Raw genomic sequence first — 144,179 nt, forward strand, 5'->3', positions numbered from 1 at the left:
CTTTATCAAGCAGGACATTCCAAGGTTCAGGGGTTACCTCCCAGAAGCTCAGAGCAAAGCCCAGACCTCAAACAATTACATGTTATCAGTTTACTTAATACTTATTTGAATGATGCATTTTTAGTAACTTGCTTGTATAGAACCTTTCAAAAACATCCAACTCAATGCTCACTTGTTTTGTAAGTGCAATGAATGAAAGTGGTCATTTCTAGATTGGCTATATTAGAAAGACTATAAAGACAAGTTGCTAAAACAACAACAAAAAGAAACAAAGAAATTGCTCTTGCATCAGACAAGAGCAACATATAAAATAAAATAAACAAGACAGCAATCAAGATTGGGAAGTAAACACAAAAATCTAGAAAGATTCTTCATTCAGATTGCTTGTCTAGTTTCTTTCGTTATTTAAAGAATCTGAAGCTGAATATCTTAGACAATGCACTTTTTGTGTAATTCATGCCAGGAAGAAGATAGGAAAGTTCAGTCAGCAGACCCAAGGGTGCGCCCTTGACCTTACCACAGAAAGTTGGTGAATGAATGCATGTGTGTGGATCTTTATTCTCTAATTCTTTTTTTCAGTTTTTAGCCATTTTTTTCAATAATATGTCAAACGTTAGATAATAGGGATTTGACAATGTTGAATTTTACCTAAGCCCTGTGCTTCTGGAAACAGGGAAGTTTAAAGGAACCTCACAGTTTACTGAAGAAAAAAGAAAAAAAAAGCCTTTCCCCATATGATTAGATAAGACTCACAAAACCCCTTGTTTACCTGTGACAAGGCCAGGCACAAATTCCTATGCTTTGCCTCATAACTTATTTCCTGAACTACTCATTTCACTGACCAATCAGAACAAAACACTTGTTAGACAAGTGTTAAGCTTCTCGCCTTCCTCCAGAGCCCTGAACTTTGGCCCACACCCAGCATGAGCCAGCAGACAACCCTGCTCAGAATAGGATGGCTTGGGGTGGGAGGTGTGAAAATTCTCTGACACTATCCCACCTGTCACCCCACTTCCATGCACCCTGTCCTTCCTGGCCTTGTTCATCCCTCTCTGTACTCCTAAGATGCTTGCAGACTTCATTATGATTGCAGCATTCACCCTACTACAATAGTCCCTTTCCCTGCCTTGCAATAATCCTTTTGAACTAAGTCTCTGCTTTCTCAGTTGGTTTTTTTTTTTTTTTTTTTTTTTTTGCGGTATGCGGGCCTCTCACTGTTGCGGAGCACAGGCTACGGACGCGCAGGCTCCACGGCATGTGGGATCTTCCCGGACCGGGGCACGAACCCGTGTCCCCTGCATCGGCAGGCGGACTCTCAACCACTGCGCCACCAGGGAAGCCCTCAGCTGGTTTTTTATTTGACAGATGTGACTAAATGTTGGGGCTTTACAGATTATAGGTTACATTTATGTAAGGGAAACTAGGCTAAAATTCATACTGAGGCAAGAAAAATAAGGTAAAGTTCAGGAGTGAATATGAAAATGAAGTTAGGGACCCACTCATTTGTTTTAAAGCTTCTCAGGGAATTTTTACCTGAATATGTATATAAATATATTTTTTTGTCATGTGAATATTCTTAAATCTGAAAATGCTATATGCATATATTTTATATATATAGTATGTCTATCTATGAACCTAAAATATTTTTTCTTTCTTTCCTTCTGTCTATTCTTTATTTCTTTCTAATTTTCTTCCTTATTTCTCTTCCTTTTCCTCCTTTATAGACTAGAAGGCCTCTCTCCCCTCTACTGCTTTTTTTGAGTCACTACCCAGTTGGAAGCCAAATGCTGCCCTTCCTTGCCCCCCCTCATGCTTTCCATGCCCCTTTAATCTCAGGCTTGGGCACAGGGCACAAAGCCCCTCTCCCTGAGGTCCACCCCTAAAACGTAGCCCAGCTCTGAGGCACTGAATGCTTTTGGTGTGTTTATGCCTTATCCATTCCAAAATCACTTTAAGTAGTAAATAATACCATTTAGATTGATTGGACGATTTGATTAAAAATCTCAAGCTCTACTCAGATGGCCTATTTCTGGAATTCTTTGTATTTCTGGTTCATGTCTTAAATCTGAGAGATTAGTTTTTAATTATTGACTAAAGAAATTGTGGTATATGTATACAATGGAATATTGTTGAGACTTAAAAAAGGAAGAAATCTTGTAATCTGCGACAGCATAGACAGAACTCGAAGGCATTATGCTAAGTGAAAATAGATAGAGAAAGACAAATAACATATTATCTCTCCTTGTGTGGAATCTAAAAATATATATACAAAAAAAAAACTATGTTCATAGATACAGAGAACAGACTGGTGGTTGCTAGAAGCAGGGAGTAGAGAGTAGGAGAAATAGGTGAACTATTTTTTGGGTGGGATTTTTTGGTTCTGGTTTTGTTTTTTTCTCGGTATTTTTAGTTTAGATAAACTGAAAAGAAAAAAAGATAGAAGAGTTCATCACCAGAAGGTCCATACTACAAAAACTGTTAAAGGAAGTCTTTCAGGCAGAAAGAAAATTATACCAGATGGAAACATAATACACAAAGGAATGAAGAGCACTTGAAATGGTGACTATTTGGATAAATACACAACTTTTAAAAAATTTCTTCCTATTTAAGTGCTTTAAAAGATAATTAAATGCTTAAACAACAAAATAACAATGTACTCTGGTATTTATAATATATGTAAAGTAAAATGTGTAAGAACAGTAGCATAAAAACCAGAGAAAAAGGAATGGACATATACTATTGTAAGTTTTTATACTATAAGGAGTGGTGTAATATCATTAGAAGATAGAGAATGATAAATTAAAGATGTGTATGAAAACCCTAAAGCAACTACTAAAATAACAAAACAGTTTTATAGCTATTAAGCCAACAAAGGCGTTAAAATCAATTTATGTTAAAAAAAAAGATAATCCAAAAGAACAGAGAAAAACAGGAAAAAAAGAGCAAAAAACACGTAACATAAATAGAAAACAAATAGCTTAACAATATCACATCAAATATAAATGGGCTAAGGGCTCAAATTAAAAGACTTATCCTTATCAGATTAAATAAACAATACAAAACCCAAATATATGCTGCCTTCAAGAAATACACTTTAAATATAAAGACAAAAATAGGCTTAAAAGTAAAAGGATGAGGAAAAGATATTCCATACTAACACTAGTCACAAGAAAGCTGGGAGAGCTGTATTAATATTGGACAAAGTAGATTTAAGAAAAAAGAATATAGGGCTTCCCTGGTGGCGCAGTGGTTGAGAGTCCGCCTGCCGATGCAGGGGACGTGGGTTCGTGCCCCGGTCCGGGAAGATCCCACATGACGCGGAGCGGCGGGGCCCGTGAGCCATGGCCGCTGAGCCTGCACGTCCGGAGCCTGTGCTCCGCGGCGGGAGAGGCCACAGCAGTGGGAGGCCCGCGTACCGCAAAAAAAAAAAAAAAAAGAAAAAAGAATATAACAGTTATAAAAAAGGTAATTTCATAATAATAAAACAATTAATCAAGAGGACATAACAGGTCTAAATATTTATGCCCCTAATAACAAAACTTCAAAATACATGAAGCAAAAATGGATAGAACTGCAAAGAGATGTAGGTAAATCCACCATTATGGTCAGAAAAATCATTACTCCTCTCTCAATAGTTAACAGATATAGACAGAAAATCCCCAGCTTTCTTCACTCAGATCTTAGGAGATAAGGTTGAGTATATCCAGCAATTTTCTTTATACAGTCAGAATCAGAGCAATCAAGAAACATTTGATTGCTGGTCAGCTATCATCATTTCCAGGTGCTATATTAATTAGAGCCAAATGTGTGAATCAATACTGGGAAGTAGCAATATACAGCTATCATCATTTCCAGGTGCTATATTAATTAGAGCCAGATGCGTGAATCAATACTGGGAAGTAGCAATATACAGCTATCATCATTTCCAGGTGCTATATTAATTAGAGCCAGATGTGTGAATCAATACTGGGAAGTAGCAATATATTAAAGAAATTAATAGCCCAGGAATCAAGGAAACTTGAATTCTCTCACTTAATAAATACATGACCTTGGGCAGATTGGTTAACTTCTTAAAGCCTCATTTTTTTCATTTGTAATATTGGGATTATAACAGCATCACTAGGATCTATTACATATTACATTACCTATTATTATAATAACAATTTGAATCAGCTACAAGTCATTTTAATCCCTGACACACTCCCATTTGGTCTGATTGGAATCTCTTTTTTGTCTCTCCCTCCGTCCTTTGTTTTAGAAAAAGAGCTTAGTTGATGGGAACACTGTTAAGTGTGGATATCATCGAAAAGATGTCACTGAAACTAACAGTCACTTTTAATGCAAAGAAATACAGCCCTTTGTTCTGTGCCTGCAGCGGCCTCTTTTAGACTTGGCTCAAGGTTTTCGTTAGTGCCTGCCAGACAGGATTATCTGGGATTGTGTTCCAGCAAGCCAAAGTCATGCCAAGCAGAGGAGTCAAGTAGTTGTATATATTTAGTATCATGGCATGAAGCCACGTGGTGTGAAGAACACACTGCAGCAGGAGCAGACCTAAGCCCTAATCGTAGCTCTATTAGGAAGAAGTGCATGACCCTTACCAAAGCTGAACTCTCTGGGTCTAAATTGCACTACCCATAAAATGACAGAATTTGATACGCATGGTCACTCAGTTTCCCCAAATTCTATGTTACTAGGAATGACTCTTTAGAAACAAAATGTTCAGAAGACTTCAATCATTCATTTACTCCTGCATTTATTGACCGGTGTCAGTTCAGTAAGTGCCAGGAGCTGTTCTGTTCTAGACATTGGGGATTCCATAGTTGGGGGCAGGGGGTAGGAATGGTCAGGGGAAGAGTCCTTGCTTTCAAGAATTTTTAATTCCTTGGAGAAAAGGAATGATACACTAAAAGGTAAATATATAATATAATGGCAACCAGTAAAAACTTGAGGAAATATTGTTATCAAGAAGGCAATAGGTAAAAGATTGTTCAATCCAGTCTATTAATATAGTTCCTTTTTCATAGTCATTCTAACACAAAAGGGAAAGATATTTCTTTCTTGATCAAGTCAACTAGAATGAGTTATCTCTCAGATGCATGGTTAAAAGTCAGTAGCATAAAAAGGTAGAAAATTTAGTGACAGCAAAATGAAAGAGTCAACTCTGACAGAAGTTGACAGAAGAGTCAACTCTGACAAATGAAAATGCTTGTCAGGGAACAAAAGAGGGGAAAAAAATGAGAAACGCCAGGTATAATTCTAAGTATATTTCAGGAGCTGTGTATTTGTTCATTCTTAACTTGTCACAACAAGTCAACCATTTATGTATTATTACTATTTTCCTCAGTTTAAAATAAAGAAATGAAGGCTCAACGAGGTTGAGTAACATGCTGAAGGTCTGTGCTAGGATCTGCACGCAGTTCCCATTAAGTTAAAAATCAGTGCTCTTGGGCTTCCCTGGTGGCGCGGTGGTTGAGAGTCCACCTGCCGATGCAGGGGACACCGGTTCGTGCCCCGGTCCTGAAGATCCCACATGCCGCGGAGCGGTTCGGCCCGTGAGCCATGGCCGCTGAGCCTGTGCGTCCGGAGCCTGTGCTCCGCAACAGGAGAGGCCACAACAGTGAGAGGCCCGCGTACCGCAAAAAAACAAAAAAACAACTTACTTCCAGTCTTCCTAAATGAGAAACAGACTTTCCCATTTTTTAGAATTATGTATCATTATTAGCATCCGGGATGTGCTTTATCCTAAAATTCTGCACAACATTCTCATAAAATAAAATTCCACTCGATTGAGGGAAGAATGTAACACTTTGTGTTTTCAATTCACTGGAGGTTATTTGTGATGGTTGCCCAGGATAAAATTATTTCATCACTAATGATTCCTTTTCCTCTTTCAGAAGAAAGATACATCTACGGACTGTTTCAGTGATGACAATTTGGTGGCACTTGTTAGTAATCTGTTTGCAGCAGGTACAGAGACCACGGCCTCCACGCTGCGTTGGGGGATTCTGCTCATGATGCGATATCCTAAGACCCAGAGTAAGTCTTCTAAAATTCAGAGCATTGTCTGAAGGAGAGGAAGCAGAAACTCTTGGACTGGACAATGCAGAATTCTAGAGTTGCCCTGATACCTTAATTTTTACCCTTGAGGATAGTTTGTACCTTTAGTCTCCTCGTGATATAAGAAAGTAGATTTTGCCCTCTAAGCAATCTGAGATGGTCTGAAGGTATCACTACGTGCAGGTCCCCAGAGGAGCCCTAGGAATAGAGGCCTGGAGGTGGAAGCAGTGGGGGGGAAAGATGAGTCAGAACTCAGAGAGCACTTGGGCTTGACTTTCACATTTAAAGAAAATGGGGAGACTGTTTCAATACCCGCCTCCCACCGCAGACTGTAACCGTGCTCTGTTTTATCCAGAAAAGGTCCATGATGAGATCGCCAAAGTCGTGGGTGCCTCGAATGGCACACCGAACTCAAATACCTTACAAAGACGCTGTCATTCACTAAGTACAGAGATTTGCTGATATCCTGCCCGCAAGCCTACCCTGTGCAACCACCACAAATATTATATTTAAAAATTACTATATTCCAAAGGTAAGGGTTTAAGAAGAGGGGTGAGGGGAAAGGGAAAGAACATCATGCTGCTCAAAATCACAGAGGCGCTGAGATGAACTGGTGCGAGCTAGGTAGAGCGTTTTGTTAGAAAGAGCCTTGGAGTTGTGGAGCATCTAACTGACCCCATGCTACTGCTGTTAGGTCCTTTCGTTTCCCTGAGCCCCAGTCTTCTCTTTCATGGAATGGAAATAATCTAGCACAACTATGAGGAGAAAGTCCATGTATGACGCCCAGGCATATAAATGAATGAATGGATGAATGGATGAATATTATTTAACAAAACACTTAAAAGCAGTTGATTGCTTTCTGTCACTTGAAAACTATACCAATTCCTGTGATAAAACAGCTAACCACAATGACAGTATGGCAAAACTTCCTTCAAGAGGAAATTGATTCACCAAGCTGAAGCAGTGAACATTGCCCTCGATTTCAAGGCAAGCTTTTGCTTTTATTATTATCTTAGTGTAGTTTTAGTTTTCAGAATACTCTTTCCCATATCAAAATTAAAACTACTTTTGTTGACAGCCCTACATTGTTTCAGAGTATGTGGCAAGCTATGGAAGTGGGGTAGCTTACTTCTGAGGATTTGTTTTGATGGGCTTATTCGATTTAGTTTGTCCACTGTCACTGTCCCTGGAGATAAAAGATCAAACCTTCACGGAGCCCCCAAACCCACCAGGAAGGCTCAGAGTCACCAAATGAGGACTATTTAACTCCCATCGTATGAATTTAGCAACTGGAACTTATCAAAAGTTAAATAACATGCTGTTATCACATAGCAAATACATGACTAAGAATGTATTCCCAGTTCTGAATCCGAAGCTTGTGTTTTTTAGTAGGTACCGAATGAACATTTGGTTGAGTACATGACTACTCCACACTCAATCCTAAGCCCCACCTCCCCCTTCTCCACTTCCTATTCCTTCTAGAACACACTGCTTCACAAAAATTGCCAACCAAGGTCACCGTACATCTTAAAGAGCCACTTTTTTAGGAAGAAGTTTCATCTCTGTCACTAATAACACTTTTATCTCTAGGGCACTGAGGTCATCCCTGACCTCTGTGCTTTGGGATCAAACACAGTAGGGAAAACCAGACACATTTAACCCTGAGCATTTCATTTCCTTAACTCTACCAGGAAGCTTATCAAGAAGGAAGCTTTCATGCCCTTTTCAGCAGGTAAGGCATCTTACTTGAGAAAGGTGATTTGAAAAATCTGGAGAGATTTGGCTTTGTCTTAGGCCAGTGCTAAGGTTTTATATCTTCCCATGTGGCACTAAACTTCAGAAATATGGAAGAGTCCTCCCCCGGCTTTCAATTGGCTGTAGAACATTAAGCATCGGAAGGACATTTTCTTAGGGAGTCCTTGAAGATTCCTTGTGGGCGAGGCTAGGGCAGAGCCTCAGGAATTTGAAGAGAAAGTCAAGCAGGGCAACGATGGGCAAACCCACTTCATTCCAACCAGAGAAGCTTTGTTTTAATTGTGTAAATACCAGTGTTTCTCTTAGGATTTCTTGAAGAAAGCAAAGCGGGGAAAAGAAAAGAGCTTTACATTAAATTTGAAATCCATGAACTAAATGAACTTACTCTATAATGTCTGGATTTCTAAGAACTTGAAATGAGTTCTCCATTTCCAGAAAAGAATCTTAGCAAAACTTCACCATAAGCAGTTTGTCATCTTTGCACTTGTACAAACAATGGCTTAGCATCACTCCAGATTCCCATTCAGTGATGGGTAAACAGCAGTCACCCAAAAAATAGGCTTTCTTTACCTACTGATAACTAAGGGATGCAGAGAGATAAAAAGCACAATCCATTCTCCTAGTTTTTACACACAGACACACGTAGGCACAGGATGATATACAAGAAAATGTTGCACGTATTCATGACTCCTGCTTTAAAATGAAAAACATAATATCACATCTGGAACAAGAGGTAAAGTAAATGAAAAGTAACATACATGTATTCGCAGTGTTTCGAGCTCAATTTCTCTCAACACTTCCTTGCATTATAGTTTTGGGGGAAAAAAAAGCCACAGAAACATAAACAATGATCTCTGGAGGATACGCCAGCTACATCTAACTCCAAACCTTCATTTTACAAGTGGAGAGATACATACTGATTTCCAGAGTCCTTTATCAGCTCTTGGACTTACTACTGTTCATCTTTAAAGAAATTATGTTCTCTATGACACCCTGTGAACAATAATTAATTTGACTTTTGCTCTTGAGCTCTGACTGACAGTGTGTTCAGGGCTTCTGTGGTTTCTCACACACCTGGACCTGGAGCTTCTTTGGACTACAAGGCAGCAGCAGATAGATTTTTGCAGGGTGGCCCCATCCTTAAAGGATTTTGCCCAGCTTACCTCAGGAATTCTAAACATCTCTAGATATATATATATATTTTCTACTTAGGAAATCTAGGAGTAGTAATACTATTTTTTATCATACACAAACAGAAATATTACTAAAATATAATCCCAAGTGTCACAATAAGAAAAACTATTATAAAATCAATTTTATGCCTGAACTGTGAGAGCTAAATCTCTCCAAACCCTCATGTTTCTCTAGTTGTGTTTGAAGGCACTCTTTTCCCCAGTTCTATCCATATCACTTATTACTTACTGCATTAAGATAGAGATTTTACTTTCTCTTATATAGGGATTAACAGAAACAGCTTTGATTCGAAATCAGGAAATCTGAGTTTGAATTCCAACCCTTTCAGTCCCCCATTTTTATGACTTTATGACTACATGTTGGCAGTGGCATACTTAGTGAATGTGACACCAGTAGCAGATAATTTTTAACACCAATATGAGAAAATAATATTCAATAATAATCATAAACTAAAACAATAACTTTGATCCTTCTGTGAGTCTGATATAATAATTATGTATGTAAACTACTGTCAAGGAACTAATAAACTTTAATAAAACTGAAATGTCTGCAAAAGAAATCGAACTACTAAATTATACAATTCATGGGATATTTTATTTTCTTGATTCATTCTTTAGTTTTAAAATGATGAATAATAAATTTCATGTTAATTCTCCAAATCTAATAAAACTGTTCATGTGTGAACTAAATTTGCACTTATTGAACAAAAAATATTACATTTCGCTGTTTCCCTATTTAAAATTTTATACATGTCACATATAATGTCAGAATTGAACTAACTCTAGCTCTTTTTCTAAATCACTACAACCACTGGGTTACAGTTTATATTGAATCTACTCTTTTTTTTTAAAAGAGTTTTTTTAAAAAAAATTAATTAATTAATTTGGTTGCACTGGGTCTTAGTTGCGGCAGGTGGGCTCCTTAGTTGTGGCATGCAAACTCTTAGTTGCTGCATGCAAACTCTTAGTTGCAGCATGCATGTGGGATCTAGTTCCCTGACCAGGAATTGAACCCAGGCCCCCTACATGGTAGCATGGAGTCTTAACCACTGTGCCACCAAGGAAGTCCCTGAATCTACTCTTAAAATGAAGGAATATATAGGGGTCGGAGACACAAAGTGCATTCCAAGTGAGTAAGAAAGATTCTGAACTCTTAGGAATTTACTCTCTAAATGAATGCATATAACTGATTCTGTGTGTGTGTGTGTGTGTGTGTGTGTGTGTGTGAGAGAGAGAGAGAGAGAGAGAGAGAGAGAGAGAGAGAGAGAGAGAGAGAGAGAGGGAGATTGACTTGGGGGGCAACACTGAGAGTTCTTTAAATTATCTTCCACATAGAAAAAAAATAATAAAGGACAATGAAAATGTGCTCATTGGAGGCTTACCTCTGTATTATTAAAGTTCAAACAGTAATCACAGGAATTTTTTAGAATTTAGATCAACAATAGATTTTTTTCAGAGACAAGTATTTTATTACTAAGTCCGTGGTGATGACAAAAAGCAGACAGGCTTTTAGTCCAGCATTATCATTTTTTTTTTTAATCTCTGAAGATGTTGTACTGCTTATTTTTCACTCTTGGGGCAAACCTTGCCCATTGCCTAAATATAACCCTGCCACTGAATATAGGTCACAGAACCTCCTTTCTTCTACTCCCGTATTTTGATTTAGTATTATTTCAATTGTAAGTTTGCACATTTTCCCATCCAGTTATGTTGGGATGGAAAGACTGTAAACCCTGAACCTATAACCTCAGAAATCTGGGTCAATATTGAGGCTGGCTTGGGAAGTCCATAGGCTTGCACAGGGCTTCTCTCTGAAACATGGACATCAGTGGTCAGAGAATGCTTACACAAGGTGACTGTGTTCACAAGCCCTCCCCTTCAAGTTCTTTTGATTTGGTAAAGATTACCTGGTGCCCTGTATACCTCCCTGTCCCTCTCCCAGGTAAGTTGAATTCCGGTTATTCAATTGTACCGGCTTTTCCATGGACCTAGCAGGCTTTCAAATTAAGCTCAAAGTCACAAGAGTTTTTAGAAGTAAGACATGTGCCTAAGGATGATCCAACAGGCACACAAATCAGCTTTAACACTCATGGTTCCAAGCCTGGAGCAGGTTGTCCAACAAACCAGCCTTAAGATTAGGCTTGTGCACTAACCAACCTCAGTGATCACTGGGTAATACCTAGGTGAACCCTGACTTTTCTCTCAGTAAGGTAGTACTAGTCTATTACATAGCATTTTGGGTGCCAACAGTCAGGGCTGAACTATGCCAAAGCATATTTCACCCCATGAAGAAACTACTTGCAGTGCTGCATTCTGGATGTTTTTAAGAAATAATTATAACATGATTTTCTCCAAAAAAGAATTCTGTGACTGGACCTTCCAGAATTCTGTGACTGGGTCTTCTAGTTTCTAACAGAAAAACAGTCTTAGTAAAAGCCACTGGTTTGGGTTTGATATGGTTTCTTGTGTTGTATGCCTTTTGCTCTTAAAAACAAACAAACAAACAAAACAAAAGCTGGTTAGGATAAAAATTAAAATCGACAATAACAACAATAGTAACAATAATAATAATTTTGAGTATTTATTGTATACCAGGCACTGTTCTAAGTAGTTTAAACTTACTCCTAGAAAAAAATCCTGATACTATTTACCAGGCTGATACTATTTACCAGGTGGTAGAACTATTTAGAACTATTAGAACTATTTAGAACTATTAGGTAGAACTATTAGAACTATTAGAACTATTTAGAACTATTAGGTAACTATTTAGAACTATTAGGTAGAACTTGAATCTACAACCTGTGGAGCAACTAGCCTGGGAAGGCAAACCACAGCCTCTGCTGCAATCAGGCCAGAAAGACCAGGACTTACTTGGTCAATGACTGCGTCCCTATTTTTCTCTTTTCTTTTTTTTTTTTTGCACCCTTCCAACTCAGGACCTACCAGAGAGAGCCCTAAACCATTATATAAGAAGCCCCTCTTGATAGCCCACCTCTAGCTTTCCCATGCTAGTAGCTTCCAATCAGAGCATACATGAAACCCCTCCTTTCTTCACTGTTGTCAAACAAAAATTGTACTAGACCGAGTTAAAGAAGCAAGGAAGACTTTATTCAAGTCTATTGCAATAGGGGAGAGAGACTGAACTCAACTCCTTTGAAACAAAAGGTGGGACAGCTTTTAAGCACTGGGGTGAGCTAGTGGAGAAGTACTAGAGGGGGAGGTTGGTCAAAGCCATTAAGCCATCCATGTTCGCTAACTAAGGCTTATGAAGTTGGGCTCTGACCCGCCCCCCCTTGCAGAGACTGGGAGTCAGGGGCCCCCATCTTTCTAGATTACATTTCAAAGGGATGGCTTCCAGATCCTTGAGAAAGAAGGTCCTGTTCCTGGGTTGTAAAACTGGCAAGACGTTGGGAGATTTATATCTCAAAGGGGCAGAGAAAGAAATTTACAATTGCAAGTTTTCTCAAGTAATGCTCTAAAGAGCTCAGCAGCTATAGTCAGGAAGAAACCTAAGGTTTAGTTGAGCTGAGAATAAAGTTAAGATCATCTTGGTCACTGTAAAACTTTCCCACTGCCCCACCTGCCTTTGCTCCCTGGCCCAGTGCAAGTGATGCTGGCTGACTCCCTTTCTATAACCAAGCTCTGAATAAACAGCCTCTGTTTGTCCTACTTTTGTGAAGACTGCAGCCTCCTAAAAGTAGTCATTCTATCTTACACTTAGAAATCTGAGTTTGAATTTAAATTTATTCCTTGCTTTAAAGCTAACCAAGTCTTATGTTTTGTTAACTATTAGCTACATTGTGCCTAATAAATGATTATAATTCCTTATTCTTTCCAAAGTAAATTGGGCTGTTTCTTATCTTCATCTACAGAAGAAAAGTTACAAAGATTTGCCCTCCCTAATGAAAGGGCAAAATACTGACCAGGGTTATAAGAATGTCAGGGTGTTCAAGAGTCACAGCCGGCTTTCTTATCTGAATCAGTTGATTCAAATTCAGGCTCTACCTCTCTCCCCACCCCTGGCAATTCATTACAAGTGGCTGGCGAGTCTTGACTCAGCCTACAAGTGTTGTAATCGGGCTTTCTTTAATCACTTCCTGCCCTCTTCCCTTAAGGGGATTTTTAAGTAAGTATTGTTTCACATTCTTAGACAATAAAAGAACCACATTTCTGAAATAGTTTGAACTCCAATAGCCAATCAATCTTTCATTAGGAAAACTTCAGAATAATAAGGCTCTTTAAAAAAACACTGCGAGGCTTTTTAGAGATCTCTTTGCCAATTCACAAATCAATATATGTTTCACTCTTTTGTAATCTCTAAATGTTTTCATAATTCTACAAAGTGTTATTACCATGGCATTGTTTTCCATATAGAAAAAGAAAAACCTTTACGTTTCCGTAAGTGACAAAGTGGGATACAGAACTAAATATAGCATATATGTCAAGGCTTCTCAAACTTTAATGTGAATCACCCAGGGATCTGGTCAAAATGTGAATTCCGATTCAACAGATTCAGAGTGGGGCTTGGAATTCTGCATTTCTTAAAAAACCATTCTTGGAATGCCCAAGCTTCTGGTTCACAGACCCCACCTTGGATAGCATCAGTATACGTTAGTTTACATAAAGACAATACTCAGATTTTATATACAGTTTATGATCAGAAAAGTGTATGTATATACACATTAAAACATCAAATAAATAAAACCAGACTGGAAACATACCAATTACTAAAAGAGATTTGGGGTCATGGGTGAGTTTTTGTTTTCTTTTATTCCATTTTTCTTTTTCCTCACAAAATAACATTTCCTCAAAATTTTTTGCAATGAATATAACTTTTTCTGTTAACAGAAAGCCTTTTCTCTTTCTCCTTTATTCTTTCTTTCTTGTTTTTAAGCAGAAAGGCACACCAAGTGCTGGTTATGACCAACAAGAATAAGATCAGCGAGTCAAATGTAATGACTCTCAAAGGTGATGGAGGCTGTGGACAAAGGTTAAGAGAGGTTGACACTTGCTTGATCCATGGCAGTTATGTGACTATAATATGTGTCTTATGGTCACTTGAGTGGTCAGCTGGCTTCCCAAGTCCTTGCTGTGACTCATCCACATAAGACAATTGTAGATGATCACACTTTTGGTGAGGTGGAGGTAAGACCACAGAGCCAAGACCCAGTCATTCTCAGAGGCTTCTTGGTATTGAGGATGCCCAGGCTTCCCTTCAGATTCACTCCCAGGACAGTTTGGTTTCTTTTTGTTTTTTTAAATATATTTATATATTTATTTATTTATTTATGCTGCATTGGGTCTTCGTTGCTGTGCGTGGGCTTTCTCTAGTTGCGGTGAACGGGGGCTACCCTTCGGTGCAGTGCGCAGGCTTCTCATTGTGGTGACTTCTCTTGTGGAGGAGCATGGGGTCTAGGCTCGCAGGCTTCAGTAGTTGTGGCACACGGGCTCAGTAGTTGTGGCACACGGGCTCAGTAGTTGTGGCTCGCGGGCTCTACAGCACAGGCTCAGTAGCTGTGCCACACGGGCTTAGTTGTTCCGCAGCATGTGGGATCTTCCCGGACCAGGGCTCAAACCCATGTCCCCTGCATTGGCAGGCGGATTCTTAACCACTGCACCACCAGGGAAGCCCCCAGGACACTGTTAATTGGGAAAAGATTCCTCAGCTTCCTCCCATAGCAGGGTTCTGCTTGGATTCGGAAAATCTGTGAAGCAAATTCAGTAGACTTCAACTTATTACTTTTTGAATCGGGGAGACATCTGTTTATAGAAGACGTATAAGCACATTATAGGCAGTTAGCAGGGGGGTTAAGTGCTTTAAAAATAATTTTTACTTAAAGGAAAGAAAATTAACCCAAACGTATTTGGATTAAAGGAGTCCAGCTGACTTGAATACTTTTTTGACAGAAAGGAGATGAAATGAAAATTAATTGTGCCTATTCTGCTTTTCTGAGATGACAAGGGCATCAGATTTAAAATCCCTGAGGGCAAACAAACTAACCTGACAGGTCCTAAAGAAAGTACTCCAAGCTCCTACCTGCCAGGGGGAACTAAGCAGTCTGAGAAACCTCTTCAAAGACTGTCAAACATGGTGTACCTTAGGCCTCTTAAACTTAGGATGAATCTTATCACAAGCTGTGGGTGTCTGTGTGTATGTGTGTGTGTGTGTGTGTGTGTCATTACTAAGGAATTTAAATTTACTGATCCATTAAATGGTGGGAAAAGCTAGAAATAAAACTTTTGTTTTAAGAATGCAGAAAAAAGTCCATAAAAACCACTGGTTTGGGTTCTATAAGATTTCTTGTGTTGTATGCCTTCTGCTGCTTTTTATTAAATAAAGCCCTAAAGCCTGGTTAGGATGAAAGTGAACTAAACAATAACGATAATACTAATAATCGCTCACTTTGAGCATTTATTATATGCCAAGCACTGATCTAAATATCTTTCATCTAACTTAATCCTAGGAAAAACCCTATAAGATTGATACTATTTATTATCCCTATTTAACAAATAAGGACCCAGAGGCACAGAGAGGTGAAACACTTGCCCAGTGTCACAGTTAGTAAGAGGTGAAGTGGTTGTGAACCCAAGTAAGCTTAAGTCCTGAGTTGGCTCCATAGGGAAGGCAACAGAATGCCGCTACCGTTTTTGGTCAACTTTAAAGAGGCTTTTCTTGTCTCTATTCAAAGCTCTATCACATGGGGCATATGTTGACTCACAACAACCAAACTTATTGAGTCAGGTCTGAAATTTGTCTGCCAAGAAGTTTAACCTCACACTGGAGCCAGGCAGGGTTGTTGGATGAAAAGATCATTCATTTCATGGAGTCTGTATTACCTTTTCTACCAACCAAGCAGTTTTGAGCACAGATGAGCTCAGGTGCTGAATTCCTCTCTCAAGTGAGGATCACACTGAGAACTGCTAGTGGTAAATCTCAAGCCCACAGGCCTGGCCAGACTCAGGGACATCAAGGTGATCTTAGTAGTTCTCATAACTGACTGAGTCAGAAAACCTAGGCTGCCCTCACTCATCTTTTGACTCCCTAGAATTAAGTCCTAAAGGCATCCCCAAACTTTTAGGAGGGAGATGATCATATTCTTACCTACTTAGTAAGCATATGCAGTAACTAGCTTCGTGACCTACATAAGCCACATGGCTTCTAGGCCTAGGTTGACTCAACTGTAAAATAGGGACATATCTTACCTATCTTGTCTGCCAAGAGGCAAGAGGTGGATCAGATGCTATTTGAGGGCCTGTCAAGCTCTAAACTGAAAATAAGAGGCAAAGGAGGAAGAGTAAGGGAGGGGGCCCTCCCTGTTCAATAGTTTACTCCTCAAAAGCCAGAGTCCCATTTGTTTTGTTAATTCCTGCAGTAACCAGATAACACCTTCAGTTCATCAGTTCATCTCTAGAGGGGGTGCTTTGCTCCTAACACACCTCCAAACCAGGCCCCACTACTAGAGTTAATAAAGATGGTGTTTAATAAAAAATAAACAAAATAAAAATGAGTTGTTTCAATAGCATCAGAAGAAATTTTTTTTCCAACAGTATCAGGAGAGATTTTTTTTTCAATCCAGTCTTGACTACAAATCTTATTAGTAAGAAACTTCGAATAAGAATAAGATACACAGTCATTTTATGGCAAACTATATATTTCTATCTACCTTTGGAGCAGAAGATTTATCTGCAGTGTTTCAAACATTAAGATAACTAAAAATTTCATATTAATAGCATTTTTACTGAACTAAATTAAATACTTGGGGTAAAGCCCTTTGAAATAGCATTTCACCTTCAAAATTCAGTCTTCTGTTTCCTCCCCTTCTTTTCCTAGCTCCTCTCTTTTGTTCCTAACACTTAAAGGTAATAAAAACATTTTAAAAAAAGAAAGAAAGAAAAAGATGTGCACACCAGAAGACAGTAACAAAAAACGATTTTGTTTTACATTTTATTTTCACACTTTTTACTTTCTTTTTCAGTTTCAAAACAAGCCTCTCTCCCCATATATTCCCACCCCCACCCTTCTGCAGAGAGCAGACTTCAAACTTCACTTCTGCTTTCAGGTCTTAAAGAGAAGGGGAGGGCGGGGAGGCAGAAAAGTGACCGAGAGTTATCTCAAAATAAAAATTAACAACAGATTTTCTTATTTCAAAATTCCCACGTTCTGCCAATTTGAAAATAACATTTCCTCCCCTCTTCTAAGGTCCCCAGACCGTCAGAGTATTTAAGCCACAGTATAAAGGAGGTATCGTGTTGCTTACGGTTCTTCAGTCTGCACTGGGTGCCGTGCGCCTCCCTGAAGCCTCTTAAAAGGTTCTTGCTGTCGGTTAATTTCTGGCTGGAGTTTCCGAAGAGCATTTTCTTTTCTTAAGGATGAGCGCTCCTTCACTAACTCCTGAACGTTCCTCGGGCTCCTCTTCCCCACTGAATCTCCTCGGGGAGTCAGGTCCTGAGGGACCGTGAAACTCTCCCTCCGCGGCGTGGACACAGGGGTCTCTCTCTCTCTGTGCCGAGGGCTCGGGATTCTCCAAGGGTCCCGGCGCCCCGCAACCGGTCTCACTCCGTGTTGGCGGTGAAAGTGACCGCGGTCATGGAGCGCTCCTCGGTCAGCGTGGTCATGCAGCCCTTCGCCCACGCGACCTGCAGGACTTCTTGTGTCACCTCATAATCCACGACCCGGACGAGGAGGGGTTTGGGTGGGTCCCCCGGAGCTCGGGAGGGAGCGTCTACACGGCTGCCAGAAATTCGCTTTTCCCTTGGAAAGAGAGGCGAAGGGCAGTCGGGTTCCCGGTCCTGTCCTCCCGCTTTGAAAAGGTCCTCCTCATCGGCCACTTCTTCCCGTACGGAGTCCCCCTGAGTCCCCAGCCACCTCTCCGGGTGCAGAAGAAAGAGCACTTTCTCTCGGACCCAGGAGTCACAGTCCACATTCTCTCCGGGGCTGTGCTCGTGGGCGCCGCACCGGCTGCTGCTAGCCCCCGCTACCGAGGGGTTCGGCGCGCCCAGGGCCAGGGGAGCCCCGCGCCCCGCCTCGCGCACAAACGGCCGGGCGCACCGCCCGCTGTGGGGCGAGGCCGCGAGATTCGGAGCCCCGCGCGGACCCGGGGCCCCCATCCCGAGAGGAGGGCCATTCATCCGGTGGATCTTCCGCCGGTTCTCGCAGAGAACGCCAGCGGAGCTCTGGAAAGCGCAGGACTGCCGGTCGGCCGTGGGCGTGGCCTCCGAGCACCCCGCCTCCCGGGCCTGGGACTGTCCCCGCCCCCTCCCGTCCGCGCCTCCCTCCCTTTCTCGCGGCTTTCGGGCTTTTCAAAGGCGAAAAGCCTCACTTCCCCCGCAACCCCACGATCGCTCCTCCTCTTCTTACCTGCGATCCTAGACCTGCGGCCGTGATCTCATTTCTGAGTCTTTCCCCTCTCTCTTCTCAGTTCTATCTTAGTTTCCAGCCCACCACCGTTTGTCTCTAAACAACAGGAGACACCCTTGCACCGCACACACACCCGCACTGCCCCACGAAATGCCCAACACAGTGTATGTCTTCTTTCCAAGGACTCTCCTTGGAGTGAAGGAACATGGAAGTTAAAAAAAAAAAAAAGTCTGATTTAATCAAGTTCTTCTGATAAAAGTTTCCGTGTCCACTCCGAATCCACCCTCACCATCCTACCAAGATTATCGAATGTAGATCAAAAGCATCTGATTGGGAAAGTTGAGCCCTTTGAGAAAACGCCTTTGTATTGTTTGTTGTTCTTCGTAGGAAGGCGGGAATGTCACACCGGTCTTCATTTTGGTTTTGGCCATGCTCGTCCAAAGGGGCATAAGTGCCTTTGATCAAACGAAAATAAACAAAACCAAACCGCTATAAGAACTTAAGGATTTAGAATTTTGTGTTCGTTTTTAAAATTTCCCCTTTCACTACTCCCCTACCTCCCTCACCCCCACCCCTACACACACACACACACACACACACACACACACACCTGTTTAACCCCAGAAGTTAAAAATACATAAATATGGATCTCTGGGTAGGCTTTCAGAATCTCTCGTTGCCAGGCCCTCTGACACACTTAACTTTGCCTGAGGGTAATGCGGAAAGCTAGCTAACAGAAAAAAGGAAGCTTAGTTTGTGATTTCCAGTTTGTCCTTGGTTACAGGTCCCTGCTTTATTAGAAAGTGTTCACTTTTCCTGTCTGCTTTAGAAAAAAATGACTGCAATGGTGCAAGTTTCTGCCCATACTTTGAAGGACCAAGTAGTATGGTGAAAGATATTTTGGAAAGAGAGGACCTTCTGATGTCTGCTGACTGGATGCCTGAACTTGGGCCAGTTACTGCTAAATTACAATTAACTAAATTTTTCGAGTGTATTAGGCAAGAATTGCTCTAAGCATTCGATATATTTAAACTCATTTATTCTTTTCTTTAAAATAAATTTCTTTTTGGCTGCATTGGTTCTTCATTGCTGCGCACAAGCTTTCTTTAGCTGTGGTGAGTGGGAACTACTCTTTGTTGCGGTGCGTGGGCTTCTCATTGCGGTGGCTTCTCTTGCTGCAGAGCACGGGCTCTAGGCGCGTGGGCTTCAGTAGTTGTGGCTCTCGGGCTCTAGAGCGCAGGCTCAGTAGTTGTGGCGCACGGGCTTAGTTGCTCCGAGGCATGTGGGATCTTCCCCGACCGGGGCTCAAACCTGTGTCCCCTGCATTGGCAGGCGGATTCTTAACTACCCACGCCACCAGGGAAGCCCAAACTCATTTATTCTTCACAGCAAACTAACGAAGTAGCTCTATAGTCTCCTTGAGAACTCTGAAGCACAGGGAGGTTAAGATCAAATACCAATAAACAGTGGAGCCAGAGGTCTCACAAGTTTAAATGTTTGGTCCTATTTTAAATGACCTTCTTTAAATGTTTGGTCCTATTTTAAATGACTTCATGTTCTTTTCTGTTCATTTACTTAACCAGGAATCACTGAGTGTGTGCTCAATGTCAGCTACTGTTCTAGGTGATGGAGGAAAGAAGCTGAATTGCTTGTCCTGTTGGAATTTTCATTCTTTACATCAGTTACATACATCAAATTCTCTGTTCAAACGTAGGAGATAATAAGTTAACTTTAACGCACAAGAAAATCAACTGCAGGCTAATGCCCTACCCTACTCTCAAAGATTCTGCTCTTATAGGTTTCGGGGAGGGCTTAGAATGTGGATTTTTAGCAAGACCCTCAGCAATTTTGATGCTAGTGGTTCATAGACAACATTATAAGAAACATTACCAATGATAATACTCTAGACCATAGATAAACTCTAGGCCTTTTTTTGCTGCTTTCATGTGACAATAAGAACACTGAGTTTTCCTTCCTTGCAGGAATATTGGGAGAATTCCAACGAAGGTACCTGTATTCTGAGGGAAGTGTAATGTAAACCACAAGATTTATTGCTTTCAAATTTTCATGCCAATGGGGATTGGGTGAGGGATTAGAGTGGGCATGGGGAATGGGGAAAACCTATTTGCTGAGGAGTGAGCCTGATAAAAAGCATAAAGCACCTGAATTTCTAGATGTCAAAAAGTTGTGTATTAATGCATAAAAGAATGTTAAGAGGAAATGCCAAATAAATTAAACTTCAAAGAGATAAAGTCTAAAAAGAACATAAACAAAGAAATAGGCAGCTTGCCTTCAGGATAGTGGTGTCTGCTATGCTTTAATATCTCACAGTGCATAAAAGCCTGATAAAGGGTGCTGATAAAGTGAACCCATTTACTTCCCCTCTGAATTGCCTACTACCAACTCTAATTTAAGGAAAAGAGGCTTTGTCATAAGGATATTAGGAGATTTGTTAGGAGATATTGACAGATTTGTTGGGAAAGTGGGAATATCAGACTTTAAAACAGGTAGAAATCAAAGCTGTTGCCGAGGGAATAAGGAGTTGGTACAACAGGAACAGATTTCTCCGCTGGATGGAATGCACTCCGACTCTCACACTTGTCCCTGTGGCATTTACTCAGGAGTCAAATTCCACTCAGAAGTATCCATCTGGCTCAGTTTATGCAACCTGCTTACCCCTTCACAATACAGGACAGTAAAAGAAAAGGTACAGTCAAAGAAGCCTTTGGGGGATCCCCTTGGCTTCTGTAATGGAAAAGCAAACAGCTGGACTTCCCCCACCTAATAAAACTGTATGGTAGGGAAAGGTAACATTCCAAAAAAGTAGTCAGGGTGTTGTTAAGAATTTTTTTTAAATTGCACTAATGTCTATCACACTAACTATTATAAACAGAGTGTGGATATGGGAGTGACAGATAGGGTATTCTGGATAAGGCAACATTATGAGCAATGGTGCAATGGTGAATATGGAGGCACGTGTAGAGAATAGTTTTGTCCTTGACATTTCTCTTCTCTCATGTCTAAAACACTTTCCATGATTTTATCCATCCTGTGGCTTCAACTGCAACCTGTACTCTGATGATTCTCCAATTTATATCTCTATTATAGACCATGATGCTTATTTCCAGACTTGTGGTAGATTGTATAATTGTCTCAAATTACTTATTTCCTCATCCTGAAAGAAGATCATACTTCCTGGCTTGTGTACCACATGACTTGCAATGCTCCTATTCCCATACACTTCTCTACCCCACTGATGTTGACTTTGGCCATGTGACTTGCTTCAGCTTAAACAGGTGTGACATTGGATGCATCTGAGCAAAAAGGAAGAGTCATTGCAAGGTTGGCCTTGGGCAGGCTCCAATCAAAGCTGCCATCTTTGCTGTGATCTGGGAATGAAGACAGTACATGGGACAGAGCTGACTGGAATCCAGCAAAGTTACGGCAGCTGATACATATTCTAAGCAAGAAACAAACTTTTGTTACAGTAAAACAATGAAATTTGAGGGTTGCTTCCTACCACAGTCTAACCTAGTGAAAAATGTTTCTGTTCAATTTTCTATTGGACACCTCTTTTGAATGTCACTTGAGAACTAAAATGTTGCCTGCCATATCAGTAAACAAAGGATGTTGCAGCCATTAAGCCATTACATTACAGCTGCCCAGACTGTGGGCCCTGAGGGAACTCAGGATGGAGGCAAAGGGGCTGCCCACTCCAAGCCCATCTAGCCGTCAGCCTCGGCAGTCACCCCCGACGGTGCACCTAAGGAAACTCAGGATGAGAAAGCATAGGATAACTGCCCCAGATAGCTAATTGGCCCCAGATAGCTGGGGTGCATAGCACAGGGATGATTTCAGTGAGCCCAGACTCCTGCATCTTCCCAAACATAGAGAAGCGCTAAACTTAACTTGAGATACCCGATTTTCTTTTATTAACAATAATCTTTTGATATTTCAACTACCTGGTTTTGTTGCAAAAACTCCCCCCTCCCACCCCCACCCCCCGCCCTCTTCGGAGCAGTCTCTCTTGAGATGCTGTCTCCCAGGCTTGAAGTCCTAAGAATGTCCCCCAAATAAAACATAACTCTCAACTTTTATGTTGTGCTTTTTTTTTTTTCAGTCAACACACTAGAAACCTAAAATATCTAAAACTGAACTCATTATTTATTCTCTTAAATCAGTCCCCTCTTTCAAGTGTTCCTTATCCCAAGGATTAGCTTGACTAGCAATTCTATTGTCTTCCCTTTCTCTCAGTGGCTAGACCCACCCCACGTATCTAATATTTAACCGAGTGCTGATGTGTATGTATTTCCTCTCTGCCCCTACCTCTCCAATCCCCATAGCTACAAAAATAAACTCAGACCCTTAGGCATGACATAAAATATCTTCATAATCTTACCCCAGCCTATCACTGTTTATAGTTTAATGAATAAATGAAAAAAGAAACAAACAAGCCACCTAAATGAACACAAAGTGCAAGTCTGAGACTAGGGTGAGGTTATTGTGTATAAATAAAATCCAGACTGATTATGGATAGACCTTGAAAACTACGAGCCTTTTAGAAGAGATTCTAATCATATTTCCTTTGACAACTAAGGTTCTCGGGACCTGAAGAACTCAGACTGTGCAAAGAAAATCTACACTGGACTGAGTCAGGTGACTCTGATGGGCCCTGTTATCTTGGGCAAGTCTCCCAATGCCTCCAAATCTATGTTCTCATCTGCAAGGTATAAATAGTACCTGTCCCGTGTGCTTCCCAGGGTTTTCGTGGAGGTCAAATGAAACAATTCTGGTAACACTTTGAAACTATGAAGCTTGCAAAATATTTTAAATTTACTTTTTTTTTTTTTCGGTACGCGGGCCTCTCACTGTTGTGGCCTCTCCCGTTGCGAAGCACAGGCTCTGGACGCGCAGGCTCAGCGGCCATGGCTCACCGGCCCAGCCGCTCCGCGGCATGTGGGATCTTCCCGGACCAGGGCACGAACCCATGTCCTCTGCATCGGCAGGCGGACTCTCAACCATTGTGCCACCAGGGAAGCCCTAAATTTACTTTTTTAAAGTTCATTATTGTTTTTTAGAACTGGGAACCCAAACCACAGTTTTTAATGAAATCCTTAGGGAAAGATGCAGAAGTCAGTGGCTGGAGCTAGACAATAAGTAACAGACCCATAATCTTAGAACAGAGGAGCTGATGTTATTAGTTATAAATTGGAGAAAAAAGAGGAAGAGAGGGAATGTGGCAGTTCTGGGGATATCAAGCAGCTTAGCCCAGTGGTCTGAGATAAAATGAAAACTGAGGCAAATTTTTTAAAAAGGAGTCTTTGTTTTAAATTTTGTATTACCAAAGGGTGTGTTCCTGGGAGAAGAAGAAAGAGGCTTAGTTTACCTAACATGTGGCCCTGAGACTAACGTGGTATATATGTATGATATTTTTTGAATGAAACATTTAAGCACATTGCCTTTTCACTCCACAGAGAGTTGGCGACCCTTAAAAGATGTCGGCCAAGTACTTTGAAAGGACAAAGAATGCTAGGTGTGCCAGTTAGCTGCAAGAGATGATGCATGTAGCACTCTGAATAGTAGCTGCATAAAGGGGATTTTTAAACTATAATTCATTGTCAGCTGCCTGCATTATCCACATTTTAAAGTATATTCATCATCCTCCTCTCCTGTCAGAGATTAGGATTTAAGACCAGGCTCTCTCATTGACTATGAATAAACAACTTATTAAACAGGAAATTCTGTCATTAGTAACTGAGTTGGCATTTTATGATAATAAAGAACGAATGTTCTTTACCCTACACTCATCTTCAGCATAAACAAAATTTGACTTGTTCAACAGCAGCCCGTAGTACTATTCCAGAGATAATTCAATCTTTGACTCAATATGGGTGAATTAATACTTATGAAATACTTCATATAAAATAATCACTCAGGTTAGTAAACTAAAGGTCATGATCTTAATATACCCAATCTTGATTAGTTTATAATAAAATATTTTTAATGGGGCAAGGCAATTTTTCTTCCCATTACGTTATTTTATTAACCAATGTGCATGTGATCAGATATGGGGTATAACAGCTGTAGAAATCCTCAGTGATATTTTACATCTAGAGAGATTTCATTCCCCAAATATCTAGCTGTTATAATTTGCTATGTTTTATCAACAAGAAAAGAGTGGCTGGAAAATACTGAGTCTCTCATTTAGCAAGTCTGCAAACGAGTTGACCTGGAATGTCTAGGAACTCAAAGAAACTGTTAGTAATAATCCCTTGTTATCTCTTATTCATACTTCATAATTCATCCCTCCAGGGCAAGGCTTGGACAGAATGTTGTAGTAGATTAAACTGATCATTTAGTAACCCCACTGCTTATCTCTACTCCCCCTTCTTTCTCAACTCTTTTACTGAGGACAATCTTATGTTATTTTCAAAGCCATAAATTCATTAAGAAAGGCATGGAATTTAGCCCTCCTTCAGTTTAATACTCCTGATAGGTACCCTTTCCTCCTTTCCTCTGACCATGCTTTGTGTCTCTTTTACCTCTTCTCTGCACTTTCTCCTCCTTTTTTTTTTTTTCTGGTCTTTTATGCAGTTCCTTCCTTCCTTTCTATTGTGATATAGTGCAGAATTTGATAGCGTGAGTGATGGAGCCAAACTCCCTGGATTTAATATCTACCTTTGCCATATATTAGCTGAACGACTTTAGGCGTCCTACTTAACCTTTTTCTTACCTTAGTTTACCCATCTGAAAACTGGGGGTAAGAATAGTACCAATCCCATAGGGTTGTTGTTGGGAACAAATGATTTAATATGTGTAAAGCCTCTAGAACAGTGCCTGCCACATAGTAGATGCCATTTCCTCTAGAATAAATGAAGGCAGGGATTTTTAAAACTTTTGTTCACCGCAATGTAACTATCACTGTTGTATCTCCAGTACCTAGACCAGTGCCTGATACCATTGTTGAAATAATTTTCTATTTCTACTGTGTTTATTTTTCAGTGTTTTTCTTTGGAGCTCTGCTTCTTCTTTCTTTCCTCCTTTAAGACCTCTCTGTTTCTACTTCTGCATTCTTTGCCTCTCAGGTTTCCATCATCTATTGCTCACCTAAATTGTCTCCTATGTCTCTGGGTCTAAGGTTTTTGAGCAGAGTCAAACATCACAAATTCAACATTTATCAGTAATTATTAGTCATGGAGTTTCCAATGAAAAGAGAAAGAAGAACTCTTGAGTCAAGGAAAACTGAGAATAAAATAATACTTTAAATACAATATTTTACATTAAATTTGTGGTGACCTGTGTTTGTCATTTATACATAGGTTAAGCTGCCTGTAAAAATCTGCCACTTTCTACCATTAGTTTTATTTTGATTCAAACGTAAAAGTAGTTAAAAGAAGAGTGTAATAAACAGCTGTTGTTCACCTGGATTCACTGATATTTTATCATATTTGATCCCTCTCTGTCTTTACACACACACACACTATATAGACATTACTAGGAATTATTTGAAATTAAGTTACACATATCATACTTTACTGCTAAATACTTCAGCATGCATCTTAACAAAATAAATGCCACCACATTACCAATATCGTACTTAAGAAAATTTACATTAATTCGATAGTATCATAATAAATTTTTCCCAGTGGTCTACAAAATGTGTGTTTTAGAGTTTGTTCCTCTGACCCAGAATTCAATAAAGGTTCATGAGTCGCAGGTGATTAAGTTTCTTAGTCTCCTAAAATTTAGAATGAAGCACTCACATCTTTTCTTCCCATCCCTGATATTAACTTTTTTGAAGAGTTCAGGCCAATTATCTGATAGAATGTTCCATCCACAATTTGGATTATTCTGATTCTGATTATTCTGATTCTTCCCTCTAATCTTCCCTGATTAGATTCAGGTTACGCAGTCTTGGCCAGAAATCTATGTGGTGATATATTGCACTTCTCACTGCATTGTATCAGAAGGCACACAATGTTGGGTTCTTCCACTGCAGCTCATGCTAAGTTTGACCACTTGGTAAAGATGGTGACCACCGGTCATCTCCATTATACAGGTCCATTTTACCCTTTACAATTTGTAAGTAGTAATAATATTAAATAAATTTTATTTAATATTATTTAATAATAATCCTTGCTTGAGTTAATTCTTAAATTGGAGATTGCAAAATGTCAACTTTCTAATTTGCCATTCCTTCTACATTCCTTAGTAGGCATTCTTCTGTAAAGAAGAGTTTTTGTTTGCCAGACCACCTCATTTTCATATCATTGTAGATTCAAGGATTTTTAAAAAAAATTCATGTGTTATAATCCATTACATTATTGTTATTTTCGATGCTGTTATATATGGTATCAAATTTGCCAAGTAGGAAGTTCGTTGTACCAGTTCTGTTTTCTTTTGACATGACCAATTTTTTTTTTTTTTTAAACTGAACCCGGGTCCTTGGCAGTGAAAGCGTGGAGTCCTAAGCACTGGACCGCCAGGGAATTCCCAACATGACCACATTTAGTCTCGAGCATTTCCTTACTTTCTTGCTCAAGGTGTTCTTTCCTTTTCTTCTTTCCTTTTCCTGTTCTTCAGCCTTTTCTCCAAGAGTTCTATTTTCCCTGAAAGGTATTTATGAAGATCTGACTATCAGGGATGATCATTGAGTGTTGTTACTTGTAGCCCTTTTCAGTCAACAGAGCCAAAGAATAGATGTTATTTTTAATCCCAGGTTCCTACATTGTTCAAAAGTCAAAACAATATAAAAGGGATATATATTCGGGGAAGTCTTATTCCCATCCCTAACTCCACTACTTATAGGTCACTTAAAAAATAGTTTCTCGTTTAATCTTCCTGTGTTTCTGTTTGCAAAAGAAAAGTTAGCAGAGATCTATTTGATATACACTAATTTTCTCATTCTTTCTTACATACTCTTGTACATGTAGCTTTTTTTCCCACTTAAAAACGTATCATGGAAATTACCTCAAATTACATCACAGAGAACTTCCTTGTTGCTATAAGTGCTTCACTGTGTAGATGTGTCGTAATTCATTCACCTGGACTTTGAAGGATGGAAATTTAGGTTGTTTCTAAAAGTTTGATATTACAAATAATATTGGAGTGAATAACCCAGTGCAAACATTGGTTTTATATTTGTGGAGGAATCCTCAGGGTAAATTTCTGGAAGTTGAATTGCTTGTATAAATGCGTATGTATTTTATTAGACGGTACTGAATTCCCCTCACTGGAGTTGTAACTTTCCTACTCCCACTACCGTATATGAGTATGCCTATTTTCTACAGCTTCAAACTTGGGTTCTCAATATTTTTTAAAAGTATTGCATGACAGTTTAATCATACTTTTTTTTTGAGTGAAGTTAAGCATCTTTTCATATGTTTAAGGGTCATTTTATTTGTTTTTCTGTGAACTAACCATGTCTCTTGCCCATTTTTCTACTGGATTTGAGTAAATTTTTTTTCTCCTCTCAGTGTTAAGCGTTCTTTATATTTTATGGAAAATAGTTCTCTATTTGTGATATAAATTGCAAATAGTTTCTCCTAGTGTGTAATTTATATTTTGATGCCAGATCTTTTGCCACTGAGAAATCACACACATGCACACATACATATGTATTTTATTTATCAAACTTAATTTATTACTTCTGAATTTGGAAAGCCTTTCCTTATACCCACATTATAAAGGAACCAACCAATGTTTTCTTCTAGTATTTGTATGACTTCTTTTCTTTTTAAAGGCTTTATTTATTTATTTATTTATATCTTGGATCAATTTGGAGTTTATTCTTGTAGAGATATGAAATATGAGTTTAATTTAATTTTACTTGTTTTCAGATTGCTATCCATTTGTCTCACTGCCACTTATTTAAAATTCCACCTTTATCCCAGCGACTTGAGATGCCACTTTGATCTTATTTTAAACTTTCCTGTGTACTTGTTATTTCTGGACCTTTTTTTCCCCTTTGTTCTGCACAATCATGTACCATTACTACACTTTATACAGGTTTTATAGCATGTTTTAATGTTTGTGGGGTTAATCTCCCCTTTTAACCTATTTTCTTTTCCTGAAATTTGTATTGTTATTTTTGCATATTTATTTTCCATGTTCTTAGTCTCAGGAATCTGATGAAAGGAAATAGTCAAAAATGCAGCAGAGAGACTTCCCTCATGGTCCAGTGGTTAGAACTCGGCACTTTCAGTGCTGGGGCCTGGGTTCAATCCTTGGTCCAGGAACTAAGATACCATAGCTGCACAGCACAGCCAAAAAAAAAAAGCAAAAATTCTAATGGGACAACTAGAAATATATCAAGTGCTCTCTTTGGGAAATAATCTAGAACTAAAATCTTACATCTCGTGTTCACTGCAGTAACTGCAGGGTACTAACTAAAGTCTGGCAGTCTTACTGGATTATAAGCAATGTCTTTTAACAGTGTTTAAAACCTAGAGTATATTTTGCCTTGGAAACACATAGATCTGTTAGAGGGAGAGAAAGCCACACATCAATTAGGAAGAAGAATACCCAGATGTTAGCTATTTTTGTTTGTAACTTTTAAAATCACAAGAGCCAGAATAAGGGGGAGTGAACAAAAGTTCACTCAAGAAAATAAAGTTCACTCAAGAAGTGAACAGGGACTTCCCTGGTGGTCCAGTGGTAAACAATCTGCCTTACAATGCAGGGGACTTAGGTTTGATCCCTGGTCAGGGAACTAAGATCCCACATGCCATGGGGCAACTAAGCCCCGTGCCCCTCAGCGAAAGCCCACATGCCTGCAAACTACAGAGCCCACGCACCACAACTAGAGAGAGAAAACCCACACTCCTCAACAAAGATCCCTTGTGCCTCAACGAAGACCTGACGCAGCCAAATAAATAAATAAAAATAATAAATAAATAATTTTAAAAAGAAGTGAACAAAATTGGAACAGGGCTGGAACACACATGCCACCAGCACTGCTGAGGTTGGAGTGGGTAAAGAAAAGGGGAGAGGCTGGGAGTGGCTTCTTTCTCTCTTTCACCTCATTGCTCAGGTACAGTAAGATCAGAAAAAGCAAAGGGCTGTCCGCAACTGGATTTTAATAGCTGGAGCCAAGATTTCTATCAGAGATTGAGAAACATGGGTGAATGGAAACTTGGGGAAAGAGGATTAGGCTGTTAATGTTACCTATACTGACACAACAATCCCTCCATCTGCATTTTTTTTTTTTTTTACTATTTTTATTTTCCCCAACTAAAATAATTTTAATGCTAACGTCCCAGGTTAGAAGGGAGAAATCACCTTTGTTGTAGGTGCTGTGCTATTCCATCGGCTGTGTTTTACTTTCAGTTTTATTTTTTCTCTGCTCCTAGTGTTTACTGAGATTAGGGAAAATGGATATAAAACTTTAGGTATTATCACAGACAACTTAAAGAAATTTAATTTAGAGTTCTTTCATGTTTTCTTCTCAAAATTCAAATCACCAAACAAAAATTCGTCATGAAAAATGCAAAATGAGTAGAAACAAAACTTGTGTTATTAAATGAGATTCTATTCTAGAGGATGTCTCAATGTCCTCCGAAACTGCCCTGCCTTGTCCTGCTCCCAAAGTTTGAGCAGACTGAAATCTCCATTCTTCCTCTGTATTTCCCCTCAGTGAGTCTTAGGCAGAGTGAACATTCATGCTCACTAAATACGCAGACAATTGCAAAACCCAGTCCGCATCCACCCAGAGCCAAGTACACATCTCTGCAGAGTTGAGCATGTTGCCTGTACTGAGTCCTCAGAGAGTTCCTAGCTGCCTGAGAGGCCAATTAGCATAATAATTCAAAGTACAGGCTTCAGAATCTGACAAACTCAGGCTCTGATCACGACTTAAAATCTGCATAACCTTTGATGAGTCATAACCCACCCCCCAGCCAGAATTCCCACAATAAGATAAATCACACACACACACACACACACACACACACACACACACACACACACACACAGAAGTATATATAAAATTTGGCACAATTATCAGCATGTAGTTAAATGTTAAGTAAACAGTAGGCACATTATTATTAGCAAGACAATAAGGCACAGGGCTATAATAATGATGCCATGTACCAGCTGGGAGTAACCCTCAGTTATCAATGCTAAAGATAATGAGAATCCCTGGGGCAGAAACTAGACCACATTCTCCGGAGAGATTTATGGACCCCAGTTACTTAGACCTCTTCCCTCTGGCACCAACGATAAGTCTCTAGGTAACAACTGGCTCATGGTGACCTAAGCATACTGTCACTCCCAAGGAATCATATTTTTTTATCAAAACAAAGCTCTCCTTCAGCCAGTTTGTTTACTTTTCTAAGAATAAACACCTAAAATTTAGATTTCCTCTAATCTTTGTAGTCGGGATGTTTGTGACCTCCATGGGGTAAGAAACCAATATTTTCCATATGGCTAAGTCAACTTTATCCAGACTAGATAAATCCAACCATTGTGTTTGTGTCTGCTTTTATTGCAGATAGAAGAACATAGCCTGTGATGTTTATCTCTTCCTTTATTTTCCTTGAAAGATATGCATACACAATCAATTGGAATCCAAATTAAAACAAAAATTCTGATAAGGATAAAAGACTAATAAGAGTATTGATTATAATCATTTAATCAATTTAATCATTTAAATTTCCTTTATGAAAAAGATACTTGGCTTAGGGAAAAAAAAGGTTGAAATCAAAGTAACACTGTTCTGGCTCCGCCTCTAGCACTGATTATCTATATGATCTCAAATAAGTCATTTATTTTCTTTGGCCCGCAAATCTTCATATGTAATGAGAGAATTAAAGTTTATCTTATCAAAATTCTCTGAGTATGTACATATGCATACAGAAACATGAAATAAATGTAAATATATGTGTATGTATGTTTACATGTGCATTTGCATACCCAGATTCACACCTACATATGCATCTTAGTTTCCCATGAGAAAGCAGATTATAAACAAGGGGGCTGGAATAGGTGATAGGCAATGTCCAGTCCTATGCCGACATCGTCTGTTTCGAGCTTTTTAAAATTTTTTTTTATTGATTTGTTTTTGTTGTTGTTTGTTTGTTTCTAGCTTTTAAAATGCCCATATCTTCATTCCTCCATCCAAGGCAACTGAGAAATGGAAGCTTGTTAGCAGTACAAATTCTCAGGCCTGACCTCGGACTTACTGAATCCGGGGCTGTGGGGAGAGGCTCAGCCATCTGTGTTGCAACCTGCCCTCCGGGTGATTCTGAAGGGCACTAAAAGGTGAGAACCACTGCATTCAAACATTTCCAGGGAAGAACTATATGCTAGAGTCCTAGGCAGAAGTGGAGAGACAGTAATTAAAGGGAAAAAAGCAGAATATTCTACAGAGAACTTGAGTCACAGGTAGTAGGAAGAGTGTTTGGGGAAACAGCAGTGGCAGGCACAGGGGAGCATTATTTTGGGTCATAGGGAACTGACGTGGTAATGAGAACACCGAGCAGAAGCCCAAGCAGCAATAAGGAAGCAGTAGCCACATGCTCCCGTGTTAAATCACTTGTTCTCATGCAGTCATTTCTGCTCCTTTGCGAAGACCCTCTGACTTTAGAACCTTCTTCCTACAGTGGATCGCAAAGGAAGATAATTATCCTGTTTTTACCCATAGCTGTCTCTGACCCCTATAATCATTACTTTAGAAACTTGAGACAGGGAGAGTTAGGCATTCCCAGCCTAACCCTGCTTGTCTTCTGGTCCTTTTCAAAAATTTAAGGTTCTCCTGATTCTAGCATTAATTTTTCCCCTCATTGACAGCTAGGAGCATGTGTATGTTCAGAAAAAGGAAGAAAATTCCTGGAGTTCTAATGGGCTAGGGGTGAACATGCCCAGAGAAAGCTGCAGGGGTGAGAATAAGCCTATAGAATCGACCAGGCAAGAACTCAGCTTGAATGCTGTTTAGGAGGCTGATGGAGAACACGTTGTCATCCAGGACGTTGCCCTGAGAGGGGAATCCCTGGCTTTGCAACTTCCTGGCCAGCGTGAGGGCCACCAGCCGGCTGTAACCTTTCCTGCGATGCTCTGGCAGGGTTTAGCCATGGCACATGGTAGCAAACTGGTCTGTGACAGACCAAGACACGGGGTTCCCCTTGTCATCATGGACACACACTCGGGAAGCAGGAGATGAGGTTGGCAATGTACCAATGACACCGTTCATTGCCGCCCCAAGACCAAGTCCGGTTGAGTAGATAAGCATCAGCAACACAGGTAGGTTAGTCGTGCGGAAGAACTCATTCTCGAAGAAAATGACATGAGAAGAAATACGAACTCGGTATCACGGGACCACAAACAACTACTTCTCTTTATACCGACTCAAACTGAGAAATCATCCTCGAGATAGTGCCTTGCAAATACCAGAATATTTTCAATAAATTAGAATCTGTCACTCACCACTTATAAACATCTTTTAGGGTTTCATTTCGGATAGGACACAACACTCATTATATTAAATTTAAGTCTTTCCTTCGAATTTTATGCCCCTTTGTTATTGTCCTCAGAATAGATGAGGCAAGTATTTCATTTTTCTGTAAAAGAGATCTCAGACTTGATCTTATTAACTCCTGAAACTGCTGACACCCTCTCTGATGGCCTTAAACAAGTCCAGATTCTTGGGCCCCTAATCGTTTCCTTGGTAAAAAATAAACGTTTTAGGATAGAATTTCTATCTTTATGCATCCATGACCAGAAAAAGAAATACAAATTTCTTAATATTCTAGGCATACGTAGATGCTCAAGAAATGCTAGCTCTTCCAGACCTTTCCCTAAAAGGTCTGGAAAAAGGTTTAAAAACCCATGACATTAAGATAAAAAAGAAAAGAAAAAGAAAAGATAAAAATTGGTGCAATTTCTGAGAACTGAGATGGATTACTTAGTTGCAACTCTCTGGGGCTGGTTGTGCTTCCGAATTTGCTTCCACTCTTGAAATTATCAGTGTCCTAAGACCATCCCCACTTAAGAGCCTGGTAACGTCATTCTCACTATGTCCTTCTTTATAAAGAACACTTTTGTGTTTTCTTTCTATTAGTGGTTCTGCAGTGTTAGCTCACATTCCAGGCATTCTGTGGGCTCTGGCACTGGGTCACTCATCTAACAACTAAGCAGGGGGAAAGAATAAATAAATACAAGCAATAACGGGCTCAACAGGCTTTTTCATTTAATTCTTGAAAATAAACTTCAAAACAAAGTCAAAGAAGCCTCAGGCAGAAATGTCACTGCAAATAAAAACACTAACACATGTGTTTCAGGAGTGACAGTGGAGACTATGACCTTGTATGTGAAGGGCAGATATCCAAAATAAGGTGTCCAAATTTGGGTAATGATGTAGGTGTTAAAGACAAACTGTGGGACTTCCATGGTGGTGCAGTTAATAAGAATCCGCCTCCCAATGCGGGTTCGAGCCCTGGTCCGGGAAGATCCCACATGCCGCGGAGTAACTAAGCCCGTGCACCACAGCTACTGAGCCTGCGCTCTAGAGCCCGCGAGCCACAACTACTGAGCCCACGTGCCACAACTACTGCAGCCCGCGTGCTGCAACTACTGAAGCCCCTGTGCCTAGAGCCCGTGCTCCACAACAAGAGAAGCCACCACAATGAGAAGCCCATGCACAACAAAGAGTAGACCTGCTCGCTGCAACTAGAGAAAGCCCGCATGCAGCAACGAAGACCCAACACAGCCAAAAATAAATAAAAATTTTAAAAATTTATTAAAAAGAAACAGACAAACTGTCTAACTTCCTATGCAGAAATAAATCTGATTTTAAAAAGCCTCACTGGGGATCGAGGAAAATTTAAAACAACATCTCAGGGACAGGACAGTAAACAGACTGTGGGAAACTCTAAAACTCTAAAGGACAAACAGCCTGACCTTTTTTACTTCCTAGCTCTATCACCACTTACTATTTGAGTGATCTTAAAACAAAGTTACTTAGCTTCCTTTGTCTCTGATTATGCAGGATGGGAATAACAGTGATTTGCTATGAAGTTTAATCCCCATAGGGTTGTTATTAGGATTAAACATTGGTATAAATGCATGTGTACATGTAATGGGCTTAGAATAGTGCCTGGCATATAGCACATATCAATAAATATCAGCCATTTTAACCATTGTTATTTTTGTTATACAGCACTGTCATTCCATTTGAAAACTTACCTTAATTTTAAGGACCTCCTTGGGGGTGGAAATGGGTAAAACTGGCTAAGGCACATTTGTTTCTGTTAGTTAAAAAAGGAATAAAGTCTATGTAAAAAAAGTACTCTATGGTAGTTTTATTGTATTTGGAAAACGTCCCTCCTTCATCTTCCTCTTTGTCCAATTTTAACAAGTATAACCAGTCTTTGGATATGGTTGCTACAAACAGCTGTCACTTTAATAAGGAGACAAACACCTAAGGCAAGAGAAAGTGGTTGTGTGGTGGTCAAGTGGGGAGAAATACATTCAAGGGTAGCAACTCTTAATGAGAAAACTAGTTAGAACAGAAAAATGTATCAGTCACTTAGGACAGAATAAAGCACAAATGGGAAATTTGAATTTCTCTCTGCTTTTGCTTTCCTTCTTTCCTCTCTCTTCCTTAAAGCTGAATTTCTTGACAATGAATGAAACCTGAGAGGATTTAGGATACTTCTGTTTGGAAACTAAGCCAACCTAAATGATTCAAATATTAATGTTGACAGGTGCACCTGCATTTATTTCTGGTAAATAGAGAATGCCAAGAAATTCTGTCCAAATGAAAGAAAGTAAATCCCTTAATTTTAGGTTGCTGGGCAGGTGTCTCATATTTAAGCAAAACCTGTTTGTTAAACATATGCCCAACGGAAAGCTGGAGAATGGTAGAACCCATATAATATAATAATTTTAAATGACTGACAGTAAACTGTGTTTCTGTAACATCTGTACAGGCTGCCTTCCCCCCCGCCAAATTACAACATTTTCCCTCCTTCCTTCAGCAGCATTATTGGGGACCCATTTTCCTGTATGTTCAGCGACTTTCCCTTTCAGCCTTTTTCAATCTTTTCCAATCTGATAGGTGAAAAAGTTTTGCTGTTTTAATTTGCATTTACATGATTATTTTAAGGTTGAAAATCTTTCAAGTACTTACTGGCCATTTATGTATTTTCTTCTGAGAATTGTCCATTTTCCTATTGGTATTTAATCTATTTTTTACTGGTATTTTAGAGCTCTTTATGAATAAAGATATTATTTTTGTTTTATATATGCTACAGATATTTTTCAGTCTGTGCTGTGTCTTTGGCTTGGTTTTTTAATTTTTATTTTAAAAAGTTCAGTTTTATGTAATGATCTATTAATTTTTTTTCTTTATGGTTTTGTCTCTGTTTATATGCATAATACAGGCATACCTCAGAGATACTGCAGGTTCAGTTCCAGACCACCACAATAAAGCAAATCTTGCAACAATTTTTTGGCTTCACAGTGAATATGAAAGTTTCGTGTACATTGTACTGTAGTCTACTAAGTGTACAACAGTATTATATCTTAAAAAACGTATATACCTTAATTAAAAAATAATGGTGTTGGAAAAATGGCATCAATAGACTTGCTCAAAACAGGGTGGCCACAAACCTTCAGTATGTAAAAAACACAGCATCTGCGAAATGCAATAAAGTGAAGTACTACAAAACAAGTATGACTGTCGGGCTTTATCTACACTGACATCAGTTATTTATTCATAAATTCTATTCAGTTTCTATTTTTCTATTTAATTTTATTTATTTTGAATCTATTCTGTCATAAAGTAGGAATATTTACCACCACCCTCCACCGCCATCCCCAGTGCGGTTGGTTCGCTAGCTTTCTCAAGACCATTTATTGAATAATTTATTTTCTCTACATTTTATTTGATATTCTATCTTTATTACAAGCCACATTTTTACACCATATAGGCTCCATTCCAAAATATTTATCTTTTAGAATTTAAAGTTTCTGGCATGGGCACTTATCAGTCACCGGAGAGAAGGTGTATGATAGTTGGCATGGCCTGTGTATGTGAGAATTTAGACAGATGAGGATACTACATAAGATGACCATCTGAATTACTGGGACCTTTTGCAGTTGAATTTCAATTTTATTTGGGTCTGTAATTAACTCTTAAATTCTTCACAAAGAGTATACCACAATTCAACCTTTGAAGAAAATATTGTGTATGTTGCCTGCTACCTGCCAGAAGATACTGTACGTCTCTCAAAATTAGATCATGTACTTTTCAAAGCTACAAGAGGGTAGTATGACCAGTTTATGCATGGTAGAGAACTACCCCTCAGCAACAGTGGTATTCCTGTTGACTTTCAATCAGCTGTTAAACAGATGTTCTGAGGGAAACAGCAGACTTAATGTAACTCCTTCATCCCCACCAAAAGCGATTATAAATGTCATGGTTAATGATAAAAGTGATTTGGGGCTCTACTTGCCAGTCTAAAAACACAAGGGTTTTTAAGTTTTAAGACATGTTGTGAAACCTTTTTCCTTTAGTTGCTTTGCCTGGCATGTAGCAGACAGTCCAAAGTATATACTGTAATGTTCTCTTTAAATGCTGCACTATAGGTTTCCTTTCTCGAAGACTTTATTTCCCTTAAGATCCATTAAGGTCCTTTTTGACCATTATTTCCTAAGATCTTTTTTTTGACGCTTTTGCTGAGCTGCCCAGGGTTCCCCATGACGTGTGGTCTCCCTCACTGCAGTGAGCACTAAATCCAACTTATTTAACTGAAGCTGTCTTCCTGGTGGTCTCAGCCTGGAGGGCATTAACAAAATTATAGCACCCTCTAAATTAACTGACAAAACATTCTAGGTTAGACAGAAAAGTAATTAAATTACAGTTATTTTATTTTATAAACAGATAAAAGCAACCCAGACAATATACTGTGGTTGGTTAAAAATGATTTTTAATATATTTAAGTGATAATTTCTTCACGTGTATATGCTTATTATCGCAATGAGAAAAGATTTAGAAAGAAGGGATTTTTTTTTGGTTTGGTGTTTATTTTAAGGGAATAAATGAACTTGGGTTCGTTTTTAACAATTTTATGAAATAAAGGTATGCTCTGATGAGAGTAGAAAATAAATATTCAACATCTACTCACTAACCTAACCAAAGAAATAAAATGTTCATGCTACCTCTAAAGTTAAAGACACCTGGCAGATATTAATTATGCCACAAAAAGTCTAGGGAGTTACGTAAAAGAGCAAAGGCATTTGGGGACTTCTAGAGTTCCACATGACCAGACAGAAAATGCAAGTCATCAGCTAAAAAACAATACTGATACCAAACACTTACATGTTTATGTGCTAGGCACTATAAACACTTTACATATGTTAAGTCACAGTATCATATTTCCTCTGCACTAACCAATAAATGAACTCTATTCAGCCATTATAAACCATCAGATTGTGGCTGTTCTCATTTTAGGGTTTAAGGCAAATAACTGGAAATACAGCAACATAAATGTGAGTTCCTAGATGTGGGAATTGATAAAAACAGTTTTCAAGGCCTACATTAGATGTATACAGGTTAATGGTAGATTTATAGAGGTTAATTTTAAAGTGCATATTACGAGAATCCTGAAGAAGCCTCAGCCCCGGCAATATCACGTAGAATAACATTTTTACAAATTCGTAAACATTAAATTCATATGGAACAATCTACAAACAAAACAAAACAATAAACTCTTTAAGAGGCATCCAGTCTTTTATAGACTTCTTCAATGAAAGTTAACATGTTTTTCATCTGGGGTGAATTATGGAGAACATCTAAGTCCTTCAGAAGAGCGTTCTGGTTTGGAATTAGCATCAAAATTTCTTTCTGTGAGCATGACAATAATTCATTTTTTAAATTTTATTTTTTTGATAATCAATATTAACATTATATTAGCTTCAGGCAGACGGCATAATGATTTGACATTTGTATACACTGCAAAATGATCACCACAGTAAGTCTAGTTAACATCTATCACCAAACACAGTTACAAGCTTTTTCTTCCTTGTGATGAGAACTTTTAGATCTACTCTCTTAGCAACTTCCAAATATACAATACAGTATTAACTCTAGTCACCATTCTGTCCATTACATCCCCATGACTTATTTATAAATAACTGGAAGTGTGTACCTTTTGACCACCTTTACCCATATAATTAGTTTTTAACCTTTCATTATGAAAAATGTTATATGTATGTTATTTAGAGAGAATGGTATAATAAACCTCATATAATCTTCACTCAGTTTCAATTATCATCAACTCACTGCCATTCTACTTTTAAATCTATGGTATTCTGTTTTCCCTCTGCCCATTCCCATTCCTTTCACCCTAGGTAGATTTGAGACAGGAAAATTTTGTTACTTTCTGGGGAAACGTAAAGCCTTTCTACCACTGTAAACACTTACACTATAATACCTATGGGAGTCCTTTGCAAAGGTAAGTTAGCATTGTGCTGTGTACACCCAAATGGGACACAGCACTGTCTTAGGAAAAGCTGCACATGCCATTATCAGAAGCACAAACAAAAGCAGCTGTCAGGATCTGCTTCCAGAAACCCGTCCTACAGCCATGACTGCACAAATGTGTAAAGATATATGCGCAAGGATGTTCCTAGTATTACCTGTAGTAGCAAAAATTATTTATTTCCATCATTTTCACAAATTACTACATTATGGCACATCCATACAATGGAATGCTATACCGCTATTGACAAGAATGATTATACTTATACACTTATATGTATAATGATTACACATATATACAATTCGTAACTGGTGATGCAGTTAATATGGTAAATTGGTACTTACCTGAAGTATGGGTGCTTTGAGACTCTTCTGAGAAAGTTCGGGAAGAGAGAGTACCTCACTATCTATTTGAAACATCTAAAGTAGAAAAAGAAAGCTACAGATTATTTCATAAAGCTAGATTATTTCAAAAGGCTGACTTCTCTTATTACACTCAAAAGCTGTCTGGGTAGAATCTAACCATGAAAAATTATATCCAGATTCTAGCGATACTTTTTTTTTAAACAATTACCTGTTTTACCTTCCTTTCCTCTTCTTCTACCTCACTTCTCAGAACATGAACTTTGTTCTTTAGGCTGTGAATATCCCCAGTCATTGACTCTACGGTGTCCACTATTTTATCTGTTTCTTCCTGCATCAGAAAGAGAAAGCTAATATTTTAAATTAAATATACTATTAAATGAAACCCAAACAGCTATTAATATATACATACATATTTTAAAAACACCTTATATATTGAAACACTTCTGGAAGAAACTGATAATTTTTCTTTCAGAAAACAGACTCCCTAGAAATTGATTTACCAATGGAACAAAGATGTATGTGAAGCTTTCCTCAAAAACTTACCAAAACTGCGGGCATCAGATATCCTGGAAGACCTGTGTGAATCTAGCAGAGCCCAAGGACTGATGGCAACAGGTACAGCATTCCTTAAGCGGTATGTAACAGCAGAGAAACTCTAACTTTAATTTAGGAACATCTGAGTGCTATTTTCATTTGCCAAAAGAAAGAAATGCTGAACATTAGGGCAGAGATAGTAATAGAAAATGAGTGGCAGTTTCCCACCTAAAAAAAATATATATATCTTATGGGGGAAAACAAAGAGAAAATAAGAAATGAATGAAATGAGTATAATGATACCAGAGGTGTACGGATTGCAGGCCACACATAGAGTTAGCCAGCTTCCAGGTTTCTAAATGGTATTAAGTACTGCACTGCTTTCAAATCTAGTCCTAGCAACAGCCAAGGATAGCACTGCCCCTGGGGATCAGGGAACAAGTAAAGAAGCCACACAGAAGTCATACAGAAATAATAACTCTTAAATCCTGCGGAGCGATATGGCTGATACTTACATCTACATCATTCTCCAAATACTGGAAGCCGAATTTTTACCGTCAACTACAGTAATTTTCCTCAACAAATATATTATGGCTTCTAGTAACCATTAAAAAGGGTACCTGCAGAGGTCTGCAACTGCCCATAGGCTGTTTTTGATCAGTCCAAGAGCTATGAATGGTTTTTACATTTCTAAAGGATGGTTAAAAAACAAAACAAGACTATGCGACAAAGACCATACATGGCTCACAAAGAGTAAAATGTTTATCACCTGGCCCTTATAGGAATAGTGTGCTAATCCCTGAGTACCCAAGACTTTGGGTCTGTGAGCTACACTTATTAAACCAAATAAGGTCACATTTATGGGTTCCAGGCATTAGGACTTAGACATATCTTTTGGTGGGCGACCATTCAACACACTACAGAAGGGAATGAATAATAGCACTGAATAAAGGAAAGGGTTAATGTAATAAGAACTAAAATTTTTCAGTATAATTAAAAAAATTAATTTTGTATAATTAAAAAAATTAATTTTGTTCCATTGCTTTGGTTATCTTCTTTGGGTATTCATACCATACCCATGCTGTGTCTTTTTTGCCAAACTTTTATATTTGTCACTTTTTCTCAATACCTTAAAAAAATGTCATTCTTTCTTTTTGAGTCTTAAAATTTTCTCCTTACTTTACCTTTTATTTAAGTATTATTTGTTCTGTTCATTTGCTTATTGCTCCTTCTAATTTAGTCTGCATTACTAAAAGTTTTTTTTCCTTTAGCTCTAATTCTTTCCTGAATTCCATAGCTTCATTTTTTATTATTTCTAATATTTATGACTTTTTTCATACCTTCTATTCTTTTTCTAAATTTCTTTCAGCTCACTTGGGAAATTAGGTTAGCATTCATCTGTTTTGTGAACACATATTTTTGGCATGCTTTTGTTGTCTGTAGAAATGTTACTTTTTGTCCTTCTTCTAATATTTTCTTATGTTAACTCTGGTTGTGAGATCCAGAGAGATTAAAAACTATGCCCCAGGGCTTCCCTGGTGGTGCAGTGGTTAAGAATCTGCCTGCCAATGCAGGGGACACGGGTTCCAGCCCTGGTCCAGGAAGATCCCACATGCCGCGGAGCAACTAAGCCCGTGTGCCACAACTACTGAGCCTGTGCTCTAGAGCCTGTGAGCCACAACTACTGAGCCTGCGTGCCACAACTACTGAAGCCCGCACACCTAGAGTCCATGCTCTGCAACAAAAGAAGCCACCACAATGAGAAGCCCGCGCACTGCAATGAAGAGTAGCCCCCGCTCACTGCAACTAGAGAGAGCCGGCGCACAGCAATGAAGAACCAATGCAGCCAAAAGTAAAAAATTAATTAATTAATTAATTAAATGAATTAAAAAGCAAACAAAAAAAACTATGCCCCAGCAGGTCGTATACCATCTTCTCGGTATCTCTAAAAGACTTTGTTCACCACTGCCTTTCCCTAGCACCAGCAGTGAGAGTTCAATGAATGTGTCCTTGTTGCATGAACACAACTTCTCTTACTGATACAGGTTTTGGAAGGTCATCACCAGCAGTAACTCTAGGCTGCAGTGCGAAAAAGCCATTCTAAGTAAGGCACATTGGACAGATAAAACCTACAAACTCCTAGTTCAAAGACTCTTATGCCAATGAAGAACTCTTATGCCCAAAATGCCAACAGTGCTTCAACTGAGTAACTGACTGTCAAGCAAACATTAGACTGTTGTGATGTTATAAGAAATATACCTTTGATTTTCATCCCTGATTCCTGGCACAGAGCTTCCAAATCCTTGGCATTTTCTGAATGACAGAAGTGGGAGGAGCACTTTTTGTGATTCATAATAAGCCCCTTTCAACCACACCTGAATTTATGCTAATGAATAACTCATAGAGGATGGAGGCTGGTTGCCGAGCAACCAAAATCCTGTGATCAGAGGGCTGGAACTTTCAGCCTGGATCCTTGATCTCTGAGAAGGGGAGAGGGCCTGGAGATTTAGTTAATAATAGATATGCCTACATGCTGAGGCTTCCATAAAAACTCTAAATTACTGGATTCAGACAGCTTCTAGATTGGCGAACACATGGAGGTGCTTGAACAGGCATGGGAGTTCCGTGCCCCTTCCCATATACCTTGCCCTATGCATCTCTTCCCTCTGGCTGTTCCTGAGTTGTATCCTTGATAATAAACCTGTAATAGTAAATAAAGTGCTTTCCTGAGTTCTGTGAGCTGTTCTAGCAAATTATCAAACCGGAGGAGGAGGTCATGGGAAGCCCCGATTTATACTTGGTTGGTCAGAAGTGCAGGAGGCTTGGCCTTGCACTGGCATCTGAAGTGGGGGCAGTTCTGTGGGACTGAGCCCTTAACCTGTGGGGTCTGTGCTAACTCCAGGTAGTTAGTGTTAGAAATGAATTGTAGGACACCCAGTTGGTTTCCACAGAGAAGTGGAGAATTGCTTGGTATGAAAACCCCACAAATTTAGTGTCAGAAGTGTTGCGAGTATAGAAAAACAGTTTTTTCCATTTAAGTCTATTTATGCTTTTGGCACACGGAGATCCAGTTTTAGGTGTAAAAGACAAATGCCTCCCAGCGTTACAAAAATCACACTATCATTTACTGTCTCTGATTAAAGACTATTTACTATCTCTGATTTAGTACTTTATGCAAATATTAAATGTTAAAATAACATTTACCATTATTATACTTTAAAACCTTTTAAAATAACCTTTAAAAAAAGTCAAACTCATAGAATCAGAGAGTACAGAAGTGGTTGCCAGGTGCTGGGGGCGGGTGGGGGAAATAGGGAGAAGTTAGTAAAGGATACAAACTTGCAGCTAAAATGAATAAGGTTTGCGGATCTAATATAAAACATGGTGACTATAACTGATATTACATAACTGAAATCTGTATTATATAATTGAAACAGAGTAGAACTTAAATGGTCTTACAAAAAAAAAAGTGAGATGACAAGGGAAATTAACTAGATGGGGGAAATCCTTTCACAATGTATAGTTATATCAAATAACCATGATGTACACTTTAAATATCTTACAATTTTGTCAATTATATCTTAGACAAAGCTGAAATTTAAAAAATAACCCATATTAATGTTATCCAACTGTTCATTAACTGGGGGAGCTAGTGTCAGTACTGAAAATATACTCTTGCAAAGTAGTAACACTGGGATGAAAGTTAAATTCAATTGCATACAATGAAGAAAGTGAGGCAACCACTAAAAAATACCACTCTATAAATTTAGAATATATGTAGAGCTGTTGCTCACAAATAAATCCTTTCATTGTTATTCTCAATCATATGGAAAATCTGGAATGACCTATTTGTGAATGGTGAGTTATTAGAAATCATTGGGGATGCATTCCTTGCTTAAACTACCACCACCTCGTATTTACTAACAAAGGTTAACAAACTTACTGCTTTACAAAGTTGAGTTGCTAACAAAGACCATATCTACAAACTACTTCAAAATGGCAAATGGATATATGGTCCAATCTGTTTTAGTTTTAATAATTATTTAATAAGCCCCCGAGGCTGCTTTTCTTAATTGTTCAAGTATCTACTAATTAAAAGCCTGCAGTTTATCATGACAGCTAATATTATCTCCCACTATCTTCTACAGAATAATGATTAAGAATCACTTGCCCTGAAATCGGACTAATAGGTTTGCATCATAACTGTGAGCACTCTAAGGTTCAGCTAGAAATGCCAATATGTCTCTTTTGCACACTTGTAAAATGTGAAATATAGCACAGGTCTCTTTAAGTCATTAAGGGCTATAACTGTAAAGTGCTTTGAACAGTGACTAGAACATAGAAGGCCCTCATTACATGTTATCTATAATGATTAAAAAACAGTAATGATGATGATTGTGTTCTTCTTGCCAATAAAGTAGCAGATACAGGACAGAAAAACTAATATAATGTGTTTTGAAATGCTACAGCATTTAGTGATGAATTCCTATAATCTGATATTTAAAGTCTGATGAAAAAAATAAGACTGCTACTTAATTACAAATATATTAGAAATAGTCTTAATTTTAGAGGCCCAAAGTTCAGGCAAAGTTTTTGCTTTGTTAAAAATAAAAGTTAATGAAAAACCTGGTCCAAGATCTAGTATTTGTTATTAGAAGAATATCATGACAATTTAAAAAACTTTTTGGTCTTTTCCCCCTTCCCCTCTAAAGAACTCCCTGTTCAAACTTCATACCTGCAATAATGCCAGACCCTCTTCATTAGCTCTGTGCTGTGTCCTTTCCATTTTCAGTAGACTTGACACATGAGTTAAATCTTGCTGCTTTTTGGGAGGGACTTTCAGGGTTTCACACAGTTGCAGCAATCTTACGGATAGAATAAAAACATAACTTTATTTTTGAGTACCATTAGTATCATTTTTGTTTTTTTGTTTGAAATACTGTCATCCTCTTTTTTCTTCCCTCATACTCCCAAGGGCTGTAATGTTCTTTTTTTTTTAAATAAAAATTTATTTATTTTATTTATTTATTTTTGGCTGCGTTGGGTCTTCATTGCTGCACGCCAGCTTTCTCTAGTTGTGGTGAGCAGGGGCTTCTTTTGTTGTGGAGCACTGGCTCTAGGCACGCGGGCTTCAGTAGTTGTGGCACGTGGGCTCTAGAGCACAGGCTCAGTAGTTGCGGCGCACGGGCTTAGTTGCTCTGCAGCATGTGGGATCTTCCCGGACCAGGGCTCAAACCCGTGTTCCCTGCATTGGCAGGCGGATTCTTAACCACTGCGCCACCAAGGAAGCCCTGTAATGTTCTTTTATTAACAGTGGCTAATCTTAGCAATAAGTCACCCCCGCAAATTCCTGACAAATCATCATTTAACCTTTCAATTATATTTCAATCATTTTTTAATTGCATAACTGTATTACCTTTTCTTTAGGAAGTTCAGATGATATTGAATTTTTTCATTTTCTCTAATACTGTTACTCAAAATTGCTCTAGAAGAGAAAAAATAGGGAATGAATAAATATTAGTTTGAAACATAACTAGTATAATCTGTTTACTTTTTCTCTCTGATATCTTTCAAGTACCCCTTTTTACTAGCCAGGCAGAATCAATCACTTTTTCTTTTATGTTAAATATATTTAAAGCAGAGGAATAATCTAAGTTTTTTTTTATCACATTATATTGTTGTAATTAATTTATAGGCCTGACTCTTCTGATAGATTTCAGCTCCCTGATGGCAGAATCCTGTCTCTGTATTCCTTTTGGCATGTTAGCTTCCACATAAAGTGTTAATTTGAGCTAACGTCTTCCTAAAGTATCCCTCACCAGAAAAAGTTGTAGATAGCAGATCAAGCAAAGATTTCAATTTTATTCCACTGATGAAATTCCAAGTTTCTGAAATTAATAAAGACATTTTTGCTGAATGCTAAGGCCATCAAGAGACATTAAATAAATCTTCTTGCAAAAGAGAAAAACACCCTATCACCATAAAGTAGATAATAACATTTAAAAGGATACTGTCTATAGGAAACATATAAGCAGAAATAAAAAGAGTGAAATGGAAAAAAATTTCATACTCACATTATTACTGATTCCATCATAGTTTGCAAATGTTCTCTGCTACTCTTCGAAAGAGGTTGCCAGGTTTTTCTCTTGTGGGTTGCGATCTTTACCTGTTTTAGATTAGCATGCTTTGCTTGTCCTGTCACCGGTGAAAGAAGAGACTCTGGTTTTTCTAGAAGTTTGTATGTTTTTACTTAAAAAGTGATTCAAATATAAATTTATCTAAAAGAGCTAATGGAATTATCAGAACCAATACTATGAAGCTGTATAAACTATTTAATTTCCTTTTTATTGCATAGCCATAACAGGCCAGGTGTTGAATATGAATATGCTATTGTTATGTTAACTAAAATACTATTAAGTGATATTGCGGATACAAACTCAAGACAATCTTAAGTAAAGAACCAAGCTACAACTATTAGGATTCAACACAAAAGTCTGGTTCTCAGAAATGACCTGAATTAAAGGGCTTCATTGAGAAGACTAGAAAATGATTTCTGCCAAATGTTGGATGGCAACTGAAACAAAGGAGATTAACCAAACCACAAACAGATAATCAGTGTCTACTAGGTTGTTGATATTATTCTACTTATAAAAAATAAACAAAGGGGCTTCCCTGGTGGCGCAGTGGTTGAGAGTCCGCCTGCCAATGCAGGAGACAAGGGTTTGTGCCCCGGTCCGGGAAGATCCCACATGCCGCGGAGCGGCTAGGCCTGTGAGCCATGGCCACTGAGCCTGTGCGTCCAGAGCCTGTGCACCGCAACGGGAGAGGCCACAACAGTGAGAGGCCCGCGTACCGCAAAAAAAATTTAAAAAAATAAAAAAATAAACAAAGGAGGTACACTATTGGCTCACATGAAGATTAGTTTTGGAGAGAAGGGAGATTAAATAATTACATTTCAGGTATGCAAAGCATTACAAAAGAAAAAGTCCAGTGCACTATGGAAGTATAAAACCGGAGGACCTAACTTGGTCTAGGGTGAGGAGAGGTAGAAAATTCTTCCATGCTGAAGTGATGTTTAAGTAAAGATGACTATTCCAAACTAATTTACTCCAGACAAACTTAGTGGTTCCAATCTAATCTAAATAGTGGTGGCAAAAGAGAAGCATATTTGTCTCAAAGAGAAGTCAGTAGGTGTGTCTGTATATCACAAATCAGTAATAATTCAGACTGGGGTACACTTTGAATTTCTCTTGCTCCTTTCAACTTAGAGCCCTACACAGTATTTTGCTACAGGTGGTAAGTAAAATTTCAGTTGACCAAAAGAACTGACCAACCAGTACTACTTATTCTTGTAAAAATAAGAATGTAACTGTTTATTACTGTCTTTTGCTTATGCAGAACTCATAAACAAGATGCTGAGAATTTTTTCATAAATATAGATAGCTTGGGAAAGATAGGTTAAACAAGACATAGAAAAGGAATACCTTCAGAAGACAGGTGTTTTGGATGACTTTTATTTTTTTTCGCTGTGTTTCTAACCTAGAGGGAAAAACACATGTGCATGCACAAAGAATTAAACATTAGACGAAAAGATACTGCTATTGCAATAGATTTGTCATGTATGTTGGAGAGAATTCATATATCTTCTGGCAAGACAGAAAAAAAGTATATTGCTACTTCTAATGAAAAAGGATGTGTATTTATCACAAGCAGAGGATATACTAAAGCAATTCCTGAACAATGGTGATAAAGTATAATAGAATTTCATATGGTGTCAAAGAATGTTTTAAAGAAATCATACTCATCTTGCCTGTGAAATGGTGTTATATACTTTTCCTGAAAAACAAATATAGGCATTGTCTAATACAGGGTAAATAGAGAAAAAAATGTTGATTATTTCTTTTATGGTAGGAAGAAGCTAATTCCTCCGAAACTAATTTTTCTCTATGTTAATAAAAATCTCCTCCACCAATTGACAGATTCTCTTGTCTTTTAACATATGAATGCCATAGAATCTGTATACTATATTCCCAGTCTTCCTATTTAAACACCTTAGCAATGCCCCATCGCACTTCTTCCCTAAAGAATTCTCTGATCAATATCTTTAGAAATTGAGGTAAACAATTTTTATGTGAGAACTTTTACAACCCATGTTGCAACAGCTCCCATATAACAATATATGTGGAATATGAATTACTATAATTTGTAGTAAAGCTGACCTTTAGTCTTCACATACTCCTTTACATAGAACAGATACTTCTAATCAGAGTCCTGAATGATAAACTTGATATTTCATTACCTCTTTCTCTGATAACTCCGCTTCTTCATTATCAATTTTTCTTTTTGGATTTCTTTTTAAATGTTGAGACCTTTTCTTAGAAGGATTTGCTTTGCTAGACATCTTGATGTAAACAGAACAACTATAACAGTGCTTCAAAATGTCTGTAAAGATAAAAAGAACACTAAAGACTTGTTTTATTAAAAACATTTTGTTAAAAAGACTACGTATAAATGTTCCAAATTTGCCTGTAAAAAAAAAAATCATAAAGAAAGTTTTGGGATAGTACTGTGTGTTTTTAAAACATTTAAATATATTTTAAAACAAATAACATTGGTTCTCATTAGAGTAAAGATATTTAATTCAATTTCATTCCTAAAAATTTCTTCCATTTGTATGGCAATAAAAAATCTTATATAAAAACACTTTTACACCTCTTTATACTCCCCCATACAATAACGTTATCTCTATATTTAAATCCAAGAAAATGGAAATATATAGTGCTAAGTTATTTTACTCTGGTCACAGATAATGTCAACTCAAAGAATAACATTCAGGCCTTCTTATTTTAGGCTTAACGGATTTATCATTCAACTTAACGTCAAAGATGGGAGACGATAATTTTTAGGATTATACCATGAATCTACGTTGTAGAAATTAATGTGGTAAATTCACTCATAAGGAATTAAGAATTAAAAAGTTAAGTTTTAACTTTTACTGGGTTATGTGCATTTTAACAAAAGCACAGAAGTATACTGATTACTCTGTCTTCTCACACATTACAAAACAGGCACTGGAGTGGGGATGAGAATGTTAATGACAAAATTTAGAATAATTCCTTTTCCCCATTTAATAGTTCTTTATCACCAAACTCATTTCTGCTAAAAGAAACAGAGGGATAAAATATATACTGCTGCATTAGATCATAAAGAGCAGATAGCTAAGAAATTACGTACACGTTTGGTATAGTACACGTGAACACAAACCCACATACACACACACGTGTGGTGTGTACATTATATATACATATTTTTCTAGACATATATAGTTAGATATATAGAGAAACCAGTCACCATTCCTTTTCTAAAAATTCAGAGTTTATCACATTACTACAATTTAAATATACATGCAGATTTAGAGACAAACAATAAAGTGGGTACTCTGGATAAATCTATTCTCTCAAATTTTAAAAGGAAAAGTTCAAGCTTTTCTTTTTCCCGTAAGACAAAAATAGTGGGAAAGAAAGAATTAACTGAAAGATCACAAACCATACTTGGAGACTACATGTCAGATCAGTTACAAAAAGCAGTGGAAGCTAAAATACACTTTACCCTGCTTTTGAACAATGTGGTACCTTGTTCTACACCCAGTTTCCTCTGTTGCATTCCTGAAATGTCAAATTCTCTCAACTTGACATCCATGCCATATACTTCCCCTACTTAAAAACCAATCCATATGAGAGTTTTGCTTGTGGACCTCTCCTGGAAGGACTGCCATGTACAGTACAGTTGTTCACTGAAGAGCATCCAGGTGAGAGAACAATTGAAGGCTGAGATTTAGTCCTCATTCCATTTAGGAGACTAAAAATGGTGCAAATTCCTTCTCACTCTTGTTATTGAGAGATGAAGTATATGTCCCCTTGTCTTAAATCTTACAGACTGTGCAGCGGTTTGAGCAGTAGAATATGGTGGAAATGATTCTGTACCAGTTTCCTGGCCCAAATATGAGGAGACTAGCAGCTGCAACTTCCCCTTGCTTGGAATATTTGCTCTTGAAACCCAGCTAGCACTCTATGAGGAAGGCCAACACGGAGAGGAACTAAAGACCCAGGCAAAAGCCCCAGCTGAACTCCCAACCAATAACTAACACCAACGATTGCCAGCCTTGCGCATGTACCTGAGCCAATACACTGCAGCTGACACTGCGTGGAAACAACCCTACCAAGTTGTTTCCAATCCCAAATTTTGGAACAAGATAGGTAATTTTTTTTAATTAAAAAAGAAAAATCCTTCCGTAATACCTACCTTATAACATCCAAACTCTTTACCATAACATTTATAGTCCTTAACAATCTAGACCTGCCAAGCTTTCCATACTTCTCTCCCGCTACTCCTCAACTGCATCTCCCTCTCCAGAAAGACTGGATTTCCGGAACACACTTTGAGTAGTGCACATACTCTACCCGAGCTGCTCTCTCCTGTCTGTGCCCAACCTCCTCCCAGATCATGAGCCACCTGCACCTGAAAGCCTTCCTAACTACTCCACCTCGACGCTCTCTAAAAGTCTGTGGGCTCTTACGGTCTCTTTCATTTGGCACTTATTTATAGCTTGGTTTTGTTCATCGTTTTTCTTGATATTCTTTATTCAGTAACATGTAATTCAGTGCTACTCCAAATTTGATTTACAAACTGTTTGTTACAGTCTTTTAAAGTACAGACATTAAAAGTATTCATTTAGAAACTTTTATGGCAATTTGACAACAATTTTATATATGTTAGATCTGGCCAAAAAATAACTGGCTTTGTTTTTTCTTTTTGTTTAATTTTTCTAATAATTCATAAAAAAAGACTTTCTTTTTTAGAGAAGTTCTACGTTAACAGAAAAATTCAGCAGAAAGTACAAAATTCGAGCATACCCCCCCTTCCCTACTATCAACATTCCATACCAGAGCAGTGCATTTGCCACAGTCCCTGAACCGACATTGACACATCCTATCACCCAAAGTCTATGGTTTACATTAGGGCTCATTCATGGGTTTGGCTAGTATTCAGTTTTTTAAAAATTGTATTTTACAAAAGTATCAGTTGTGACTGATTAAAAATTAAAAAAAAAAAATTGGTCCTTTACCACAGACAGTCTGAAAAGCTCTGTTTTCACTGATACCTACTTGAGGTAATTAGCCATAGTGCCGAAAGTTCCTCCACCTCAGCACTATTAACATTTTGCATGGGATAGTTCTTTGTTATGGGGGCTGCCCTAGGCACTGTGGGATGTTTAGCTACATTCTTGATCTCTACCCACTAGATGCCAGGAGCCCCTCCCACTCCTCCAAGTTGTGACAACCAAAATTGTCTCCAGACTTTATCAAATATCCGCTGGTGCAAAACTGCCCGAGGTTGAGAACCACTGCCAAGAGCCAGCCGGGGATGAGGACAAATTGTCCAGGTTCCAAATCCCAGCTCTGTCATTTAACTAGCTGTATAGCCTTGGGGAACTAAATTTGCTCACTTTCCCCACGGCTAGAAGTATCAATATCAAAGGCTTTGTAAAGCTAAAAGGTTGTACAGAATACATAAAGTGCCTAGAACTTGGGACATAGTAAGAACTCAATAAATAAAATAATCTACTGTTACCATTGGGCTAGTTGTAGCATATACAAAAAGGAAGAGTAAACTTTGGCCTGTTTTGGATCCACAGGAAACCACAGGCTAGTGGTAGTAGCTAGAGACATATGAAAACAATTCCTATGTATATTCAATTATACACAATGCGACAAATGTTACGAGACAAATGAGTGAATATCTCAAATTGGTGTGGGTATTGGGGGGGGACATACAGAATTCAGAGACAAAAGTAATATTTGAATTACATTTTGAAATATTTAGCCAGAAGGAAGGGGAGTAAAGCATTTGAGAGAAAAAAAGCCCGTTGGCAGGACACTTCAAAAGAAACTGGTCTGTTCAGGGACAGAAAAAATTCAGAGAGGCTTTGACGTGTACGGGAGGAATGGACAGAAAAAAAGACTGGAACTGTAGTTTGCAGCCAGACTATATACTGCAGTAAAGAATGTGTTTTTTACTCTGTAGGAAACAGGGAAATATTCTAGGTTGTCTTGTTTTCTTTGCCAGGGTGCTGAAACTCGTGGAAGCCACCAAGCTAGACCTCTGTATGGGCACAACGTCTGGCAAAACTGCAAATACACAATGTTTACCTCTTGACAAATGAGGCCTCGGGGTAGCGAACGCTGCCGACGCAGCTTCCTTAAGGCTCAAAGGCACTCATCACTAAGGCTGCACTTCGCCCCACGACTCACTGCGGGAGAGGTTAAGGAGGGAGAACAAGGATTACAATGATTCGGGGAAAGGGGGGAGGAACCATGAGTGGTTTCACTCCCTCCTTGCGAATCAAATACCACTTTTTCAATCTCTGGCTCTGAAGGGCACACCTGTTCGGATCTCCCTGCTCTTTGAAAACCACCTCAAGCTCCTCAAACACGAGTCGCCGAGTTTGCCACCAACGCGCCGGACACAAAACTCATCCCCAAACTGGAGCCACCGTCAGGGAAAGCGCTTTCACTACTCACCAAAGACGCCTCTTGAATCCTTCCAGGCGCCGCGCTCAGAGAAATTCGCGCCAAAACCTTCCACAGCCGCGGAGACCCGGAAGTGAACCAGTAGAAACCGGAAACGCTTGTGGAGAGAGGCGGGCATCTAGCCACGTCCCTAACGTCATCGGGAGCGCTCCCGCGAGAGTTCAATGAGATTGGCTGGAAAGAGAGCGGTATCGGCCGACGCCCCCGTTCCGTCCCGCTGGCCTTTGCGTTTGCTTGGTCGCAGGCCCAGCTTTGGGGACCTTTAACTTGTAGGGCTGGGGGCGCCGAGGTCCAGCCGTTCTCTCCCGCATCCGCGGTCCGAGATAGGCCGACCCGTGAGTAAGACCGTGTACCTTGAGGAACGTCAGCCTTTCAAATCCCTCCGTTCTTCAGACTCCTCTCTCCCCCCATACCTGTCCTCTGAGCCTCGGTCCTTTCCCTCCTCCCAACCTCCCAACTTCCTCCTTCTTTACTTTACGACTGGGAAGGGATCCCACTCTCCTCTACTTGCTTCTTAGGTTTAGATTCTCCACTGACCGCTCTCTTTCAGCGAGGGGGAGTCCGGAGGTACTACAGGATAGAAGGTGCCTTTAATGTCCCAGAGGCCATGTCGCCATCTTCCTTGGCCCCCTCAGGCACTACGAAGTTTCTCTAGGCCGAGGGCGATTGTAGATTTCAGAGAGATGTGCTGGCTTCACAGCTGCCTTCCGTCTAGGCCGCGGTGATTGTGAGGGTTTTTTGTAAGAGGTGGCGGGGGTGGAAGTGTCTTTCTGTGTACAGATGAGGGTGAGAGGGGGAAAGACAGGTCTAAGTTGACATGAAAGTGTAAATTACTAACTTGTTCTCATTTTTATCTTGAAAGAGCAATCCTTCATAAGCTCGAAACTCTGAATAATCTGTTTGTGTATGTGTGTCACAGTTAAAATCATTTAATGATTTTCTCCCAGTATTTTCTTATGGTTAATGATTTATTTACGCTAATAGTACATTTAATTGGCATGCTGTATGTTGTCCTCTCCAAGCTAGCTTTTCTTGAAGTATTAGTGCGGAACCACATGTAAACAAACTTGAAAGTTATTTGATTCAGAGCTGTATGTAGGTGTTTTACCCATATTTTTTGAGGGTGTGGGGTCAGGCTTGCTTCATCGTTGCTCTTTAATACATTCTAACCATCAATAACTTATTATATTTGCTTTGCATGTTGCTTCTTTGGATGCTGAAGCCTCTCTTGATGGATATGAGAAGAATGCAGAAATCCTGTTGCCATCAGCAGAAGTTGTGTTCTTATCTAAAAGTGATGGCTATTTCCAACCGTTACCAATTTGCCATGCAATTTTAGGAAGTCACTTATATAATATAAGGCTCTTTCCTGTCATTTATCCAGGTTTAGAAAAGCCCTACCTGTATTTTGTGTGAAATGAGTTTGATATTATCTGTCTGCAATCTGGTCTCAGGCAGTTTTCAGATTACTTTTTATATCATTACTACCCTAATGGTTCAGTTATAAATTAATTATTTTTCTCACCCACATTTTAAGCTGGTACCTGTAGTTTATGGCTCACAAGAACTTGGATGACAAGGATCCCATGGATTTAATAGAATAAAAATCATTGTAGTTAAAAAAAAATAGGAATTGTTTTTGTTGTATTTCTGTTTCGAGTTTGTTCTATGCACTTTTTTAACTAGTTGAACACATTGCATTTACAGTTTTTTATCTTTCACTTAATACTTTTTGAGCCTATCTCCTTTTTTAAGAAACGTGCATAACGTATTTTAAATTTTAACTTATGTATAATATACTTACAGATAAGTGCACATATCATAATTGTAAAATTTGAGGCATTTCCACAAACAACACATCTGTATAATAGGAATTCAGATCAAGACCATCACCCCAAAGCTCCTTTCTTGCTCCCTTTCTCTCCTAGTCAGCATACGTAACCACTCTTCTGACTTCTGACATCAAAGATTAGTTTTGCTGATATCCTAAACATATTTTAATAGCTATATAAAATTCTATAATTTATATATACTGTAATTCACTTATTTCTTCATTGTTAGACATTGATGATGTTTCTAAGTTTTCTTTACTACAAGTAAAACTATAGGGAACATGTATTTTATCTAGTAACTTTCCCAGGACTGATGGCCCTCAGTGGAATGGCATAATCATTTCAGAGACCTTTTGTGCGTATTGCCAATTTGCTTTTGGAAATAGTTAAATCAGTTAATACTCCCACCGGTGGATTGTCTTTTTGTTTCACAACTCCCTAACAAATGTTGGGTATTCTTATTTTCTTTTAAGCTCCAAATTGATAGGTAAGAAATAGTATGGAAAATAGAATTTTAGGCTCACTTTGCTGTTGCCTTATCTACTGCATGGCATGATGAATATATTGATAAAATTTGCAACTCAAAATCTTTTAAAATACTAGGCTCAACATATTGAGACTATATGACTCTGACAAGGATTTAGTAACTCAGGTGAACAGTTACTGCTTTTCTGTGTGGAATTTTGATCAAGCCACTTTATTTCTGTATTTCTCTGGACTTTAATTTCTACATCTGTAAAATGATGAAATCGGACTTAGTTACCTAAAATGATGAAAAAGACTGCTAATTATCAGGAATATACAGCTCTGATGTTGGATCAGTTTATAGAATAGAGGAGAATATATACAGTATATGAAATTTTATATATGTGTGTTTTGTATAAACATAAAACATATATAAAGAAATATTTTATATGAACATAAAAAAAAACAACGTTCTAATATATTGTAGTGTGGGAGATGATAGATGTATAAAGAGGGAAACAGAGCTCTGTGGTATGGATTACTGAAGAGGCCATTTAGCTGAGCTTGTAGTTTCAGGGACTGGCTGTGAGTATATTAGTTAAATGCTTCCTAGGTTTAAATGCTAGGTCTTCCGTGCCTCAGCTTCCTCATCTGTAAAATGGGGATAATATTAGTACCTATTTCTTGGTGGTGTTACGAGGATTAAAATTACTGCTCTACATAAAGTCCTTAAGGAGTGCCTGTCACATAGAAAGCCCCGCGTACTGGAGGTGATGCCTTAGGCAAAGAAGAGTATCTAGGTCGATGGAAGAGCAAGAGCATGTCCCGGAACTTTGACGTATGCAGGGAACTGTAGGTAATCCAGTATCTCTAGAACACAAAATGTGTAGAGATCAAAGGCAGAGGTGATTCTGAGAGATAAGCAGGGATCAGGTCATGGGGGCTTTGAATACCTGTTTCGTTCACCACTTTTTTCTTCAGCGTCCAACACTGCCTGTCATAAAGTAGGTGTTAAATAAAAACCTTTTGAATGAAAAAGTTAGTTAGGAGGCAACGCTCGATCCTCTACGTGATGCAGAGCCTTTGAAAAATTTTACGAGAAGTGTGATACATGATCATATTTTCATTGGTGTCAGTGTGTGGAGTGAATGAGAGGGGGTAAGACTGGTCAGTAAAACCAACTAAGAGTCTCTTGAGGGAGAGGCCTAGAACTAGAACAATGATAGCAGTTGTGGAAAAGAGGGACCAGAGTTATAAAATATCAGGTGGAGGGGGCAGCAGAGGAGAAGAGATGAAATCATACTGGTATACCCTTTCTTTCTCTTTTCCCTTTTCACCAAAAGCTCCTATTTTGCTGCTGTCTTATAAATACATATGCACTGTGTTTCTTTTTCTAGGTCAGTTCTCGTTCCTGTTGGGTGTTTTCCATGCTCCATCATGCTGACGGCTAAGAGTCGGCTTTTTTTGCTTTCACCTCATCACCTGAAGCAGCTGAAAGAGTCATCAGGCTCCAGGCTTATATGGCAGCGACTTCTGCATCAGCAACAACCCCTTCACCCAGAATGGGCTGCCCTGGCTAAAAAGCAGCTGAAAGGCAAAAACCCAGAAGAACTAATATGGCACACCCCAGAGGGGATCTCCATAAAGCCTCTGTATTCCAGCAGGGACACCAAGGACTTACCTGAAGAACTTCCAGGAGTAAAGCCATTCACACGTGGGCCGTATCCCACCATGTACACCTTTAGGCCCTGGACCATCCGCCAGTATGCTGGTTTTAGTACTGTGGAAGAGAGCAATAAGTTCTATAAGGACAATATTAAGGGTGAGATTTTAGTGAGACGTAATATTTATGGTCAAACATACACTTCCTCATCTTGGTTTTTTTGAAGGGAGGCTGGTTAATTTCTATAAAGGTAATAGTCACTTTATAATTTTGTAGTTAAGGCTGTACTCTGAAAAAAAGTGAATGTTTTTCAACTTCCATGGTCAAAAAGATAGATGACCCAGAATAAAGTGCTAAATTCTTGAGAGTAAACAATACTTACATGCACATTGTGTAAAAGGAATTAGGTGAAGTGAAGCTGTATGAAGAAAAGAGACCTTGGCTTTGCCTTTGAGAAGCTTTTACTTAAAACCATCAGGATAGGAATTGGAGGGGAAAATGCTTTAAGTAATGACCCAAGAAAGGAATAAACAAATGATCATGTACAAATTTTAGTTTTTTGCGTGGTTTTCATAATTCTATTTCCCATAATATTTGAATGGTCAAGACAAGAACAAAAATAAATAAGCGAGCATACAAATACTAAATTATGTTAACTGTATACAAACAGCCATATCTTTTCATGAATCTTAAATATATTTCTATCAAAAATTGTTAAGATAAGGCTTCACTGGTAGCACAGTGGTTAAGAATCCACCTGCCATTGCAGGGGACATGGGTTCAAGCCCTGGTCTGGGAAGATCCCACATACCACGCGGAGCACAACTAGGCCCGTGCACCACAGCTAGTGAGCCTGCACGCTAGAGCCCGCGAGCCACAACTGCTGAGCCTGCATGCCACAACTACTGAAGCCCATATGCCTAGAGCCTGTGCTCCACAACAAGAGAAGCCACTGCAATGAAAAGCCCGTGCACCGCAACGAAGAGTAGCCCCCGCTCGCGGCAACTAGAGAAAGCCCACGGGAAGCAACGAAGACCCAACACAGCCAGAAATAAATGAAAAATTTTTTAAAAATCGTTAAGATAAAAAAATCTTGAGATGGACATGAGATATGTGACACGTTTGGTTCCATCTATCCTTTATTATAGTGAAGTCTGGAATTCACTTTGTGTATTTTAGCACATGAGAAACAGCAGACTTTTAGTAGGAAATAAAATATTTTATTTAAGTTTGTTTTGAGCATAAAAAATGTTTATTATAAAAGTATAATTTGATGAGATGAATCAACACTAAGTAGTGTTAAAGAAAATCAGTTTACTTTGATGTCAGACTCTAATCCTACATTATTTTTCTTTATATATTTAGCCGGTCAGCAGGGATTATCAGTTGCTTTTGATCTGGCAACTCATCGTGGCTATGATTCAGACAACCCTCGAGTTCGTGGTGATGTTGGAATGGCTGGAGTTGCTATTGACACTGTGGAAGATACCAAAATTCTTTTCAATGGAATTCCTTTAGAAAAAATGTCAGTTTCCATGACCATGAATGGAGCAGTTATTCCAGTTCTTGCAACTTTTATAGTAACTGGGGAAGAACAAGGTGTACCTAAAGAGAAACTTACTGGTACAATCCAAAATGATATACTAAAGGAGTTTATGGTCAGAAATACTTACATTTTTCCTCCAGAACCATCCATGAAAATTATTGCTGACATCTTCCAATATACAGCAAAGGTATCCTTTGTGGTTATTATAGATTTTGCTGTAGTTCTTTGAATGTAGGAATTTTTATAAAATGCCATAGCCTAATTTGAATTTGGTAATTGAGTCAGAGTAATAGTTGTAGTATAGAGTCAGGGTGTGGGTTTTGTGTTTATGTGTGTGTATTGTTTTTATTTTTTAGTCTTTAATTTACTAGTTTTATGGTCTGTCATTACCTGTGGGAATCTGGGCAGTAGATATTTACTGTATTTTCTTTATTAAAATTTTTATTCTCTGATATTTGTTAGAATCAGGGAGGGCTCATAATTTACACTTCTTTTATTTCTCTCCAAAGTTCAGATCCAGTTGTGAATAGACACTGGTGTCAGACAGATGGGGATCAAAATATTAGCTTTATTTCTGCAAAAAACTGGATTAGAAGATAACACTTATATCTGCAACCACAATGAGGTCCCTAATATTTCACCCCTGAACTAGGTTCATTTTCCCAAGATTGGTGAGAAAATAAGGTTCTTATAGTATTCCTATATTAGCAGCAATCCTTCTACAGGGAAACATAAAGCTTCTTCATTTCCTCTGAGTAATTCATTTATATTTTCCCCCATCATTCCCAGTTTACTTTTTGCTGGCAACGCTCTCTTCTTACCTACCTTAAAATTAGACCATTATTTCATAGCAAAGGGCACATCTCTCCATCATCAAAGCTTTTTTTTAATCTCTTTACCTCTTGTAATTGCTGTTATCTCCGAACTCTTGCTAGCATTGCCTGCTCTCCTCATTTGATAAACTTTATTCAATTTTATTGCTTTTCATAGATTCCATCTGCTCACATGAATTGTATAGAATACATGCCTTTCTCCTTTTTCAATTTCAAGAACACATGCACAGGAGGATTGATTTGAGCAGTATATGACACACACACATACACAAATAGCAGTAGCTTTAAATAGGAGTCAATTCTGTTTCAACTGAAAAAAGTTGGAAGGTCTTGGTTGTATGGAAACACCGCAGTCGTGAGGATTCCAGCCTCCTTTCATTTGGCTTCTCTATTGTTTGTGTGCCAGCTCATGATTAAGGAAGTAGGTGGGCCGGCTGTGTTTGTGTGGGGAGAGGGACCTAGCCCCTCTGATTAAAGGTGAACTTCCAGAAGGAACAAACCAAACTTCCACTTATATCTCAGTTGACAGAAAGAGGTAAGATTGGAAATGTAGAACACTTTGGCACTGAATGTATGGTTCAGGTACAAGAGGAGAGTAGAGAATGGCTATTGGAGTGGATAGTACCAGTCTGCTGTTATGTACTTGGGCATTTAACCTTGTGAAACACTAATGTCATCTACAAGTTCAAAATTGCTTTATATAATCTTTCATATAAGTGATAAAAGTACCAGTTTCAGATATTGATCAAGTATGTTATTTGAAGTAACTAAACTTTTATGTTGTTCCTCTAAAAAATATTTAATTGTGACAAAATACACATAGCATAAAAATTACCATCTTAATCATTTCCAAGTATACAGTTCAGTGGCTTTAAGTACATTCACATTGTTGTGCAACCATCACCACCATCCATCTCCGGAATTCTTTACATCTTGCAAAACTGAAACTCTGTACCTATTAAATAATAACTTTCCATTCTCCCCTTCCTTCAACCTCTGACAACCACCATTCTACCTTGTGTTTCTATGAATATGACTACTCTAAGTACCTCATATAAGTGGAATCATACAGTATTTGTCTTTTTGTGTCTGGCTTATTTCACTTAGCGTAATGCCCTTGTTTCATCCATATTATAGCCTGTTTCAGAATTTACTTCCTTTTTTTAAAAAATTTATTTAATTTATTTATTTTTGGCTGCGTTGGGTCTTCATTGCTGTACGTGGGCTTTCTCTAGTTGCGGTGAGCGGGGACTACTCTTTGTTGGGGTGCATGGGCTTCTCATTGCAGTGGCTTCTCTTGTTGCTGAGCACGGACTCTAGGCACACAGGCTTCAGTAGTTGTGGCTCGTGGGCTCTAGAGTGCAGGCTTGGTAGTTGTGGTTCACGGGCTTAGTTGCTCCGCAGCAAGTGAGATCTTCCCGGACCAGGGCTTGAACCTGTGTCCCCTGCATTGGCAGGCGGATTCTTAACCACTGCACCACCAGGGAGGCCCAGAATTTACTTCCTTTTAAAGGCTGAATAATATTCCAATGTTCCCAGTGTTTCTACTATTCTTAAAAAAAATTCTACTATTAAACTCCTCTCAGTAGAGAAGCACATGTTTGTTTCCTTCTCGTTTGTAACTCCAGATATATTCAAGTAGTCTCTCAATTCCATGTAATTCAATCCCCTTATTGCTTTTGTGATGAACATTTTTCAAGAACTCTTGGTTAGTTATAAATAAAATATTTGCAAATGTAAAATACAGATAATCCATACCATACACTAGCAACAGCTAACCTTTTATGATGACTTACTGTGTACGGGCATAATACTGTACTAAGTTGTTTAGATGAATCGTTTCTTTTAATCCTACAACAATTCCATGAGGAAGGTAGAGTTATTATCTCTATTTTATAGGTTAGGAAACCAAGGGATAACAAGGTGAGAAACTTGCCTATAGTCTTCTGGCTAGTTAAGTGACATGACTAGAATTTGAGCACTCTGACTTGAGTCCATGTTCTGAACCAACTGTAATGAGTGTCTGATTTAGTTTTTATTATTTTATCTTTGGTTAATTCTTGGAAGGATAATCATTTTTTGGTTCTGCAGGTTCTGTGTGATATGTACCCCACCTAATGTGACATTTTAGGGGGATAGTGGATTAGTAGTTGTGGTAGAAGGATCCTGTCTGAATTATCCTTAGCATTAAATGTCACAGTAAATCAAACTGAAAACTTTGATTTTTAAGCCATGCATTTTCTCCTGTTTTGATATATAGTACTAGCACTGAACCATTTTCTTTTTTTACGCACTGTGTACTTATTCATATTCAATGAGTTCATTCAAATAAGATAATTAATAACTAGTTAATAATAATTAAATTTATACATCTTCAGCAGATTCTCCCAAAGGTTTGAGGTCTTAGGACCTCTTATGAGGTCGAAGTCATGAGTTTGGAATTAAAGATGTCATCATTCAGTTCTTGGGCCAAAGGTTACATTCCTAACCTCAGCCAGCTAATTTCAGAGTTTAACTTTCGGTGCTAAATGGTGGTTGGTGATTCTTTTTCACTAGAAAAATAAAACAGGTACAGTCCTTACAGTGGTTCATTGGATCAGCCATTTTAATTGGAAAGTGAATTGAATGTAACTAAACAAATATTTTCAGTTAATATTATGAACTAATTAGTATATCTGAATCGAATATCATTTTAAAATAATATTGTCTTTTAGAAGATAGATTTAATAGAACCTTTCTTATATTTTTATTTACAGTTGTATTTTTTTATTTTATATAGCACATGCCAAAATTTAATTCAATTTCAATTAGTGGATACCATATGCAGGAAGCAGGAGCTGATGCCATTCTGGAACTGGCCTATACTGTAGCAGATGGGTTGGAGTACTGTAGAACCGGACTCCAAGCTGGCCTGACAATTGATGAATTTGCACCAAGGTGAGTAAATTAAACTCAGATATTGCCTCAACATTAAGAAAGTTCACAGGACCATTTTATGAGTGTATAGCAAAAAAAATATATATATATATATGTATATATATATATATATATTTTTTTTTTTTTGTGGTACGCGGGCCTCTCACTGTTGTGGCCTCTCCCGTTGCAGAGCACAGGCTCCGGACAGCGGCCATGGCTCACGGGCCTAGCCGCTCCACAGCATGTGGGATCTTCCCAGAACGGGGCACGAACCCGTGTCCCCTGCATTGGCAGGCGGACTCTCAACCACTGCGCCACCAGGGAAGCCTGCAAGATATTTTGATAAAAATGAATTTGTATATATAAATATACCAGATTTTTTTTATGTTTTATATGAGTGATAAAGAGGGAATAAGCCAATACTGTTTATAATTAAAATTCAGAATTAAATTTTACTGTACTTCTTGGTAAATTAGAGGAATTTTGGCCTCTGCTGTTCAGAGAACACAATCGGCACATTTGACAAATAATATTAAAATGTCAATATGGTTTTCAAGACAGATTTGCTTTTGTTCTTTTAATATTTCCATTTTAAAATACAGAAGTCATCTATTATTACACGTTTAAGGTTACTGAAGTACATATGTTTTGTTTTTAATTCAAACTAAGTAGCTTGAAATTAAAATCTGAGCTTTTTGTGTGTATGTATGTGTGTATGTGATACAATTAATTTCCATTTTATAATCAAATTCTGAACTTTACTATTTTAGGTTGTCTTTCTTCTGGGGAATTGGGATGAACTTTTATATGGAAATAGCAAAAATGAGAGCTGGGAGAAGACTCTGGGCTCACTTAATAGAGAAAATGTTTAAGCCGAAAGACTCTAAATCTCTTCTTCTAAGAGCACATTGCCAGACTTCAGGATGGTCACTTACTGAGCAAGTATGTATAACATTTAAAGTGTAGAATTTTAGTAAAGTCATATATTTTCTTCTAAGCGCTTGGCATAGTCAAGAAACAGATTTAAGAACTTATCTGCTAATATTTGAAAATCATAAATTATTCTGAAGCGTAGTGCATACTTATATTTGTTTTTACACAAATTATAATAAATAAATAAAATTGGCCCCCTCTGTTGGTTAACAATATAAAATCATTTAAATCTTAGCTTACATGCAGGACTGTGTATTTTACTTTTTTAAAAGTAAAAAAATGTGATGATAAGGAAGAAGTACAAATTATAATTTAAGTAATATTGTCTTAAATAATTTTAATGGTTAAAATTCTTAACACAAAACTTCCTCATTAAAATTTGATTTTATACATACAAAGTTTTTTATTATAGTTGTGTTTAAATAAGCATGCATGCAAACAAACAATTTAAAAACTATTATCACTTGAGTAATCTATTGAAATTTCATTTCATTAAAAAATTATGTGGTGGTGATCTTTTTTAACATGCATTTTCTTTACATATTAAATTATTTTGATACATTAAAATAATTTATAACTTTAAAGTTACATTGCTTTTATAAATTTAAAACAAATAAAAACTAGTAGTCTCCATATTAAATATGATTTCAGGTACTTATAAATGGAGAAAAATAGATTTCAGAGTTGGAAAGAACTTTAGTAATTGTTTTTGACTTAGCCTCCTCATTTTTACAGCTAAGGAAGCTGAAGTTCAGAAAGGTCCAATGACTTGTCCAAATCACAGTTAGGAACAGAATGAACTAGAAGTCATATTTCTTGTCTTATAGTCCATTGTTCATCTGTTTTATTAATCATTTATTAATAAATCATTGTCAGTTTTGTGTACCTCATTAAGGTAGATACTTCAAGGTATACAATAATTAGGAGATAGTGAATTATGAAATGAAGTATGTTAATAATCTACGTAGACAAAGTGTACATTCATGATGCACTTATAGAAGACTATTTAGGCAATACAAAAATAAGCACAACAAATACTTATATTTCAGATGATTATAAGAGGCAATGTTTTAGTGCCTAAGCACAGACTAGATCCTTTGGCTCTTAATCCTAAATCTGGTTTGTTTACTTATTTGTCTAAATTTATTAGATATTCTGAAGACTAATACAGACTTTGGCAAAGAAAGTATGCATCAGCCACTGCTTAATCATTGTCATCTTTTACGGCTGCAATATATATCAATTGTTGCCTTGTTTTGTTTTGATTTTTTGCCTTTTACTAAATGTTTTAGGATCCTTACAATAACATCATTCGTACCACAGTAGAAGCAATGGCAGCAGTGTTTGGAGGGACTCAGTCTTTGCACACAAATTCTTTTGATGAAGCCCTGGGTTTGCCAACTGTGAAAAGTGCTCGAATTGCCAGGAACACGCAAATCATTATTCAAGAAGAATCTGGGATTCCTAAAGTGGCTGATCCTTGGGGAGGTTCATATATGATGGAATCTCTCACAAATGATGTTTATGACGCTGCCTTGAAGGTCAGTTTCTCCTCTTTGAAACTTTGTTTATAAGATTTACAGATTTATAAAGATTTATAGATTTTTGATTTATAAATCAAATCATTTATAGATTTATATCAAGATTTATAAAGTGTTTCAGAGAAAAGGGAATTTTAGATTTGACTTTATAGTATTTAAAACTGAAGCTTAATTTAAAAATACATTTGTATTTGTATTAAAGTATTTTATTTCAAAGAGTTAAAAAGACAACTAATGTTAAAAGACTATAACAAAAAAGCAGTTCTTTCTCCTCCACTTGCTTGTTTTCCTGCTTCCTTGAGTCAGCTACGTCTTTTTGTTTGTTTTTATCTCCATGTTTTAAAATTACATGTATATACTCTTTGTTCTAATTCAATCAATTTTAGACCTTATCTACTGCTTTGCTAGTATGGTAGCTTTGTATTTTAGCTGGATCTTGTCCCTTCTTTCCTTTGTCCCATATTACCAATATAATTATATCTCAATGTAAATCCTTCCTGAAGTCCTCTATATTCTCATTTGATTTAGACTGGTTTCTCTCTAGACCGTTGTTGTCCTTGACCTTCCCTTTGTCATTATTGTCAGAATCCTTTTCACCTCTGCTATGTTGAATCTATGTCCTGAATCCTGTCTCTTCGTTGATTATCCCTTGTTATTTTGAAGCACATCTTATGGGCACCTCCTAAAAATGGTGCATGGGAGATGAATTAGTTGAAACTTTGGATGTTTGAAAATGTCTTTATTCTACTTTCATATTTAATTGATAGTCTGGGTTTGAAATTTTTCATTTGGGAGTTTGTAAGCAAATTTGTAAGCATTCACCTACTTTTTATTCTAGCTTTCAATATTTCTGTTTAGAAATCTGATGCTATTCTCACTCAGGATGTCTCTTTCTGAAAGTTTCAGGATCTCTTCTTTATTTTTGTGTTGATGTACCTTGGTGTGTGTATTTTTTCCTGCACTGTCCCCTTTGGTGGACATTTTTCACATGGTCCCTTTTTCGTGTTCTCATAGCTCTGGGAAATTTGTCGTGTATTATTTCTTTGATAATTTCTCTCCACTCATTTTCCTTTGGTTTCTCTTTTTAGAACTTATAGTTATCAGGAAAGGCCCTCCTTAAATGATTTCTGACATTTTTATCTGTTCTATAATGCATCTTTGAGTTTTTGTTCTGGTTTTTTGGAGAGTCATCACCTTTATCTTTCTACTTAAATATTTTAAAATTTATATATCATATTTTTAATTTCTGAGAGCTCATTTTTGTTTTCTAATTTTTCCTCTTGCATTCATACTAGTTGTTTCATTATTACAGAATCGCTTCTTCTTTTTCTGAGGATCATTATATTTTTCTTTTCTTTTATATCCTGTATTGTCACTGTTTCCTCTGTGTGCCTTTTTGTTTGCAATCTTATCATTCAGAATGTAGGTTTTTGTTTCAGTAAGACATCTTATCCTTGCCTCTCCCTGTACTTGATGTTTCATAGTCCATTGCTTCTCTAGTTCAGTAAATTTTGGTTTTCCTGATAGAATGGGAGAGAGGTAGTTGCAAATTCTCAAGTAGTCCCCTTCTTTTTTAGCTTCTTAGAAGATTCTTGGCTTCTGTTGAATCCAGTACAGGTTCTTCTTTCTTGAATCCATCAGCAGAAAGCCAGTTTGACCTTGCTCCTATCTACGAAATCGTATTCCATTCCACCATCCATTTTCCACTGTCTCATGTATATATGAGGCTGTGATTGAAGATTTAGGTATTTCTTGATGTCAGTAATGCTAGAGTTATATCATTACTCTGCTGCTCAAATTGAAAAATAAAATGGCATTTTGAAATATACTTTTTAGAGTATTTATGTAACCATGAAAACTTTATTATGTAATTAAAAGTAAAAATTACAGAATTAGTGTTATCTTTAGTTGGCTTCTAAGACTTGAGCGAGAGATTTTTGTGTTTTCCAAAATATACTTTTTAGTTTATCTGTTGTCTTTTTAAATAATTTTAAGCACAGAATATCTTTTTTCTTATTGATATAATTGGCATATTAACATTGTATTAGTTTGTGTACAATGTAAGGATTTAATATATGTATATATTGTGAAAGGATTATCAGAATAAGTTTAGTTAACATCCATTACTACACACAGTTACAGGTATTTTTTCTTGTGATGAGAACTTTTAAGATCTATCTCTTAGCAACTTTCAAATATATAATACAGCATCATTAACTCTGCAGAATTTCTAATTAATGCTCTGTTGTTATATCTTTTCTTATGAAACATTAAATTTACCACTAAAATAGTTTATAATTTTATTAACATTAGTAATTATATAACATAACACATTTGTATTGTTTATTAAAATATTTTCATCTTCTCTTCTAGTTTTATTAATCTGTTTTTCCTTGTTAGCTCATTAATGAAATTGAAGAGATGGGTGGAATGGCCAAAGCTGTAGCAGAGGGAATACCTAAACTTCGAATCGAAGAATGTGCTGCCCGAAGACAAGCTAGAATAGATTCTGGTAAGATAAAGTAGAAAAGTTTATATGTGAAATCCAGTATTTAAAAAGAAATATTGGGGCTTCCCTGGTGGCGCAGTGATTGAGAGTCTGCCTGCCAGTGCAGGGGATGCAGGTTCGAGCCCTGGTCTGGGAGGATCCCACATGCCGCGGAGCAACTGGGCCCGTGAGCCACAGTTGCTGAGCCTGCGCGTCTGGAGCTTGTGGTTCGCGCCGGGAGAGGCCGCAGCAGTGAAAGACCCGCACACCGCGATGAGGAGTGGACCCCGCTTGCCGCAACTAGAGAAAGCCCTCGCGCAGAAACGAAGGCCCAACACAGCCAAAAATAAATAAATAAATTAAATGATGTAAATTCTATTTAAAAAAAAAAGAAATATTAATTTCTGTTTGAAGATAACATATAAAGTTAGTAAAACAAAAATTATAGAAAAATGAAACTTGGATAAAATGTTTCTCATGAATCTATATGTATCTATCTCTGTGTTTGTATTTTTGCATGCCTGGATGCACATAAGCAAACATATGTACAAAGTATGTGTGGAGGTTTGCCCATTTATTATGTGTATATATGTGGGTAGATATCTCCACCATTTTGAAGATGACATTATTATTGGTCATTGTGCTCTGCATTGGACTGTTCATTTATTTATTCATTCAATCAGCCAATACTTTTTTAGTCTTTAGTATTTGAGACACTGTGTTATGTCTGGGCATACAACTGTGAATGGGACAGACATGGTCTCTACACCCATAGAGCTTACATTTTGGTAAGAGAGAGAGAGAAAATGAACAAGTAAACAAATAAATAGACAAAATAATTACGGATTATGGTAAGTTTTATGAAGAAAATAAGAAAAGAGGTATGTCCTGAGGTAGGATATACCTCTTTTCTTGGTGGGATGTCTTTAGCTAGAGTAATAATCTGGTAGTTTGAGGCAAAATATATTTATAGTGTTAAGGAAGTATAATTTGTAATTCTGGTTTATCACTTATAGATTTTAAAGGTATTTTTTGTTTAAAAGTGATTGGCTTAAGAGGATGCAAGAAAATATTACAAAAGCCATTGCATGTTTGTCTTCTACCTTATAAATCTTAGTTGGTAGCTGCTACTACAGTTTTAATTTTGTAGTGTTAGAAGAGAGTTTATCAGAAACTCTGGGAAAGCATATAGTTTGGGTGAATAATCAAAGCCCTCCCTTACAGAGATTCTGATATATACCTGTCTTTTCCCCTCCTATCCCCATTCCATATTGGTATTCACTGATCTATATTGAAATTTCATTAAGAGTAAGAATACTACTTAAAAATATCAAACTTATAAGGAAAATATGTGTGGTGATCAGAGCATTACTGTTAGACAGTTATTTGTGAATAGAATCTACATATTATTTTCTTCTGGGAGATTAACAGGTTCTGAAGTAATTGTTGGAGTAAATAAGTACCAGTTGGAAAAAGAAGAATCTGTGGATGTTCTGGCAATTGATAATACTTCAGTGCGTAACAAGCAGATTGAAAAACTTAAGAAGGTAATAACAGCTGTCATATTTTGAACGTTTTCTATGTGCTGGGCACTGTCCAAGCCCTCATGCTGTCCTGCTGCATTGTTAGAACCACCATATGAAGTGTGTATTATTTCCCAGCATTTTAAAGGTAAGGAAACTAAAGGGAGATGGAGAAACTTGCCCAGGATAAATAATTACGCATCCAAGACTCAAATCTCTAAGTCTGTTGACACCAAACACTCATGTTTTTAATCATGATATCTGCCTCTGTGAAACGTATACATTCTTATTAAAAACCACACCATAATAACAATGCCTTCTATAATTTACACATTTGAAGTAAGGCTTAGATGATTATATAACTCACTCAAAGTTAAAAACAAAATTAAGTTCAGAGTCCATATTTGAACCCAGGTCTTCTCACTGTAATTTATTTCCATGTTCCTGATACTACTATGAAAGAATCATTTGCTTTCAATTAAAAAAAAATTCAAATATATTTGAATAGTGCTTTAGTAAGATACAGTTTAGAATGAAAGATATTTAGATTGAAACTAGAGAACTGTTTTAATTTCCAGTTTCTCACTGAGATGAACCAAAGTATATAAAATACTAAAATAGATAAAACATATTAATTCTTACTGCTGTAACCTATATATTTCTATTGTATGAAGCTACTTTGGTCTCTTAATCTCTGGCTTTAGTAATTACTGCTATTTCTAAGGCAGGAAAGTTGAAATTTCTTAATGGTTTTTTCTGTTAACTTTCCCTATGATTGTTTAAGATAGGACCTTTTTCCCCTCAGTTCACATGTTCTTTAAGAATCCAGTAGACTTTGTCCAGTTAGACTGTATGTGTAACTTTCAACTTCCATTTGTTTTTTCTATTAGAGTTAATGACAGATGTTTAATGATATTGTTTCCTTTTTCACCCTCATTCAGGAGATAATGACTCCTCTCCCACATTTTTGTCATTTTTTAAAGGGTCCTATTTAGGATGTAGCATTATATTTCCAGTGGTCACAAAAGTCTCAATATTTATTATATTTGGAAAACTGCTTTTTTCCTCTCTTGTACTTAAACTCTCTTAAACACACAGCTTGAGGGCATCCACTTACCATAAATGATGATCTACCTTATTTTGGGTAAGAGTGAGAAATTCAATAATGATAATGGGTTTGGGTTCCTCCTTGCCTTTAATATAAATTTTCTAACCCACCTCTGCTTATAGATATGATATAATTTTAGTGGCATCTTAGGCAGTATCATATTTTAGACTTTTTTACAGGTGGTGAAAACTTGTAAAAAATTGGATTTTAGGTAACTTTGTTTAGGCAGGTTGTTGGCAGAGCAGAGTAGAGCTAAGACCCAAGGGAAAATGTTTTTGACTACACTTTTCATTGTCTTTCTCTCTCTTTTGCAGTATTTCTCATTGTTTCTGTCTCTCTTTTTCTCTCGGGATTATTTTTAAGTAGAATAGCAATATACATACATATTATTACCAGTAGACTATTAATTAGCTAAGGGAAACTTAAAATATAACTGAAATATTCCCTAAGTTATAATCTATTAAGTAGCATGTACTACTTGGGAGGGTCAGCACTATTATTTATTATTGCCCTGCTTGTTTCTGAATTATCAGTGTTATACAGAATTTAGTATTATTTTAGGAAGTCCTTTAATATTGAGGGAGTGAATAAATGTAATGAATATCAATGCTAGGAAACATACTATTCTCTTCTATTTTTTTCTTTTGTTTTTAAAGTTAGGATTATGGAACAATTTGCATATGATATAAATAAGAGTATAATCTGATCTCTGTTTTATTCTCTAATCACATGTATGGCCCCTTTCCTTACCCTTTTCTGTAAGGTCAAATCCAGCAGGGATCAAGCTTTGGCTGAGCGGTGTCTCACTGCCCTGACTGCATGTGCTGCCAGTGGAGATGGGAATATTCTCGCTCTTGCAGTAGATGCAGCTCGTGCAAGGTAAGGATATGTAAGTTTGGAGATTTCCAAATCCTAAAAGTTGACCAGTTTAGTTTTTCAGGGTGTACTTAAATAAAAGGCTGATTCTATAAACCATGTGAGCCTAAAAGAAAATATTGGAAACCAAAAAAAAAAAAAATCTTGATTTTCTTCAACATCTGTGCATTTAAAACATTAATACATTTTGAATGAAGTATATTAATATTCGTGTATTTCCCTGTGGCTCAGGACATTTGGAGCTATTATAATAAACCTGTGTCACTGATTTACAGGTTGAAGTTTGATGTACTTTCAAGGATAGGGAGACATTATTATGTTGGACAGTAAGCAAACCCGCCCTTTGTCCAAGCTGGACAGTATCTCTGTCTTCCAAGGCTGTGTACTATGTAGACATCTCTGAAAAGATAGTCCAGCATAAAGGCAGTCAGTGCTTTGCCTTACAGAACATGCATAAAAGCAAGTGACACAAAAACTTTTCTCCCAATATACGATAATGTCAAAAAGTAAATTATTTTTGCTTTTCTTGTTTATTGCTTAATATAATGGACTTTTAAGTTGTTTCAAGTGCTTAAGGGATGGAGTATATCGGTTGTTTTTTTGTTTGTTTTTCAGTTTTAATTTCCTTTTTTTTTTTTTTTTTAATTTCTTAAAAGAAATAAGATGACTTCCCTGCTTAAAATCCTTCAGTGGTCTCCCAGTCCTTTTAAATTAAAACCTAATCTTAACCATGGCCTGCAAGACTGCTGGATATGATCCTTGCCTACCTCTCTGACCTTGTCTTATCCTACTTCCTTTGTTATGCTGTGTACCAATGTCCTTCTTTCTATTTTTAGAACATAAAACATGTTTTCCTACTTCTCAGAGCCTCTGCATTTAGCATTTCCTTTTCAAACACTTTTCCCTCTTAAGTTCCCTTGTTTGTCTCTTTCTCATCATTTAGGTCTTAGTTCAGAAGCTGTATCTTCATATCTTCAATATCCCTAAAACATTTTTCCCAAACACCTCATTCCATTTTGCCTATTTTAGTGTCTTTATAGTACTTATTACCATATGAAATTATCTTATTAATTAATTTGTTTGTTAGTGCATTATCTGTATTCCCTAACTAGATGATAAATTCTGCAGGAGCGGGTACTTTTTTTTTTGGTCTTATTTATCACTGTATCTCTAGCACTTAGCAGTGCTTGGCCCATATTAGGCACTCAAGACATGTTGAATGAATTAATAACCAAATGGAATATGCTAAAAGATTTACTTTTTATCAAAAAATATCAGTAGGAATTTTGGTCTTTGCCCATTTGTATTGTTAAGCAGTGAATTATTCAGTAACCTTTAGATGCTTGTCTATTAGTAGTTTTTAGGTCATTCAGTCATTTTACAGTAAAGGCATTCAGGATCATTTTTTTTTCATAAGTATTCTGAGGAAAGATCCTATCATGAATGCAATAGAAAGCATTCAGATTTAGATTTTTGACAGCCTATTTTTGACTTAGGTAAGAAAATATGTAACTATATTGAATGTTAAGTTAAATATTTTTATCCCAAATAATGATGTTAACAGAACTTCCATTCAATATTTTAGATGTACAGTTGGAGAAATCACAGATGCCATGAAAAAGGTATTTGGTGAGCATAAAGCTAGTGATCGTATGGTGAGTGGAGCCTATCGCCAGGAATTTGGAGAAAGTAAAGAGATATCATTTGCTATCAAGAGGTAATATGTGAGATTTCTTAAACCAGAATGTCATCTTTTCTGTTAACACAATCCCCATGAATCTACGGTGGGCTTAATTTTTTCATATACCACTGGAAAATATTTGACTTGTACTTTCCTCTTAATCTGTAGCTTTACTAAAATAATATTTTGAACTTTCACCACAGTCCCCTTTAGGAGTTTCTCATTTCAAGCAAATGTTTGTTTAACTAACATTGATACTGCTTCATATCCTCCAGGTACTTAGATTTCAATCTCCTTACGATGGTACATTTTCATATTTTCTTAAGTTTTATTTACATTGTTTAATTGCTCAAATAATTATAAAATCTTACTTTTCCTATTTGAAAGTAAATATTTGGTTGCCATCTATGCAAAAATTAAAATCACTCATCACTGGGCTGACAGTAAATAACTGTCAAACATGATTTGGAAATATGAATTAATATAAATTGATCATGCTTCTGAAGTGTGAGTAGTAGCTTCCTGATGGTTAGTTTTCTCAACCACTGTAATAAATTTTCCATGAAAAATATTATGTCACTACTCATATATGAAGTAAATATCAAAACAGCCAAGGTGAAAGTCATCAAAATGGAACATTTTTTTTTCTTTTAACAAAAATAAATTTGTTTCTTCATGCTTTTTCATCTGAGGTGTAAATTTATTGATTTAAGCAAGCAAGTATTTTGATTATACATTAAGATACCACATTGAGGTCACCTTGGGGGAGTTCACACTTGTGAAGGATAAGTGAGATATGGACAGTTCAAAACAGCTAGTGAGTCACGTATATGTACAAATACTTCTGAAGGCATTTTTTAGTTTATATTTAACTATTTCTGAATATTGTACTCTGGGGACTGTCTTAAGTTGTAAAGTTGTTATTTCCTTATCTTGCTTCACTGTGATGTTCTCAGTGTTACAGGCTTACAGTCTGTGCCATCTTTCAAATTTTTTTCTAAGGGGGGAGATGGTAAACATACTCAGGCTTTAATGGAGTTCTTAATGTGAAACAGAGATATTAACAAAATATGAGTAGACAGATTAGATGTTTTAAATAAACTTGAAAGATTTACTGCAAATAAATTAGAGTCTTATATCTTACCTTTGGGCACTTAATATATAACTGTTGTATTTTAATATGTTCCTTAGGGTTCAGAAATTCATGGAAAGTGAAGGTCGTAGACCTCGTCTTCTTGTGGCAAAAATGGGACAAGATGGACATGACAGAGGAGCAAAAGTTATTGCTACAGGATTTGCTGATCTTGGTTTTGATGTGGATATTGGTCCTCTTTTTCAGGTATTGAAAACTGTTGGGAGGAATTTCAAGTACTATTGCTACATACTGTGGATAGGTCAACTGGAATGAAGACTAAAAGAGTATTCATTGCATTTTCACCAGGAAAGAAGTAAATCTTCCTGAAGAGGCCCAGCCTTTATAGTCTCCCATAAGAGTTTTCCCATTTGGGATTTTAAAATATTACTCTAGAGAGGCTAGAAGAAATTGTTACTATAAAGAGTTAGCACAGACTTCTGGAGATATGTCCTGAACTGTGTTGGTAGATAAATATGTAAATGTGTTTAGAGTCTTAGGCATTTAAGGTGGGTTTTGTTAAGAATCTCAAATATGTTTCAGATTAAACAAATAGTATACACTGTATTTAGATTGCTTTCAGTCTTCCTCTAAGTTGAATACTTTCCCATTCTACTTTTTTACTTACATTTTGCTGCCCTTTTGCTTTAGTTTGTTTGTTTTAAATAGTGATCAAATATAATGCATTTTCAATATTTAGTGGTTAGCTTTTGGGAAATAATTTTTCATAAAATAAAAGAATTTTTAAAAAGTGTTGTCTAAAGGAACATTGGCATCTAAAGGGATTTCTCAAATAACCAAAAGTTCATTTCCCCATTATATACCATCTGCAAAAATATAATTTGTCTTTTAGTACTACCAACTTTGTTAACCATAATTCTACATCATTAAAAAAAAAACTTATCTGTGGCTGAAGGTACAATCATGCAGTTCTCTGATGACTGATTTAATTAAAATTAGATTTGATGTTTTTAAAATTGCAACATTTGATCATTTAAAATACAGTTTAATTTATATAAACATAAGGCATGGAACTGAATTGTTTAAATGGAATTTTTTAATATAAATTTACTTATTTATTTATTTATTTATGGCTACTTTGGGTCTTTGTTGCTGCACGCAGGCTTCTCTAGTTGCAGCGAGCGGGGGCTACTCTTCGTTGCAGTGCACAAGCTTCTCACTGCAGTGGCTTCTCTTGTTGCAGAGCATGGGCTCTACGTGCGTGGGCTTCAGTAGCTGTGGCATGCGGGCTCAGTAGTTGTGGATCTTGGTCACCTCAAGCTGAGCTCAAGCTCAGTTGTTGTGGTGTATGGGCTTAGCTGTTCCTAGGCATGTGAGGTCTTCCCGGACCAGGGCTCGAACCCGTGTCCCCTGCATTGGCAGGCAGATTCTTAACCACTGTACCACCAGGGAAGTCCCTAAATGGAATTTTAATCTAATCAATTTTGGTAGCATGTATGATATGAATAACAAATCATGCTTAAATTAAATGTCTTACCTCTAAGAAATCAATAGCAGGAATATGCACATTTTTAAAGGTTTTAATTTTGTGTGTTAATATTCTTCACAGACTCAAGGTTTTACCAATATGTTGTATGACTTACCTAGAGATCTTCTTGAATGTGGATCCATTACTGAGTATAAAATCTTTTGATTCTGCGCTAAAATTATGAGCCTTAAAATCGTGCCAACTCAGAAAATTCACAGATTTTGATAGTATTTTTAGTGCTTATAATTGTGCAGTGGTTTCTCAGGTGGCCTTATCCTTACCAGTTGTCTCAATTTACATTACATTTACAATAAGAAACTTGTAGTTACTTTTTATATGAAATGATTTAAATATATGTGTACAGTATCAAAGCAATGTCACGGACTCATTACAGAGCAGATATGACCTTTGGTAATTCAATTCATAATAGAATGTTTGAAAACATCCTTTATGCTTCTATATCCCAATAGTTAAATCAGTTAATAAATGAGAGGCATGCCCTCCTTGGCACCATCCTTTCTCTTGTTTATGCACTTTCCTGGGTGCTGTAGCCCCTTAACTAGTTTCTATAGTTCTCACCTTATTTTGCTCCATATATTACTGTTAATTCTGTGTTTCCATGGGAGAATGAGGTCCTGGAGCTTCCTAGCCCACCATCTTGTTCTTTCCCATTCTATTTTAAAACCTAAGGCTCACTTTTTCATGTTGCATTTTATGTTCAGTCTTTTATTTCTTTATAAATCCTATCCCATGTTACCTCTCAGTAAATGTTGATAGTGAAGACAACAGATGTATTTTTTAAAAATTATAATGAAGAGATAATGTATACTTTGCCTATATTCCTACTTTATCTTGAACATTTTGGGGGGAATTATATTTTGATGTGACTTAAATCTAATTGATAGTTTGTAGTGCTAGAAGCAGATATAGCCCTGGTGTTTATTATAATAATTGGATGAGTTGGTATTTGATGATGAAATATGAAGTTATATTCACTTCAAGATTTTTAATGAGGAAAATCTTAGAATGTTGATTGAAGTAGTATAACACTTTAGAAACACTTTTCGGAATAAATAATGATTTGTCTCTTTACTTTTGAATTGTTCAGACTCCCCGGGAAGTGGCCCAGCAGGCTGTGGATGCAGATGTTCATGCTGTGGGTGTGAGCACACTCGCTGCTGGGCATAAGACCCTAGTTCCTGAGCTCATCAAGGAACTCAACGCCCTTGGACGGCCAGATATTCTCGTCATGTGTGGGGGGGTGATACCACCACAGGTATTGTTCATCTCCTACATTTTCTAGTACCATGATGGGAAATCTGAGTAGCTTATTCATAGTCCTTTAATTTTCTATATACTTTCTCTAAAAATTTGTTGCAGATTTAGAGCCAGATCATTTACTAAGTAAATTCTATAAAAATGGTCCATGTTGTTTTCTATTCAGACTATATTATAATTCAATATGCATAATTTGATTTAATAATATATAATGCTTTTATGAGAGAGTTGCCTCCCTACAAACTCGTCACCTAGATAGAGATCTATCTTCTTTATATTCAATAAGCAATGACGGAGAAGGAACAGGATAAAAGTAATAAAATCTCACAACTGGAGTAGCGAAAAATGGTGAACACACAGTGACTATATCAGCCCCTCCCTAGAGGTAGAGTGAGCACCCCTTGTCCTAGCAGTGGAGCCAGTCCTTTAGTCAGTCAGTCGTTAGCACTTACTTCTGTTGTTTTAGAGTCACTGCCTTGTCCATTTCCTGCCTTTTCCCATCCCTAAATGTTGCCTTCACTCAGCACTGTATAAATTACATGGTCCTGTAAGAGCCCCTTTTTCATGAAGCTAATTTGATTGGGGAATAGTTTTCTTAGAGCCAAAAATACCTAATTCAGATATAAATGGAGTCAGCCTGTCCTAAAAATTATTGGCTGAATGGGGCAGAGGTGGATTCTTGAACAAAAAGGTAGATCCTCTTAGGAAAGGAGAAATGGATGCTAGGTAACAATAATGTCAATTAATTTATTAAGGGGGCAGGGACACCTTCCTGATAAGTTAAAATAGTTAAGATATAAATTGGGTCTATTTCCAATTTAATTTTTAATTATATCAAATTTTCTTCTTTTACTAAGAATGGAAAAAGTATTGAGTTACAAGAACTTTACATGAAACTGCTCCTCAGTAAATGATTCATACATACTATAAAGTCCTCACCACTATATAGCAGGAATCTGTCAATGACATGTGACCTTGTGCCCATGTCTACAATTGTTTTCCCTCCATTACAACTCAGAATATAAAATAATGAATATACTACTTAGGAAATGAGAAAATACACATATGTATGAGGTTGTGAGATTGGTGACAATGTGGGGCTGGTGACCAAGCTATGTATTACTTATTCTCTCTAACAACACAATACTTAATGTGTTACAGTCAACACAAAACTGCTTTTGTTAGCACATTTGCTCTTATCTTCATAAATATAGTTTACTACTTGGGAATATAAAGGGCTTTTAGTCTTTACTGCTGTCTGTCTGTGGAACACTTCTATCTATATTGCAGTTTTAGAGTCTATAATCCCTAAGCTCTTGGGCATGATATTAAAATTTAAGAACCAAAATAATTAGGCAGCACAAAATACTGGCATTGAAATATGAATTGAGAAGAAATGCAGGCCTGTTATATAAGTGAGCTGACATTTTCAAGAAATATATTTTGTATAAGTCTCTGGATATTTAAATTACCTAGAATATCTGTAGGTGTTTGCCATACTTTTTTCCCCATGAGTTTAAAGACTAAGGATCATATTCTATAATGACACACTTGTGTGTTAACATGGGTATCCTTTATAATATAATTATATATCAGTTAACACCCATGCATTTTTCTCATTATTTGTTTCCAGTAAATATATAAAGTGTTGCTATTATTCAACTGAAAGTCTCTTAGATTTTAGATTAGAAAGCACTAATATATGGCGGTTAATCAAAATGATTGAGCCATTGCCATTGTGGAGCTTATAGCGATAACACATGTTAAGTGCCATTGCAGAATTATGGTATTACAAGAATATTATAAGGAAATAATAGAGATAGAAAAGAAGTAGCTGGGGGATAATTAGCATGACCATGTAATTAATCATCCAATGTGATCACTTTTAAGAATGAAAATGAGTACTACTAAAAAGGATGCTGCAAAAATAATCCAATTAAAAAATGGACAGAGGATCTAAATAGACAGATGTCGACAGGTACATGAAAAGATGCTCAACATCTTTAATTATCAAGGAAGCGCAAATCAAAACCATGCGGTATCACCTCATATCTATTAGAATGGCTATCATCAAGAAGATAAGAAATAACAAGCATCGTCAAGGATGTGTAGAAAAGGGAACCCTTGTGCACTGTTGGTAGGAACGTAAATTGGTGCAGCCAGTATGGAAAACAATATAGAGACTTCAAAAAGTTAAAAATAGAAGTACATATGATCCAGCAATTCCAATACTGGATATTTATCTGAAGAAAACAAAAACAGTGACTTGAAAGATATATGCACCCCCACGTTCATAGCAGCATTATTTACAATAACCAAGACATGGAAATAACCTAAGCGTCCATCAGTGGATGAATGGATAAAGAAAATGTGATACACACACACACACACACACACACAGAGGAATATTATTCAGCCATAAAAAAAATGAAATCTTGCCATATACGACAACATGGGTGGATCATGAGGGCATTATGCTAAGTGAAATAAGTCAGACAGAGAAACAACAAATACCACATGATCTTACTTATATGGAGAAGAACAGATTGGTGGTTTGCCAGAGGCAGTGGTAGAGGGTGGGTGAAATGGGTGAAGGGGGCCAAAAGGTACAAACTGTCAATTATAAAATAAATAAGTCCTAGGAATATGTGTACAGCATGGTGACCATAGTTAATAGTACCGTACTGCATATTTGAAGGTTACTAAGAGAGTAGTATGTAAGTAAGTAAGTAAGTAGTACCTTAGAGACTAAGGACTAAGGACATAGTACTAAGTAACTAAGAGAGTTACCAAGAGCTCAGTGTGTTACAGAGTTTTAAGTATAAATCTTAAACTCACAACTCACAAGTTGCACTCACAAGTGCACACACAAAACTCACAAGTGCACACACAAAAAATTGTGTAACTAGGGTGACAGATAATTAACTAGACCTACTGTGGTGATCATCTTGCAGTATATACACATATTGAATCATTAAGTTGTATACCTGAAACTAATATTATGTGTCAATTATACCTCAATAATTTAAAAAAAAGACTCATGGGAAAAAAAACAAAAAAGCTGTTGCAGCAATAAGCACAAACCAGAATGTCCTGGAAGTATGATCATCCTAGTGGGTGAGGATCAGGGCTTTACAGCACATCCTAATACAAATATTCTGATGTTAAAACAATCCAAAGCCTGGAGCAGTATTTGTGCCCTGGGAATCTTTTCACTCAAACTTTGTGTAAAACTAATAAACAGCAGCAGCAACAACAGAGAATTTTTTTAAATGAGTTAATTTTCATTTCTAGAAAACCTAATTCCATCACGAAGCCGAATTCAAAGTACTACACCATTCACTAGCTGTAGACAAAATTACCTTGGAGGAAATAAATAGCCTTGTAAATTTAAAGCTATAATGTGTTGCTAAATTTAACACAAATAATGGTAAGTAGTAAAAATTTAGGTGAGAGAAAATTATGGTTTAGGGCTCAGAAGTTCTCAATTGGTGGACCATACAGCTTCCCACCACAAACAACACACTGGGGTGTTTGGAAAATGGGCAGGATGTCTTTTGTTCTTTTAATGTCTTGGAGTACTAACGGTGGTGCTAGTGGCAGTTCCAATCAAGGAAGAAGTTTTCAGCCCCAAATGCCAAGAGTGTACCGGATGAGAAAGTTTGGGGCGTTGGGGATAAAGAAGAAAGGACAGCATTCATTGTCCTTTTGTTTCATTTTCTTGAAATTAGAAATATTGTCCTACTAATTAAATTCTTTCAACAGGATTATGAATTTCTGTTTAAAGTTGGTGTTTCCAAGGTATTTGGTCCTGGGACTCGAATTCCAAAGGCTGCCGTTCAAGTGCTTGATGATATTGAGAAGTGTTTGGAAAAGAAGCAACAGTCTATGTAACATCCTGTTTTTGTTTTAGCTTTCTAAACTATTCTTTCACTAATGATCAAAGAAGCCACGTCTTCAAATTATTCAGCACCTAAAATGTGCTTTCCTGAAAGCTTTACATTCAAGCACCTGACTTATAAGAATGTTGTTATGCTAGAAATGTGTATGTATAGTTTCACTTTAATTTTAAAAATTAAAAAAGTCCTTAAAAACTCTCTATAACGTATGCTCAATACTTTGTCAGAAACTCTAGACAAAGGTATTATTTTTTAAAATTGTGCTATTTATTTGAAAGATTTCTTATAAACCTATTTACTTTCTATTTTAAGAATTAAACAATGCCTAAAAATAAATCTGACTAGTCCCATTCTTTAATTTAGTTTTACATTGACTTGAACACCAGAGGATGTAATCATACATGTAAAATAATTATACCTATCTTGGAAAAAATAATGGGAGTGTTTATGTAGGGACTATATTGTGATTGTAGTCCTCAGCCAAATTCTACCAGAATTACTTCGTAAGTGTATTATATCAGACCCAAAGTTGGAATGGGGAGGCGGGGGGGAAATGGCAGAATATTCCTTCAGGTCTGACTTTACTTTCTTCCTGAACGTGAACACGTGACCCTGTTATTGCTAGGCTTGGCTTAAGACTCAGGAGAGTGGATCTTTATGAATAGTCCCTAAAATGAAAGTGCTCAGGCTGTTACCATGGCTTCCTCCAGAATGATGATGTGAACCGGGGGTGTCTGTATCTGAAAAGGCAGTGGTGTGATTCAGTCTGAGTCTGAAGGCCTGAGAACCAGGGGAGCGTGTGGTGTAAATCCCAGTCCAAGGGCCAGAGAAGAGATGAGATGTCCCAGCTCAGTTAGATGGAAAAAAGTGGTGAATTCCTTCTTCCTCCAATCTCCTTCCTCCTCCAGGCCCTCAACAGACTGGATGTTGCCCACTCACATTGGGGAGGGCAGTCTGCTTTGCCAAGTCCACTGATTCAAATGCTAATCTCAGCCAGAAACACCTTCACAGACACACCTAGAAATAATGTTTAATCTGGGTACCCCATGGCCAGTCAAGTCAACGTATAAAATTAACTAGCACAGAGCCCTTTGACATTGCTAATGGGAATGTACAATTATACAGCTGTTGTGGAAGGTGATATTATTCCTCAAAAAAATTAAAACAGTTACCATATGGCCCAGCAATTCCACTTCTGGGTATACATGCACAAGAATTGAAAGCAGGGAGTTACTCAGATATTTGTACATTAACCTATGTATATTAATGTTAATGGCAGCATCATTTACAATAGCCAAAAGGTAGAAGCAACCCAGGTGTCCACTGACAGATGAATGGATAAACAAAATGTGGTATATACATACAACAGAACACTATTCAGCTTATTTCTAAAAAGGAAGGAAATTCTGACACACGTAATAATGGATGAATCTTGAAGACGTTATGCTGAGTGAAATACGCCAGTTACAAAAGGACAAATATTGAATGATTCCACTTATATGAGGTACATAGAAGAGTCAGAAAGTAGAATGGTGCTTGCCAGGGCCTGGGGAGTGCAGGGGACGGGGAATTAATATTTAATGAGTATAGAGTTTCAGGTGGTGATGGTTGCACAACAATGTAAATGTACTTAAAGCCACAGAACTTTACACTTAAAAATGGTTAACATCATAAATTTTATGTTTTGTATGTTTTAACACAACAAAAAAGTATTTAGGACAGCCCTGGCATATGGTGCATGTTTTATAAATGTTAGTTGTTATTATTAAACAAGAATGAATGTTAAGTCATGAAACTGGGAAGGTAGGCGCTGACCGATTTTGTACAGTTCAGGGATTTGGACTTTATCCTGAAGATAAAGAGATTCATAGAAGGGTTTTAACCAGGGAAATAATCTGATGAGATTTGTTTGAGCATAACAGCTGTGTGGAAGATGGCTTTTAATGGAGTCGAGACTGGAGATAAGAATTGAGAGACTGTTACAATAATATAATACAGAAATTCTAAGTATCTAAGCTTATCTGCTGCTTAGGTGCTGCTCAGAGATGGCAAAGATGGAGAGACTATGATCTTATTTTTGGAAGATTGAATCGACAGAATCTGGCTTTTGTCTTTAAAAAAAAAAACAAAGGCTCTTGATCCTTAAGTATTTGCTGTGTGGAATCTGCTCTCCTCTCACCCATTTTAGTTCTTTTGTGGACCTTTTTTGATGTGCAGTGATTTCACGACTGGATACACTGGCATAATGTCAACATTAGGAAAAGTCAGAATTACAGGATTTGTTTTCTAATAATTTTTTGGTCAATACCAGAGCTTTAGAAGCTTTTCCGGCTTTGGAAGTATACTAGAATGATGTCTCTAGGCATCTGAAGATGTCAAATCCTTTCCTTCAATGGAAATATAAGTGTTATATAAATATGAATATTATCATAGTAATATAGGCAGTGGAGGAGAGCTTCGAAGATGCAGCCTTTCTGAGCAAAACCTGCATAGAAGTAGGAGGGATAAGCAACAAAAGAAAACCGGATGAATTCTGATTTCCATTTCAGGGAGTGGGGATTCATTTAATGGGGTGGGGATGGGGGGCTGTTAAACAGCTCTAGGTCTATATTCACAGACAAGATTATGCTATTCATCACCATCACTCTCCACTAGTATCTGTATATTCCTATCCACTTCATACTACTCAAAATTTTCTTTAAGAAAGAACCTTAAAATCATTTACGTTAAGGCATAAATGTCTGCTGGCACTGACCATGTTTGTTTTATCAGGAGTATTTTTATTTTTATTTTTTAAAATTTATTTTATTATTTTTGGCTGCGTTGGGTGTTCGTCCCTGCGCGCGGGATTTCTCTGTTGCGGCGAGCGGGGGCTGCTCTGTTGCGGTATCTGGGCTTCTCATTGCGGTGGCTTCTCTTGTTGCAGAGCATAGGCTTTAGGCGCGTGGGCTTCAGTAGTTGTGGCTCATGGGCTCTAGAGCGCCGGCTCAGTAGCTGTGGCGCACGGGCTTAGTTGCTCCGCGGCATGTGGGATCTTCCCAGACCAGGGCTTGAACCTGTGTCCCCTGCATTGGCAGGCGGATTCTTAACCACTGTGCCAGCAGGGAAGTCCAACCAGGGGTATTTTTATTTTAAATGAAAAAAAACTTACCAAAGTGATGAATATCTAAATATACTTGTTGCTATTTGGTAGACACTCAGTAAAAATGATGATGATGATAATAGTAATGGTGATCGCAACTAATGTTATTTCTACCAATAGGTAAATCCTGACCCATTTCCAACAATTATGGACCATGCTTTAGACCATTTGACGAAGTTTGATTTTTATAAGTACCTTAAAGTTGAGACATAAAATTAAAAATATATATATATTTTTTTCTACTAAGATATTCTTATATAATTTGTGCTTATCATTATGAAAAATGCTCTCAGCATTCAAAACTATTTTCAAAGAAAATTATTTTGGTTTTCCTGATTAAACAATATTATTGTTTTCTGGTTCTCAGATACTCCTTTTACGTTATTTGATTTTTCTACTCTACCTGTAGGTGTCTCCCTAAGTTCAGGATTATTCTATTTCCCTGAAAATATTCGAAATGATGCCCATTCTGGCAACCCATAGGTGCTATAAACAAAATTTCTTTAATAATCTACTTAGATGCACCTAATGTCATCCTTTGTGATTGTGATCTATGGTTGATAAAACTAAATGTTGATAATTGTTCATGAACTGTACTGCATTTGTGCTAAAATGAGCAATTCGTTAGCAGTGAAGCTAGACTATGACCTTGGATATGAGATTGCTATTGAATTCTATTCAGTAAATCCATCCCTAATTCACACTAACTCATTTTAAGTTACTAATTCTTCATGGCATGTTCCCTCCCTCTGCACTTGAACCTCTTATTGTTATACTGACCTTCTCTTTCCATTTACCATGAGATCAGAGAATGATATTAGGAATATTTATACACAACTCAATATACAGATTCCGTTAAAAGTCCTTTAAAAAGAGAAATGCAGAATTTAATAACTTCTTTCAGGATTACTCGAATATCCTTTTGATTCTGAGACCATGGACAAAATATCAATTCAGATAAATGCCATGAATTCATGTAATGTGTACTTCTATTGGTTGACTCTCAGTTGTTAAATTCTAATATGCTGTTACTTTTTATTTTTTTTAATTTTTGGCTGTGTTGGGTCTTCGTTGCCGCGCGCAGGCTTTCTCTAGTTTCGGCAAACGGGCTACTCTTCGTTGTGGTGTGCAGGCTTCTCATTGCGGTGGCTTCTCTTGTTGTGGAGCATGGTCTCTAGGCGCGCAGGCTTCAGTCGTTGTGACTCGCAGACTCTAGAGTGCAGGCTCAGTAGTTGTGGCACATGGGCTTGGTTGCTCCGCGGCATGTGGGATCTTCCTGGACCAGGGCTCGAACCCGTGTCCCCTGCATTGGCAGCCGGATTCTTAACCACTGCACCACCAGGGAAGCCCTAATATGCTATTACTTTTAGAAAATAAAGACATACAAGATTTTATTATGTTTTAGCAGAGCTCCACGTGGCCAGTACGCATTACATATGTTTATAGAAAAGAGACATTTTCATGTTAAATTATTACCAAAATAGCCTAAAACTTGTAGTAGAGTAACATTGATGATATTCTCAGATTTTCTGGACTATCTTTACTTCAAACAATCTGTTCTATTCTCTCCTTTAGTTTTCTCATTCTCGTTAGACCATATGGTCATCAGAGCAATGTTAGTGACAATTTTCTGTCAGAATAAATGGTTATCTGGACAATAAGTTGTGAAGGACACTAGGCAGATGGCTGTCTTTACCTCTAACATGTTCTTTGGTTTAAGGTATCAAGACCTCTAAAATTATTCTTCAGAATTACAGATATATCTGATAAAAGCCTACTATTCAATTGAAAATTTAAATTTGATTCTAAAAGCATTGACTGAGAGGGCTGTTGCTAATTCTGCACAGTTGTGCACTGCCCACCTCCAGGGAGAGCCATTTACTTTGTAGTCTTGCACTGTCACAGCCCTGCATACTTTGTGCTGCTGTTTTCCACCTTGAAGGGGGCATAACAGCAGAGCCCATGTCAAATGTTTGTCTTAAGGATTAAATGAGATAGTGCATGGAACCCCCTTTGAACTGTGCAGCCTGCAGAGAAAGACCAATCAACGTTTTCTATAGTAATTATTACACTTTATGCTAGCCTCACTTCTAGCCCTTGGAAATAAAAATAATGTGTACATACGACATGGTTCCTCTCAAGGAGATGGTAGCCAGTTTGCAGGAGATGAACTCACAGGAAGATTGTGACTACATGATGTGAAGGAAGTCTCCACATGATGCTGTGAGAACACAAAATTTCTGACTCTCATCAAAGTCACTGCTCAGTTGGACAATAAATTTGTAGACCAAGAGAAGAAATAATCAACTAGGATGATTTCAAAGATGCCACCCCCAAATATACTTTCTCACATGCTTAGTTGTGCTGGAGATTCCTTTAACAGCAGACCACATCTTTAATTCTAGTTAGGACTGAGAGTAAACTGTAACTCTGGGAGAAGTGTTGACAATTCATATTAGATCTTTTTACGCACATACATTTTGATCTGGGAGAGAGTATAAAGGAGCTAAGAGAATAAAAAGGGTATTTGTGTGAGTAATAGAATGGGGGCAGGGGCAGAGAAGAAGGGAAAATTGAGGCACATTCTTGCGATGGGTTTTCCTGAACAATGGGAAATTGGCAACAAAGGTTTTTTTGGTTGTGTGTTTTTTTTTTTTTGCGGTACACGGGCCTTTCACTGTTGTGGCCTCTCCCGTTGCGGAGCACAGGCTCCGCACGCGAAGGCTCAGCGGCCATGGCTCACGGACCCAGCTGCTCCGCGGCATGTGGGATCTTCCCGGACCGGGGCACGAACCCGTGTCCCCTGCATCGGCAGGCGGACTCTCAACCACTGCGCCACCAGCGAAGCCCAATTTGAGTATTTTTAACAGGTATGTATGTGTGTATTTGTGTGCATGCATGCATGTGTGTGCGTATGCATGCACAGGAAAACATGTTTTACTTCATATTTTTGCTGAGGGTCCACTTACTGGTACTGAAGATATGCGGGTGATGTGGAAGCAAACTATTGTGGGTATTGATGGGTATAATGCTTTCTATTGCTAAGATTTTTTCTTTTTATTCAATACACATTTATTGGGCAGCTTGGGTATGCCCGCAGCCTTTCCAGGGTCCCGGGGAAAGTAATAAGAGACGAGAATCTAAGAACCCTTGGCCTGTGTGCCCTGGGAGGGTAGGTCCCCGCTGGGCCCCGAGGTGGGCGCAGGGCACACAGTAGGGCTCACCAATTGGTCCCGGAAAAAACGCGAGAATCGATGTGCCACGCCCTCCGGGCGGAAACAGACCCAACATTGCCGAGGCGTCCCGCTGCTTCCGGGAGCTCAACCTGCGGACAGGGGGGGCCTGAAAAGGGTCGGACCCGCTTGCCTAGCGCCGTCTCCGGGGTCCTCGCAGTTCAGAAGACCGACTGAGGTGAGTCAGACGCGTTTCGGTCCAGGCCAGTAGCTTCAAAGCACCCTCTATCCCTGCGCCTTCCACCCTTTTGGCTCCGAGGCCATGTTTGTTCAAGATTCCACCCGCGAGGCCTCCCCTCTTCTCCATCCTCGACTCCTGCTACCTTTTGGAACCCTCGGCGCTCCCCCTGGACACGTCCTCCTGCCCAGTGACCGTCCCCCTCTCAGGGCGCCCCCAGGGCACACGGAGACCCCTCCCCACCCTGGCCGGGCGCCGGGGATCTGGTAGCGAATCCCTTTAGCTTTTCCCTCTAACCTGGAGCATACCTTCATGAGCTGGTGCACGGCCCTTTCCAGATTCTTGGACAGCGATACCGTAGAAATGAATATCGCTTCCTCAAGACTCTTAGACAAGCAAAGCTTTTTATTAGAAGAGATAGAATGTGCACAACGGAGAAAGCAGGGGGGGAAAAGGGCCAGCTCCCCAGGGCAAGTTGCGTTTAAAACAGAAGACAGGTGTGTCTCATAATCACTGATAATTTCTTTAATCAGCAGCAGGGGGCTCCAGGGTGGCTGTCAGGAATGGGAAGTGCTTCTCTGAGAGGAAAGAAATGCAGGAGAATTTCCTGCAAGAAAGCACAGGAACGGATAAGGTGCAAATGTATAGTTGAGCTTTTTGTGTTATGGCAGCTAGGTGTACTCGTCAGTGTAAAGGAGATAAAGTTAATCTTTTAAGCCTGTTTTTTCCCCCCTTCTGGGACTCAGGCCCGCAGGGCCCTTGTTCTTTGGCTTCCAAGGCCTGTTTTGCCCAAGGCGTTCCCTGGTCCTTTTCCAAAATGGCTGTGCTCTTGTCTTCCTGTCTCAGATGCAGTCAGGGGACTCCAGCAGAGCCTGGGAAGGAAACCCTCAACCCCACCCCGGGGACTAGGGCTGGGGAGGGAGCGGTGCCAGTGTGTTGAGGTCACTGTCTGGGGGCCTCTAGTTCTAAGATTCTGATTGCAATATGAAAATACATTTCCTTTTTCTTCTTTTCATTCTGTTGATCAAGTGGCTTCTCTAGGCATGTGTTTTTTTAATTTATTTATTTTGAAGTATAGTTGATATACAGTGTACAATGTTGTGTACAGCTGGTGTACAGTGTGTATATATATTTTTTTCAGATTTTTTCTGTTATAGGTTATTACAAGATACTGAATATCTGCGTTATATAGTAGGTCCTTGTTTATTCGCTTTATATCGGTATGTAGTACTGTGTGTATGTTAATCCCAAACTCCTAATTTATCCACCCCCCCATTCCCTTTGGTAACCATAAGTTTGTTTTCTACGTCTTTGAGTCTATTTCTGTTTTGTAAATAAGTTCATTTGTATGATTTTTTTTAGATTCCACATATAAGTGATATCATTAGATATTTGTCTGACTTACTTCACTTAGTATGACCTCTAGGTTCATCCATGTTGCTGCAAATGGCATTATTTCATTCCTTTTTGTGGCTAAGTAATATTCCATTGCATATACATATATATATCTCTCCTCTCTAGGTTTCTTTGGTTGTGTATCAGCTCAGCCTCTGTGAATCATGTCCAGGTGTGGAAAGAGCATGGACTTGGGCATTAGATTGACCCAAGTTCTAGTTCAGCCTTTTTCCAGATGTTGGATTGTGGGCAACTTCATCTGCTTGTCCTGCTGGGCCTCAGTTTTCTGTCACCCTCCTTGAATGTTTTGTATATGAATATATGTCTCAGACAGAGTAAACACTGAAGAATGTTAGTTTTACTTCCCTCAGGGAGGGAGAAAAATGTGTGGGTTATCCAAGAAGACAATGACACAATTTTTCACTCAGTTAAGACTGGAAGGGAAAAAAAAATCAGATTTTCTACTTTACTTTGACTACTAAAGATATCAGAGGACACTAGTACATAGGATATGTTATTTATTTAGTCTGTTTCCAAGGTGTGGATTTGTGATATATAGAAATCTACAACAGTAAAGCCAAAGTAAGTTCTAAAAATGGATTTGATTTGCGTCACCTTGTCAGCTTAGAAACAATATTATGAATACAAGTGACAAAGTCCTAAGGAAAGGCAACAGCATGCCACTTTGCTGGCTTTCACAAAACTTAATTTTCCATGCAATCTCTAGTGCATTAAAAAAATGAAATGTAACATCAGTGTTGAAGGGTGTCTCCAGATGGCCTTTTATTAGCTGCTGAGAAGGCTGCTGTTATTCTCCATCAACTGTACACATCGCAACAACAATTCTCACCTTTATATGCAATAAGCTATCACTGTTGCATGAGATACTAAATGACTCTTGGAGGACTGGTCCCTGAAATATTTTTTGAAAGGCCATGTGCAGGCGGAGTTCACATGACCACAAATCTGAATTTGTTCTGTTTACTTGAAGGTCAGACAGTGTTGGTTTGCAGCCTTGGGAGCTCGGTGGGTGAAATCAGAAATTGGCCTCCATACGTGGAGGGCAAAGAGAGAACGAGGAGATAGGTAGATCGCTCCAGATTGGCAGGTGATAAGTTTTAATAGGCAAGGGAGCTTACACCTGAGGCTTGTCTTGGATGAGTGTAAGCTGAGTAGATCTCCACACCCATCCATCAGAATCTTAAGAGTTTATGTAGAGGCCTTGACTGGGTTCAGTCACGTATTCAGTCCAGATGGTCTCAACAAAACAGTGCTCTCTCAAGAATTGTCCTTGAAATGTCTTCGGCTATGGGAAAAGTGGGTGGGACGTACATTCCAAGGAAAGGGAAGCGGGTGAGGCACCTCCGATTGCCTGGGTTCAGCTCTTGGGTCAGCTGGTGGTCATGTCCTCTTAATGACCTCTCCCAGCAGACAATGCCAGTGAATACTTTTTGCTTGTTTTTTGTACTTTTAATAATTTCTGTTTTCTACCTCTCTTATGAGAGTTCCATTGAATGGAATAATCTCTGAAAAATTTTAAAGTGGAAAAAATTAATTATTATTTGAGACTTTATTCAACTGAGCACATCCCATCAGCTCAAGACTAGAAGTTCCTTTGTAAGGCCAGGTCACCTTAGTTTTTTAAAGAATACTGAGGGTAGGGAAAATGTTTAACTCCACTTTACATTAGCGTACAGAAAATTTTTGTCTACTTTCTGAGCTTCCTGCTGCTTTCCAGCACCTCTCCCTGTTTCTAATTGCATCATTTTCATAAGGATCTGCATAGAGCAAATTCATTCCAAGTTCCCTACTGGTACAGATTTAAGGAAAAAAAAACCTAGAAAGATGTAGAAAAGGTAGGGTTAAATAACTGTGTTTTAGGCGAAATTTTGGATGGAACCTAGGTTTTTTTTTTTTTTTTTTTTTGCGGTACGTGGGCCCTCACTGTTGTGGCCTCTCCCCTTGTGGAGCACAGGCTCCGGACGTGCAGGCTCAGCGGCCATGGCTCACGGGCCCGGGATCTTCCCGGACCGGGGCACGAACTCGTGTCCCCTGCATTGGCAGGCGGACTGTCAACCACTGCGCCACTGCAGGGGACACGAGTTCGTGCCCCGGTCCAGGAGTATCCCACATGCCGCGGAGCGGCTGGGCCCGTGAGCCATGGCTGCTGAGCCTGTGCGTCCGGAGCCTGTGCTCTGCAGCGGGAGAGGCCACAACAGTGAGAGGCCCGCATACCGCAAAAAAAAAAAAAAAAAAAAAGAAAAAGAATATGGCACCCTGGCCAACATTCATCCTGGCTGGTTGGTGTTCATGTCAAATGATCTGGGAACCAAAAATAGTTGCGTAGGAAGAAAATAAACTCATTAACAATGAACATCACATGTGGAGGGAGAAGAGCGCTGAATAAAAGACTGTGGTGTCCTACTCTCTAAAATCTGCCTACATTCTTTTTGCTTCCCTCAACTATTCATGAGATATTGAGTTACATGTTTCTGTCAGAGCATTTACTAATTGGGACTACATTAGACTCTGCTGTTAGAGCACAGACTAAGTCTAATTCACATTGATTTTCTCCACAGTCTAAACTTTGCACAAACAGTAAGTGCCCAATAAATACTGTAGAATTAAACTTCTCAGTAGGGCTTGCATTCATGACCCCTGTCTTAGATTTACCTATTCACTGGGTATTCATTTTTTCTTGTCTGCTCATTTCCTCTTCTCCTAGACTATTGGCTGATTTTTGGTGGCGATCTGCCTACCTAGTTCCAATTCCAGTTGATCCCTGTGATTTCTAAGTTTGTTTACTAGTAGACTTACAAGGTTGAAGAAGCTTAATTTGTACTATATTACTAGTCTTTATCCATACTGAGATTTAATTTCCTCCTTAAAAATATGGAAAGGGTAATTTAATCTATTTTGCAGGGCAGTGTGAAGATTAAGTGAGGTAATTTATTCAAAAGGACTTTGTGAACTGTCAATCACCATACAAAATGATGTTATTATTAATTGTAAGCTCTTTGAGAGTAAAGTGTACCTGGTACTGTGGCGGGTTGTGTTGACTGCTGAAGCATCCTACAAGCGCCTTTGTGTTTCCTTGCTGGCAGAATCCTCCTCCTACCGTAGAGGCTGAAGATGCCTAAATACTCTCTTGGCTGCATTCTCCAGCAGCTAAGACTTGGGCAGGGGACCCAATTCTAGCCAATAAGACCTAAATGAAAATCAGCTCTGTGGTTTCTGGGAAATATTTAACTCTCTTATTTGAAAAATGCATGAAAATAAAATATCCTGTCTTCTGCCTCTCTGTGGTTGTCTAGAACTCTGATGGCGCTCATGCCACTCCAAGGAGAAGAGCCAAAAGGGAGAGTCAGTAATTTAAGAGTGGCAGAGTGGAAAGCTGTATGGAACATGGGCCTCTGATTCTATTGAGTCACTACTGAATGGAATATATAAATATATAAATGGAATATTTATAAATGGAATATTTCCTGCCATATCAATAAACAAAGGATGTCACAGTCACCAATGATTGCAGCCCTCCAACATGGGCTGGTGAGCCCCGAGGAAACTCAGGATGTGAAAACACAGGCTCCTGGCCCCAGATAGCTATAGCTGAGGTGCATATCACAGGAGTGATTTCAGTGAGCCCAGACTCTTGCATCTTTCCATACATAGAAAAGCTCTAAATTCCTTAACTTGAGATGTCTGGTTTTCTTTATTTAACAGTAATCTTCTGACTTCCCAATTACCTGCTCTTTGTTGAAAAACCTCCTATATAACCCGGCTCTTCCCCTCCCCTCCTCAAAGGAGCAGTTTCTCAGAGTTATCTGAAATGCTGTGTCTTGGGCTGCAGGCCTCATTTAGTCCCAGATAAAACTTAACTCGCAACTCTCACATTGTGCATACATTTTCTTAAGTCAACACTACACAGACCCTGGAACTGCCTGGACTCCAGAATTTTTGTTACGGGGGAAAATAACTGTTCTTACCAATTAAACCAGTTTTAGCTGGGTATTCAGTTGCTTGCACTGAACGCATTCCAGCTAATATATATTTCTAATATATCCTTCACAATGTCAAGACCAAGCTTGTGTTCTTTTTTTAAAACAATTTTTTTTATTGAGGTGTAATTGGTATACAATGTTATATAAATTTCAGGTGTACAACATAGTGATTCACAGTTTTTAAAGGTTATACTCCATTTATAGCTATTATAAAATATTGGCTATATTCCCTGTGCTGTATAATATATCCTTGGTGGCTTACTTTATACACAGTAGTTTGTACCTCTGAATCCTCTATCCCTATCTTGCCCTTCCAGCTCCCCCCTGGTAACCACTAGTTTGTCCTCTATATCCGTGTAAGTTTAGGTTCTTAAATACTCCCTGTTTGATTATATTTCTCTTCATCACATGTTTGTGTAAAATGGGTACTCATGGTCCCAGGCTCCTTGCAAAGGCAAAGAAATTGCACCCTAGGAAAACAAAGACAGGTTGTTCAGATTATACGACCTTGTCCTTAGCAGGACTCCACAGGCCCAAGGCCTGAAATAAACTTGACTTAAATTGAAAACAGACATGCTGTAGGCAAGATACAAAGATTCACTGGCAAATGGAGACCATGATTGAGGACAGTGCTTCCAGCTGACTCTGCAGACTGGAAATGCAGAGCTTCACAGCCTCTTACTTAAACAGCCCCACACTTGCTTCATTGTGGTTAGTGCTGTTTCTTCTCCACTTCTCCCTACTCCTCTTTCTCATCCCTGGGGTGAAATTTGTGTGATTTAGTGGGCCCTATAACAGTTTAAATTCAGAAAGACTGGTCACAGATATGCTCAGAAACACTCAAAATCGTGTGTATGCTTTCTAAGGGAACGGCCCTTAGAAAATCCCAAGGCTATCATTGAAAATCTGTATCATCTAAAATAATCCATCTAACATTGTTTGTCAGGCTATGACCATAATATAGATGGTATCGGACGCATTTTACCAGTTGGATAGTCTTCATTGTTAAAGCTTTGCTTTCTAATTTGATCCTAGCCAGCCATTAACTCTCGGCATGAAGAGAAAATATTGCTTGAAAGACTGAGAAATGCCCTCATCAGGTGATTGTGTTGGGCTGCTTGTGTTGAGAGCCCACTGGTCATTAGTGGCTACAACAGTTTTATGATCTATTAGTTTGCTTGGTGGTGGCATGATGACCCTAACACTGACCACAATGAGGCTCTGTTTCCCATCACAGCTGGAGACCTGTGGAGCCTCCTTTTAGATGTGAGGACACAGCTCCTAACATTGAGAGTTCCCCAGAGTGACAGATGGAGTTTCAGTCATCCAAGGGCCCAGTCTTCCTTCTCTCATAACTGATATTGCTGCCAAATTCAGCAGTTTTATCGGCTGCTGTGAAGACTCTTAATGATCAAAGCCAGTCGTACTGTTCAATGAGGCAGAAAGAGGACACAGATGTGAGCAGAAAGGCATAAAACCAGGGAACACAGATGAGAGTGAGAAAATTCAAATCAGTGATGGAAACCCTGTCTGGAAAAACTCCCTGAGTCTAAAAGTGTCCACAACAGAGAAGTCTCCAGTGCACAGGGCTAGGTGGTGAGAGAGCTGTTAAGAATGCCCACCCAGGGTGAACTTGGATTTGGATAATGGCAAGACTGACACCAAGGAGGATTATTGGCAGTGGGTCTCCAGCAGCGTTAGCCTCTTAGGCACCTGTGGTCATTTTAGCTCATCTGCAACGGGTGAAGAGAACAGGTTGAGCTGCTTCAATGTTAAATGTGTCTCAATTGGAAGAAGTGCAATATCAGAAATGGCCAGGAGAGGTCAGCATTCAGGAAGCTATGGGAGGACTTGGCTGTTTGGGGAAGCTGTGAGAGCCACAAGCAATCCAAAAGTGATGGGAACCTCTGACACAGAAAGGAAAGGTGTGGCTTTCTCAGGGACTTGAGCACGCAATAGGTTTTTGGTGAGTATAGCATGGTAGGATTGCATGGGCCCAGTCTTTTCAAGGCCCAAGACTAGAGCTATTTATTGTCTTTATAATTGCTTATCTCCTGCTATTTCTCCTCAAATACACAATATACTCTTTTCTTTCCTTATCTTTCTGTTATTAATGCTTAGCACTTTTTATAATACTTATGTCTGTCTAATACATGTACACACATATATAAGACAGATAAACACACATATGTCTGCAAATTGGATTTGTTTCTGAGTGTTTATCCTAAAATTTGCAACTAATATTGTCATGTCATTAAATACTTTTGAAAGCATAACTGTTAATGACTGTTTTCTATTCCATTGACTGCATATAAGTAATTCATGTAACTATTTCTTTATTGCTGAGTTTTTAGTGTTCTTTAGTGTGGGGGTCTACTTAAGCTCAATGCCATCCTCCTTAGGGAGAGGCCAGCTAACATGCTTTTTGTGCTTTGAGGACAGAAAATTAAGGAAGCAGCTTATTATAGTAGAAATTACTCGGGATTTAGACTCAGCAGATCTATATTTCCATCTGAGGTCTACCCTCTCTTAGACAATCATGTAACCTCTTTTAACTTTAGTTTTATCACCTATAGAAATAGGATTAATCATATATGCTTTACGAGGTTATTCTTATTAAGTTAGAATGTTTTTGTGAAAATGAGTTAAACATTGGGAAAACAATGGCACTTAGGGCTAAAACTATGTATATATTTTAGGAATTATAAGGGCTTTTCCTTTCTAAGTGAAATCTTTAGGAGAGGAGGAAAACTAAGCAGCAATAATACCCATACCAGTCAGGGTTCTTGGTTACAAAAAAATAGAAACCAATTCTGGCTAAATGGAATTTATTGAAAGGGTAATACACAGATCTCTGAATTTAAGGGAGGGCCGAAGAAATAGACTAAGAAAACTGACCAAAATTTGAAGTCATGTCACAACCAAAATTTCATCCTGGAAATAGGAGCATCCCTTTCTACATTATCACTGGACTGGCCTCCAGGAAGTCAGTCCCTGTTGTCAGAAGCATCTTCATCCTTAGATGCTCTGCTAGTGCTTAACTCTTAATTTCACCACAGCTGCTCTGAGTAAACAGATTCTTTTTTAAAATTTTTTTAGACAAATGAAAACATGTTTTATTTAGAAGAAAAAAAGTCTGTACACTATGTACACATAAAAATATACAAAACCAAATTAGAAAATATCAAAGTATTAAAATGTGTACAAACACTTTTAAAAGGTGACTCCTGGAAAACCTCAAGCCTTAATTCGTTTGAAGAGTACACATTTCAATTTTAAAAATTATCATACAAAAAAATTCCCAAAGCTGTTAAAAAAGTTCACTGGTTTCCACCGGAAAAACTTCATAAGGATTTTATCTAGAGTAAAACAGGGGATGTGTGGTATCATAAATGTTAGGTTTTAACACATTCCTTCTTTAATCACTTTCAACGTTTCTATAGTTTTTATAGTGTATGTTCTATCCCTCTTCTGTTAAATTTATTACAAATTTGATCTTTAGGATGCTATTTTAAATGAGTTTTTCAAAATTTCATTTTCAGATAGCTCACTGGTAACGTATAGAAACACAGTTGGTTTTTGTATATTGATCTTCTACCTTGCAAATTTGCTGAATGCATTTTATTCAGTTAGCTTTTTAGTGGATTCTTTAGGATTTTCTATATGCAATATCATGTTATCTGAAAATGGAATAGTTTTACTTGTTTGTTTCCAATCTAGTTGCCTTTTATTTCATTTTCTTGCCTAATCACCATGGCTAGAGCCTCAGTACGATGTTGAATAGAAGTGGCAAGAGTGCATATCCTCATCTTGTTCCTGATCCTTAGGGGAAAAACATTAAGTCTTTCACTATTAAGTATGATATTAGGTCAGTTTTCCATGGTGCCATTTATCAGCTTGAGAAAGTTTCCTTCTATTCCTAGTTTGTTGAGTTTTTTTGTTTTTGTTTTTTTGTCATGAAGTGGTATTGGATTTTGTGCAGTGCTTTTATTTTGCACCTGTTGGGATGATCATGTGGCTTTTGTCCTTTATTCTACTGATATGGTGTATTACATTGGTTGATTTTCAGACGTTAGACTACTTGGTCATGTCGTACAATTCTTATAGATTCTGCTTTCTAGTTTTTTATTGAGGTCTTAATTTCCTCTGAAATTTTTTGTATTATTTTCTCAAGGTTCAAAAATTCAGTTGGGACGTCTGCTGGCTAATGTTATGTCTGACAGCCATGCCCCAACTGCCAGAGGGCTGGGAAAGACACTTTTTTTCCTTTTCTTTTTAGGTAGTAGGAGATGGAACCCCACCTCTACTCCCTCAAACAGAAAAAAATGTTTGCATACTAGACATCCCAGAATGACAAACATTCATTTTAACATTCCATACAAACAGCCACATTTTGGAAGGCATTATTTTGTGTTGTGTATTCATATTCATATTTATAAGCATATATAGAATTATACCGTGAAAGGGGCAAGTTTTTTTGATTTCATAAGGTGAACTGAATCACACCCTGTTTTGCATTTTAACTTTGATGTGCAGCCTCTTTGGTGCCTCTGGGGTAACAATGTAGGCAGAGGAGAGGTTTACTACCTAAATTACAGGACGCCAGTGTTAGTGCTGAGGGTGACTTTTGGTGGCATGAATATGAATATATTTCAAGTGCTAAAGAGTTTCTCTTTCTACTTTTCAAAGCCATTGCCTGCTGCTGGTTGAGGATAGTAACAGTCCATCTCAGAAAAGTCGGAGGTCCCCTTTTATCCTCACTGAGTTCCAGACTTCTGTATTAATTCTTCCTCTTTAGAGCACCCTTCCCCTCGCAACACACATACCCACGTGGACTGGGAAAGCGAGTGTGGAGACCGTCCCCAGCCCCAGGGTGGGATTTGGAAGGTGAGTGAGAGGGAGGTACACATCTAAGCTCTTCTAGCACAGGGAGAAATCAGCAATCGAGGTGTTCAGTGCATGCTTGTGAATGGATTACCTTAAGCTCCATGATTTAGCCCAGTGAAGCCTTCCCAGAACACTAGGGAGAGAGCTGGACATCTCATATTGTGCTGATCGAATTCGCTTTTGAGTTTAGGTCACGAAACCCTGGCCCCAGGGCTGAGGAGCTCTCCTCTGTTACCTTTCAGGTTATGCTCTACTGAGGGCAAGGTGCTGCTGATAATTGGACGCATTGGTCTTTTGGTGACAGGATGATACTACTTAACATCCAGGCTGTCTCCCAGTGTTGCTGTTCAGAATGAATGAGCTCATTCTGTGATTCCAGAGGAATGCAGGATAATTGTCCTCTCACATTTTAAATCAAACCCTGCCTTTTTTTTTTCTTGGAAATTTAAAATGGTTGGATACGTGTTTATTTGAGAGAGGAAATGCTTCTGAATCTTGCTGGACGGGCATTAAATGAGGATTCCATTATTAAGATGGAGCAGGGGGATCCTGAACTGAACCAGGAAGCTGCTAGTGAGAGCTGGGTGATGCTGATCAACACACCCTCTGAGGCTAAATGCTGCACTTATGGGCACCATCACATTATTAAGTGAAGAACAGGGAAGTGGGAGACTGGGGCGGGGGAACCTCCTAAGGTTATTTACAGTTTTTTTTTTTTTTTTTACAAACAGAGCCAAGTTCATGTTCAGGCCAATAGGAGAAGCCTATTTATGGAATGGGATTTGAAAAAAGAGAAAAATGGTCTCTGAACTCCATGAAACCCCATTAGCTTATCAGGCATAACTCTTCAGTGATGCTCTTTTCAGTTCAAATATTCCTGGGAAAGGAAGCATGTGAAACCATAGTTGGCTTTTCTCCACTTATCTTGAGACACTTACTTTTTTCCCGCCTCATTTATTTAAGACACTATTATTTGGTATCTACCGCATAGGATTTTCTTGGGGTGTGTGTGTGCATGCGTGTGTGTGTGTGTGTGTGTGTGTGTGTGAGAGAGAGAGAGAGAGAGAGAGAGAAGGTGGCTGGGGGGGGATACATAGGGAAATTATAGAATTTTTCCTCTTTAGAGCTTACAGCCTAGTTAAAAAAATAACGCATGTGAATAAATAACTTTAATATAACACACACAGTGACATATACCTTGAACAAAGTAAAGGTGGATTTCAGGAAGGAGAAAATGTCCTTTATTCTTTTATCCATTTACTAATCTTAAAGTTTTATCCAGTCGATGTGTCTTGAGCCATACTCTGTGCCAGGCACTATGCTAGGCACATGTGAAAAAAATAAGGACAGTCTTTTTCTTCATGGAGCTTAAAGTTCAGCTAGAGGACAGAATTTAGAGACATAAGCCCATCACTGCACACATAGTTACACTTCGTGTGTCAACTCTAGCCAAATAAAACAGACTGCAAGAAATAGGGGTAGGTACTAAGGTGGTCTTATTTAATTTGGGATGTTGGGAAAGGCCTCCCTGTCAAAGGGACATGTAAGTGAAGATCCAAAATTGAGGAGGAGTTAGTTGGCCAAGGATCAGGAGAAGAGTGGAGACAGCAGGACTTCCTAAAGCTCAGAGTGGAGGAGAACAAAAAGAGACAAACAGAACTCCCGTGGCACCTTGGAAACTTGAAACTGGAAAGTTGGCTGGTGGAGTATAGGAGAGATGAAAGTAAGATGAAGCACAGGATAGGGCGAGTACTGATGGGCTGAGCAAGATATAATAAAATGTGGTGGAAAGTGATCGACAGGAGGAACCCTGCCCTTAATGGCAGTGTGGTAAAAGCATGAGCTTAAAAATGGAGATGATGTTCCTAAGAGACTTTCATGAGGGCTTAATTAATTAAAGAGGGTCAAGTACCTACCAAGTGTCTCAGTGCATAGTAGCTGCTCAACAAATCTCAGCTCTCTTTCTTTCTCTCTTCCAATTACCTTCACTCCCTTGTTCTCATTTTTCTTTCTGGAGAAAAGAGGTATAGCCAGATGGCTTAGTGGGCATCAGATGTTGTTGGTCACCTAGAGACAGAGAGGTAAACAGAAGTGGGAGCCTGGAGTTTTTTTGGGGGCTGTATAAAGTAGACCCCCTAGAATGGAGCCAAATCTGAACAAAGAGAACCAAGTGGTGGATTCTCGAGATGTCCTTTGAATTCTAGATCAAGCTGGTGCCTGAAGTCAGATATCAGACTTGGGCAAGTGAACCGCCCTTTTTGTTTGTTTGTTTAAAGGCTGTCACATTCATTCATTCATACCTGAAAGATTCCTACATGATAAGAGGCCCCAAATTTGTCCATAACAGAAGGATGAATTATGGGGAAAAAGAGAAAAAAAATCACCATGAAGGTCACCATAACTGAAATGAATGCCTGGCATGTGCAACACATTCTGCTGTGGAAACTGCTGAGACAAGGCTAGAACACTCTAACACCTGTATGTGCTTTGCACGTCATGTCCCCTCACCCATGGGGGAAGAAAAGAAGATTGATGAAACCAATTCAGTAGGAGCTCAAGAAGCTCAAATACCAGGTATTGGTGCAGAGGGACTGCTGCTCGGATTCCATAAGAAAAAAATACACCCACGAGTTACCATATGTTACAAAGCTACTGGAGCAGAAGTGTTCTCCAGGTTACATATATAAGCATCCCTGAGGTGGCTGCAGATATTTTGGGAATAAAAACCCTAAAAGGGGAAAGAATATATATTTGTTAGCAGGGTGGGCATTGGTATTTTTCCCTGAGAGGGCCTGGGATAGTGCAGTCTGGGGCATAATCACGGCGGGTTCCCCAGATACACTCCGTGTTTCATCATTTTCATGCTTCAGAGCATTCAGTCTCCAGAGAAGAAAGACAGTGCATCCTCAGTGTTGAAATGTCATTTTCAATCAATGTCAGGAATGCTCTTTGGAGATATTAAATTTGTAAGTCTATCAAGGGATTGGATATTTATTTGAGCCCACTGTTGTTGCCAACTCAGGAACTTGAGTTTTATGTTGTGTTCTGCCTTTAATTAGCTGGTCATCTGGGCTCCCTGGGTCCTCCTTTGTCACTAACTATAGATACTTGGATAAATTTTTAAACCTCCTTGGTTTACTTTTATGGAAAGTGTAATAAATAATATATCACAATAGCAAGATCCTTTTTGACCCACCTCCTAGAGAAATGGAAATAAAAACAAAAATAAATGGGACCTAATGAAACTTAAAAGCTTTTGCACAGCAAAGGAAACCATAAACAAGATGAAAAGACAACCCTCAGAATGGGAGAAAATATTTGCAAATGAAGCAACTGACCAAGGATTAATCTCCAAAATTTACAAGCAGCTCATGCAGCTCAATATCAAAAAAACAAACAACCCAATCCAAAAATGGGCAGAAGACCTAAACAGACATTTCTCCAAAGAAGATATACAGATTGCCAACAAACATATGAAAGAATGCTCAACATCACTAATCATTAGAGAAATGCAAATCAAAACTACAATGAGATATCATCTCACACCAGTCAGAATGGCCATCATCAAAAAATCTAGAAACAATAAATGCTGGAGAGGGTGTGGAGAAAAGGGAACCCTCTTGCACTGTTGGTGGGAATGTAAATTGATACAGCCACTGTGGAGAACAGTATGGAGGTTCCTTAAAAAACTAAAAATAGAACTACCATACAACCCAGCAATCCCACTACTGGGCATATACCCTGAGAAAACCATAATTCAAAAAGAGTCATGTACCAAAATGTTCATTGCAGCTCTATTTACAATAGCCAGGACATGGAAGCAACCTAAGTGTCCATTAACAGATGAATGAATAAAGAAGATGTGGCACGTATATACAATGGAATATTACTCAGCCATAAAAAGAAACAAAATTGAGTTACTTGTAGTGAGGTGGGTGGACCTAGAGTCTGTCATACAGAGTGAAGTAAGTTAGAAAGAGAAAAATAAATACCGTATGGTAACACATATATATGGAATCTAAAAAAAAAAAAATGGTCATGAAGAACCTAGGGGCAAGATGGGAATAAAAACACAGACCCACTAGAGAATGGACTTGAGGATACGGGGAGGGGGAAGGGTAAGTTGGGACAAAGTGAGAGAATGGCATGGACATATATACACTGCCAAATGTAAAATAGATAGCTAGTGGGAAGCAGCTGCATAGCACAGGGAGATCAGCTTTGTGCTTTGTGTCCACTTAGAGGGGTAGGATAGGGAGGGTGGGAGGGAGACACGAGGGAGGTGATATGGGGATATATGTATACGTATAGCTGATTCACTTTGTGGTAAAGCAGAAACTAACACACCATTGTAAAGCAATTATACTCCAATAAAGATGTTAAAAAAAATTATCACAGAGATGTTGTGAGGGTTGAATGCAGTAACTTAGAACAATGCCTGGAACACAGAATAAAAAAAAGATCTCAAATGAGTCTACACATACCCCTGAAGTTATGATTTTGGGGTAGGAAAAAATATGTGAACATTTCTTATTATGAGACTTCTTACAAGTGAACAGTCCAAAATCCAGTAATCTTCAGCCTCCCCAGTGTATCCCTAAGGATGAACCAAGTGCCATTGTGAAGTAAGACTCAATCAGGTTATCTTCATAAGAAGGAGGTAACAGTATTCACAGCACTAGACTCCAGGCTGAGCAGTGAGAGGTTGGGACATCTTTGGAAAGAATGCTTGAATGTAGAAATGGTGCATTTCATCATTTCAACATATATGAGTTAGCTCCATCTGTATTCTTTGTATCCATTGTAGTGTCCTTGTGCTATCCTTATCTGGTAACTGAATGAAAGTGTGAGGTGTCTGGAGGGATGGAACAGTGCTAGGGATGTAATCATTATTTCTTAAAAAACTAGAGGATGAGAGCAAATGTCAAATCATAATTATTACACCTGAAACTAACATAATATTATACATTAACTATATTTCAATAAAAATAAATAAATAAAAGAAATTCGGGTTTGGTAATACCACTTGGTTGCTTTACATCTTTCAGTAACTCCACAAGGATAAACTCTTTCATGTGTGCAAATATCCTCATCTATGATCTGTCCACTGCCTAACTGCATCCCCCCATATCTCTTCTTTCTCTGCTTCATAATTTACAATCTGTCATTTTAGAGCTATTCGTAGTTCCCCGCTGTGTTTTCGTTCATATTACCCCTTCTACCTGGCATGTCCTTCCCTACTCTTCTCTCCACTCCACCCTTCTGCCTGGTTAACACCTACACACCTTGATCTCAGCTCCAGTAGCTACTCAGGAAGCCCTTCCTGTACCCAATGGCCTGAGTTAGCGGTCACATCCTAGCGAACATACAATGCATGTCCACAACTCCATCAGCATACCTACCTCAAAATTTTATATTTTTCTGTGATGGTCTGTATTCCTCATAGACAATAGGTTCCTTGTGAGAAGAAGCTATTTATTCATCTTTCTATACCCTGAGCTCAGCAGAATGCTTGGAATATCAGTGTAGTTCATCCTTTATTTGTCTCGCAAAAAAGACTTCTTAGGAGAAATCACCTCTCTTTGCCTCATTTTGGCAGAACTTTTTGAACTTGAAAACTGTTAATTTCTATCAGATACATTTATTTTGCACTGCTCGTAAAGATTAAAGGCTTTGAGGCTACAAATAGGGAATGAGAGATTAGGTAAAAAATAAGATAGGTGAAAGGTGTACTATTTTCTATGGATACATATCATGAGACTCCAAGATACTTGTTTTCCTTTGGAATGCCAAAACTAACTGTCATAACATAGTGCCATTTCTATTTGTTAAATACTATAGGTAGTACTTCTAATATTAGTATCCATGCGGTTCACGGTGTAGGCAAAAATATCAAGTTCCATTCTTTGAATGGAACACTTTTCTTTACCCATGTGCCTGAAAAATATTCAGGGAACGAACAACCTGGATTCTCCCATTTTTCATCCCAACCTTCATACCTTAGGACTTACTTCAAAGTCAGGGCAAACTTGGGACTCCCAACTACTTAGACAATAGGTAGCTCTAAATTGCAATATTTGTTAGGGATCTTTAATTAATACCCACATTCTTGAGTTATATGGTAACTGGTTTTATCAAATTTATTCTAAGTCCCAAAGAGGAAATCAATTACTTCCTCTACACTTTAGGATAAACTGAACCTGTCCTACTTTCTGAGTATGTCCCAGCATTTACCTATGGGTATATCTTCTTTGATTAGAGCTATCATAAAGTCAAGCATAATGCTCCAGAGATAGCACTAATGGAATAACTTTTAATTATTAAAAAACTCCGCAGAACCTGTGGGACTGCATTTACATCCATGATTTTTGCTAATGCGTTGAAGCAAAGGGCCTGTCTCCTGTGATTCATTAGAATCATCATGAATCTCCTCTGATTGCTGTTTCTTTCAAGTACCACCGGGATGCATTGCTGCCAAATGAAAGAGGATGTCAGAGGAAAGGAACAAGTTTCTGTCCTTAAAAATCACCTGGGACCTTCAATAAAAAATTGAGAGGGACTTCCCAGGCAGTCCAATGGTTAAGACTCAACACTTCCATTGCAAGGGGGCACGGACTGGATCCCTGGTCGGGGAACTAAGATCCCACATGCCACGTGGCACAGCCAAAAACAAAACAAAACAAAACAAAACATGAGAGACTGACCCTAATAAAATACAGGAGAACCAAGATGAATAAGCCCGGATGTTACCTAAAAGCATCTGCCCTCAGGACAGCAATCTCTACTACAACTTTCTCGAGGGCTAGTAATTCAGTTCCCATCTGGATATATCAGCCCCGGAGCACATTCTTCCTCACGAGATGCATATTTTCTATACATATTTTAAACAATTGCTTATTGTAAATTTTATTTTATATTCTATTCATTTGCTTTACATTAATAACTTTAAACTTCTTCCAGGTCCACATGGCTTACCCCTCCCCCTTCCTCTCTTCCATTTAACAGATTTGAAATTTTACCACCGACATTAGTTTGGGATCAGACAGATGTGTACCCAAATCTCACTCACTTCTTAACTGAAGGACCTGAGCTGTGTTACTTAATATCTCCAAGCTTCAGTTTCTCATCTGTAAAATTGGGGATGATGATGATGATTACAGAGTTGTTTTAAGAATTAAGTTTGTTAATTACATAGACGTTACTAAAGACATACACTCCTGTCTTTTATTTATTTGGAGTTGGGGTATCCAGAAGTATCAGATCCTATTATCCCTGACCTCAAGTTGCTCAGAGTTTACTGAAGAGAAGAGATGATAAGCATTGATTGGTATAATGCCATGTGTTACTAGAGCTATACACGGTGCAAGCCTTTATGTACATGTCCTGGTTCATCAGCCTATCCATAACTTTGACAAATAACTTAATTTCTAAGTAACTAAAATTTCTAAATAACTAAAATTTCAAAAGTTATATCTATATTTATATATCATAAATCTTAGAAATTAAAGATAATCAAAAAGAGGGAAAAAAGAACCATACTCCACTCTGAGCACTGCTGAGATCTTTTATTCATTTTCAAACTTTTCTTCTGTGTTCTATATTTACCTATATCTAGATATTATACGTTCATAAATAAAGGGGTACACATCAAATACTGCATTTTGTGAACTTACTTTTCCCCTCAACAGTGGACTTACTTTCCAGAGCCACATTTTAAACACCCTTTATTTTGGGCCAAAATGCTGTATTTTGGATACTCTCATCCTCTAGTTCGCTGTTTCTGTTTCCTTTTTCAAGGTCTCGCAGAGGGAATTCAGTGTTCTCTCTACGAAGGTAATTCCTGCCAGGGCTTGGTTGTGACAGATTGCGGTGGCAGTGCACTGTCAGGTTTGGTTCCCAGAACTCTAAATGTCACGTTTAAGCTCTGCTGTGTGGCCGGACCCTTTTGCCAGAAAAGATTAAATATAGGACCAGGTTGCTTTTCCTCCCACCCCACTGCAGCACTCAGAACACAGAGAAAAGAACATGTAACCTCTACAGTTTTGTAAAATCTTAAGTGACTCCACTAGCTTATATTCCAAACTAATTCAGACAGAAACAGGGCTGAAGTTTCTTTTTCATAGTCTATGCAAAAAAGGTTTTTACAGAGAAAATTAATAACATAAACATGTCCAGAAAGTAATAGATTCTTGAAAAGAAAAGTATTTTTATAGCTTCTGGGCGCATTATTTAGTTACAAACGTCATTTATATACAAATATTTTGGACACTTCAACTTCCCACCACCTGTGTCTACTTTCAAGAAATTCACTCTGATTCTCAGAGTGGGCTGGAGAAAAGGGTGTCTAGGTCTGTGCAACTAGATGTCTAGGTCTTTGGTAGAGTTGTATGTTCCCAATGCTGCTTTCCCAGATGCCTCAGACAATGCTTCTCTCGCAGCACAGAGCAGAGCAAGTCAGTCGGGGCAAAGGATTAGGGTTCTTCCTTTCATTCTTGTTATTCAGCTTAACTTCTGCTGAACATGATATGTAGGAAACACACTAGCAAGATCTGACATGCTAAGCTTATTCATAAGACCCAGGCTGTTGTTCAATGGGTATAAAGTTTCAGTTATGCAAGATGAATAAATTCTAGAGATCCGCTGTAAAACATAGTAATTAGCGTTAACAATACTGTATATCTTAAGTGGGCAGATCTCATGTTAAGTGTTCTTACCACAGTTGAGAGAGGGAGGGAGAGAGAGAGAAAAGGGAAGAGAAGGGAGGGAAAGGAAGGAGAGAGGAAGGAAGGAAGGAAAGAAAGAAGGAAGGAAGGAAGAAAGGAAGAAAGGAAAGAGAGTAAAGGAAGAGAAGGTGGGATTTACTGACAAGGGATGATGGTCCCCCTTACTGGCTTTGATTAACAGGGATACTTCAGACATTAAATTTGAATGGTTTATTTTCTCATCTTTTATCTTCCCAATTATTCTCCAGAGCTGTTGAAGTAACTGACAAGCTGTTGCTCCAAACTGTCCTTCCTTCACTAGTTCGTTTTATTTTTTAGATTCCACATATCAGTGGTATCATATAGTACTTGTCTTTTTCTGACTTATTGTACTAAGCGTAATACCCTCCAGGTTCATCCATGTTATTGCAAATGGCAAAATTTCATTCTTTTTTTATGACTGAGTAGTATTCCATTGTATATGTACACCATATCTTCTTTATCCATTCATTTGTTGATGGACACTTAGGTTGCTTCCATATCTTAGTAGTTTTAAATAATGCTGGCATGACTGTTGGGGTGCATATATATTTTCAAATTAGTGTTTTTGTTTTCTTTGAGTATATATATACCCAGGAGTGGAATTGCTGGATCATATGGTAGTTCTGTTTTTAGTTTTCTAAGGAACCTCCATACTGTTTTCCATAGTGGCTGCACCAACTTACATTCCCACCAATGGTGTACAAGGGTTACCTTTTCTTCACATCCTTGCCAACGTTTGTTATTTGTTGTCTTTTTGATAATAGCCATTCTGACAGGTGTGAGGTGATATCTCATGGTGGTTTTGATTTACATTTCTCTGATGATTAAGGATGTTGAGCATCCCAGGGCTTCTGCCCATTTTTTAATTGGGTTTTTTGTTTTTTTGATATTGAGTTGTATCAGCTGTTTATATATTTTTGATATTAGCCCCTTATTTGTCATAGCATTCGCAGATATTTTCTCCTGTTCAGTCGGTTGTCTTTTCATTTTGTCAATGGTTACCTTTGCTGTGAAAAACCTTTTAACTTTAATTAGGCCCCCATTTGTTTGTTTTTATTCTTGTTTCCATTGCCTCATGAGACAGATGCAAAAATATATTGCTACAGTTTGAGTCTGTTTTCTTCTAGGAGTTTTATGGTTTCTGGTCTTACACTACTTTGAGTTTATTTTTGTATATGGTGCGAAGAAATATTCTAATCTCATTGTTTTTACATGTAGCTGTCCTGACTCTATTTTAATTGAGGTTTCTGTTTATTAATTTTTACAATATCAATCATCATTACTACTTCCTACTACAAGTTTTGTATAACTCTCAACCTCTCTTTCTTTCCCATCCTCTGAAACCAGTTAAAAGGCACCTCTTGGCTTGATACATAGTGAAGTGATTATGTCCAAATTGAACTGAAAATTATCTGTTTGACAGCCCCATACAGCTCAACGTGCACAGCAGTATTCAGTATAAAATGATGTAATGTGATTTGATCTGAGCAAATCCAGAAGGTAAAGAAGTAAAAACAGGTGCTTCAGACTCACATTGTACTATTTCCTACTGTGCTGTTGCTTTCCCCTCCACCTATAGCTGTGGAAGAGTAAGGACTAGTTTTTATATGTTATCTGCCTAGCCAGTTAGCAGCGTTGGTCCTGAATGTAGTAAAAGAAGTCCTTTAAGTGGGTAACACTTCGGGTTGTGCCTTTGGTCATTTACTTCAAGTTGGAAGGGGGCTTGAGGTACAGAACTACAGTGATTCAAGGGCAGAGACTAATAGGTTGGTCGAATGGTCAAGGACATGGAAAGAATAGGTTGGAAAATTGATAACAAAGGTGTTTGGGTGAGGGGTCTGTAGTATGAGCACAGAGTGTGATGAGATGTATATCTCATATAAATGTTTCTCAGACGTCTTCAATTGATGAGAGGGTCTTAGAGGTGCACTGTCCAGACTCACCTTCAAGTCAAGATATTCCCCCAACTACGGCAAGTGTTGGCTGTTTCTTTCTGCCAGAATTACCCTAGTTGATGGCATGGACTCATTCAAGAGTAGTTCTCCTCTTCAGGAGCAGTCCACGTCCAGTTACTAGTAGATGTAGTGGTAAAGCCTCACCCTTTACCTCAACTTAGGAAAGCTTTGAAGGTCCCCAAATACAGAGCTTCCTGTAGAATTGGCTGAGACCTCTGTTTAAGCTGTACTGTTTCTTTCTTTAGAATTATCAACGCAAAGATCCCACAGATAAAATGACTCTAATAGTTCCTAAATTCATTATTTTTAATATTGACTATTTCATGTCAAGTTAACAAATAACAGGATATTTGATAATTTGATTGATTATATGAATATATGCATCTCAGAATTTGGGTAAGGCTGACTTCATGGTTCAGAAGAGATGTGCCTACCTAGAAATGGTTAGGTTTTTGTTTATGAATTGTAACAGTTTGTAAGCACCAACTTTGCACAGTTGGCAAAATTAAGGAAGTTTTAAAAAAGACTTAAAAGAGGTTGTTGCGAATACAGTAAGACTTGTCGATTCCAATCTGGCTGAGAAATAGAGCTCATAACAAATCCGTCTATTTGGGAAGGTGAGCTACTTTCTCTATAGTCGTCATCGCCTATGATCAGCAGTCCTAGGACTTCCAAGAAGCATATGTATTACTAACGTTAGGACAGACTCTCAGAGCTTCTGAGATCCAGATGGTTGTCACATATGCATTGAGAAAGAGCAACGTAATTAACTGAAGAAGGATTTTATGAAAAAGGATGGAAGGAATGCAAACCATGATGCTTCATCAGGATGTCTCTTCTTTCACTTAGTTCTGTAGCAAATGTACCTTAGGCACCTGCTGGGTGATATTTTCATTTTACATTAACTTATCCTACTTTATTTATTGCCTAATGGATTCTGTAACATTCTGCATAAAAATCATAGGAGAATACCATGTCAGAAGCTCATGATTTTATGTGTAAAGTTTTCTTCCACCAATATGACTGAAGACCAATGAATTTATCATAAATGCTCATATAAATAGTTGTCCTCATTCAAGGAGATTATTATATTTGTTGGTAGTTGCACTCAAGATTGTTATCAATTAGGGATTGCATTTGGCATGATGTAACAGAAACCTGACTACAGCGGCTTAAGCCAAAAACAATTTATTTTTTGTATAAGAACTATTGAGGCTCATGGTCCAGGTCTGAGGTAGCAGCCCCTTGAGACCACCCATATTTCAATCTTCCTATAGCTTTATGTCCCATCACCTTGGGCATGTGGTTCTCATACATTTGGTTTCACGATGGCCGCTTTAGCTCCAGACCACATTCCAAGCATAAAAAAGGAAGGAAAAAGAAAGAGTAGGAGAATTGCTTATCTCAGTAATACAAAGCATTTGTAGAACCCCTGGTAGAATACGGCTTGTATCTCGTCCAGAAATGTGTCACATAGCCATCATTGCTGCAAGGGAAGCTAAAAAAGGTTGATTTTGGTTGGCAGATAGCCTGTAGGTACAAAAGCTGTGAGTAAGAAGGAAGGGGAGAATGGATACTTGGTAGGCAAGCAGTGGTTCTAACAAAATGGATTTCGACTGTATTTAACCTTTCTTCCCTAAACTCTGCCTGCCATTGCTAGATTTTGTTGACTTACACTGTTATCTACTCTGACACTAAAAAGTTAGTGATATATTTCTCTAGAGTAATTCTTTGCATATGAAATGGCATTCGAGTATGCATAAAACTCTCTCTGGGTACTCATTTTTATGAGAGGAGCCATTTTCAGTTAAGAGATTGCCAAATTGTCCTCTAAATAGTACCGCCAAATGTGTAATAATATTTCACTACTAAGAAAATTATTGTATTAAGCCTGATTCCTGATTAACTAACTTTGAAAACTCACCTTTCGATCAATGCCACGTAAATGAAATTTTTCCTTGGACCAGAAAAATCATCTTTACCCAATATGATTATATGTCTGTTATTAAAAATGGATGAAATGTATTTTTTCTTGCACCTGATAATCCTCAGGTTGGTAAGGACAGTTTTAATTTTCCTATGGTTCAGGCACAAAAATGATATCTCTAGCTTCATTGGCAATAGAATGACTTGCTTAGTTTTAAATGACTTAATTCCGTGCTGAATTTCACTGGTATGCTCTTCCAAAGCAGGAAAGCTTCAAACGACAAACTTCCCAGACTGCTAAAAGAGTCCTCTGGTAAGGAGACACTTGAAAAGAAGTTCAGTATCTGTTTACTGCCATCACCAGTTCAGCCTGTCACAGATGGATTGTAAAAAAAAGTCAAACAGAAGCTCGTGGCATTTTCAGATTCAAAGATAAGAGTGTTTTGATTTCTTATTTAACAAAGGAAAAAATCTAGGGGCAAAATGTTGCAACTAAAATAATACAATTTTAAAATTGGTTTGTCATTATTAAGAGGTAAAGATTTGGATGGGTCCTGAGGGAAATTTTAGCAGTAGAAGATTACAGTGTTGAGAGTTTTTCTTAAAGAAAGGCATTAGAATTGTTCTTGTTAAGTAAAGCGGTATTTATTTATTTATTTTTTAAACATCTTTATTGGAGTATAATTGCTTTACAATGTTGTGTTAGTTTCTGCTGTATAACAAAGTGAATCAGCTATATGTATACATATATCCCCATATCCCCTCCATCTTGCATCTCCTTCCCACCCTCCCTATCCCACCCCTCTAGATGGTCACAAAGCACCGAGCTGATCTCCCTGTGCTATGCAGCTGCTTCCCACTAGCTATCTATTTTACGTTTGGTAGTGTATATATGTAAGTGCTACTCTCTCACTTCGTCCGAGCTTACCCTTCCCCCTCCCTGTGTCCTCAAGTCCATTCTCTACGTCTGCCTCTTTATTCCTGTTCTGCCCCTAGGTTCATCAGAACCTTTTTTTTTTTAGATTCCATATATATGTGTTAGCATACAGTATTTGTTTTTCTCTTTCTGAATTACTTCACTCTGTATGACAGACTCTAGGTCCATCCACCACACTACAAATAACTCAATTTCGTTTCTTTTTATGGCTGACTAATATTCCATTGTATATATGTGCCACATCTTCTTTATCCATTCATCTGTCGTTGGACACTTAGGTTGCTTCCATGTCCTGGCTATTGTAAATAGTGCTGCAGTGAACATTGTGGTGCATGACTCTTTTCGAATTACGGTTTTCTCAGGGTATATGCCCAGTAGTGGGATTGCTGGGTCATATGGTAGTTCTATTTTTAGTTTTTTAAGGAGCCTCCATAGTGTTCTATGTAGTGGGCGTATCAATTTACATTCCCACCAACAGTACAAGAGGGTTCCCTTTTCTCCACACCCTCTCCAGCATTTCTTGTTTGTAGGTTTTTTGATGATGGCCATTCTGACCGGTGTGAGGTGATACCTCATTGTAGTTTTGATTTGCATTTCTCTAATGATTAGTGATGTTGAGCATCCTTTAATGTGTTTGTTGGCAATCTGTATATCTTCTTTGGAGAAATGTCTATTTAGGTCTTCTGCCCATTTTTGGATTGGGTTGTTTGTTTTTTTTGATATTGAGCTGCATGAGCTGCTTGTATGTTTTGGAGATTAATCTTTTGTCAGTTGCTTTGTTTGCAAAGATTTTCTCCCATTCTGAGAGTTGTCTTTTCATCTTGTTGATGGTTTCCTTTGCTGTGCAAAAGCTTTTAAGTTTATTAGGTCCCATTTGTTTATTTTTGTTTTTATTTCCATTTCTCTAGGAGGTGGGTCAAAAAGGATCTTGCTGTGATTTATGTCATAGAGTGTTCTGCCTGTATTTTCCTCTAAGAGTTTGATAGTGTCTGGCCTTACATTTAGGTCTTTAATCCATTTTGAGTTAATTTTTGTGTATGGTGTTAGGGAGTGTTCTAATTTCATTCTTTTACATGTAGCTGTCCAGTTTTCCCAGCACCACTTATTGAAGAGGTTTATTCTCCATTGTATATTCTTGCCTCCTTTATCAAAGATAAGGTGACCATATGTGTTTGGGTTTATCTCTGGGCTTTCTATCCTGTTCTGTTGATCTATATTTCTGTTTTTGTGTCAGTACCATACTGTATTGATTACCTTAGCTTTGTAGTATAGTCTGAAGTCAGGGAAGCTGATTCCTCCACCTCTGTTTTTCTTTCTCAAGGTTGCTTTGGCTATTCGGTCTTTTGTGTTTCTATACAAACTGAAATTTTTTGTTCTAGTTCTGTGAAAAATGCCATTGATAGTTTGATATTTTAGAATCAACTTGTAGATATCTACAAGGAATTCTGCTAGGATATTGATTGAGATTGCATTGACTCTATAGATCAATTTGGGAATACTTGACATCTTAACAATATTGAGATTTCCAATCTGTGAACGTTATAAATATCTTTATTTATTTAGATCTTCTTTAATGATTTGTACTTTTCAGCATAGAGAACCCTTGAATATATTGTTAACTCATTACCTATTTAATTTTTGTGTGGGATTGTAAATGGCCCTTTAAGTGTTTTTGATTTCTGGTTGTTCATGTTAGATGATAGAAAAAAACTTGTTTTTTGGTTTTATTTTCTTTTGTTTGTACATTGATCTTGCATGCTGGGATTTTGATGAATACACTCATTAGTTTCAGAAGGCTTTTTAAAAAATTTCCTTTGGATTTTCTACCTAGACAATCAAGTCAGGCAAAAGAGACAGATTTACCTTCCTCTCCAACATGCATGTCTTTTATTTGTTTTTCTTACCTTTATACACTGGTCAGGACTTTTAGTATGATGACGACTAGGCGGGTTGAAGACAGACATCCTTGTCTTGCTCCCCAACTTAGGAAGAAGGCATTCAGTCTTACAGCATTGCACTCCTAGCTTGCTGAGAGTCTTTCTCATGAGTAGATGTTGACTTTTGTTAACATGCCTTTTCTGCTTCTTGCTCATCGTGTGAATGGTTGCCTGGCTCCCCTCAACTTATGTAAACAGAAATACACATTGTTTATGTTTGGATTCCTTTAGGAAACATGTGCCTAACCTAGCAGAATGAATAATTTTCCTGTATTCAAAGCCAGAACATAAGAGAAAAGAAAATTAAACTCACTCACTGATAATGAGTAATCAGAAAGTTACTCACTCACTGATAATGAGTAAATTGTTTTCCCCATCTACAAAAATGTTGGGCTAGATGACCCATAAGGTTCTTTACAACTGTAATACTTTATGGTGCTAGAAAGCGTAGTGCTTCTATGTTTAAAACTGGAAGTCAGAGAGCTCTGAAGCTAGAGAAACTGTTCTGGAAATACAGGTCTAGGTAGGGCAGCAAAACGAGAGGAAGTAGGCAGCAATGGGCAGCATGAAGGTGCTAGGTGCTTAAGAAATTGTATGTGTACAAAACTGGGATGCTAAAAAGAAATACAAAGGAACATTAAAAGAAACATTAAATTTCATGTATGACTAGGACAGTTAAGTAACTTGTCTATATCTTACTCAACTTCTATATGTTATAGTTATGATCATTCAAATACATCATATGTTTGATAACATCAATTATATTAATGGCAAATATATAAATTCTAATTGTTAAAGTATTCTAAAGAAGCTAATGGAATATAGTTCCAAATGAAAAGAAGACAGTCTTTCTATATTGAGAGAAATACATATTTTATATTATTCAGGCTTTTGGAAGAAATTTGGTCTTCCAAGAGGTACAGGTAAATTCCCAACTTCACTTTCCAAATTTGATAAATTACACAAAAATTTCCTGGACTGTATCTTGGTCATTAATTTTTTTGTCTGAAGTTTTCCTGAATATGCTTTTGCTTTATAGATCCTTGTGTATTTATTATTAGGTAAAGTAGTTTACCAGCTCATTTATCATTTCATGGCAATCTGTTGGGGTTCTTTCTTTATTAACTTAAAAGTTAGCTAAAATCAGTAATTTTCATTGCTGCAAGGAGACTTAGATTCCAGTATCTTATCAGTAGCAAGTTTTCTCTCTCTCTCTCTTTTTTTTTTTTTTTTTTTTTGTGGTACGCAGGCCTCTCACCGTTGTGGCCTCTCCCGTTGCGGAGCACAGGCTCCGGACGTGCAGGCTTAATGGCTGTGGTTTCACTGGCCCAGCTGCTCCGCGGCATGTGGGATCTTCCCGGAACAGGGCACGAACCCGTGTCCCCTGCATCGGCAGGAGGACTCTCAATCACTGCGCCACCAGGGAAGCCCAAGTTTTCTCTCTTTTGAGTTATAACTTACCACCTTGTCAGGCAGCCCAAATGGCGTCCTGGTAAAACGGGCAACTTGTTATAGTGATCTTAAGAGTTAATCAACCATATCCTGGATCTGGGATATTTTGGATATCTTTTTTCAATTTTTAGTCAGCTGTTAGAGAAATTTTAAAGGGGGAGTAGTTAGGTGTTAACTATTTGATATACCATCTATGAGGACTTTGGGAAGTATCTCTTAATGAAAATGCTTTAATGAAAAACTCTTTTATGTTATCTATACATTTTTGAGAAAAACCACAAGTGATAAAAATTACTTTTCATGGCTAAGTGACTTTTTAGGCATTGATCAAAACAAAAGATCTATACTGTGGGCCTGCAAGATGGTAGTAAATGTGTTTTGCTGCACAGTCTATTAACAGCTTTGATACATCTTATTAAAACAGTTCTGGGAAATGGAAACTTAATTAGCTGGCTGACTCAATTTAAAAGGGATTTTCAAGTGCTATCCCCCAAAGCATTAACTTCAGAAAGTTCCAGCTGGAACCCAGGATTTAGCTGAGGTTACATTTTTATGACAATTGTCCCATAATAAATATGCAGAACCACAGTTCATAGACACTTTCTACTGCTGGTTTCTGTACTCTGCTGTAGTTGCTTAGTCCTCAAAATCTGAGCTGACATGGGATTGTGTTTAAGTGTACTGTTTTGAAGAGATGTAGTACTCTACAGAGTGAGGGTCCAGCCTGGGGAAGGGTCAGTTCTTTCTCCCTGATCAATATTGTCTACAGTTCTGTGTTGGGGAGGCCTGGAGCTAGTGGAGAGGTTGACTCCTGAGGGATAAAGAAGGTTTCCTAGTCCAGGCTGGAGCAGAAAGTTGAATGTATGCCAAGGAGCTTGGGGAAACACATATCACAGTGTGGGGAAGTTAAGACCATTTTTAAAGAAAACTACTAAGCACAGAAATATCTCTTCATCTAAAGAAATGGATTCCTTTGAAACGTACAGTAACAGCAGTAGTAGTAATGTGGGCACATTTCTTTCTTCCTCCTGATGTTTCTCAGGGGGCTGAACTGGTGAAACACTACATTTTCCCCCCACCTCTTCACCACTTACTTTACTCTAGTTGAAAGGGGTGGCTTATGTCTGGCAAATTTATGAAGACATTAAACCGGGAAGGAGTGAATACCCTCTACTCCTTCACTCAGGAAGTCTGAACCTGGGCAGGTTCTCTTTGTGGAAAGGCATTTAGTTCTCACATTAAGCTCTCCAGTCCACTTTAGTCTTTGTGGATTATCACAGTGATATTTGGTCTTTATCAGATTCCCTTTCTCTTATTTCTAAATGTGTTCAGAATTTGGAGAGAGAAAAAATATCCTATTTCTTGGGCCTCCTGGGAAACCCCAGCAATAATACCAGCTTACATGTACAGGGTGGTTCATGTGTGTCCAGTCCCAGATAGTCCTAGTTACTGATGTCAAGATAGAGGTCTTCCTCACACTTGGAATGTGTCCAGTGCTTCTATCCTAGGTAATTGTAATTTTATAACCTTAATATTTTAATTATAATAAGGGTAAAATCTCCATGATAATTAGAACAGAATTACAGGAGTTTTAAGGAATAGATACATAGGTTTTAAAGAAATATGCTTTTATGTAGAATTTTCTGTAATGCATGACTCTACTCAAACCCAAATCTGACACATAGTTTGCACGTAGAATAAACACGATGTTCTTTGTTGATATTTCCAAAAGCCACAACATCAATTCTATGTGGGTTGCTTTCTTGGAACACAGAGCATTATTTCTTTTGCTGAGAAATGGAATAGTCTGTGAACATTTTTTTTCCTGGCTTAAAATTATTTTTTTCTGTTTTTCCCTTTTTGAGAGATCCATTAATTTTTTCAGGTTCAACAAGGACAGAGTCCAGCTTGCGGCCATGTACATGGTACTATCTGCCTATCTCCATTTTACCAAGTATGGGGGTGGCAAAGAGCATATGGAAACATTAACAGGCACTGGGAAGGTCCCTTAATCAGTGGTTCTCTGAGTGTGATCATTGCACAGGCAACATCAGCATTACCTCAGAAGTTGTTAGCAATGCCAGTTCTTAGGCCCCAGCCCCAGATCTACTGAGTCAGAAACTCTGGGATTGGGTTTAGCCATGTTGCAGTTTAGAAAGCCCTCCAGGTGATTTTGATACCTACTAACATTTGAGAACCACTGCCTTACCTTGGATAAAACAGCTCCTTGTTGAAATCCTCAGCCTGGGAGAATCCAATTCATTTGGGAAACATATCCACCTGCTAATCTTGTCTGCTCCCATGCTTTTTTTTTTTAAATGCAGGCAGAGGGCAAACAGCCTCATTTCTGAGATTAGCAATTGTTATCCGTCTGGTTGTATGGAATCTTCTGTTCTGAATTCTGACGAGATTCCACAATTATTTTCTGAGTAACTACTATGTGTCAGGCAATGTGCTAGGTTCAGCGAATACAGGAGTGAAGAGAAGTGAAATCTCTGCTTTCATGGATTTTACTGTTTAATGAGAAGAAATTTCGGAAGCAAGCAAATATATAAATGATTTCAGGTTGTGATAAGGTTTAGGAGAGGACTGTCAGAATGTGGATCTATTTACATAATGTGGTCAGGAAAGGGGCCTGGTCTTAGCTTTGCCTGAGATAGCACTGAGCTTGGCCTTCCGTAAGAACTCATGGAAAGCCACCTTTAGGACAACATGATGATCTGCGGGAGGGAGACTAGCATGAGATGAGGTTGGGTTTGTAGGCGGGGCTAAATCATTGTATTCCAAAAGAATTAGTCTGGGGCTTCCCTGGTGGCGCAGTGGTTGAGAGTCCACCTGCCGATGCAGGGGACACGGGTTCGTGCCCCAGTCCGGGAAGATCCCACATGCTGCGGAGCAGCTGCGCCCGTGAGCCATGGCCACTGAGCCTGCGCGTCCGGAGCCTGTGCTCCGCAAGGGGAGAAGCCACAACAGTGAGAGGCCCGCGTAAAAAAAAAAAAAAAGAAAAAAAGTCTAGATTTAGTATATGATGGTGAGGATGACAAAGTGACAAAAGGAACCCCATACGAGTTGTGGAATGCAATGTAGTAAGACAAAAATTACTTGAATTTGGGATTAAGATAACTAGCATCAAGTCCTGGTTCTTCTGTTTACTGGTTGTATGACCTTAAAAAAGAGGTCATTTTTGCCTCTTTGCTCATTAGTGTCTTCATTTGTATAATGGGGATTATATTGGTTGGTGTGAAGAACTAGGAATAGGCTTTTACTGCTAGAAATAGTATTTGAAAGGTCAACAAGTGTTAAAGATAGGAGGAGAAAAAGGAACCGTTTTAAGATACGGTCTGTGAAGAGGAAACCCTGATCCCTTTGGTGGTAGGAAATAGATGCTGACGGCGTGGGAGAGTGGGGCGGGCAGGGAGAGAGAGAGAGAGAGAGAGAGAGGGAGAATGAATCACAGAATTAAAATAATTTTTTTTAATGTTTCATTGCAATCAGTGGATAAGATATTTTTCAATGGCCTAAAATGTCATTATCTTTAAGTTGTCATCTAAAAAAGATTAGGCTCATTTCTCCAAGGAGCAATGTGTTGTATAATTATCTAGTGAATATGATTTTTATTATAATTGTATATATTACCATACCATTTCCCACCTATGTGATTTATTCTTAGATTATTTTCATAAGTTTTAGCCTTATTATACTCTCAATTACTAAACTTGCTTTTCATTCTTTCCTCCCACTCTAAATTTATATCTGGCTCATTTTGTGTAAGTTCTTTGACTGGGCCCATGAACTGGTGTCACAGGATCAATACATGCAATCTCTATGATAACCAGTCTGGGAAGTTTCTACTGACGTATCTTTAAGCAATCTGATTCTTTCTTTGGCTGTGTCCAGTCTACTGATGAGCACATCAAAGCAGTCTTCATTTCCATTACAGTATTTTTGATTTCTGTCATTTTCTTTCTATTCTTTCAGAGAATTTCTATCTCTCTGCCTATGTTATCCATCTGTTCTTGGTTATTGTTTACTTTTTCCATTAGAAACCTTAACATATGAATCTCACTGATTTCAAAGTCCCTGTGTGATATTTCCAAAATCTGTGTCATATCTGAGTTTGGTTCTGATGCTCGCTTTGTTTTTTCAGACTGTGTTTCTTCTTGCCTTTTAGCATGCCTCCATCTGCATCTGTTCCATTTCCTGTTCCGAGGGCGTAGCCCTCCAGGGGCTCCAGCCGATCATCTGGTATGTTCATAGGAGCCCATTCCTTGGAAGGCTCCTGGTGCCTTTCATCTTAGTGCTGTGAGACTGTAGGGCATTCCATTCTGCTTGCAGAGGTTTTTTTTGTTTTGTTTTTTTAAGCTCATTTCTTTAATTCCTTGTTTTGCATAGCTTAATAATTCAGCAAATTTCTTGAAATGACTGCTGTGTGTTAGGATCTCTCAATTCTACAGTTATATCATTCTAGCTCCAATGACCGCTAAAGTTTGATTGGTTTTAGGTCCTATAAAGGCAGTCCTATTTGATTCCAAGCAAAGTCTGAATTCTTAGGCATTAGCCTGTTTTCAGAACTGGCAAATGCCCACACGGAAAAGGTAGTTGTCCATAGAATAATTTTTCTGAAGCTCCTTTTTTTGTGTAATTGTAGTCCCTGTGGTCCTCATTACTTCTGCAGCTCCATGGTTACTTGAAACTGATGACTTCTTTGAATTGTATCTGGATTTCTTGGCTTTTCTTGGCAGGAGCGTTGGTTCGCTGTAAACTGCTTTATCCCATTTTGAAGCGGAAGGTCTCCAAATCATGTCGTTTAAAGCAACACCTTTATTAAAATTGTTCTCAGTATTGTCTGTTCTGTAGCGACAGCACTGTGGATGTGTAACAGAATTAATACATTGTGTAATACATTTCTTTAGGTTGAATAAAGCATAAATTCTAATAAAAATGAAGCATTCATCTTTATAAATAAAATTATTTATGAATAATAACATCATAGAGCTTACATAAATGATCATTAACCATAACTTTGTAATTTTACAAATGAGAGTTTTGAGGCCTGGAATTAATGCATTTTGTTCGTTTACTTATTTTTCTACCAGTGTTTGGGGACTGATTTTGTGCTAAAAGCAGCACCACTTGCCGAGGTCACAGAGAGAGCAAGATAAAATTTCTGCCTTTTAGTGAGAACCTTAACTGTAGTAAGGATCTGAACAGTAAATGTATAAGCCCAGAGCAACATAGGTACTAAAATATAAATATATATTGGAACAATATGTGAGCATACTACACCTAGTAACTGAACGGAGGATTCTGAGAGAATTTCACAGAGTATTTTAAGTGAGTCTTAATGACTTAGAATTATTTTTATTTGAAAAGGAGTGGTGAAAAGGCATTTTAAGTGAAGAATGGCATAGGAAGTGTCACAATATGAAGCAGCATGAGATTTACAGTTTAAAGTGCATGATGGGTTTTTGATAGTGTATCAGTGTGGTATAAGAATGGAAACTCAAGACTCATATTGTCAAGGGCCTTATGCACTGTGCATGGGAATTTGGACTTCACTGTGCTGTCGGGAAGAGCTAGTAAAGTGTTTATGTAGGTGAAGCTTGACTAGGTTCAGGGCGGCCAAATAGAGGTTAAGTGGCTTGTTATCATTCACAGGAAGGAGAGTTAAAGTCATTGAAATCCAATGTTCTTGTTCTTATTAACAAGTAGACTATAATGAGTATAATATATAATAATAATATTTATTATACATTTACTATGTGTTTAGTTCCATGTTTTTATTTTAGTTAATCATCACCGTAAGACTATGGAATAGAGAAGAATTCTGCCTAGAATGACTTGCTGATTATAAGTAGGAAAGGATACTTTTGCGCTGCTATGCTTTGATCTTTGACCAAACCTTGTATACTTGTCTGCAGTTTCTGTTTGCCTGAGAACTGGAAGAGTGAGTAAAAAGAGCTACATCTTTATCACTTCAAGAAACTGAGAGATGATTTTGTGAACTTGTAACAAAACCCATTAAACTATCAAGACTTCTCAGCTAGATTAAAGTAGGTGGTAAGGGGAAAAAAAGGGTTTACAGACAGAAAAAGACCTTGAAAAAAATCACATGAATGCCTTCAATAAGTCATTACATAGACCAAAACAATGCCGATGTCAGTCCATATGCTGGAGCCATCACAGAGCATCAGAGTTTAGGGTACAGGGTTGCAGGAAGAGCATGTTGGCCTACAGGTCAACAGTGAAAGATTTTAGTATCCACTGAGGAGACTGGGTGAACTATTTTGAGACTCTGCCAGGGGTAGGAGGGCTTTTATAGGGTGTGATGAAGATGACTCTGCTTGTGTTGTTTTCTCTAGTGGATGTCCAAACTACTATTAATAAGGTCCATAGTTTTGGTTGTATTCTCCAAGGTTGCAGTGGAAATCAGGAAGCTATAAGACAGTTGAGTTTGACTAAGAAAGTTACCAATTATGCTCAGAAAACAGGAAACAGTATAAGACCATTAGTTAAATGCTAAAAACATGACTTTCTTTAGTTGAGCGTTTCTATCTCATTTATTGTTAAAAATGTCGAAGTCTCAAGATGAAAAATCACCTAGAAGCAGAAATCATTTTTAACAGAGTCAGTGATTAAGCCTGCGGGTACTCAAAAAGCCTTTTGTTACAAAGAGTCTGGTATATAAGATGGTATTCTCTGTAGTATATTTTTTCTATAGATCTAAAGGACTAATCATTTCAGCAAAGGCTGGAACTCTAAAGCACTAGAATTTGTTTTGATCATATATTGCATTACTTTTAAATGCGCAGGCAATAAAGGTTATCCATTCTGTCTTCCTGGAATATAAATTGATGGAAGAATTGTGAATTTTCATAGAAAGTTCATCTGTTTGATGTTACATTGTCAGGTGTGTGCATTTAAAAGTGACCTTCTGTGTACTCACATTATGAATATTGCCCAGTAGTATTCTGTTTCCTTAGAGGGAAGAAGGATGAAACGTCTACATGCTTCTAGTTTTTCTCCAGGTTTCTCCTGCTTTTCTGGGACCGGGGGTCAGTGCACTGGTTAACCCAATTCTTGTCTTTCAACATTTTCCTGTTGGCAGGCTATAATCAGAGTCAACCTGCCTGCATCTCCAAAAACTGCTCTGATTATCCTCACCTCACAAAGGAACAGAAACAAGACACTTAAGGGTTTTGAGGATTTTGTACAATTCGCCTATCAAGTTTCTATCGATAGAGCTACTACCTAGCTAGTGAGCTAGTCTTTGAGGAGCTGCCTTGTTAGAACTTCAGAGATACTATACTAAATGGCTAAGACAAATCACTTGGGAAAATATCCTTAACACATAACCTTATGGCCAGACTAAATATCTGTCCCATGAATAGTCAAAAGGAGATAAGACAGTGGGGAGAGGAAGATTAGAGAAAGAATGAGAGATGAAGCAAAGGGAGACAGAGAGGAAGTTTAAATCAAGTTGATTTACGGGAGGCATGGATTTTAATCCACAGATGATAAAGGTCCTGACAGCAAACTAGAGATAAATGATTTCTTAAAAACAAATGGCATTGAGGATTTCCCACTGACAAAGAAAAATGAACAACATAAAGAATAAAAAGTGGAGGGAGTTGCCTAAAAGAAAGAAAACCCCACAAAAAGTAGCTTTGGTGTTTACAATTACTATTCAAAGATACACATCTTTTAGAGATAAAATGAAACTGCTGTAAACATCAGCAGACTGTTTTCCTATTTCATCTGTTAGTTAAACAGACTTCACATGAAAGAGTCTAGGAAACTCTATACTATCGAATCTTGTATTAAAAATAATCAAGGGAATATAAATCACGGTGCGCAGCTGAGCACTTGCTTATTCAGGAACGGATGATAATTTCTGAATTATTTATGCTCCTCTGTGAGGAAAACCTCCTGCCTTTCAACACATATTATATTTGTATTTTAGAAGATTGGCTGCCAGCTTCTGTTTATTAGGGATACAAGACTTTGCTTTTGCATTTGTCTAAGAATTAAGTTTGGAATTTATGGGTGAGGGATCGCTCAGTCCCCCAGCAGGAAAGAGCACACTCAAAAGGGTTTACCTAGAAATAATTTAATGAAAAGCTATGTGCAAGGGTGAGTTCAGAGCAGTGGGAACCGGTGAGGATTCATCAGGCAAGCGGCACTAGCAGCTGCAGAGGCTATTAGAATCCTTAGGCAGGAGCAGCAGCCTTTGCCAGGGTTAAGCTGGGAGTGGGATGAGATGTGGGGCAGTAAATAGCCCACCCCTCTTCTTCCCAGCCTTCGACCTCCTTTCAGAGTCTTTTGTCGATTAAACCCAACAGGAAGTCAGAGGCAAGAGAGCTTCTGTAATGTAGTCCATAGAGGTTTCAGCCTCTGAAACAGGGCATATAGGAAGAGGATTCATTTGGTGCATAATTAAATTTGGGAAATAATTTACTTGATGCCTATAGAAATCCAGATGGATGTTCTTAGTTGAGGCTGGAAAAAAAGTTAAGCCGAGGGATATAGGTTTACAAGGAATCAAGCATTAGTCATTACGCTCAGCTTCATAATCAGGGTTCTGTCTGAAACTTTTCCTTTTTTCTTTCTACCCATATACATAAGGGATGAGTCTATCCACTCCCATAGCTTAAATTCCCATTATCACCCATTATTATGTTGCCACTTTAGAAAGTCTGTACTTGATACAAATGTATATTCTATTATATTTGTACATGATGTTTATATATATGGTAACATATTCTTGTCAATTACTTCACATTTTTCTAGTTTTTATACTTCAATTCTTTATATTATTGTTGATTTTTTAACTGATCACTATGTCAGTTACTGATAGGTATTTAAAAAGTCCTGCAATAGATTGTAATTTGCCAATTTATTTCTATGATTTTTTTTCTATTTCTTCTTTATATGTTTTGAATATATGTTACAAGGGAATAGAAATTCAGATTTTTATATTTTCCTGGTGAATTAAATATTTTTTCATTGTGGAAAACTTCATTATGCCTAACAATTCTTTTTACCTTAAAATTCCCTTGGTTTGATGCTAATATAGTCTTCTTTCAGTGAGATTTGTCTGATCTCATTTCTGTATTTCCATTGTCAAACTTTTTCTTACTTTATATTTTAGGTGTGTTTCTTATAATCTACATATGACTGGGGATTTTAAAAACTTACTCTGATTATCTTATTCTATTAACTGTAGAGTTTTTGTCCATTTCTTAAAAAATCAGGTTACTGATACACTTGAACTTCTTAAAACTATCATACTCGTATTTGGCCTTCTTTCATTCTTTCCTTCTTGTTTCCTTTTTCCCATTTTCTTCTCTATTTCTATTCTCTTAATGGTTTCCAATGTATTTAACGTATATACTTAACTTCACAAATAAAGAAATCAATTTAGTTATCCATATCCCAAACAATATAAGCTTAGAAAAATATAACCCCAGTTACCCAAGTGCAAACTCATATATCACTCTCCTCTTTCAGTTCTACCTCTTTAGTATTATGAGCTAGACATTGTAGCAGACAGACTCTAGGGTGGCCCCCGATTTGGTATCCATGCCTTTGTATAATCCCGTCCCATTGAGTGTGGGCAAAACCAGTGGCTTGATTTTAGTCAACAGAATATGGCAAAGATGATGGGATTTCACTTCCATAGTTACTTTATGATGTATGATGCACTTTGCTAGCAGATTTGCCCTAAAGGCTCTCCTTGCTGCTTGATAAAGTTAAGGTTCCCCTTGTTGGGGAGGCCCAAGAGGCAAGGAACGTTGAGAGGATTGTAGGACTGTAGGTGGCCTCTTTCCAAGAATCAGCAAGAGCCTAAAGCCTTCCATGCAAAGAAATGAAAATTTCCAGTCACTCAAATAAACTTAGAAGCAGATCATTCCCCAGGTGAGCCTCAGATGAGACTGCAGCTTTGACTCCAACTTTGATTATCTCCAGCTATCTATGCCCAGATTTCCGACTCATAGAAACTGTGAGATAATAAATGTTTATTGTTGTTGAGTGAATAGGTAAGGGAAATTAAGAGGTACAAACTTCCAGTTACAAAATAAATGAGTTACAGGGGTGAAATGTACAGCATAGGGAATGTAGTCAACAATAATATATCTTTACATGGTGACAGATGGAACTGGATTTATTGTGGTGATCATTCTGAAATGTACAGAAATATCAGATCATGATGTTGTGCATCAGGAACTAACATAGTGTTGTAGGTCAATTCGACTTCAAAAAACAAGCAAAATCATAGAAAAAGAGATCAGATTTGTGGTTACCAGAAGCAAGGGGGTGAGGGGAGGTGGAATTGGATGAAGGTGATCAAAGGTACAAACTTCCAGTTTTAAGATAAGTAAATAGGGATGTAACGTACAGTATGATTAATGTAATTAACACTGCTGTATGTTATATATGAAAGTAGTTGAGAGAGTAAATCCTAAGAGTTCTTATTACAAGGAAAAAAAATTTTTTTAATTTAGTATCTATATGAGATGATGGATGTTCACTAAATTTATTGTGGTAAACCCTTCATGACGTATGTAGGTCGAATCATTATGCTGTACATCTTAAACTTATACAGTGCATATGTCAATTATATTTCAGTAAAACTGGAATAAAAAAAGTGGGTTGTTTTTAGACACGAAGTTTGTGGTATCTTGTTACACAGCAATAGATAACTAATACAGATATTAATACTGCTTTCTCCTTATTTACCCATGTCTACTGATGAACCCATCAAAGACATTCTTCATTGCTCTTACAATGCTTTTGATTTCTGGCATTTCCTTTTGATTCCTTCTTAAACTTTCCATCTCTCTGTTTCCATTGCCTATCTGTTCTTGCACGTCTACTTTGTCTATTAGCGTCCTTAGCATATTAATCATAGTTATTTTAAATTACAGTTTGATAGTTCCAAAATCTCTGCCATAACTGAGTCGGGTTCTGATACTCGATTTGTCTCTGTATATGGTATTTTTGCCCTTTAGCATGCCTTAAGGATTTTTGTTGATAGCTGTCCATTGTATATCAGGTAAAAGAAATTGAGGTAAATAGGCCTTTTGGAAGGTTTTATGTTTATCTGGCTAGGAATTATGCTGTGTTTACTGTTTGCTGTAGCTATAGGTGTCAGAGGTTAAAATTTCTGAGAGTGTCCCCTGTTCTTGGATTTCCTTAGAGAGTGTTTCTTAAATTGGGTATGAACCTTGCCATTCTTTCAGCTGTAATCCCTTGTTGTCTTTTAGGAACATGATTGATGGGGTGATAAGGTGTGAGGACAGGACAAATATTACATAATCCTATGATTAGGTCTCAGCCTTTCAGTGGACCTGGGGTACTGGGCTGTGACTTTCACAAGAGCTTCTTGGTTTTTTGTTTGTTTGTTGGTTTTCGTTTTTGTTTGGACTAGAGGGGCATGAGGTTGGGTATTTCCCTTCCTCGAGGTTGGTTGAGCTCTAGTAAAATTCAAGCCAGTTAGGCTCTGGTAAAATAGTTTTTGTTTGAGAGCAGGCCTCTGTTAAGGTGCACAAAGGAATCATTATCTGATCTTGACCCTGAAAATGTGCTGGGGCTCCAAGCACATTTTCAGGGTCAAGATCAGAGAATGATCTTGAGGTAAAACTCAGAAGAGTGTGGTGGCCCCTAAGGCTGGAGGTCCAGAGGGTTTTAACTTTGAGGTGGCCCACCTCTCTCTCCAGCAATTAGTCAGTTACCCTTTAAGTGCTCCTATGGGTGCTGGCCCTGATAGCAGCTTCTGTTCCCTTCTTCTCCTGATAAGCTGTCATTCTTTTTATCTGCCTGTGTCTCTTCAGGTAGTGGTTTGCCCAGTGACCGCAATTCTCTGATGCATCTAAGAAGAGTAGTTGATTTTCAGTCTGTTCAGATTTTTGCTTGCTGTGAGGCAAGAGTGATGACTTCTGATCTCTTTAAATATTGCACCAGAAAGTGGAAGACCTGATTTTTTTTTTTTTTTTTGCTCAACATCATTATGGAATTTAAGAGTACTGATTCCTGTCATTTTCCTCCAGTCTAAAGAGTGTCATTGCTTTACTAAGGTCTGTTGTTTGCCAAGCCAGTTTTGTCTTTCTACACTTTTTATTTATTCTTAATTCTTTTTTTTTTTTTTTTTTTTTTTTGCGGTACGCGGGCCTCTCACTGTTGTGGCATCTCCATCTCCCGCTGCGGAGCACAGGGTCCGGACGCACAGGCTCAGCGGCCGTGGCTCACGGGCCCAGCCGCTCCGTGGCATGTGGGATCCTCCCGGACCGGGGCACAAACCCGTGTCGCTTGCATCGGCAGGCGGACTCTCAACCACTGCACCACCAGGGAAGCCCGAAGTGACTTTCTTTTTACCACAGCTAACTCCTCTTCCTCTGCTCTAGATCCCAAACACTAGACGACCTTCAGTAAATTAAGTTGAATGACTGTGTGTATGTATGTAAGAATGAATGCATTCTTTGTTGCCCTTGAAACAGGAGGCTCTTTTGGTACTCTAACTTTGGCCAAGGCAACCAACAGTTGATGTTAGGAAGCTCCCATTCAGGCTTCCCTGGGATAAGAGTCCCAGAAGATAAGATGTCAGATCCAAGAGCAGTCACTGTGACCGTTATTATTATTATTTTTTAAATAAATTTATTTATGGCTGTGTTGGGTCTTCGTTGCTGCGTGTGGGCTTTCCCTAGTTGCAGCGAGTGGGGGCTACTCTTCGTTGCGGTGCGCGGGCTTCTCATTGCTGTGGCTTCTGTTGTTGCAGAGCATGGGCTCTAGACGTGTGGGCTTTAGGAGTTGTGGTGCACGAGCTTAGTTGCTCCGTGGCATGTGGGATCTTCCTGAACCAGGGCTCAAACCCGTGTCTCCTGCATTGGCAGACAGATTCTTAACCACTGTGCCACCAGGGAAGTCCCATGACCATTATTATTATCATTCACATCCAATCTGGAAGTAAATTGGAGTGCCACCTGTTTCAAGTCAAGCATGGACTTTGGTGCAAGACATATGTTAAAAGAAATAACATGCAAAATGCTTAGTACAGCACCTGTCACAGATTAGAAATTTAATAAATGTGATTTCCTCTGTTAGCAAATATGATTTTAATTGTTTGAACACTCTGTATGCTGAAAAGATTGAAACCAGTGGACCATGAAACAAAACTAGTTGTGAAAACTATAAGAACAACTTGGGAGATTTAAGTTAGGAAAGTGCAGCATCTTGGCTAACAAAATTTCTGAGAGAAAAAGATGAAACATTTTATGATCTTGATTTTTTATAAGAAAATTTCTCTCGATTTAAAAATACTGGCATTTCAGTTGCTGCTAATGGCAGAGTAGCTTGGTTGGATGGAACAATCCTCCTAAGATAACATTTATAAAATGCCACTATTTCTAGGCACTAGAGAGCAATAACAAGCAAACAGAAACTGTACAGCAGCTTACCCTTGAAAGAGGAATTGGAACAGTTTCTGACTTTGTGGCCTTTTGCATGAGAGCACTCCCTCATTCATACATAACTAGGGATTTAGAAAATCATAGGTGTATAAGCTTGAGGTATCAAAGGATAGAGTTAAGGGCTGGAGGAACAGTCAGAAGTTTAGGGGAGGGCTTCCCTGGTGGTGCCGTGGTTGAGAGTCCGCCTGCCGATGTGGGGGACGCGGGTTCGTGCCCCGGTCCGGGAAGATCCCACATGCCGCGGAGTGGCTAGGCTTGTGAGCCATAGCCGCTGAATCTGCGCGTCCGGAGCCTATGCTCCGCAACGGGAGAGGCCACAACAGTGAGAGGCCCGCGTACCGAAAAAAAAAAAAAGTTTAGGGGAGAAAATCTTCGAAGGGAAAGAGTCATAGGGGAGCTGAGTCCTCCAATATGCCCAGATAATTGGCTGACAGCTATATTATACAGATAAAGAAAAAACATCAAGGATCCAGTGAAAAAAATCAACAACTGTAAGCCGAAAAACTAAACAGAAATGTCAACTGCTGTCCATTATATGAAAGACAAAACTTAGAGTTTGAGTTTATTCAAGTTAACTATACTAGAACAAAAATCACTATCTAGAGACTATACAATAGTCTTCTTTATGTTAACAATCATGGTAAAATTAGATAACAATAAAATGAATATTATTGTCCAAAACTACATTAAAGATTCAAAGAAAGAGGAATTAATGTGAATAGAGTTAGGTTATTTCATAGAAAAATTATGAATGATGATAAGCCTAGGAATAGGAGTAACTTGAGGGTATAGAAAGAGAGCAAATCATGAGCAAGTGCATGTAGGTGGACACATGTCAGACACTTTGAGAAAAATAACCAGACTAGAGAGAAGACATTGCTAACAGTGAAAAAAATAGAGAACTTTAAGGATAAATCCCAGTCCTGCCATAGATATAATTCTGTGCAGAAATTCCGCTCAAACCCTTGGGAAACTTTTGTGCTGTGTATTCACAGAGTGAGGCTATGAAACTTCTGGTGGAGAAGAGCTGCTGAGAGGCTGACAGCTAAGCAAAGATTTCAGAGGCTACAGGTGTTTGGGAGATATTGGAGCTCCTGCTCAACTAGTGAGGAGAGAACTTGGCGAATAACAAGCCTTTCAATTGAGACTTCAGAAATGCCATACTCAAGGAGTAAGCCTCACACTTTAGGAGTGAAGATTACACCAACAGACTGAGGACAGAACTGAAATGAACCTATCCTACCAAATCCCAGTACCAGGCATTGTGAGGGTCAGGATGATTTGCTGGAAATTTGCCTGCTATTATAACATAATTCCATAATCTTTTGGAGACAATTACATAATTTAGAGCCTCAATACCATTTCATCTGCAATGTCTATAGAGATTTCAAGAATCGGAAAAAGGTGACCCATAATCGAGATAAAGAAGTTAAAAGAACCAGACCAAAGATGATCTAGATGTTGGAGTTAGCAGAGAAGGGCTTAAGAAGAAAACAGAAAAAGATGACCGAAAGACATAAAAATCTGTCATATTTAACAGAGGATTAAATTTCATTATAAATAAAGAATGGATATTCTAGAAGTGAAAAATACAATACCTGAAATAAGGAATTTGTTAGAGATGTTTAAAAATGAGGTTGGATACAACAGAAGCCAGTATAAGTGAACTTGAAATCAGGGATGCAGAAAATAGCCTACATTGACTGCTTGCAGGGGAAATATTGAGTCTCAAGTTTTATTTAGGTTATTGTCAAAATATCTTATATTAGGTACAACTGATGACAGGAAAGGAGAGAAGGGAGAGAAAATAGGAGAAAAGTAATATTTGAAGTAACAATAAACAGGCATTTTTCAAATTGGATGAAAGATTTCAACCCACAGATTCAAACCCTTAGCTCAAATAAACCACAGCTAGGGGCACCATGTTCAAACTTCCAAAACAAAGATAATATCTTAAATATAGTTAAGAAAATAAGACACATTACATTTAGGGGAACAGTAATAAAAATAATAGCTGATTTCTGAAGAGAAAATATAAAACCAGAAGACAATGGAATGACATTTTAAAGTGCTAAAGGAAAAAATAATTGCCAATCCAGAATTCTCTTCCCAGCAAAGCTGAAATAAAGCATTACCTGATAAACAAGAGCTGAGAGCCATTGTCACCAACAACCAGCACTATGTGAAATTCTAAAGAAACTTCATCTGCCTGAAGGAAAATGATGGTGTTGCAGAAGACTGAAAAGTAATGAACAGCGTTGGAAAAAAAAATTAAACATACAAAAGTCTATTGACAGTTTACAACAATAAAAAATTTGCTTAATTTTCTCTCCATTAGCAGTCTATGCAAATACCTGTAATCACATCTTCCCTAGCATTATGTATTTTTATTTTAATACCTTTGCTAACTTGATAGATAACACAATATCATTATTAAGTAAAGATTTAACATCATACCAGATTCAAAATCATACCAGTTGATTGATTATGGGTGGTATAACAGGGACAGTCCCACTTGCAAAGAGATGGTTGTACTGACTGCCCAACTTCTGAGCTCAGAGCATATACCTATTGTACAATGCTGCCATATCCAGTGATATCCTGGGCTAAACAAGTTAATGTAGCCTAAGAAGGGTATAAACCATCAAGTCCAGGCAGAAAATGAGTGAGTTGATCTCTAGTTCATCTTGATTTCTACATATATTTATACCTGGAGTATAAAACCTATAATTTGGCTCTTTTAGCTATAGAATATTTTTTTCTTCAGGAAAATAGTTTCTTCAGCCCAATTATTCTTTGGATGCTTTTCTTCCACAGCCAGGATAAGGTGGAAGACTTGTCAAATTGCCTTATAAAGGCAGCTAACTATGTCATGTTGGGGAAAAGAACACACTGAAGTCGGGAGACAGGTTTAGGCTTCGCTTGTTTGCTTTATCTTGGCTAAAACATTTACTTTTCTGAGACTTGGCTTTCTTATCTATGTAATGACATGATAATACATTACTTCTAAACCATAAAGCACTTTTAAAATATAAGCTATTCTTTTTATTATCTAAATGACTCAAATATTTCCAGTTATATGTAGAGCCAAAAACAGTGGATTCTACTTCCAGGTCCTGAGACCTAGAACTGACCTGAAATTTGAAGCCAAATATTAAATGAGTGAAGACAAAATGTATTTTTAACATAATATTATTTCAAACCACTATAGAATTTTACCATTTTTGACGTGTTTAAAATCACATCTTTTTGAGAGAATATTCCAAATTTTTTAATACCATAAAATAGGCTGAATAAATGCATTTTGAACAAAAATGAATGACATCTCCAGCTTTTTGTGGGGTTTGGAATAATATAATTATTGTAAATTTTATATAGAACAAACTCAATACAAAAAAGAAAAAAAAGATGGCAATATTTCCTAATACACAGTTATGACAGATTAATAAAATTGAGTTAACTAATAATGTGTTTATGTTCTATAGTATATAAATAATGCTAAATTGTTGCATCATGCAACTAACCCAAAAAGAATTTATAAGTAGATTTTTACATAACAATTACCAGCTTGATGAGGGTAGAGGGGAAAAACTGATGGCAAAAAGTGGCATAAAACATGATTATTATTCTAAAATTAAAGTGTTATGCTATGAAATGAAAGGGCCTTTACCAGCTGGATGTTAATATCTTAGAAATGCTTTTGTGCAATAATTGAAATGCAAAAGCCAGTCATTTCCATTTTATTGGATAGAGGAAGCCATAATGTAGATTTTAATAGGGGCATTCAGAGTTACTGCTATTATCCATAACTCTTTTGGCCTTTTCAAATGTAAACAACCAATGTAAATTGTTTTCAGTTGTACTGATTTATGTTATAATCATAGCAATTATAATAAGGCAAATCCTATTTGACAAGTCAGTGAAGCACTTTTAGCCTGGCACTGTCAAATTACAGCTTTTAGAATGCACCCATGGGTCCTTACAGTGTTTGTGGCTGCTATCACACTTTGACGCTATCACTTTAGAAGTCTGTGCATCAATTCCAACACATCTATCGTTGCCCCAAATATTTTGTGACTTTTCTTTAAAAATTATTACAATGGATTTTGTTTTAAATATCCTCAATGCTGGGAAATCTGTTCTTTGTGGATAATCATAATATTTAAAAACAGGTATAATTGTTTTGTAGCAAAGATGGTAGAATGAATATATTCATTAATGTATGGATATGTATATATTATATATATATTTCTATCTGTCTGTCTATCCTATCTGTATAATAGTGAAAAAAATCCCCAAGTTTTTAGATAAAGTGATTAATATTCTCAGTGGCACACAATCTACTTTTGTGGCAATTCCAGAAAAAGTATTTGAAAGATACATTGAACAAAAGGTCATCGCTAAAATAGTCCTGAAGGAAGATACTTTTGTGAAGTATAAAGAAATGCTTAATATGTAATTTATGGTATGCTTATTAGAAGATTAGGCTCACTATTTTGTAGCTGCATATTAACTAAAAAGAGCTTTAGATCATTGTAAAAATGGTTTATGTTTTGTTTATTTTTAACTTTTCATTTTGAAATAATTTTTGACATATACAAAGTTGCAAAAAGAGAACTGGAAGTTCTTGTACAAAGCTTAATAGTTTAGCAAAGTACAAGTATCCAAAGTAGGAAATTAACACTGATACAATACTACTAACTAACTTATGGACTTTATTTAATTGCCAGTTGTGCAAATTGTCCAATACAGGATACCATACTGCATTTAGTTGTCATGTCTCTTAACTCTCCTCCAATCCGAGACAATTACTCAGTTTTTCTTTGTCTTTTATGACCTTTACACGTTTGTCAAGAAATGGCCAATTATTTTGTATAATGCCTCCCAATTTTAATTTGTCTGATGTTTGTTTTTATTTAAATTGAGGTGACATTGGTTTATAACATTATATGTTTCATATGTACATCATATTTAGACTTCTGTATACACTACAGTGTGTTTACCACCAAAAGTTTAGTTTCCATCCATCACCACAGAATTGACTTCCTTTACTCATTTTACCCTTTCTTCCACCCACTTCCCCTCTGGTAACCACTAGTCTGTTCTCTGTAGCTACATGTTTGTTGGGTTTGTTCATTTTTAATTTTTGTATATTCCACATATGAGTAAAATCATACAATATTTGCCTTTTTCCATCTTATTTTACTGAGCATAACACCCTCATCCATGTTGTCACAAATGGCAAGATTTCATCTTTTTTTTAGTAGCTGAGCTGAGTAGTATTCTATCATGTGTGTGCATATATATCTACTTTATCCATTAATCTGTCAGTGAGCACTTAGGTCGTTTCCATATCTTGGCTATTGTAAATAATGCTGTAATGAACGTAGGTGTTCATATGGTATTGGTAGGTTGTCTTTTTCTTTTGTTGATGGTTTTCTTTGCTGTGCAGAAGCTTTCTAGTTTGATATAATTATGTTTGTTTATTTTTGCTTTTGTTTCCCTTGCCTGAGGAGACATACCCCACTTTCACCTGGTTGGTTAAATTTATCACTAGGTATTTTACTCTTTTTGTTGAGATTGTAAATGGAATTGCTTTATAAATCTATTAATTTCATCTGGCCTGATGTTTCATTTAAGGCTGCTGTTTCCTTGTTGACTTTCTGTCTGGATGATCTGTCCATCGATGTAAGTGGGATGTTAAAGTCCCCTACTATTATTGTGTTGCTGTGAATTTCTCCTTTTAGTTGGTTAATAATTGCTTTATAAATTTTGGTGCTATGTTAGGGGCGTATATATATTAATAACTATTATATCTTCTTGATGAATCGTCCTCTTTATTTTTATTTAATGCCCATCTTTGTCTCTTGTTACCTGTTCTAGACTTGAAGTCTATTTTGTCTGATATGATTATGGCTATACCTACTTTCTTTTGGCTGCCATTTGCTTGGAATATCATCTTTCATCCCTTCACTTTGAGCCTGTGTTTATTTGTAGAGCTGAGATGAGTCTCTTGAAGGCAGCATACTGTTGGGTCTTGTTTTTTAACTCTTCTAGCCACTCTTTGTCTTTTGACTGGTGAATTTAATCTGTTTACATTTAGAGTAATTATTGATAAATGAAGACTTAGTAATGCCATATTATCTTTTGTTTTCTGGTTGCTCTATATCTCCATTGTTTATTTTACTTGTGTTTCTGTATGCCATTTTAGTTGGGTGGTTTTTTATGATGTTTTTCCCAGTTTCCTATTTTTTTGGTTGTTGTTGTTGTTTTTTGTATTTGTATTTCATGTCTTTTTGTTTTTGTATTTCATGTCTGTGCTCTAGATTTATGTTTTGTGGTTACCATGAGGTTTGTAAAAAGTGTTTCATATGTAAAATACTCATTTTCTGATGACAGCATGTTATCTTCATAGGTCTATATGAATTTCGCCCTTTTCTTCTTCCCCATTTTAAAAAGAAAAAAAATATTTATTTATTTATTTGGCTGTGCCGGGTCTTAGTTGTGGCATGTGGAACCTTTATTGCTGGTGCAGGATCTTCATTGTGGCTTGTGGGATCTTTAGTTGCAGCATGTGAACTCTTAGTTGTGGCATGTGGGATCTAGTTCCCTGACCAGGGATCAAACCTGGGCCCCCTGCATTGGGAGCATGGAGTCTTAGCCACTGGACCACCAGGGAAGTCCCCCTCATTTTTGTTTTATTGTCTCTCCATTTATTTAGTTTTTTATTCTGTTCATTAGAGTTTTTTACTTTTTGTACTTCTCCTTATATAGAATTTATACATATTTTGTTCGATTTATGCTTCAGTTTTTTTGTTTTTGGGGTACAAATGTAGATGATGGTGTGCTTCTAATTTCAAATTCCACATTTTTGTTGTTGGTATATGGGAAAACAATTGACCTTTGTGTATTAGTTTTGCATCCTATAAACTTAGTGTATTGCTTTTTAGTTTCCAGAGTTTTTTGTCATTTTTTCAGACTTTTTACATAGAAGATCATGTGTTCTGCAAACAAATACAGTTTTATGTCTTCCTTCCCAATCTGTATACATTTTTTATTTCCTTTCTTAATTTACCACATTAGCAAGGACTTCTAGTACCGTGTTGAAAAGGAGAGGGACATCCCGGCCTTGTATCTGATCTTAGCAGGAAAGCTTCGAGTTTCTCAGCATTAAGTATTCTGTTAACTGTAGGTTTTTGATAGGTAGTCTTTATCAAGTTGAGAAAGTTATCCTCTATTTCTAGTTTACCAAGACTTTTTATTATAAATGACTGTTGGATTTTGTCAAATGCTTTTTCTGCATCTGTTGATACGATCATGTGATTTTTGTTGTTTATTTAGCCTGTTGATGTAATAGAATTCAGTTCTATCAGCTTTTGCCTCATGTAATTTGATGCTCTGTTGTTAGCTCTACATGTTAAGAATTTTTATATTTTCTGTTTGTAAAAATTAGCTTATTTTTCCTTATTAGACTTAAGTCTCACACCCAGACTGGAAAATTAACTCCAGGAATAAAAGTGCCACTGTTTTCTGCTCATCATTCTCTTCAATGACTTTAATAAAAATTACGGTTTTAAAAAAAATTATCTGATGATTTTTGGTTGTTATGACAAGAGCAATGATATCTGGCAATTCTCTATATCCTAACTGGAATTGAAACACTGAGTCTTCTAATTTGAAGCTTAAATTGGTGCTTTTGTTGCTTACTCTATGCATTGTTTCTATAGTTAGGAAAGTGATATTATCAGTGGTGAGGTCTTACTAACATTGAGCTGTGGCAAAGACAGTGTACTGTGATACATTTGGCAAAATATTGCTATAAAGGTATTATTTTAGGCAAGAGAGTCCTTAAATCTAATTATGTTAAACATTAGTCAATCAAGTAGATATTGTTTATTTGCATTATAAACATTATAATAAATTATACTAAACCCTGTTATAAACATTATAATAAATAAATTATAAGCCCTTGATGTTTGGATTTCTGTGCTTAATAGCACTGTCAGGAATGTCACACCTATTGCAAATAAGTATCATTGCTGGTATTGATGGACACAGTGAGAATATGAGGAATTGATAAACAAAATTCATTTGGAGCTCTGGTACAATGACAGCAGGTGAAATTAGACAATTGCTTAACAAATATTCATTGATTGGTAACTACTTACAAGACACCATGGCAAGAATTATAACTGGTAAATACATTAAAATTTATATGTCCTTGTATTCTTAGAAGTTAAAATATAAACTGAAAACTCCTGGTCCTGGAAATATAGATAGATAGGAGGGAATCTCAAGAGTGACTTTGTGTCTTTCTTTTGCTCTTTCAAGTTTATCTTTTTTTATTTTAAGGAACGTTTAAGAAAAGTAAATTTCATCAAAAATAGATCAGAACATTTTTGTTCCACTTATGAAGTCTTTATTTTTTAAAAGATCATTTTTATGGGTGTGTTAAAAGGGAATTGGAAATATGTCATTAGAAATTCTTGACGCTTGCATTTGTTCCTTTGTTCTCTAAGGGGAAAATACAAGGAAGCTCTGACAATGATCAGTGGGAGAAAAAAATTAAGTGCCTTGTGGAAGTGGCTTGGAAAATAGAAAATATTCATATGTGTTTATTTTGGGAGACTTTAAGGTTAATGCTTTTTGAATGCTCTAAGTGAAGAGCTGACTATTTTAGAAATCCGTGACTCTACTCATCACGTATGCAGATTGATTTGACTTCTAAGTTTGAGAAATTAGTAACCTCCAGAAGGACATCAGAGTGATTCCTTCACACAAAAGCATGAACTCTCTTGCTTTCATGCTGCAGTTGTTAACACACTGTTCATTATTTCTAGTGTCATTCTTTCTTATACAAATAATGATGGATAAAATAACTATTTCAACAGACATTTATTACTTTACATAATAAATGTAATGTAATATTTATTACATTATTACCAAGTATGTTCCAGACACTCTTTGCATTGCTAGAGCTATAATAATAATGAGAAGAGTGACCAAATATTTCATCACCAAAATGACATCCCTTTGAAAGTGGTGCTATAAATAGTTTATGCCTGAATAACACAGGCAAACTGCAACTATGGTCATTTAAATAAAAAGGCACAGTCTCTTTTTTTTTTTTTTCTTTCTGCAGTACGCAGGCCTCTCACTGTTGTGGCCTCTCCCGTTGCGGAGCATAGGCTCCGGACTTCCAGGCTCAGTGGCCATGGCTCACGGGCCCAGCCGTTCCGCGGCATGTGGGATCCTCCCGGACCGGGGCACGAACCCGTGTCCCCTGCATCGGCAGGTGGAATCTCAACCACTGCGCCACCAGGGAAGCCCTAGGTTGTCTTTTTGTATGTTGTCTTTTTGTTTTGTTTAGCCTCATTTTTTTTTTAATTGGAAAAATTTGAAGGAATGTAAGGGGAGAGTAAGTGATGAATTGTTTTTCCTACTGAAATTTTTTTAAAAAAGGAGGAAAATGTAAAAAGGGAGGGATTACGTTAAAGTGTATATATACATTCCCAATCAACTCTAAGGACATATAAAAATTAAACATAAGAGGCTTAATTCTTCCCAGTAAGTATAAGGGAAAAGATGTTCCTTCTTCCTTTTTCTCAGAACATTTTCTTTTGTAAACTTACAAACTCTCTGCACCTTTGAGATGTGTGTACATCTTTTTAAAAATGCCTGTTATGTTACTGAACCAAATTTGGGTCCATTTGCCGGACGTTCAGCCGTGCCAATCGGGGTTGTGGTAAAGGAAAGTATAGCATTTATTGCAAGGCCAAGCAAGGAGATCACGCAGCTTATGCTCAAAAGACCTGAATTCCCCAATGGCTTTCACAGAAGGGCTTTTAAAGACAGAGTGAGGGAGAGGGTCGCAGGGTGCATGATCAGCTTGTGCACAATTCTCTGATTGGTTGATGGTGAGGCAACAGGGTGATGTTTTGGGAATTTCAGTCTTCAGCCTTCTGGTTCCAACCAGTCTGGGGTTATGTGCTGGTGGTGAGCATGCAGTTAACTTCTTCCACCTGGTAGGGGTTTTAGTATCTGCAAAATAACTCAGGGATATGGCTCTGGATATTATCTATAGCCCTTGAGGAGGAACTAAAGGTCCTTGACTTTGTTTTATGGCTAAACTATTATTATTTTGTCTTGCATGACTGCTTTCCTTTGTTTCTGCATTTTCTCACTTCTCTGATTAAATTTGTCCTTTGGAACTAGGGGAAGACCTAGGAGGCAAAAGCTTTTCTATAAACAAGAGGCAAGAGACACGGGGGTCTTTCTCCAGGAAGGCCCTACAGGGTCCTGCTCTGTTTCCATTGCAAGTTTTACAAGTCAGGAATGGCTTTCTCAGGGACCTGAGAGTCATCACATCAAGGGAGACAGCACCCTGTCCCCAAGTTTCTATGGGAGGATAGGAGCCTTACAGGGTAGGCATCTTGCTCTCTACTTTGAACTCACTACTTTGACTGGCACAGACTCAACCACACTTCTAAGAATGCAGCTTAGGACATGCTGCTGTAGTACCCATAGTAAATAGTCACCTTAGCCTTTATTGGTGGTCAACTAAAACTTTTTGAGCAATTTTTTTTCACATGAATTTTGCCAAAACAGATATCATCCATTCTGAATTAAGAAAGTTGATTTTCTTTTCTTTTTTTTTTTTGCAGCCCTGTGAGAACCTATCCCATCCTCTGCAAATAGGCTCATTATTCCAGTGCATTGAGCTAATTTTTAAGCTTTATTTTATCCCTCAGTAGGTTAATCATTCCTCCTAGCTTTGTGCCACTCTGTATATTTAGTGAGCATAACTTATACTCATTTACATTTGGATAAAGATACTGAGCAAGATTACTAAGAAGCTTTTTCAGCCTGTGACGTAAAGCCGTCTGTCAGGTGGAACAGATTTCTCTTTATAGATATATTTTGCAGAATAGTGGTACCACCAGCTGTAAATCTGGTTGACCGTATTATTTTTCAGTTGATATTTAATCTTCTTCAAAAGATAGGAAACATGTCCTTTTGCACTGAAATGAAGACCCTTTCTGCCTATATTTCCCTGCTCCAGTAGGAAGTGGACAGGCTAGGAATAATTTCTTCTTAATGAAATCCTGTCATTACTTAATGGTTATTATCTTTTGTGCTCTTAACCATCTGTTTTAAAATGCATTCTAGAATATTTTCATAAATTGATGTCAAGCTTACTTGTCTAACTACATTTATTTTTCCTCTCCATGAGAACTGGAAAATTTAACACCTTTAACTTTTACTTACACTGTTATTCTTCATGGGCTGTAAATGATTGCAATGGTGGCTCTGCACATATCTGCAAGTTATGTTAGTATCTTGAAGGACTAGACATTTAGCTCCACAACTCAGGCTTTTTGCCTCTTTGTTCATTGTGGTATCCCCGGAGTCTAGGACAGAGCTTGGCACCAAGTAGGTGCTCAGACAATATACATGTTGAATTTGAACAATGGAAAGATGATGGACTTTGGGGTTATGTAGATCTGGGTTCAGTCCTGAGTTTTTGCCACTTAACCACCAGAGTGGATTTTCTAAACAGTGGTTTAAGCCTTTATTTATTTTTTTATAGATGTACCTATTATGCTATTAAAATGTTCCTGCTCTCTGGTATTGTATATTATTGGGGATTGTGGGAGGCACTGTTAAAAACAAGACAAAAAGACTCCCAAAACGGAGTCACTTATGCTAAGCCCCACATCACCAAACCGAGACTTAATTACATTTTCAGCTGTCCCAGAAATGGAATCTTAAACCAGTCATTCAGGAATCACCTTATCGGCACTAGTTAGGTCATCTACCTGATTGACCCCTGTGTCATCCCATAAAGGAAAGTAACCTTGCCATAACAATCCACTTTTTTTGCCCAGTACAACTTCTTCCTGCTTCCTGGTAAAAGTGTTCCATTTTTTACAGCTCCTTGGAGCTCCTTTCTATAGACACCATGCCCCATAGAGTTAACAGAAGCCAATAACTAATAGAGATTCTTGAACAACAGGTAAGGGAACAGGTTGTTAAAAAAACTACTTGGCTTGTAAATGAGCTTCCCAGCTTCACGCAGCCCAGTTGTTTTACAGGAACTTGGGTGTCAGCTCCTGGCCTGTGCGAACCGGCTGGGGCTGGTTGGGACCACTGACCGTAAAACTGGGCCTGTGTAGACATCTGAGGAATAGCTTTTTATATTAGAGCACTGGAAAACACCACCCTCAGATCATGCTAACCCCTCTGTCTTGAATATACAGAAGCAAGTAATGCAGATGCACCTGCTCAGAACACCAGTTACCCCACATTTTTGCTGCCTCCAATCACTTCTCCCCATGCCTAAGACCACCCTGCTTATACCATAAATGTCCCAACCCCCTCGCCTTCTGGGAGGCAGATCTCCTCCTGTATCCTCACTTGGCTGCTTTGTGAATAAACTCTTTCTTAGCTGTAAACCTCTGCGTTTCAGCATTTGCCTTGCTATGCGTTGGGCAAATGGACTGGTTTGTAACACTGTCTGCTGGATTCGATGCTGCTCAATTTGCGAGTCATTGAATAAAGCCAATAAGACCTTTAAACTTTACTCTGTTGATTTTTACAACACGGAGAAGCACTGCTCAGATCCCTCTTGAGGAAAGGATTCCCTGTCCACCTACCAGGAACATAGCTATCTGAGAGCCTCCAGCTGTTCACAGTTTTAGGGTCTGCTTCAGCTTTTGGACCGTGGTCACACTTTATTTTTGGGGGGAGGGGGCAGCTCCTGGCTAATGATGAGCAAGGAGGTGGTAACAGAGCTTCATCATTTCTCCCATGAAAGACTTCTCTAACAAGCAGTCTTTGCTCCAGAGCTTTGCGAGGGCTGGGGGCACTGTCTGGTGTGCATTGCAGTCTGATGGCTTCTCCTGCCAGGAAATTCCTTCCTTCCCTTCTGCCCCTGAGTAACTCCTACTCCCTTGAGCTCTTAGATGCAAGCATCACTCCCTCAGGAATACCTTCCTACCTAGGACAAAGTAGGAAGCACTTTCTCTTGGTTAAATTTTATTTTTGCAATTATTTGATTAATGTATCTTTCTTACATTAGCCTGCAAGTCTGTTGTGTCTGTTTTTGCTCACTACTGCATTGCCTTGGCCTTGGCCTTGGCCAGCACCATGAGCAATAGTTACTAAAATAATCAGTAAACATTTGCTGGTTGAGGTTGTAGAGTGAAAATACTGTAAAGGATTTTGACCTGTAACTTCATACACCAACTGGTCATGAAAGGTTTGATGTTTAGAATGAACTATTTCAAGACTTTTTGGACTAGAGCTTAGTTGATAATGCAAAAGATTATGTAGAAGAATGAGATGATGAAGATAAAGAATTTAGGTAGGATATTAATAGGAGTGCAGAAAAGGCAATGAAGACAGGAATAATTGGAGAGGAAGTGCATCAGAGCTTAGTGAGTACTGAATGCGAGAGGCAAACAAAATGTTTTGTTACTTAAAAAAAAAAAAAAGACAGAGACTAAAGTTAGTGAGAATGGAGGTTTCTCCTTGATGAGGTTTAACCACCTACTGGTTTTTCATTTACCCTGTCATCCTCTGTGGTGCTGAAAATAGCCAGAGAGCCAGGGCAGTTTAACACTTGTCCTTTTGCTCAAGGCTACATCTAGCAACTTAATTATTATCTTCAGTGCCGGGTAGAGATAGTTCAGTTTCCTTGCTTAGTGATTTGAATGAAAACAAGTCATCTTCAAGAGCTCTGTGATACTATTCTAAAATTTAAGAATAGGGCAGGAAGTAAGTTATCTGTCATAACCCACGCTGATTTACTTAACCAAGCACAGAATGCATTATATTTTCAGCATGGAACTTATTTCTCTGAGGCAATACACAATGTTGAACATCCTGAAAAAGAATGATTAATCTTACGGGGCAAGCCCAGGGCTCACTGCTTTTTGCACCAAAAAGTCAGCCCACACCTTGCTGCCCATGGGCTTGTTTCTTCCCACTCTAATCTTTTAAAAGTGTTCCCTCACATAAGGGCACAGAGAAATGAAGGTGTACTGTGACCCCCTTTGTGTACCTGAACAGTATTAAGTGTTCAGGGAAGGAAGGCAGAAAGGAAGGAAATTAGATCCACTATAGGAAAAGACATAAGGAAATGTGAAGACATCATCCGTAGGAAAGAAGACAGAAATGGACTGGAGATGGAATGCTGTGGAAGAAGAGATAATGTTTTTATTTTTCTCTTTTTGGTTTGAAAAGTGAACTTGTTTGGGAGAAAAAAAGAATAATGGGATGGCAGAAGGAAAGGAAGAAAGAGGAGTAGAGAGAGATGATTGAGGAAAAGAGCAGAAGCCCAGGTCTTGTTTATGTATGTGGTTTGGGTGAACCTGACACTCAAATCTATTTGGCTTGTATACGACCAATAGTCATCTCTAGAGGAACTAAGTTCAATTAACAGCTCATATGGGAATTGACATCTACTTATGCTATATTAAAAATAAATAGAATCTAAGTATTGGTAAGCTATGACTATTGCACTAGTGCATTTTCAGGGTACTCCTTGATTAGAAAAAGGATAGGGGATTTCACAAGAGACATAGAATTACGCATTTCAGAGCAGAGACTGGAGATAGTGAATCTGCTGCCATCTAAGGTGCCTGAACCCATTTCTTCTTTCCTGGATGAAACATGGAGCTTAAAGGCCTTCTCATCGTGATCTCCAAGACAGTAGGAAATAGTCTCAGAGCACTTGAACAAATGAGCTTGGGCAACCCTGCCTGAGAGGTAGTTAGAATGCTGAGGGTCCGTTTGACATTATTTTATACAGAATCCAATGTTTGAATCTTCTCTATAACATTAATAAGTAGCAGTACAACCTTTGCTTGAATACCTTAGCATTAGGAAGTTTATGAAAATTTATCAACATCTGAGGTGGCCACTTCCGTCTTCGGAAAGTTCTGTTAAAATTTTCCTCTTATATTGAACTGTCATCTGCTTCCCTATACCTTCACCCTCATTTCTTTTCATCTACCATTTGTGCCCACACAGAACACATTTGTCTTTTTGCCATGTCTATTCTTCCTGTGTCTTTTCTTCTCTCAACTTTTGCCAAATGTTTTTCATACAGTATGTTCCCCACAATATTCCGGTCACTTTTTGTAAACCCTGTAATATCTTATTTAGCACCTTATGCTATAGTTTCAAATTCGTGTTTTGTTATGCATATATCAGTACAGGGGACTTAAATCCTCAATCTCCATACTTGAAACCCTATTGTGAGATATTTCCTCCAAAACAAATTGTTATGTGGTCGTTTTCTACTATATTTGCAAACAAAATAACAAATACAGCTTTCCTTTGCTCTTTTTAAACATACGAATATTTTTAATGATGCAATTTAATTCAATCTACAAATAGTTAAAATTTTTGTATTTTAGTTTTTTGAAACTACAGAGGATGCTGTCTCTAGAATAATCAAAAACATACAACAGTAGTCTGAAATTAAAAATTGAGTAGATCATGCTTTTAACTAATGTAATCAAAATGAAAGGTCATAACTAAGAAAATTTTAGGCACGATTCATCTAGACATATGCCACATAAGTTAGCAAAATGCATAAATCTCACTAAGGATCTTAAACAGGGAGTTCTTTCATAACATACTTCCCTCAATTACAAATGACAGGTTACAAGAAAGAAAATGAAAAATAATGACAAAGTTGTTTGCTAAAGCTGGGACATAGGAAGAACAACCCTGAAAAATGGGAATAATATCTGTTAATTTTGAAAGAAAAGTGCTTTGGGCACTGGTAAGCACTTTTTTTATCCCTGCTTTTTCAGATATTTGTGTTATTTACCAAATATGAAATCAGAAGATACTGAAAAATTGATGCAGACTTACCATGGTTCTTCTAGAGAAGCTGCTGAATATTAGAAGTAACATAATCTTATCATTATGGTTCCTTATCATAGAGAACCAAATGGGAACTGCATATTTTCAAATTAATTAAATAGTATCTTCTCTGATGGCTATTTATTTTATATTTCACAGACAGAATTGCAATAGATTAAAAAATTGGAAATTAGTTCCTATAAATTAGCTGTTTATTACTTGGTAAAGTATTTTTGGAGAGACATGACAACTGGTTTTATTCTGATTGCTTCAATAAAATATTGATACCTGAGGAAAGAGAAGCCAAAGAAACACAACAAAGGCTAAAACTTTTTGTTCTTTTGTTTTGTTCATAGCTTTTTGTTAGTTTAAAAAGTCTATTTTCTACTTTATTAAAATTTTTATACTTTAGTAAAAAAAGTACCATTTACATACAATAAAATTCACCTATTTTAATTGTATAGTTTAGTGAGTTTGAGGAACTTAAACATCCATGTAACAATGTCATCATACCCAATAATTCTGTCAACCTAAAAATTTTCATTCAAGGGCCGCACATTTTGAGAGAGGATGGTGATTTCATATTTTTGCTAAGTAAGCAATTATTTGAAAAGTGAGGTTGAAAGAATGTGCTTGCCAGTGCCCAAAGTTTCTTTTATACAAAATCCCTAAATAGTTTAACAAAACCAAGTGCATCGTGACTCTGAGTCTGCTAGTGTCAGCAGTACCCTGGAGACAAACACAGGTTAAATGCATGTGGCCAGCATCACCATTCCACGGCTATAAAATAAGATCCAGTCCCGATCAAAGCAAGTAGTAAACATTACTAGTGAATTGCACACACTGCTAGATAGTATCATCCTAACATTAGAAAGGACCAATCTGGTCAAAGCAAAATTACACTGGACAAAGTTCAACAGGTAAGGAAGGCTTTATCAAAGTAATTGCTGTAGGGGAGAGAGATCAGAACTCAATCTGAGCTCAACTCCGAAGAAACTAAGGGCAGAGCAGGAAAGGTTTTTAGAGCTGGGGTTGGAGGGAGAGGCCATCCTAGGCCATCCATGTTCCCTAAGTGGCCTTATTCAAAGGAAAAGTAAACTTTCCCCTATCTTATTGACAGAAGGAAGGTTTAAAACTTGGAGGAAGGCTCCTGTGGAAGTTGGGCTCTTATTCTCCAACAAACTGGAAGAGAGAGGCCACATTTTCCTTGATGGTTACCTTTCAAATGGATGGCTCCCAGGTCCTTGAGAAAGACAGTCCTGGGATGCAAAACAAGAGGCTTTTAAAATATTTACACTTTAAAGAGGCAGAGAAAGAATACACAATTATACATTTTCTAAAGTAAATGTTCTAAAATAGGGAGAGGAAGGACCTAGAATCTGGGAGAAGCCTGTCTAAAGTTTATTCAAGCTGAGAGGAACGCTGACCATGGAGTCCTTTGAGAATTCACCTCTTTTCCTGTTCTTGATTTACTTTCAGCTGAAGGTCAACACCCCACAATCAAGAATGCTT

General features: G+C 37.8%; 3 protein-coding genes across 5 annotated transcripts; 1 reads left to right on the forward strand and 2 right to left on the reverse strand.

Moving 5' to 3' along the window:
* Window positions 1-16,955: 16,955 nt before the first annotated feature.
* C10H6orf141 (chromosome 10 C6orf141 homolog) lies at window positions 16,956-18,186 on the reverse strand. The gene has a single exon (XM_060021252.1). The coding sequence runs from the start codon at window positions 18,132-18,134 to the stop codon at window positions 17,559-17,561; it is 576 nt and encodes a 191-aa protein (XP_059877235.1). The 5' UTR covers window positions 18,135-18,186; the 3' UTR covers window positions 16,956-17,558.
* A 160-nt stretch (window positions 18,187-18,346) lies between these two features.
* On the reverse strand, window positions 18,347-52,414 carry CENPQ (centromere protein Q). Of its 3 annotated transcripts, none has more exons than XM_060021253.1 (10): window positions 52,324-52,414; window positions 51,952-52,052; window positions 48,042-48,184; window positions 47,227-47,281; window positions 45,817-45,937; window positions 45,159-45,227; window positions 44,478-44,607; window positions 39,417-39,536; window positions 39,188-39,262; window positions 18,347-18,818 (listed from the first exon to the last, which is right to left on the reverse strand). In XM_060021253.1, the coding sequence occupies exons 3-10, from the start codon at window positions 48,141-48,143 to the stop codon at window positions 18,666-18,668; spliced, it is 825 nt and encodes a 274-aa protein (XP_059877236.1). In that variant the 5' UTR covers window positions 48,144-48,184; window positions 51,952-52,052; window positions 52,324-52,414; the 3' UTR covers window positions 18,347-18,665. The 3 variants fall into 3 exon arrangements, with proteins under 3 accessions (XP_059877236.1, XP_059877237.1, XP_059877238.1); XM_060021255.1 differs by lacking the exon at window positions 18,347-18,818 and adding an exon at window positions 37,278-38,206; XM_060021254.1 differs by lacking the exon at window positions 51,952-52,052 and having other exon boundaries at window positions 52,324-52,388.
* A 98-nt stretch (window positions 52,415-52,512) lies between these two features.
* MMUT (methylmalonyl-CoA mutase) lies at window positions 52,513-79,859 on the forward strand. Its single transcript, XM_060021691.1, has 13 exons — window positions 52,513-52,667; window positions 56,027-56,451; window positions 57,658-58,025; window positions 61,451-61,608; window positions 62,358-62,529; window positions 63,813-64,061; window positions 66,462-66,573; window positions 67,981-68,096; window positions 69,944-70,059; window positions 71,642-71,773; window positions 72,929-73,076; window positions 75,467-75,634; window positions 79,402-79,859. The coding sequence occupies exons 2-13, from the start codon at window positions 56,067-56,069 to the stop codon at window positions 79,528-79,530; spliced, it is 2,253 nt and encodes a 750-aa protein (XP_059877674.1). The 5' UTR covers window positions 52,513-52,667; window positions 56,027-56,066; the 3' UTR covers window positions 79,531-79,859.
* Window positions 79,860-144,179: the final 64,320 nt, after the last annotated feature.

The sequence above is a fragment of the Delphinus delphis genome, chromosome 10 (genome assembly GCF_949987515.2).
Source record: "Delphinus delphis chromosome 10, mDelDel1.2, whole genome shotgun sequence".
NCBI classification, from domain to species: domain Eukaryota; kingdom Metazoa; phylum Chordata; class Mammalia; order Artiodactyla; family Delphinidae; genus Delphinus; species Delphinus delphis.

Excerpts from the sequence above, each read along its gene's own strand:
- C10H6orf141 (XM_060021252.1), bottom strand. The coding sequence starts at position 18,134 with ATGAATGGCCCTCCTCTCGGGATGGGGGCCCCGGGTCCGCGCGGGGCT.
- CENPQ (XM_060021253.1), bottom strand. The coding sequence starts at position 48,143 with ATGTCTAGCAAAGCAAATCCTTCTAAGAAAAGGTCTCAACATTTAAAA. Across the intron at positions 45,938-47,226 it reads AAAACACCTGTCTTCTGAAG|GACAAGCAAAGCATGCTAAT; the intron begins GTATTCCTTTTC and ends CACCGGTGACAG. Across the intron at positions 39,263-39,416 it reads AGGAAAGGAAGGTAAAACAG|ATGTTTCAAATAGATAGTGA; the intron begins GTAATTGTTTAA and ends TTTCTACTTTAG.
- MMUT (XM_060021691.1), top strand. The coding sequence starts at position 56,067 with ATGCTGACGGCTAAGAGTCGGCTTTTTTTGCTTTCACCTCATCACCTG. Across the intron at positions 61,609-62,357 it reads ATTGATGAATTTGCACCAAG|GTTGTCTTTCTTCTGGGGAA; the intron begins GTGAGTAAATTA and ends TTACTATTTTAG. Across the intron at positions 70,060-71,641 it reads GTAGATGCAGCTCGTGCAAG|ATGTACAGTTGGAGAAATCA; the intron begins GTAAGGATATGT and ends TCAATATTTTAG.